The sequence below is a fragment of the Aotus nancymaae genome, unplaced genomic scaffold (assembly GCF_030222135.1).
Source record: "Aotus nancymaae isolate 86718 unplaced genomic scaffold, 86718_ANA_hifiasm-v0.15.2.pri h1tg000089l, whole genome shotgun sequence".
Taxonomy (NCBI): domain Eukaryota; kingdom Metazoa; phylum Chordata; class Mammalia; order Primates; family Aotidae; genus Aotus; species Aotus nancymaae.
In genome coordinates, this window is record NW_026988504.1 from 7,658,042 (window position 1) to 7,779,937 (window position 121,896).

The window sequence follows — 121,896 nt, forward strand, 5'->3', positions numbered from 1 at the left end:
TAACAGTGGGAATAAGCTAGATAAGGAAGGTAGCTTTATTTAAGGATGATTACCAGATCCCTGCCTTGATTTTCACCACAAAAAGTTGGGGTAATTGATAGCTGTTTGTAAAACCCCTTTTCTATCTTTGGATGACAGAGGCTTTGTGCGAGTGTGTGATGTGTCATCAGCTGTTATTCCACCTGGCCTTCTGCAGCCTCCTCTTGAATTGCGGGCTGCTTGGTTAGTTTTCATTGCAATCCTGTCCTTTCTTCTTGTGTCCATAGAAACTACCAGTAATGCAGGGGCTTGTCCTTTCATGGGGCCTCTAAGATTCTCACAGCTTCGCTCTGAACCCAAGAGCTTTTCCCCTTAAACCAAGAAATAGGGCTGGTGTGTCTGTTGGTGATGTCTTCTAACTCAAACTAAAGTGTTTCCCTTTCTTTCTTTCTTTCTTTTTTCTATTTTTGAGAGGGAGTTTCACTCTTGTTGCCCAGGCTGGAGTGGGTGGCGGTGATCACGGCTCACTGCAGCTTCCGCCTCCTGAGTTCTAGCAATTCTCCTGCCTTGGCTTCCCAAGTAGCTGGGATTACAGGCATGCATCACCACGCCCAGCTAATTTTCACCATGTTGGTTAGGCTGGTCTCAAACTCCTGATCCGCCTGCCTTGAACTCCCCAAGTGCTGAGATGACAGGCATGAGCCACCACACCAGCCAAGGGTTTCCTTTCCATTTGAATGCTGTTTACAATGTGTCCCACTAAGAGGGATCTTGCTCAGGATTTGTTTGCAGGGGACCAGAGACCTTGTACTCATACTCTGATAGACTGGCTAGCCAGTCATCCTGAAGAAATAGTTTGTGTCTTCAGCATGAAAAGACATGTACTGAAAACCCAGTTTTGTGTCAAAAAGCATGCATTAAATGTGCTTCATTATTTTAGTGTCTTTTAGAGCTTGTTATTTTTTATTTTTATTTATTTATTTATTTATTTATTTATTTATTTATTTATTTATTTATTTTTTGAGACGGAGTTTTGCTCTTGATACCCAGGCTGCAGTACAATGGCGCGATCTCGGCTCACCGCAACCTCTGCCTCCTGGGTTCAGGCAATTCTCCTGCCTCAGCCTCCTGAGTAGCTGGGATTACAGGCACGCGCCACCATGCCCAGCTAATTTTTTGTATTAGTAGAGACGGGGTTTCACCATGTTGACCAGGATGGTCTCGATCTCTTGACCTCTTGATCCACCCGCCTCGGCCTCCCAAAGTGCTGGGATTACAGGCTTGAGCCACCGTGCCCGGCTATTTTTATTTTTTGAGATGGAGTTTCGCTCTTGTTCCCCAGACTGGAGAGCAGTGGTGCTATCTTGGCTTTCTGCAACCTCCACCTCCCAGATTCAAGCAATTCTCCTGACTCAGCCTCCAGAGTAGCTGGGATTACAGGCGTGTACCATTGCACTGGGCTAATTTTTTGTATTTTTAGTAGAGACGGGGTTTCTCCATGTTGGTCAGGCTGGTCTCAAACTCCCAACCTCAGGTAAACTACCCGCCTCAGCCTCCCAAAGTGCTGGGATTACAGGCATGAGCCACCGAGCCCAGCCGATTATTTTTTATTATTTATTTTATTTTATTTTTGTTGTTGTTGAGACAGAGTCTCGCTCTTGTCACCCAGGCTGGAGTGCAGTGGCGTGATCTCGGCTCACTGCAACCTCCACCTCCCAGATTCAAGCTTCTCCTGCCTCAGTCTCCTGAGTAGCTGGGATTACAGACGCCTGCCACCATGCCTGGCTAATTTTTGTACTTTTAGTAGAGACAGGGTTTCATCATGTTGGCCACACTGGTCTCAAATTCCTGACCTCAGGTAATCCACCCACCTTGGCCACCCTAAGTGCTGGAATTACAGGCATGAACCACTGTGCCTGGCCTTATTTATTTATTTTTTAAAGGTAGTCGAGTGAAGCAGTGGGATTGGAGAAAGAACAAAAAAATCTGTAACTGTTGTGATCAGCTAGCCGTAAACACCACTGCACTCAGACCAGCCAGGAAATTGGTTGACTAAGGAACGTGTGAGAAAGTTTCTAATGTGTTTGATGCAGTTTAATACTTCAGTGTTCTTACAACTACTGAGGCAGAAGGTGTGGGGGTTACAAGCTGTGCCTAGTCAGACAGACCCAAGTTTGAACTCTAGATCTGATACTTTTTTTTTTTTTTTTTTTTTGAGATGGAGTTTCACTCTTGTTACCCAGGCTGGAGTGCAATGGCGCGATCTCGGCTCACCGCAACCTCCGTCTCCTGGGTTCAAGCAATTCTCCTGCCTCAGCCTCCCGAGTAGCTGGGACTACAGGCGTGCGCCACCATGCCCAGCTAATTTTTGTATTTTTAGTAGAGACGGGGTTTCACCATGTTGACCAGGATGGTCTCGATCTCTTGACCTCGTGATCCACCCGTCTCGGCCTCCCAAAGTGCTGGGATCATAGGTGTGAGCCACCGCACCCGGCCTAGATCTGATATTTAACTGACAAAGGGACTTCTTTCTAAGCCTCAGTTTCCTAGTCTGTAGAATTTGAATAATGATGGAACTTTCTCGTTGACTTGTTAAATGAGATCATGAGCAGAAGATGTGAAGTAAGTGGTAAAAAGTAGATGAGGTCGTTGTGATGATTACTTAAACGCAGAGCTGAAAAAGAGAGGGAAATAAACCCCTGAATTGGAAGAGAAGGAGCTAAGTTAAATTTCACACAGCATTTTACAAGCCTTATGTTTAAAATTATTTTGGAAAGCCAGAAACTGTAATCTCATGCCTGTAATCTCAGTACTTTGGGAAGTCAAGGCAGGTGGATCGCTTGAGCTCAGGAGTTTGAGACCGCCCTGGGCAACATGGCGAAATTCTGTCTCTACTAAAAAAACAAAAATTAGCCGGGTGTGGTGGCACACACCTGTAATCCCAGCTACTCGGACTACAAACTGAGGCATAAGAATGACTTGAACCAGGGAGGCGCAGGCTGCAGTGAGCCAAGATCACACCCCTGCACTCCAGGCTGGGCTACAGAGCAAGACTCTGCCTCAAAAAAAAAAAAATAAGTAAATAAATAAATAATAAAATAAAATTTATTTTGGAGGCTGGGTGCAGTGACTCGCACCTATAATCCCAGCACTTTGGGAGGCCAAGGCGAGAGGATTGCTTGAGCCTATGCTTGAGATCACCTCGGGCAATATAGTGAGACCCTGTCTGTACAAAAAATTAAAAAATTAGCGGGCTGTGGTGGTGCATGCCTGTAGTTCCACCAACTCAGAGGCTGAAGTAGGAGGATCACTTGGGCCCAGGACACAGAGACTACAGTGAGCCATAACTTCGCCACTGCACTCCAGCCCAGGCAACAGAGTGAGATCCTATCTCAAATAAATAAAATTTATTGTGGAATAGATAACACATACACATAAAAAATTCAAAAGATGGCCAGTCACGGTGGCTCATGCCTGTAATCCTTGCACTTTGGGAGGCTGAGGCAGGCAGATTACCTGAGGTCAGGAGTTAGAGACCAGCCTGGCCAACATGGTGAAACCCCGTCTCTATAAAAATACAAAAGTTAGCCAGGTGTGGTGGTGCATGCCCGTAATCCCAACTACTGGGGAGGCTGAAGCAGGAGAATCGCTTGAATCTGAGAGGTGGAGGTTGCAGTGAGCTGAGATGGCACCACTGCACTCCAGCCTGGGTGACAGAGCAAGACTACATCTTAAAAAAAAAAATTCAGGCTGGGTGCGGTTGCTCACACCTGTAATCCCAGCACTTTGGGAGGCTGAGGTGGGCGGATCACCTGAGGTCAGGAGTTCGAGACCAGCCTGACCAATATGGTGAAACCCTGTCTTTAAAAAAAAAAAAAAATTCAGAAGACATAAAGAGGTATACAGTGAAAAATATGTCTCTCTCCCACCCTTGTCCCCTACCTCTTGAGTTTCCTCCTCTGAGGCAACTAATATATGAGTATCCTCCCAGAATTTCTCTTTGAGTTAAAAAACTACCTCCCAGGGAAATTCATTTCGAAGAGTACCGCGATGGGAGCATTCTCACAAATATTTTGCTAAGTATTAGGCAGAGCAGTGTGATAATAAAGACAGCTGCCTGTGTGGTCTTGTTGGACCCTGAGTTTCAGGAGTATTTTGACAACATATTTAGTTCTCTGCAGCCTGAGCCAGACTGGATGAAGTCTTTCTAGCTATATTAAGACACATGGGCTCAGAAAAGCAATATGATTCAGATGCAGAATTGACAGCTCCCCAAGCAGAGAGTCCCTCTCCAGGAGCCACCTTGCTTCATCTTTCATGAAGGATGTCCGGGCCGGGCGAGCCAGGCTTGGATATCTGAACTGCGGACTGTGGTCTCATTCTCTGCATTCCCCGTTTGCCGAGCCCACATTGCTGACATTCCCCTAGGGTTTAGATTATTTTCTTCCCTCCTGGACAGACATACTTGGGGTCACATAGCTTTGCCTTCAGCTGCTAGAGGGTCCCAAGGACAGGTTAGAAGAGACAATGATCAGAGGCTTTGTGAAAAGAGCAAGGATTCCTTCCTGCATTCTCCCGCTGGCTGCTGGAGTCCAGCTTCTGTTCTGTAAAATGTACAGATCTTATATTTATCTACGATCGACTTGACCAATTTAAACTTGCTGAAGTCCTAGGCACACCTGTTTATTGGATAAACAGGGCCACTTGTGCCACACTGTTAATAGGGTAACTATATTTATTTCTTTATTTTTTGAGACAGGGTCTCATTTTATTGTCCAGGCTGGAGTCCAGTGACATGATCTTGGCTCACTGAAACCTCTGCCTCCTGGGCTCAAATGATCCTCCAACTTTGGCCTCCCAAGTAGCTAGGACCACAGGCACCACCATGCCTAGCTAATTTTTCTACTTTATGTAGAGACGGAGTTTTGCCATGTTGCCCAGGCTGGCCTCAAACTCCTGGGCTCAAGCAATCCTCCCGCCTCGGCCTCCCAAAGGGCTGGGATTACAGGCATGAGCCACCATGTCTGGCCACTATGTATTATTATAGATTTACAGAGCTTAGATATGATATATTAAATATATTTAGAGAGTTTATTGCCTTGTCTCTGACCTTCTACCAAACAAACAGGTATCTAATCACCTCAACTGAAAGACATTCTGCAACCTCAGTAACACATTCCAGTATTTAATTCTAATGTCAAAAAGGTCCCACTTAGATCTAACCTGAATTTGCTATGCTAGAATTCGTCTGGTTTCCAATAAATAGGGAAAACAACAGTGGTTGTATTTCGTCGCACTTTGTACTTTAAGACATTCACTAAGCCTTTGTCCCCTTAATACTTTTTTATTTATTTATTTATTTATTTATTTATTTATTTATTTATTTTTTGAGACGGAGTTTCACTCTTATTACCCAGGCTGGAGTGCAATGGCGCAATCTCGGCTCACCGCAACCTCCACCTCCTGGGTTCAGGCAATTCTCCTGCCTCAGCCTCCTGAGTAGCTGGGATTACAGGCACGCGCCACCATGCCCAGCTAATTTTTTGTATTTTTAGTAGAGACAGGGTTTCACCATGTTGACCAGGATGGTCTCGATCTCTTGACCTCGTGATCCACCCACCTCGGCCTCCCAAAGTGCTGGGATTACAGGCGTGAGCCACCGCGCCCGGCCTCTGTCCCCTTAATACTAAATGAAAGCCCATTCAAGTTCTTTCATCTTCTATTTGTGTTTAATTTCTTTTTTTTTTTTTTTTTTGAGACAGAGTCTTGCTCTGTCGCCTAGGCTGGAGTGCAGTGGCATGATTTCGGCTCACTGCAACCTCCACCTCCTGGGTTCAAATGATTCTCATGCTTCAGCCTCCCAAGTAGCTGGGATTACAGGCATGTGCCACCACATCTGGCTAATTTTTGTATTTTTAGTAGACATGGGGTTTCGTCATGTTGGCCAGGCTGGTCTCAAACTCCTGGCCTCAAGTTATCCACCCACCTCGGCCTCCCAAAGTGTTGGGATTACAGGCGTGAGCCACGGTGCCTGGCCTCTATTTGTGTTCATTTTCCTTTTTTTTTGCTCTGTCGCCCAGCTGGAGTGCAGTGGCACAATCTTGGCTCACTGCAACCTCTCTGCCCAGTTCAAGCAATTCTCCTGCCTCAGCCTCCTGAGTAGCTGGGACTACAGGTGCGTGCCACCACCCCTGGCTAATTTTTTTTTTTTTTTTTGTATTTAGTAGAGATGGGTTTCACCATGTTGGCCAGGATGGTCTCAATCTCCTGACCTCATGATCCACCCATCTCGGCCTCCCAAAGTGCTGGGATTACAGGCATGAGCCACCGCGCCCAGCCCTATTTGTGTTCAATTTCTAACTCTTCAGTTACCTGGAGGCTGGTGGTTCATAAGCCCCTCCTTTCATGGCTTCCAAACCAGGCTGGAAGCTGGTGAAGAATTTTCTCTGCACGGAATATCAGGAAGGATCCCTCCTGTCTTTCACTCGATTTTCTACTTCCCTTGTATCCTACAGGCATTTGGAGCGGCTTCCCTGATTCATCTTCAGCCTGGGTGTATATAAGCGCAGCTATATAAAGCAAAAGGTTTTCCCCATCTGACACAGCTAAATATCAGAGAGAATGAGTAATGACATCCGTTCTGGTTGCTAGGCAGTTCTGGTATTTATATTGATCTTAGCTCAGGATACTTCAGAGATTCAATTTTCCTAAAGACCAAATGCTCATGTTAATTTGGGAGAAGATGGAGATTTGATTTCTTGAGCAGAGCCAAAGATTCAGGAATGGGTTGATTGTTAGCCCCAGAAAAGCTGCCAGCAGAACTTTGAAGCAAGTTGCTTGATTTCTTTGGAGCTCAGAGCAGAACAGAGGCGGTATTCGTAAACTTCCAGGGGCTTTGTGACTGATTGACGTCTCATAAGACACTCAGCTAGGCTAAAAAAGAGAGGGGATTGGAAAAGCAGAAAGCATTAGAAGTTATTTGCAAGCAATCTTACCCTGTTTGCAAATGAAACAAGCCTCTAGAAAACAGAAAAATGAACATTATCACTTATTTCTTACACACCCTACATTATTATAGAAAAGGACTCTGAGGTTTGTGGACATTACTTGAGAAATGCCAAGTATCCAGCACAGGGCCCTAAAACGTAGTCAGTACTCTGTATGAGTTAGTTCTCCTCCTAATTGTATTGTTTGTAATAGAAGGGTTAAAGATAGGCTTAATGGAGTGTACATTCTACTTGCCAATTAAAACCCTTAGCTATATTGTCATATAAAACACAGCCAGTAAAGAGTGTCTGTTACCACCAAAATGATTGGTTTTCGTTATGCCACGCAATGTCACCTTCTCCTGTGGTCAGACTGCTCAGGGAGGGGGGTTGTTCCTGGTGACAGCCTGGTTCAGGGTGACTGGATATCTTGGGGGTGGGAACTTGGGGTGGGCTTGCATCCTTGCAACCAATCTTGTTCCTCTAGGTTCTAACTGACGATTATCTTAGTGTCATGATCCAGATATATAATAATAATAACAGCAGTAGTAGCTAACTTTTTATTTTTTATTTTATTTTATTTTTATTTTTGAGATGGAGTCTCGCTCTGTCACCCAGGCTGGAGTGCTCACTGCAATCTCTGCCTCCTGGGTTCAAGCTATTCTCCTGCCTCAGCCTCCGGAATAGCTGGGACTACAGGTGCGCAACACCACACCTGATAATTTTTTTTTTGTATTTTTAGTAAAGACGGGATTTCATGATGTTGGCCAGGCTGGTCTCGAACTCCTGACCTCCTGATATGCCCGTCTCGGCCTCCTAAAATGCTGGGATTACAGGTGTGAGCTACTGCGCCTGACTGCTTTTTTTTTTTTTTCAGACTCGGTCTTGCTCTGTCACATAGGCTGGAGTGCAACACTGCAATCTCAGCTTACTGCAACTTCCACTCCCCAGTTCAAGCGATTTTCCTGCCTCAGCCTCCCAAATAGCTGGAATTACAGGCGCCTGCCACCATGCATGGCTGATTTTTGTATTTTTAGTAAAGACGGGGTTTCACCATGTTGACCAGGCTGGTCTCGAACTCCTGACCTCAGGTGATTCACCTGCCTTGGCCTCCCAAAGTGCTGGGATTACAGGCATGAGCCACTGCGCCCAGCTGTAGCTAACATTTAAGAGCTCGCTGAGGGTTAGACTCTGAGCTAAACACACTGTGTGTATTATTTCATTTTGGCTCCTAAGACAAAATGTCCCTACAGCTAAGATCCTAACCAGAGAAGAAGACATCAGATTTTGCCACTGAGCAATCTAAGTCTGAAAACGTTTTAGAAGTGAAAAGAGAATAAATTCCACAACGTTCTACCCTTGAGCCATAAAACCAAAAACAGTCTAGCAGAAATGGAAGATATGTTTCACACAAGAAGGCAGAGAAAATGCAGTTTCGGAGTTTATTAAGTAAATGAGAAAACATTACTTCTTTTCTTTGGTAACCACAAAGAATTGAAACTTGTGGTTAACAGAGATTTAGGGGTTGGCAGGGGAGGGAGAGAGCAGTCTTGTTCGGTCCTGAATTCTGATTTGGTTCCAGGGAAATAGGGTTTCCATTGCATAAGGTGCAATAGGATATTTCCTCCACGCTCCATCAAGCAGCGTTTCCTGGCACTCTTCGTGTGGCGAGTCCCGGCAGCGAGGTCGAATCCATTTTTGGAGCCAAAGGACCGCATTCCTTTAGAGTTAGTTCTATGACCGCCTCTGAGGAAGCGCTTGCCTGTCTCGAGTGACATCTAATGGCAACCAAGGGAGCTGCCTGATTTTCCAGCCTATGTAAGGATCACCCTAGAAATGTTGGACTCCGTGTCACAACAGAAGCCGCTTGATCCTTTCCCTCACTAATTATCCTGCGGTTGATGACGACAGATAGGGCTGACGACCTGAGCGAGTTGAAGTTATTCCACTTGCTAATTAAAACCGTGACGTATGCTTTCATGTAAAATGCGAAACCACGAGGCTGGGCGCGGTAACTCACGCCTGTAATCCCAGCACTTTGGGAAGCCGAGGTGGGCGGATCCCTTGAGCCCAGGAGTTCAAGACCAGCCTGGGCAACATGGCAAAACCCCGTTCTCTAAAGCAATACAAAAGCCGGGCCGTGGTGACTCACGCCTGCAATCCCAGCACTTTAGGAGGCTGAGGCGGGCAGATCATGAGGTCAGGAGTTCGAGACCAGCCTAACCAACATGGTGAAACCTCATCTCTCCTAAAAATACAAAAATTAGCCAGGCTTGGTGGCAGACACCTGTAATCCCAGCTACTCTGGAGGCTGAGGCAGGAGAATCACTTGAATTCAGGAGACAGAGGTTGCAGTGAGCCAAGATTGTGCCATTGCATTCCAGCCTGGGCGACAGAGTGAGACTCCATCTCCAAAAAAACCAAAAAAACAAAAATTAGCTGGGCATGGTAGTGCCCACCTGTGCTGAGGCAGGTAACAGAGGGAGATTCTAGTTCAAAAAGAAGAAGAAGGAGGAGGAGGAGGAGGAGAGAAGAAGAAGAAAAGAAGAAGAAGGAGGAGGAGGAGGAGAGAAGAAGAAGAAGAAGAAGAAGAAGAAAATAAATAATGGTCTTAATCTACAAACTTTTGAGATCATTGGATAACTGGGATATAGGTATGCTCAGGAGAGGACAGCTAAAAAATACAGTCTGGGGAGGAGGCATTGGAGGCAAAAAAAAAAAAAAAATACAGTCTGATAAGGTTTTAATAACTATGAGAATGGTGGATCCAAGTGGAATTGTTAAGATGAAGAAAGGGAAAATTGAGAGGAGAATGTCTAAAAGGTTATAATTAAGAAACATTTTACAACACTTTCAATATGCATGTTTTTTTTTTTTTTTTTTTTTTTTTTTTTTTTTTTTTTTGAGAAATGGCATCTCAAAATGTTATCCAGACTGGTCTCAAATTCCTGGGCTCAAGAGATCCTCCTGCTTTGACCTCCCAAAGTGCGGGGATTACAGCTGTGAGCCACCACACCCAGCCAATATGCATTGTCTTATTTTGTTTCATTTTCGTGTCAACTCTGTTTTGAGATTTCTTCTTCTTGTTATTATTTTGAGATGAAGTCTCACTCTGTTGCCTAGGCTGAAGTACATTGGCGTGATCTCGGCCTACTGCAACCTCCGTCTCCCAGGTTCAACAGTTCTCCTGCTTCAGCCTCCCAAGTAGCTGGGATTACAGGAGCCCACCACCACACGCAGCTATTTTTTTTGTATTTGTAGTAGAGATGGGTTTTCACCATGTTGGCACCATTTGGCCAGGCTGGTGTCGAACTCCTGACCTCAAGTGATCCGTCTGCCTTAGCCTCCCAAAGTGCTGGGATTATAGGCATGAGCCACTGTGCTCAGCCTGTTTTGAGACATATTATTATCACCACTTTTCCAGATGAGGAAATTAAGTCATAAACAAGTGACAAGATATGTCAGATTCCTCAGTCAGCCCTGGAAACCATCTGGCTGGCACTGGAACCATCTCTCCTACATTAAATCCTATTCTTAGTTCACTGTGTCTCTCGGGTCAGTCCTCCAGTGCTCAAGTGTAAACCTGGATGTCGTCCTGCTTCTCACTCTCACTCACCTCTCATTCCAACCCTGCCACCTGTTTTCTCCCCACAGTAGTATCTCAAGTCCACCCATCCCACGGCACCTCTAGTGCCTCCAACGGAGATCAATCTCCAATCCACCTTCTTGGTTCAAGTTCAGTTAGATGGTTAAAACAGGCTTCTAAATTTGTAATTAGGCTGGGCACAATGACTCACACATGTAATCCTAGCACTTTGGGAGGCAGAGGTGGGTGGATCACCTGAGGTCAGGAGTTGGAGACCAGCCTGGCCAACCTGATGAAATTCCATCTCTACTAAAAATACAAAAACTAGTTGGGCGTGATAGCAGGAGCTGCAATCCCAGCTACTCATGAGGCTGAGGCAGGAGAATTACTTCAACCTGGGAGGTGGCGGTTGCAGTGAGCCGAGACGGTGCTATTGCACTCCAGCCTAGGCAACAGAGCAAGACTCGCTCTCAAAAAAAAAAAGGAATTAAATCGTATTTGTTTACTGGCTTGTTGCTTGTTGTTCACCTTTCCTCATATGATTGTAAGCTCTGAGAGGGTGGGAACCCTGTCCTTTTATTTATTTATTTATTAGACAGAGTCTCACTCTGTTGCCCAGCCTGGAGCGCAGTGGTGCAATTTTGGCTCACTGCAGCCTTGACCTCCAGGGCTCAAGTAGTCCTCCTACCTTGGCCTGCTGAGTAGCTACAACTACAGGCACCACCATACTTGTCTAATTTATATATATATATATATTTTGAGACAGAGTCTCACTCTGTCACCAGATTGGAGTGCAGTGGTGCAATCTCACCTCACTGCAACCTCTGCCTCCTAGGTTCAAGCGATTCTCCTGCCTCAGCCTCCTGAGTAGCTGGGACTGCAGGCGCGTACCACCATGCCCAGCTAATTTTTGTATTTTTAGTAGCGACAGGATTTCACCATGCTGGCCAGGATAGTCTCAATCTCTTGATCTTGTGGTCTGCCTGTCTCAGCCTCCCAAAGTGCTGGGATTATAGGCGTCAGCCACCTTGCCCAGCCTAATTTTTGTATTTTTAGTAGAGACGGAGTTTCACCTTGTTGCCCAGGCTGATCTTAAACTCTTGAGCTAAGGGATCCACCTGCCTCAGCTTCCCAAAGTGTTGAGATTACAGGCATGAGTCATTGCACCCTGGCCCAACCCTGTCCTTTTTAATTCATTCATGTATCCCTGGTGCCTGGTGCTGTGCCTGGTTCATAATGCACATTCAGTATGTGTTTGTTGAATCAATGAGTGAAAGAAAATGTACTAATTCAGCAATTCCATAGTCTATTAAAATACTGATGTTAGGAAAAAAAAAGAAAAAAAATACTGATGTTGAGAGTGTGGTAGCCCATGCCTATAATTCCAGCTAGACGGGAAGCTGAGACGGGAGGATTGCAAGACCAGCCTGAGCAACAAAATGAGAACCTGTTTCTACAAATAAAAATAAAATGGGCTGGGCACAATGGCTCATGCCTGTAATCCCAGCACTTGGGAGGCCGAGGAGGCGGATCACCTGAGGTCAGGAGTTCAAAACCAGCCTAGCTAGCATGGTGAAACTCTGTCTCTACTAAAAATATTTTTAAAAATTAGCTGGGCATGGTGGCAGGTGCCTGTAATCCCAGCTACTTGGGAGGCTGAGTCAGGGAATTGTTTGAACCCAGGAGATGGAGGTTGCAGTGAGTTGAGATTGGTCCACTGCACTCCAGCCTGGGTGACAGAGTGAGACTCTGTCTCAAAAAAGAAAGAAATAAAACAAAATAAAATTAATTAGTTGGGTGTGATGGTGCACTCTCATAGTCCTAGCTACTTGGGAAACTAAGGTGAGAGGATCATTTGAGCCCAGGAGTTCGAGGCTTCAGTGAGCTATAATTACACCACTGCACTCCAGCCTGGGCTACAGAGAGAGAGACACTCATTCCAAAAATAAAAAATAAAACACTGATGTTTAGGCTCCAACCCCAGAGATTCTGATTTATCTGAAATGGACCAGATACCAAATATATTTTTTTTAATTTTAATATTGGCTAGGTGTGGTGCCTCACACTTGGAATCCCAGCACTTTGGGAGGCCAAGGCGGGTGGATCACTTGAGCTCAGGAGTTCAAAACCAGCCCAGGCAGCATGGCAAAACCTCATTCCTACAACAAATACAAAATGATTAGCAGGGCATAATGGTGTGAGCCTGTAGTACCAGCTACTTGGGAGGCTAAAGTGGGAGGATCACCTGAGCCCAGGAGTTCAAGGTTGCAGTGAGCCATGATTGCCGCACTGAAGTCCAGCACAAGCAATAGAATGAGGCCCTGTCTCAAAAACAATTGACTAATACTATTTTTTGAGACAGAGTTTCACTCTTATTGCCCAGGCTGGAGTGCAGTGGCGCAATCTTAGCTCACTGCAACCTCCACTTCTCACATTCAAGTGATTCTCCTGCCTCAGTCTCTCGAGTAGCTGGGATTACAAGTGTGTGCCACCATGACCAGCTAATTTTTGTATTTTTAGTAGAGAGTGGATTTTGCTATGTTGGCCAGGCTGGTCTCAAACTCTTGACCTCAAGTGATCTGCCCACCTTGGCCTCCCAAAATGCTGGGCCTCTCTCAGGCTTTCCTCGAGCCCCTCCATCTGACTTTCACCCACCAAGCTAGAGACTGTCCTTGTCAGCATCACCAAGAATCTCTATCTTACCAAATTTAATGGTTCATTCTCAATCCTCATTTTTCCCATCCTCTTTAGTAACATTGGACAGAGTTAACTGCGCCCTCCTTGTGGGAACAATTTCCCCATCTGTAAAATGGGCATAAGTCACACCACCAACCACATACAGTATATTTGTTGTGGGCATTAAGTGAAATAATGTGTATAAAGCCTTTAGACTTTTCCTGGCCCCAAATTGTGCTCAAGACCTGCTAGCTATTCCTAAATATATAGTTTCATCTTCCAAGGAAGAATGGGTTCATGTAATATTTGTTTAATTAAAAGTAAGGGAGAATGGGTTAATATAGTATTTATTTAATTAAAAGGGAAAATAGGTTCATGTAATATTTGTTTAATTAAAAGTCGGCCGGGCACAGTGGCTCACGCCTGTAATCCTAGCACTTTGGGAGGCAGAGGCGAGCAGATTGCCTGAGCTCAGGAGTTTCAGACTAGCCTGGGCAATGTGGTAAAACCCCATCTCTACTAAAAATACAAAAAATTAGCCGGGCATAGTGACGAGTGCCTGTAATCCCAGCTACTTTGGGAGGCTGAGGCACAAGAATCACTTGAACCCGGGAGGCGGAGGTTGCAGTGAGCTGAGATTGTGCCACTGCATCCCAGCCTGGGTGAAAGAGGGAGACTTTCAGGGAGACTTTGTCTCAAAAAAAAAAGTCAATTTGTAAAAAATAAAAAAGCATGGCCGGACATGGCTGGACACGGTGGCTCACGCCTGTAATCCCAGCACTTTGGGAGGCCAAGGCAGGTGGATCATGAGATCAGGAGTTCAAGACCAGCTGGCTAATATGGTGAAACCTCATCTCTACTAAAAATACAAAAATTAACCAACGTGGTGGTGCACACCTGTAGTCCCAGCTACTCAGGAGGCTAAGGCAGAAGAATCGCTTCAACCCAGGAGGCGGAGGCTGCAGTGAGCCAAGATCATGCCACTGCACTCCAGCCTGGGCGACAGATCAAGGCTCCATCTCAATAAATAAATAAATAAATAAATAAGCAAAAGGACATCAGAGGCACCAATGAATTTTTTTTTAAATGTGAGATGTTAAGGAGATGAAAAGGGAGAATCTCATAGGTAGAACATTTTACTATTTTAAAGTAAACAAGTTCTGAGGATCTACTGTACAGCATAGGTGGTGGTGAATGTGTTAATTTGTGATAATCATTACACAAGGTATACATATATCATCAGATCATCATAATGTACACCATGAATATATACAAACTTTGTCAATGAAATCTTTTTATTTTGCATTAGTTTTTAAACTTTGTGTAGAGACGGGATCTTGTTATGTTACCCAGGCTGGAGTGCAGTGGTTGCTCACAGGCATGATCATAGCACATTGCAGCCTTGGAATCCTGGACTCAAGTGATCCTCCCACTTCAACCTCCTGAGTAGCTGGGACTACAGGCATGTGCCACCATGCATGGCTACTGAAATTCTTATTAATTTAATTATTTCTTTATTTTTGAGACAAGGTCTTGATCTGTCACCCAGGCAGTGCCATGATCACAGCTCACTGCAGCCTTAACCTCCCAGGCTCAAGCAATCCTCCCACCTCAGCCTTCTGAGTAGCTGGGACCACAGGTGCACGCCACCATACCCGGCCATTTTTTTTTTTTTTTTTTTTTGAGATGGAGTCTCTTCTGTCACCCAGGCTGGAGTGCAGTGGCATGATCTTGGCTCATTGCAACCTTCATCTCCCAGGTTCAAGCAATCATCCTGCCTCAGCCTCCCGAGTAGCTGGGACTACAGGTGCGTGCCACCATGCCTGGCTAATTTTCCTGTATTTTTAGTAGAGACGGGGTTTCACCATGTTAGCCAGGATGGTCTCAATCTCCTGACCTCGTGATCTGCCCATCCTGGCCTCCCAAAGTTCTGGGATTACAAGCATGAGCCACCGTGCTCGGCAATTTTTTTGATTTTTTTTTTTTTGAGACGGAGTCTTGCTCTGTTGCCCAGGCTGTAGTGCAGTGGCGTGATCTTGGCTCACTGCAACCTCCACCTCCCAGGTTCAAACAATTCTCCTGCCTCAGCCTTCTGAGTAGCTGGGACTACAGGCGCACGCCACCACACCCGGCTAATTTTTTGTATTTTAGTAGAGACAGGCTTTCACTGTGTTGCCCAGGCTGGTCGTGAACTCCTGAGCTCAGGCAATCTGCCCACCTTGGCCTCCCAAACTGTTCAGATTATAGGCATGAGCCACCACTTCTGGCCTGAAATATTTTTAATTTTATAAAAACCAACATTGGAGAAACTTCCTAGTATCAAGTTGCTAATGCTTCTTTCTTGTAGGCGTAAGAACACAGAGGAAATTTCCACCCTTTGGATGCATCACTTGCATTTTAGCTAATGGCCAAAATGGAACTGACTTCATCTCCTTAATGGGCAGAAGGCGTGCTAAGGAAAAAGAGATGTGGAAACTGAAACAGAAGAAAAGGAGAAAGGCAGTCTCCTCTGAATTGACCTTGGCATTGCTACAGGGAGCTGTTAGGACCAGAGTCCATTTCCTTATCTGAACCTTTTTTTTTTTTTTTTTGAGAGAGAGTCTTGCTCTGTTACCCAGGCTGGAATGTAATGGCACGATCTTGGCTCACTGCAACCTCCATTACCTGGGTTCAATTAATTCTTCTGTATCAACCTCCCAAGCATCTGGGACTACAGGCATACGCCACCATGCTTAGCTAGTGTGTGTGTGTGTGTGTGTGTGTGTGTGTGTGTGTGTGTGTGTACGTCTATGTGTCTGTGTGTCTGTGTGTGTGTCTGAGATGGAGTCTTTCTCTGCCATCAGGCTGGAGCGCAGTGACGCGATCTCACTGCAATCTCCACCTCCCGTGTTCAAGCAATTCTCCTGCCTCGGCCTTCTGAGTAGCTAGGATTACAGGTGTGCACCACTACACTCAGCTAATTTTTGTATTTTTCTAGTAGAGACGGGGTTTCACCATGTTGGCCAGGATGGTTTCAATCTCCTGACCTGGTGATCCACCCGCCTCAGCCTCCCAAAGTGCTGGGATTACAGGCATGAGCCACCGCACCTGGATGATTCAGTCACCTATTTAAAGGTCCTATCCTCAAATACAGTCACATTCTTAGGTACTGGGGGTAGGGCTTCAACATATGGATTTGGAGGGAAGGATACAATTCAGGCATAACATCAACATATACAGCTATGAAAAGCGCAAAGATGGAGTGTTACCAGAATACACTGGAGGAACCAGATTATCTGGGAAGGCTTCCTGTAGGAGGTGGCTCCTGAGTTGTGAGGTAAAAGACCCAGATAGAAGCCAGCTAAAGATGGGGAAAGCAAAGAAAGGAGGCATTCGAGCCCAAAGGAGTAGTCTGCACAAGGTAAGAGAGTTATAGAGTTATTCAAGAAACTGTAAATAGTTCAAAAGAGTGGTGACCAAGAATTCAAAAGGAGGTTAGGCTAAGAGTTGAGGCTCTTTATAGAAGATATTTACAACTTTTTTTAATTTTATTTTTATTTATTTTTTTTGAGATGGAGTTTCACTCGTTACCCAGGCTGGAGTGCAATGGCACGATCTCGGCTCACCGCAACCTCCGCCTCCTGGGTTCAAGTAATTCTCCTGCCTCAGCCTCCCGAGTAGCTGGGACTATAGGCATGTGCCACCGTGCCCAGCTAATTTTTGTATTTTTAGTAGAGACGGGGTTTCACCTTGTTGACCAGGATGGTCTCGATCTCTTGACCTTGTGATCCACCCGCCTCGGCCTCCCAAAGTGCTGGGATTACAGGCATGAGCCACCGCACCTGGCCATATTTACAACTTTTTAAAAAAGGAGTTGGAGGCCGGGCACAGTGGCTCATGCCTGTAATCCTAGCACTTTGGGAGGCCGAGGCAGGTGGATTGTCTGAGCTCAGGAGTTTGAGACCAGCCTGGGGAACATGGTCTAAAAATACAAAAAAATTAGCCAGGCATGGTAGCGTGCACCTGTAATTCCAGCTACTTGAGAGGTTGAGACAGGAGAATCACTTGAACCTGGGAGGCAGAGGTTGCAGTGAGCCGAGATCATGCCATTGCACTCCAGCCTGGGCAACAGAGTGAGACTCTGTCTCAAAAAAAAAAGGAGTTGGCCAGGCACGGTGGCTCACGCCTGTAATCGCAACACTTTGGGAGGCCGAGGCAGGTGGATCACCTGAGGTCAGGAGTTCGAGACCAGCCTGACCAACATAGAGAAACCCGGTCTCTACTAAAAATACAAAATTAACCAGGCATGGTGGCACATGCCTGTAGTTCCAGCTACTCGGGAGGCTGAGGTAGGAAAATTCCTTGAACCCAGGAGGTAGAGGTTGCAGTGAGCCAAGATCATACCATTGCACTCTGGCCTGGGCGACAAGAGTGAAACTCTGTCTCAAAATAAAAAAAATTAAAAAATAAAGGAGTTGAGGCTGGAGTTTTCATCAGGGGCCAGCCATGGAGGGACATATGGGACATGCTGAGAATTTTGGAACCCTATCTGTGACCCCCCACCCCCATTCTATTTGTGTTTTAGAAAGCCTACTCTGGTTGCAATGTAGATAATGTCTTGGAGGCTGTCAGGATAATTAGTTAGCAGGTTAGAGCAACCCCCCAGGAAGGGGGTGGTATGGGTCAGGTGAGATCATAGAAATGGGGCCAGGAGGCTGGGCACCATGGCTCCTGTAATCCCAGCGGTTTGGGAGCCTGAGATGTGAAGATTGCTCAAGCTCAGGAATTCAAGACCAGCCTGAGCAATGCGGCGAAACCCCATCTCTACGAAAAATACGAAAATTGCCAGGTGTGGTGGTGCACACCTGTAGTCACAGCTATTCTAGGGGGCTGAGGTGGGAGGATCACCTGAGCCTGGGGAAGGTTGAGGCTGCAGTGAGGCATGATTGTGCCACTGTACTCCTGCCTGGGAAACAGAGTGAGACCGTGAGAAATGAAAGAAGAGAGAGAGAGAAAAGAAAGAAAATAAAAAGGAGGGAAGGAAGGAAGGAGGGAAGGAGAGAAAGAAGAAAGGAAGAAAGGAAAGAAGGAAGGAGGGAGGGAAGGAGGAAGGGAGGGAAGGGAGGAAGGGAGGGAAGGAGGAAGGGAGGGAAGGGAGGAAGGGAGAAAAGGGGGAAGGAGGGAAGGAAGGAAAAGGGAGCCAGAATGTTGAAGAGGGGTCACAGCACTTGGTGCTCCTTGGTAAGCTCAGCATCAGAGGGAACACTGGAAGCCTGAGAGGAGTGAGTACACAGCCTTGGCTCACAAGGAAAATTCTAGATGAGAACTTCCAAGATCAATTGGGCAAGTGAGCACAGAATTTCAAATGCTCAATTTTAGGCTGTTACTGGGTATCTAGTTCTTTTCCACTAAAGAGAAGCTTGGAAATACAGGCTCAGGATGACCCTGAGGTGGTCTTGAGCCGGGTCCTCAAGGAGAGAGGCTCCATGTCAGGCCAGGTTTGTATCCAAGGTTTGGTAAGTTTCAGGGCAATGTCCAGATTTTACCTGCAGGTGGCAGGCCCATAACTAACAGAAAACAAAGCCTGAAGCCCTTTCCAATGACTAAAAATTACTGCAAACCCCCAAGGAGAAAAGAGACTTTTTGGTGATTAATGTATGTATTCTGAAGCTACCGATGTGGCTGGTTTGTAATTAGCAAGTTTTGCTACAGTGACAACAGGTTTTCTTACCAGGATGTGACTTTTACTTTACAACTTGCCTCTTCTTCCTATTTCTTTCCATTATTTAACACTAGCCTGTACATATTCAAAACACTGCTGCCTCTAATGTGTTTTTTTCTCTGTGTGGAATGATCCTGGGTAATGTCGTCTCAAGTTTCTGAGTCTGTGACTGTGAGAAAAAAAATTTTTATCAAAAAGACAATATAACAAATGTTGACTTAAAAAAAAAGTCACCCACGATCCTACAATTTTAACAGAATTATTTTTACTTTTAAATGTTCCCTTCCAAATCTGGTTCCCCTGCATATACTTTTACATACACATACTCAATGTCTGTTTTTATCAATGCTGTATTTTAAAAGGAAATGCATCACTCTTTTTTTTCCGGTTCTCTTAGGCATCTACTCTTTTCTGAGATCTCACCCACTTCCTTAGCTTTAAATATCCCACGGCACAGAAAAGCAGCCACATTTCAGTCTCTGGTCAGCCTCTTTCATTCATTCATCCATCCATCCATTTATTCACTGCATGCACTGTGCTGGGTGTGGGAATAGAAATGTGAAAAGGTGGTCCTGTCTGTTTGGAAGCTTGTAGACCACTGTGGGGGGTGGGGCTCCGGTAGAATGAGCGAATGATTAATGATGCAATAAGATTGAAGGGATGGGCTGGGCGCAGTGGCTCACACCTGTAATACTAGCACTTTGGGAGGCCGAGTCGGATGGATCACAAGGTCAAGAGATCGAGACCATCCTGGCCAACATGGTGAAACCCCACCTCTACTAAAAATACAAAAATTAACTGGGCATGGTGGCACGCACCTGTAGTCCCACCCACTCAGCTACTTGGGAGGCTGAGGCAGGAGAATTGCTTGAACCCAGGAGGTGGAGGTTGCAGTGAGCTGAGATTGTGCCACTGCACTCCAGCTTGGAGACAGAGCGAGACTCTGTCGCATTAAAAATAAATAAATAAAATAAAAAGATTGGAGGTATGGTGGGAATTCTTTTTTTTTTAGGGTCTTGCTCTGTCACCAGGCTGAATGCAGTGACACAATCATGCCTCACTGTAGCCTCAACCTCCTGGGGTCAGGTGATCCTCCTACCTCAGCCGCCTGAGGAGCTCCCAGCTACAGGGGCTCGCCATCCTGCCCAGCTAATTTTTGTATTTTCAGTAGAGATGGGTTTTACCATGTTGCCCAGGTTGGTCTTGAACTCCTGGGCTCAACTGATCCACCCACCTCCACCTCCTAAAGTGAGGTGTGAGCCACCACGCCTGACCTACCATGGAAATTTTGAAGAAGCCCTAAAACTGACGTGGGGACCTAGAGGAAGGGGAGAAGGCCAGCTGAACAGTGGAAATTGCATGTATAAAGATATGGACACTTAAAAGATCATGGCACCTTCCGGAAACCACAAGTGGGTTAGTATCAGTGGAGTGTGTGTTGGCTGGAGACTGAGAAGGTGGGGCTGGCTGGAAGGGCCAGATCTTTAAGGGTCTTGAGACAGCAGATGATAAATGTCTTAGTTCCAATTTTTTTTTTTTTTCTTTTCTATTTTGAGACAGAGTTTCTCTCTTGTTGCCCAGGCAGGATTGCAATGGCGCCATTCCAGCTAACTGCAACCTCCACCTCCTGGGTTCAAATGATTCTCCTGCCTCAGCCTCCCAAGTAGCTGAGATTACAGGCATGGGCCACCACGCCTGGCTAATTTTGTATTTTTAACAGAGACGGGGTTTCACCATGTTGGTCGGGCTGGTCTCCAACTCTTGACCTTAGGTGATCCACCTGTCTTGGCTTCCCAAAGTGCTGGGATTATAGGCATGAGCCACACCACACTTGGCTTCCAATTGGCTTTCTACTCTGCAGCCAGAGGGACAAAATATTTGGAAGATAAAAATTTGATTGTGGCCTGCTGCTGCTTTAGTATTCGCTAGTCCCAAGTTTTTGGCAATAATGAAAAGGTGGGTGCGGTGGCTTATGCCTGTAACCCCAGCACTTTAGGATGCTTAGGTGGGAGGATCAAGAGTTCAAGACCAGCCTGGCAACAAAGTGAGACTCCTCTACAAAAAAATTTAAAAATTAGGCTGGGCGAGGTGGCTCACACCTGTAATCCCAACACTTTCGCAGGGCAAGGGGGGCAGATCACCTGAGGTCAGGAGTTGGAGACCAGCCTGACCAACATGCTGAAACCCTATCTCTACTAAAAATACAAAAATTAGCTGGGCGTGGTGGCAGGTGCCTGTAGTCCCAGCTACTAGGAAGGCTGAGGCAGGAGAATTGCTTCAACCTGGGAGGCAGAGATTGTGGTAAGCTGAGATGGTGCCACTGCACTTTAGCCTGGGTGACGGAGAAAGACTCTATCTAAAAAAAAAAAAAATTAGTCAGGTGTGGTGGCAGCGCATGCCTACGGTCCCAGCTACGTAGCAGGAGGATTGCTTGAGTTCAGGAGGTCAAGGCTGCAGTGAGTTGCGATCACACCACTGTACTTCAGCCTGGGCAACAGAGCACTTTTGAATGAATTGGAAGGATTTATAAGCTGCCTCAGGACTTTTTAATCTCTTGTCTCATCACCCATGTTCATGCAGGCAGGGGCTGTCTGAAAGTTCCCTTAGCTGACTGAGAAACCAAAACCAAAAGAAATGCAACTGTGTACTTGCTTTGGCAGCAGATATAGTAAAATGGGAATGAAACAGAGATTAGCATAACCCCTATGCAAGAAGAAACGCAAATTTGTGAAGGGATCCAAAAAAAAGGCCAGGCACGGTGGTTCACGCCTGTAATTCCAGTCCTTTGGGAGGCTGAGGTGGGTGGATCACCTGAGTTCAGGAGTTTGAGACCAGCCTGACCAACATGGAGAAAACCCATATCCACTAAAAATACAAATTAGCCGGGTGTGGTGGCGAATGCCTGTTATCCCAGCTACTCGGGAGTCTGAGGCAGAAGAATTGCTTGAACCCAGGAGGCAGAGGTTGCAGTGAACCAAGATGGCACCATTGCACTCCAGCTTGGCAACAAGAGCGAAACTCTGTCTCAAAAAAAAAAAAAAAAAGATGCAATTGTCTAAAAACTTTCTCCCTAGGAATCTCATCAAATAACCAGGAAAGATTAACTACCAGAGAAAAGGCTGAGTTGTCACCACATCCAAACAGGCTTTTTGTCTGTTCTCCTGAGGACAGCTTAGATTATCTGGGAGACTTTATCTGCATAGTAAGACAACCTTTATTCACAGTGAAGTTCCGCACCTCACCTTCCTGAAATTTGTCACAATCTCCAGCTCCCAGAGCTCAGACGAACTTCGTCCCAGGTCATTGTCTGGGCTCATTCCTTTTCCCTAAAAGTCATTTACTACCTCTCAATATTGCTGACCTGCCCTCATCTCCCTCTCCTCTATAAAGATGGTGCTCTTTAAGCTTCAGCCACCTGGCTCTTCTCTGAATCTCATATTCTGTATGGTAAATGCGCACACTGCATGTCAATAAATTTGTATGCATTTTCTCCTGTTAATCTACTGCCAGTTTATTTCAGCAGACTCAAACTATCAGAGGGGAAGGGAAAAATTCCCTTCACCTCTACAATCATCTCCTCACCTGCCCTTCTCTGTTCTTTGTACCCGCCCCCTCCAGTCAGCTACGCCTCTTGACTGGCAAATTTCTGTGTTCTCCCGGTTACCCAGGCCCACTCAAAACAAAAAACTGCAACTCTTCCCTCACGTCTTCCTCTCTGCTTAGCAGCCAAGTCCTTCCCTTTCATTTCTATTCTTTTTCTGGCTGCTATTTTAGAACGAAGTGGCATAGTGGGGGAAAAATGTGGATTTTAGAACAAGATAGGCCTTAGTCCAAATCTTAGGTCTACTATATTTTGGTTTCCTTATGTAAATTACTAACCTCTCTAAGGCTTAGTTTCCAAGTCTGTAAAATGGGGATATTATCCACCCTGTGGACGCACTATGACTTAAGTATGCATCAAGTGGTAAATAGAGGGTCCTTTTGTTATTTTTCACTTCACATCAGATATTTCCTGTTCAGAAACCTTCAGAGGTTGCCCATTACTTGACTATGACTCCTAAGCCATGCATTTTGCATTTTGGCCTTCTCTCTCATTACTCTTGCCCCCAATTTCTAGGCTCTGACTAATCAAAAACATTGGCTGATGGCTGAGAGTGGTGGCTCATACCTGTAATCCCAGCACTTTGGAAGGCCGATCACCTGAGGTCAGGAGTGTCAGACCAGCTTGGTCAACATGGCAAAACCTCACCTGTACTAAAAATACAAAAATTAGCGAAGTATGGTGGCAGGCGCCTGTAATCTCAGCTACTTGGGAGGCTGAGGTGGGAGAATCTCTCTTTTTTTTTTTTAGAGACAGGGTCTGGCTACGTTGCCCAGGCTGGAGTGCAGTGGCTATTCACAGGTGCGATCCCACTACTGATCAGTACGGGAGTTTTGACCTGCTACATTTCCAACCTGGGCCGGTTCACCCCTCCTTAGGCAACCTGGTGGTCCCCCACTCCCGGGAGATCACCATATTGATGCCGAACTTAGTGCGGACACCCGATTGGTATAGCGCACTACAGCCTAGAACTCCTGGGCTCAAGCGGGGAAAATCTCTTGAATCCAGCAGTCAGAGGTTGCAGTGAGCCGAGATCATGCCACTGCATCTCCAGCCTGGGCAACAGTGCAAGACTCTGTCCCCCGCCACCACACACACACACACAAAAATGGCAGGTTTTTTTCCCCCTCTTTCTTCCCTGCTATCACTTTGCCATTCAAACCAAGTACTTCTTGATTAGCTCAGCACCAAGCACTGGTTCCCTCCTCAGCCATCCCTATGTGTAGTTCAGTGGCACTTGGGGTCAACTGCTTGTCTTACAGATTAGGAAACTCTAAATTACAAAGCACTGAAAGCGGAGGCTTTATCTGGTCGGTCATTTACCCTGCAAAGCCCCTTGCATACAGGTGATGCTCAATAAATACTTGGTGAAAGAACATTTCATTTTCTGTGTTTCAATGGGCTTGTTTTCTCTATACAATCAGATGCTTGGTTATTCTCATCTCAACGCTATTTTGTTGGCTTCAAGAAGGCACATTAACAATAGGTGTGTTCTGTTCTATCCTTATATTGGAAAGAGCTTTGATAACTGAAAAACAAGAATTATTTCTCCAAGCCTCATCTTCTGCCACTCCCCCATACTCACCGGCCTCATACAGGAATTGAACTACTTAGCACTGCACAGAACACGACTTTCACGCCTCCGTTCCGCTGTACTTAGCCTCTGTACTTACGTGCCATTCCCTTTCCCTGAAATGCCCTTACTCCGGCTTCTCTGCCTGGCAAACTCCTACTCATCCCCCAAGACTCAGCTCAGACATCGCCGCATCACCTCTGTAAAGGCTCTTCTGCAATGGGCAGAGTAGCCATTCCTCTTCCATCTTTTTAGCTTCCTCAGCAAACTCCAAACAATAATAACAGTACTTATGGCATTATTTGTTTATTTCTCTGCTTCCCTAGACCATAAATTCCTTAAGGACCAGGATTTCTGTTCTATACCCAGCACAGTGTTCAGCCTATATTAGGCACATAATTAAATCAATGAGCAAACAAACCCACCAATCATTCAACATTGCAGAGTTTGTACGGACGGGATTCTCAAATATTTCAAGACCTGGTCCTCCGTTTGGAGCGCTTCATGCTGGAAGCTCTCTTCCTCCCCCAGCCCCCATCCATATCCGATTGCCTTGGTTTGGTAGAGGAGAAAACAAAGTGATTAGACGGGGGAAGAATTTATTCCTTCAGGGCTAAGCTGTTATTTACCCGTTCTGGCACCGAGAGGGTTAGGGCGACCCAGGGGCGGAGCCGTGACGAGGCCACCTGCTGCGGGCGGTCTGGCGCATGCGCTCTGGGACCTAGCTAGTCACTACCTGCAGGAGCCCGGCCCAGGAGGAGCGCTTGCGCTTTGGGCGTTTTCCGCCGGGGGAAGTCTCGCGGGGGCGGGGCGGGGCGGGGCCTCGTGGAGAAGTTCTCGCGGGACACCCACGGGGAGCGGAAGCGAGGCGGCTCTGCTGCTTCGGCGACCGGGCGGCGGCGGCGGCTGTGGCTGTGGCTGAGACTGTTTCTGTGTCTGTGGCCGTGACGGCGGCGGGAGCAAGCGCTGCCCTCGCGGAGCAGCCTCGGGGTTGGCGGCCGCTCGCACCGTTGAGAAGGGTCAGGCCGGACGCGGAGCGGACTAGCTGCGCCACGGTGAGTGCGGGCGGCTGCTCTCGGCGCCGCTCCGGTGTCTCTTCCTCTCCGCTCTGAGACGGGAGTGGGCCCTGGGGGAACCGGGACCGGCTCCTGGGTTCGGGTCGGGGCGGCGAGGCTCGGGACGCGGAGCGGAATGCCCGAGGCTCTGGACTCTGCGTTTCCCCTTTTGGGGCGCTTCCTTCCTGGGGAACGTCCTCCTCCGGCTCTCGGCTCTGTCTGTGCAGTGTCCGGGAGCCCGGGGGTAGAGGTCGGGGCTCCCTCGTGAAGTCCCCTGCCTTCGTTGGAAGGGTTTGCACGGAAGGGGCCCGGGAAGCCCGGACGGGCAGAACGCCGACTGAGTCAGTCCGCCCGATCCCGGCGGCGGGGGACTCGGTGTGGGCTGCAGCTGTGGTGATTGATGCGCCTCCGACCTGCACGGCAACCACGTCACCATCTCTTGGCGTCTTTGGGCTTAATTTTGTACGGGAATCCACCGTGGGGTAGAACGTTCGCTTCCGGAGACGGGGGAGATGTCTTTATTCTAACACTTAAAAAAAAAACTATTTGAAAAATTAAGCAGCAGCAGGTTGGACTGCACCGAGGAAAGATCGCGGCGAGAGCGGGCGCTGGTAGTTTTCATTTGCAGCGCGCCCTCTCTGATTGTAAACCACATATGAGTTATGGCTTGTTTGGAAAGTTTTTCAAGGCTGGCTTCAAACGCTATGAAAGTGCAGTTTGCAGGGGACTGAAGTGCATTTGAGGTGTATCTCTTCTTGATGCTGTTGACTTTCAGAAATGTCAGACGCATGAGAGAAATCAGCATTAGTCCCTGGCTTTCTTAATCCCTCTTTCAGTACTTCTCAGTTATTTCCTTATCTCTACTTCTGTCCATTCCACTAGGGACAAGAAATGCTTGTGTAATGCAAGTCATTTGCCCCTTCCTCCCCCCACCCCCCTCTTTTTTTCTAATCTACTTCCCCTTCCTACTTGGTAGTCCCCACTGTGGCGTAGTTTTTCGAGGTTTCTTCCCTTTCGTGCTGTTCGTTTTCTCTCATTTCAAGATTCCGTCCTTTTTCTCGGGAAGAGACCCCCTTTCCTGCTTTGGTTCCTTTACTTTTGCGCTTTCCCCTGCGTTCGCTAGTCAGCCAGAAGGGTTGCTAGAGAGCCATTGGAGGCTGAAGTTCCCCCGCTGAGAAGGGGGTAGGGGGCTCAAAAGATTGAATTCAGCGGGGTGCGGTGGCTCACGCCTGTATTCCCAGCACTTTATCGAGATCCAGACCATCCTGGCCAACATGGTGAAATCCGCCTGTACTAAAAATACAAAAATTACCTGGGTGTGGTGGCGCGCGCCTGTAGTCCCAGCTTCTCTGGAGGCTGAGGCAGAAAAATCGCTTCAACCCGGGAGACGGAGATTGCAGTGAGCTCAGATCGCACCACTGCACTCCAGCCTGGCGACAGAGCGAGACTCCGTCTCAAAAAAAAAAAAAAAAAAAAGTTTGAATTATTCCCTAAGAATTCAGTCCTGCCACTAGGTTACAAGTGTGGTTTGCTTGTTATTTTTGTGTTTTAGTTTTTTTTTTTTTTTTTTTTTTTTTTTTTTTTTTTTTTGACACGGAGTTTCGCTCTTGTTACCCAGGCTGGAGTGCAATGGCGCGATCTCGGCTCACCGCAATCTCCACCTCCTGGGTTCAGGCAGTTCTCCTGCCTCAGCCTCCTGAGTAGCTGGGATTACAGGATTACAGGCACACGCCACCATGCCCAGCTAATTTTTTGTATTAGTAGAGACGGGGTTTCACCATGTTGACCAGGATGGTCTCGATCTCTTGACCTTGTGATCCACCCGCCTCGGCCTCCCAAAGTGCTGGGATTACAGGCTTGAGCCACCACGCCCGGCCGTGTTTTAGTTTTTTAAGATTATGCTTTTGTGCCTGTTTATGCTTTCTTCCAGTATGTCTTTATAATAGTAAGGAATATTGGGTCAGCTCAGGGCTTATGTGACTTTTTGACTTTTAGTGGGGGGTGTTAATGTTAAAAAGTGAAGGTCAACTATAAATCTATATTAGGTTAAAATAGTCTGAAAAATGTAAGACGCTAGAACTGATTTAGACCATCGAATTAGTTGAAGCCTGCGCGTTGTAGTAGTACTAATTTATTCGTTGTTAGGCTTTTAGATAAAAATCAGGGATCTTTTTTCTACATCTATTATAACTGGCCTTTGTTGTTGTTTTTGAAAAGGAAATCTCTATTTGCTCCTTCCCAAGTTCAAAATCTTCCCAATCTCAAGATTTAAAAGAGTTAATTCTCATGATCAGCTATCTCCTAGCAAGCATTTATTTATTTATCTTATTTTATTTGTTTATTTTTTGAGACGAATCTCACTCTGTTGCCCAGGCTGGAGTGAGTGGTGCTGAGGATCTCGTCTCACTGCAGCCTCCTCCACCTCCTAGGTTCAAGCACTCTTCTGCCTCACCTTCCCAAGTAGCTAGGATTACAGGTGCTCACCACCACACCTGGCTAATTTTTGTATTTTTGTGGAGACAGGGTTTCACCATGTTGGCCACGCTGGTCTCGAACTCCTGACCTCAAGTGATCTGCCTGCCTTAGCCTCCCTAAGTATGGGGATTACAGGCATGAGCTACTGTGCCAAGCCTAAACTCAAACATTTAAATATTTGAGGCACTTTGTCAGCAAGTTATTCCGATTTGAGAGGCTTGCTGGGTTTTAAGTACTACCAGTTGCTGGTACTTAGAGATTCTTCTCGGTAATTCCTGTTATGTTGCATATTTTGCTTTGGAGTTCTAATTGTTGCATAGAACAGAAGAGCAAAGGATTTTGGAGAAAGGAAGTAATACAGAATAGAGTCGCCATGCTCTCCTGAGAGAAATTAATACTTGACTGCTTAATTCAGAGGAAGTCTCCACCATTACCAAGTGGCTTTTGAGAGTCTGTATTTTTTTGTGTGTCAAAGTTGCCTTTTTCCCAGTTGTGCCAAGTGAATATGCATTATTTTCATTTCATGCAAGGACATTGTAGTGCATTATCTGGAATGCAAATTTTAAAATCTGGTTAAGGCATCCTTATGGTACAGCAGTGATTTAAAATTTAGTATGCATAAAAATCACTGGGGATCTTTTTAAAATTAGGTTCTGGTAGAACTCCAGGATGTTTCCCATAGTGAATCAGTCTCTGAATGGAGGGATTTTGATACAGATGGTCTAAGGATCAAAACTGTTGTTAACAAATGCAGCCATAAATAATAAGACTGCTGTGTAGCTTTAAATTATTCAACTTAAAATTACATTTTTTGTGTATACACAAAGTCAGTATTTAGAATAGCCTAATGGAATAAGTGACTATAGGCGTGATTCGTTTTTTGAGATGGATTTTCTTGCTCTTGTCGCCCAGGCTGGAGTGCAGTGGTGCAGTCTCGGCTCACTGCAACCGCCTCCTGGGTTCAAGCCATTCTCCTGTCTCAACCTCCTGAGTAACTGGGATTACAGGCACCTGCCACCACGGCTGGCTAATTTTTTGTATTTTTAGTGGAGACGGGGTTTTGCCATGTTGGGCAGGCGGGTCTCAAACTTCTGACCTGAGGTGATCCGCTTGTCTCGGTCTCCCAAAGTGCTGGGATTATAGGCATGAGCCATTGCGCCTCTCCGATTTGTTTTTACCTGTGTAAATTTTTTAGCATTCTTAGTACTGTGACGTGGAGTGGTTTAACTTGAAGTTTATACTTAATAGGGTCATTAATTTGCCTTACCAGAGAATTTTTCTGAGTCTGTAGACTCAGACTAGACTTTAGATTTTTTAACTTGTGAAAGTAACAGCACTCAGTAAAAACTATACTTACACATACAACTGTTTTGTTTTTCACTCTCAGTACAATTATAAATTATAGGAGAGATTTATCACTTTATTATAAAATGGTCTTTGTTTTACAGGATTTTGCTCAACTGTAGGCTAATGTGTTTGGAGCACATTTAAGGTAAGGTAGGGTAGGCTGAGCTATGGTGTTTGGTAGGTTAGGTGAATTAAAATGCATTTTCACTGGGCAAGGTGCCTCAGGCCCGTAATCTCAGCACTTTGGGAGGCTGAGATGAGCGGATCACCTGAGGGCAGAAGTTTGAGATCAGCCTGGCTAACATGGTGAAACCCCGTTTCTATTAAAAACACAAAAAATTAGCTGGGCATGGTGTTGTGTACCTGTAATCCCAGCTACTTGAAGGGCAGCAGTTGCAGTGAGCTGAGATCTTACCATTGCACTCCCGTTTAGGCAACAAGAGCAAAACTTTGTCTTTAAAAAAATGTATTTTTGATTTAACGATATTTTCAACTTATGATGGCTTCATCAAAATACCTGCCTATGCAGATGGAAGCTCCAGATTTACTCTTAGAACATGTAGGCTAGTATTTGAAAAGAGACTGAAAATACTAGTTAAGATCTCTGGCTTATACTAGATTATAATAATAAAATCATCACAGCCCACACTACAGCAGATAATTAGCTCAGTCTTTTGGAGACAGCCAGAGACTTCTACCAAGCAGTTTCTCTTTTAATTCTCAAAATGACTTTATAAGGTAGTTGGTGTTATCATTCCCATTTTCCAGTTGAGGGATACTAGGGATTACAGAATGTAAGTTATTTCTCCTTGTTAGTAAGTGGAAAAGTGACGTTTGAATCCAGGTCTAACTCCAGGAGGACAGTAAACTTCTTGGTTTGTGTTCTGACTACAAAAGTAATACATGTCTGTTGTAAAAATAATGAAAATACAATTGAGGTGTATCATGCAGAAAGTAAAAGTGTTCTGTGATCTCGCTAGCAGAGATAACCATTGTTAGCTTTTTTTTGAACTAGGAAAAAATAATTTTTATTATTTAAAACTTAATTTTTATCGGCTGGGTGCAGCGGCTCACACCTGTAATCCCAGCACTTTGGGAGGCCGAGGCGGGCGGATCACGAGGTCAAGAGATCGAGACCATCCTGGCCAACATGGTGAAACCCCATCTCTACTAAAAATACAAAAAAATTAGCTGGGTGTGGTGGTGCATACCTGTAGTCCCAGCTACTCGGGAGGCTGAGGCAGGAGAATTGCTTGAACCCGGGAGGCGGAGGTTGCAGTGAGCCGAGGTCGCTCCACTGCACTCCAGCCTGGTGACAGAGTGAGACTCTGTCTCAAAAAAAAAAAACAAAAAACTTAATTTATCTTTGTCATGTTTAAAAAAATGGCTAAAGATCTGACTTTCGATGTCCTCTTTTTCTATATCTTTTTATTGCTTCTGCCTCTATTAATTTATGAGCTCTGTTGTTTTTCTTCTACAGAGAGTAACTCCTTGGCATGCACATTTTCTTCTTCATTTTCACCAAATTCTTCAGGGTCCTTTAGTTCATCATTTCCATCTTGCTCATGTGCCTCTTGAGTCTCCAATTCACAGTCTTTGATAAAAGCATCATCTTCCACAGAAGCATCTGCACTCAGCTCATTTGCTGCTTCTTGTTTTTTACCTTTGCTTTTAATTGGTTTCTTGTTAGGAGTGTTAGTTGAAACAGTTAATTCAATGTTATCTGGATCGCCTCCTTCCTCTTCAATAGCCTGCTTGAGTTGGGAGATGAGCACGGTCTTGACTCGGGTGATGTCTGAGTTCCACTGCTTCAGCTCGGACTTCAGATCGATGACCCGCAGATCAGTGATACTTTTTTTTTTTTTTTTTTGAGACGGCATTTTACTCTTGTCCCCCAGGCTGGAGTGCAATGGTGTGATCTCGGCTGACTGCAACCTCCACCTCCCGGGTTCAAGGGATTCTCTTCCCTCAGCCTCCCGAGTAGCTGGGGCTATAGGTGCCCACTACCACGCCCAGCTAATTTTTTGTATTTTTAGTAGAGACAGGGTTTCACCGTGTTAGCTAGGATAGTCTCGATCTCCTGATCTCGCGATACGCCCGCCTCAGCCTCCCAAAGTGCTGGGATTACGGGGTGATCTGTGATCTTTTTACTTTCCTCCTGACCCAAGGCGGCCATCATAGGTAGCGGCAGCCATCTTAGAAGAGCAGCGAGCAGCCGAGGCAGTGAGTGGGCTCAGCTTTTTTTTCCTTGGGATGGAGTTTTGCTCTTGTTGCCCAGGCTGGAGTGCAATGGCGCGATCTCGGCTCGGAGCAACCTCTGCCTTCCGTATTCAAGCGATTTGGGATTACAGGCATGCGCCACTACGCCCGAATAAATTTTTGTATTTTTATTAGAGACGGGTTTCACCGTGTTAGTCAGTATAGTCTCGATCTCCTGACCTTGCTATCCGCCCGCCTGGGCCTCCCCAAGTGCTGAGATTACAGGCGTGAGCCACCGCACCCAGCCAGATCAGTGATCTCTTTACCTTCTACCTGACCCGGGGTGGCCATCACACTGGTAGCGGCGGCTGCCATCAACCGGTAGCGGCGGCCATCTTAGAAGAGCAGCGCGCTGCTGAGGCAGTGAGTAGGCTCAGTTTTATTTTTTGAGATGGTGTTTTACTCTTGTCCCCCAGCCTGGAGTGCAATGGCGCGATCTCGGCTCACCGCAACCTCCGCCTCCCGGGTTCAAGTGATTCTCCTGCCTCAGCCTCCTGAGTAGCTGGAATTACAGGCATGCCCAACCATGCCTGGCTAATTTTTTTGTATTTTTAGCAGAGACGGGGTTTCACCATGTTAACCAGGATAGTCGATCTCCTGACCTCGCGATCCACCCACCTCGGCCTCCCAAAGTGCTGGGATTACAGGCGCGAGCCACCGCGCCCGGCTGGATCGGTGATCATTTTACCTTCCGCTTGACCTGAGGTGGGCATCGCACCGGTAGTGGCAGCCATCTTAGAAGAGCAGCGCACTGCCGAGGGAGTGGGCTCAGCTTTTTCTTTTTTTTTTTTTTTTGAGATGGTGTTTGTTCACTCTTGTTGCCCAGGCTGAAGTGCAATGGCGTGATCTTGGCTCACCGCAACCTTTGCCTCCCGGGTTCAAGCGATTCTCCTGTCTCAGCCTCCCAAGTAGCTGGGATTACAGGCATGCGCCACCACGCCCGGCTAATTTTTTGTATTTTTAGTAGTGACAGGGTTTCACCCTGTTAGGATAATTTCGATTTTCTGACCTCGCGATCCGCCCGCCTTGGACTCCTGGGAATACAGGGGTGAGCCACCGCGCCCAGCCAGATCGGTGATCTTTTTACCTTTCGCCTGACCCAAGGCGGCAGTCACACTGGTAGCAGCTGCCGTTTTAGAAGAGCAGAGCACTGCTGAGGCAGCGGGTGGGCTCAGATTTTTTTTTTTTAAGATGGGGTTTCATCATTTTGGCCAGGCTGGTCTGGAACTCCTGAATTTAAGTGATAACGCCCACCTCGGCCTCCCAAAGTGCTGGGATTATAGGCGTGAACCACCACGCCTGGCTTCACTCCCCCTCCGCCCCGCGCGCACGGAGTTGACTCTTGTTGCCCAGGCTGGAGTGCAGTGGCGTGATCTTGGCTCACCGCAACCACCACCTCCTGGGTTCAAGCGATTGTCCTGCCTCAGCCTCTTAAGTAGCTGAGATTACGTGGCGAATGCCTGTAAAGTAGCCTCTTAAATAGCTGAGATTACAGGCATTCGCCACCACGCCGGATAATTTTGTGTTTTTATTAGAGAGGGGGTTTCTCCACGTTGGTTAGCTTTTTCTCGGACTCCTGACCTCAGGTGATTAACCTGCCTAGGACTCCCAGAGTGTTAGCATTACAGGCATGAGCCACAGCGCCCGGCTGCCTTTTTTTTTTTTTTTTTTTAAGCACATACTGATGTATTATTTTGCCTTAGAGAAATACGATAAACTGTAATTTTTCTGTTAAAAATTTGCGGCCGGGTGCGGTGGCTCCCACCTATAATCCCAGCACTTTGGGAGGCCAAGGCAGGCGGATCACCTGAAGTCAGGAGTTTGAGACCAGCCTGGCCAACATGGTGAAAACCCTTACTCTACTTAAAATACAAAAATTAGCCAGGCTTGGCGGTGGGCACCTGTAATCCCAGCTACTTGGGAGCCTGAAGCAGGAGAATGGCTTGAACCCGGGAGGTGGAAGTTGCAGTGAGCAGAGATCACACCATTGTATTCTAGCCTGGGACAGAGCAAGACTCCATCTCAAAAAAAGAAAACAAAACAAAAATTTAATAACATATCCTGGTATTTATGTAGATACTCCATACACAAGCTCATGGATATTGATCAGGGGTGTGTGTGTATATGTGTATGTTGCACATTGTGTTTTGTCTCATTGTTTCAGTGAGATAAATCTGGGAAGTGAAATTGCTTGGTCAAGAGTATGTATTGGTCGGGCGCGGTGGCTCATGCCTGTAACCCCAGAACTTTGGGAGGCCGAGGTGGGCAGATCATTCGAGGTCAGTAGTTGGAGACCAGACTGGCCACCATGGTGAAACTCCATCTCTGTTTGAAAATACAAACATTAAAAACAACAAAAAATGAAAATATAAAAATTAGCTGGTGATGACACGACTGTAAACCTACTTGGGAGGCTGAGGCAGGAGAATTACTTGAAACCTTCAAGTGATCTTGGCTCACTGCAACCTTCCAGCCTGTCCAACATAGAGAAACCCCGTCTCTACTAAAAACACAAAATTAGCTGGGCATGGTGGTGCATGCCTATTACATAATCCCAGCTACTTGGGAGGTTGAAGCAGGAGAATCACTTGAACCTGAGAGGCAGAGGTTGCAGTGAGCCAAGATCACACCATTGCACTCCAGCCTGGGCAACAAGAGTGAGATTCAGTCTCAAAAAAAAAGAAAAGAAAAAAGAAAAACCAGAGCTTGTTTCAAAACTTTGCCCAAAATTGTAGCTGTAAGTGTGAAGGGCCTGCTTCTAGAGATCATGAAGATTCAACACTAAGTTATACTGGACTGGTATCATGTATTTTCTGTGAATTTTGGGAAGAGGGGAGTTAAATGGAAGAAAGAAAAAAAATCTTACAAATACCTTTAGGATAGTAGTTTTTTGGATACAGTTCATATTGTTTGAAAAAAAGGATTAAAGCTATGCTTAAAATTCACTGCTTGGGATGGGCTGGTAATAGTTTTGAGATTATTCTCCTTAGGCTTCAGTGTTGAGTACACTATACCCAATTTTCTTGGGAAGTGAACAGCAACATTTACTCAGTTAAAATCACTATACATTGTGTCTGCTTTCAGATTTCTTCCTTTTAGTAATAGTGTTGTGTGTGTGTTAGATTTTTTCTTCTGCCTTTACTGAAACACACCCTTTTGAATTCCTTTAGCAAATACCCTCTTTTGTGTGGATAACCTAATAAGCTTTTCCCTTCGAGTTTTCTGTTTTTTTACTCAGCACAGCCATGGAAGCAGGGATTTAATTTTTTGTCAAACTCTGCATCTCACAAAGCAATAGTTACTCGAAACATGAATTTTTAAGAAGGTTATTCTTTTTAAACATTCTCTCAACAGATGAGCTGAGTAGCAGCAGGAAAGGAGGTGTTGAGAACTGTCTTGGTTTTTGTGCTACTGCTGTTAACAATGCAGCTGTCTTAAATCCTGAATGACATAGAAACTTATGGCTGGTCTTACTACATAGCACCTTGATAGTGACAGGGCTTTTGGGTTTCTATCTGATTTCTGTTTTTCAAAAATAAAACTCCTTATTTTTTCATATTATTTCAAATATTCTTTAGCTTCTATCACTAATACATGGTTTCAGCAATAGAGACCAGTTAAATAGGCTGAGGAAAGTATTGATAGCATGTAGCAGAGATTTTGGAGCATTTGTTAAAAGTAAAAATAGGGCTGGGCGGCCGGGCACAGTGGCTCACGCCTGTAATCCCGGCACTTAGGGAGGCCGAGGCAGGCGGATCACAAGGTCAAGACATCGAGACCATCCTGACCAACATGGTGAAACCCTGTCTCTGGGAAAAAAAAAAAACAGGGCTTGGCATGGTGGCTCACTCTGTCACCTGTAATCCCAGCATTTTGGGAGGCTGAGGCAGGAGGATTGCTTGAGGCCAGGAGTTTGAGACCAGCCTGGGTCTTTTACAGATGAGAAAAGCTCCGTTTGCCCAGAATTGTAGCTGTTAGTGTGAGGCACCTGCCTCTAGAGACCATGCAGATTCAACACTAACTACACTGGACTAGTCTAACATTGTGAGACCCTTCTGTACAAAAAATACGAAAAGTAGCCGGGCATAGTGGTTCACAATTGTAGTTCCAGCTACTCGGGAAGCCGAGGCATGAGAATTGCTTGAGCCAAGGAGGTCAACGGTGCAGTAAGCCATGATCATGCCACCGTACTTGTGCCTGGGCAACAGCGCAAGACCCTGTCAAAAAAAAAAAGAGACAGAGAAAAGAAAAAGTAAAAGTAGATACACAGGGAAATAAAAACAGAACACTAAGCAGTTGCTAATGCTGGGGAAAATTGAAGGATTGTACAAAAAAGTATGATTGGGCTGGGCACAGTGGTTCCTGCTTATAATCCCAGCACTTTGGGAGGCCAAGGAGGGCAAATCACTTGAGGCCAGGAGTTCAAGACCACCCTGGCCAACATGGCAAAACCCCATCTCTACTAAAAATATAAAAAGCAGCCAGTCATGTTGGCATGTGCCTGTAGTCCCAGCTACAGGCCAAGGTAGGAGGATCACTTGAACCTGGGAGGTGTAGGTTGCAATAAGCCAAGATCACACCACTGCACTCCAGCCTGGGCAATAGAGAGAGACTCTATCTCAAAAAAGAAAAAGTATGATTCTTGTAGTGCATTCCTTAAATTATCATTGAATAGTATTTTATAATATACCACTGGTTAAACCAGAATATGTGATATTACTGGGATAAGGCAGGGAAAACTGGCTGGTGGAGCACCTACATCTTCACCTTTCAGGCAATAGATAATGGCTGGAATAAACTAAGAAAGCAGTTAAAGCGCAATCTTTAGAAATACTCTATCCATTTTGTACATTGACCACAAAATTAAAAAAAAAAAAAAATGCTCCAAGTAAACACAAAGAGAAAGCAAAAAACAAAATTGAGAGTGATTGCCTATGGGTGTTGGTCGGGAGCATTTTTCATAAGCCTTTTAATACTCTGACTTTCAAAATTATGTACATGGATTAGTTTGATCAAAATAACTACGCAGAGTGTAAGTGAAGGGCATTTAAGGATACTCAAAAGTACTCTCAGATCAATCTCTGTATTTTTTAATATTTGCTGGGACTCTTTCTTTACTTTCCCCTGTTATAGCCAGCGCCACATGGAATATCTTAGGTACGACCTGAAGGAATAAACATTGTTTGGTTTATTAGTTACCTGCAGCAGAATGTTTGGCTTTCAGAATTTGACTGAAGGACTCATTATCAGACGATGTATTTTCTTTTTGATAGTACTTATGTTGGTTTAATCTTAATATTACCCACTGGTTTGTTGCTTGGTCCATTTGCAGCTATGCTTGATTAGTGCCCCAGTTGTTACCTTTAGAACAAGAGAGTAATAATCACTTATGCCCCTCAAATGAGCTGCTAGGTCGTAATTATCTAAGAAAGGTGTCACTATAAATAACCTGTCCCAGTTCTGCTGTTTTCTGCTTTTGTTTAACAAGTATGAAGACAGTGACCGAGCTAACCAGAACAGGGATTTTATTTTTCTTTAGTTATCCAAAGATCTAGGTTGTGTCCTATATTCATGGCTGGAGACGCTTCGCGACACCAGTGATTGTACTACTGCCAGTTCATCATTGCCTGATACAGTCTCTCAGGGTTCTCCCAGAATATTTTACCTGAAAAATGCAATTTGCATCAGTTTTATATACTCTTCTTGCTCTAAGAAGCTGTGCTCAGGGTGACTGTGGGAGAGACTTCTGTTTGACCTTCTTCGGGCACCATCTCCCTGCATTTTCTTTCCCAAAACAAGACACTTGGCAGCTCAGATTCTGAAAAACAGATTCCTTTCAAGTGTAGATTAGGACTTCAGCTCTGCTCCTTAGGCTAGTTAGAAATAATACAGAGCTATTTCTGGAGTGCTGAGCCTTGGTCATTTGTTTCAAGGCCTGGTGGGGACCCCAGAGTCTTGGGGATCTCCAGGGGAAAGAAAGGGAGCCATATGCAAGAGCGTTGTTCCTACCATTTGCACCGGCACACTGCTCGGAGCTGTGGTCTTTCTCTCCTTACCTGAACTTGCCTGTCACAGCGGGGAGGTGCTGGGGGAGAGCTGCTGGTGCTCGTAGCAGTAAATGGATTGAAAAAGCAGTTCCTACGTTTACTTTCTTCTGCTCTCCTGGGAGCAGACCATGGTTTAGTTTCGAGAAGAGTGCAGCAGCTGAGACCAGAGTCTTGCTTTACTTGCTTTTGACTGTGGAGTAGGGGAGCCAGCATTCTCAGAAGACCAGAAACGATGGCAAGGGGAAGGGAGGGAGACAGGCCTGTTTAACTGAGGAGAGACAGGTGCCATTTCCAGGGTGAGGCCTTCCTTTCAGTGGACCGTATTTGGTGCTGGAGAAGAGCCTGTGAAGAGTGAAGGAGGAAAGGCGGAGACTGAACGGGACTCCAGCCGGTTCCTGCACGCAGCGCACCCCCAGCGGGAAGGAAGAGGAAGTGTGTTCAGGAATAGCTCAGGCAGCTGCGCCATTGGCCAGCAGGCCTGTCAGTCGCCTGGGGGCTGAGGCTGAAAAGAGGAAGAAGTGGAGGGGGCTGTTGCCTGGAAGGGAGGGAGGAGGGCTGAGCCAGGCTGAGCCAGGGGGCGTGGGGGCTGGGACCGCAGGCCGATTGGCAGGGCGGGGTTGCCTTCAATCCTGGCCACTTCTCTTAATCGTCCCCCTTCTGCTTCAGGGTGGCATTGTGTGTCCCAGAGTGCCGGAGTGAGTCCCAGAAGAGAGGCAAGGCTAAGCCCAGAGTGCTGGGTTGCTTCAGCAGGGAAGACTCCCTTCCCCCTGTTTCAGGCTGCTGAGCACTGAGCAGCACTCAGAATGGAAGCCATCGCCAAATATGACTTCAAAGCTACTGCAGACGACGAGCTGAGCTTCAAAAGGGGGGACATCCTCAAGGTAAGTGCTGATGCCGAGCACAATGCTGAGATTGCTCTCCTTGTGCTCATCCACCTTCTTTCGCCCTGATTACACACAAAGAAGCTGTGTTTTTCATTGTACACTTTTAACATTTACCATCATATGTGATATGGAGAGCTTGAGATATATGCTGAGTAGGATACTAAATATGACTTAAGTGAGTTGATGTGATGTGTGGTCTTTAACTGCCTTTGTGTGAATACTTCAAGTATTTGTTTGTCTATTGATACTGGTAGTATTTCAAGTAAAGTCAAAGTTTAATGTGATTGTAAAAAGGAAGTATATGAGTAGATTGATCTGCCCTGTTGAGTTTTATCTAAAAATTAGCATTTTTTAAAAAGACCTAGACTTAAAGTATTTATGTAAAAGCATTCAGTTAGTCTTATTTTACATAGCCAAAAGATTTTGCATTCTGGAATATGATTTTGGTAGGTTAGAAATTAATTTTCCCAGTTTAGAGAGATTGTTAGAAGTACATACCAAAACTCATTAAAGAACCTCAGTGTATTTTTATCCTTTGTGAAAAAACAAATGGAGTTCTCAGTAATAAGGTGCAACCTGCTATTGTACAAGTCAGATTTTGACTTTCTTAAGAGAAACTTGAGGAGCAATTACCCCGTATTAAACTTTAATTGCAAGAAAAGAAACCTGCTGACAGTTTAAAAATCAGCTTCTATACAGTGCACAGCTTATTTTGAGCTCCACTATTTATGTGAGGATTCACTCTCCCCCAGCACATGTTAATTATGTTGTTTACCCAATTGACTGGAGCAGTTTGCCCTTTTGGATGTGTAATTTATTTTAACAAGGATGAGTGTTTTTGGAGTATCTTAACTTTAAAAGAGGAAAGGCTGGAGTTTAATGTTTGAGTGTTCCCTGTGTCTTAAGTTTTGACATTTTTCCTTCTGAGCCTTAGACTTATTGTTGGAATTTGCCACTCATTTGTTTACCACTCCTGAATGAAATTCTTAGCATTTTATAAGGGGAAAGAAAGTGGAGATGTAGAAATATGGTTCTTTTAAAAGGACTTGAGGTTTTTTTACTTTTAAGTTATGTGGACCTATTGATAGTCACTATTTTGCCCTCGTTGCCCAAGGTGTCGTAGAGTTCTACTCTGAAGTTAACTGCCCAGTAATTTCTTAACGTTACAAATGTAGGCTGAGTCTCATAGAAGATGATGCTGCAGAGCCCTTTAAAGAGAATAAAACTTTGTGTCCGTGTATTCATTTCAAAGCTGGGTTTGTGACAGCACACTTTTCCCAGGTATTCTCAAAGTCAACACTAAATTGTCAGAAAGCAGATGGAACCAGTGATAGGTTTCTATTTTCTTGGACAGCTAGAAATCAGGGCAAAGTTAACTTAGACTACAAAATTGCTCGGTTTCAGTGGTGTATGGGAGAGGTAATTTGATGTTTCTGTAGGTGATTACTAGTTCCCGCAGATAATCCACTTGTGATGGTAGAAGATGGGCTACTCAAATGCCCACATTTATAGCCTGTACAAAAACCCTTTTGGGCCAGTATTTTGTTTTTTGTTTTTGATACATTCTAGAGCCAGCTTTTTCATAAGTTTACCTTAGAAACTTGAACCTAGAAGGCGGGCAGTTCCTATTTTTCTCAAAATCTGTCCCATTGCACATTAAGCACTGAAGCAACAAATTAAAACTAGGGGCATGCACATGCAGTCTCTAAGAATTTTTAAAGAAGAATTTTCCCTAATTTCTGTCTTTGAAATTTGTCCTAGACCTAGACCATGAACATTTTATAAGTTCTTGTAACTTAAATTAGTAAACTCTGGCACAAGTGTAAACACCTTCTCTCCCATGCTATTATTAGGGAAGAAGATATTGTTTAACATTCCTTCAGAAATTTTTATTATGGAGGAGAAAGTGAATCAAAATACTCACATTTACTTTCAGACTTTCTTTGAGGAGAGAGAAAAATACATATATGTGGTTCTTTTCAATTTGGTAGATAACTGAGATATGAAGTCATAATGCCATTATTGCTTTTGAACTGTGGCCATTAGCTGTTTGTTAGTAATGTTGTGGCTTTACTCCAAAAGAAAAAAAAGAGTGACGATACAGTAGTTGCCCTTTGTCTCATAACTGTGTGAAATGGCTGGGTGAAGAGGAGGGACATGCTTTCTTAAAAGCTGTTAGTTAAAAAAACAGGGTTTTCCTCATTTGATTTTTCAGGGAGTAAACTGACTTCATTTGAATAGCTTTAATTTGTTAAGTTTTGAGGATATTAGTTGTAAGCCAACACAAGTTTTAAAAGTTGCTGGAATAGCATTGACAATTTGATTGAAATAGGCATATATATGTACTCTCTTGATAAAGGAGATGTGCATATGGTTATTTAGTAAGTTTCATTTCAAGTTAATGAAATAGGGGCTTAACCTTCACCTTATGACTATAGTTCAGAAGGATTGCATCTCCTGTTTTGGAGTTTCTGATTAACTTTTAGTTAAAAATGGTGACTCCTCTCCTCCAGCAGACCCCTTCCCTACTTTCTGTATACACATTGACCTGTTACTGTCCTGAGAAAAGAGGAAAAAATAAAGCATTTTACTGGAAGTCTAAAATGGAGTTGAATGCTTCAATATATCTGGCTTTGTTTCTCTCTCATAAAAGCTTGTGTTCTTCTTGGTTGGGGGAGGGAGAGGACACTGGGATGTAAAATAGAAGGACTTGCTCTTCCACTGCAGGTTTCAGGCCTAGTGTGGTTGGAATAAATCAGAATTCCCCCCACCATTGTAGGGCAGGCTTGAAATAGTCCCAGAAGTTCTCCACTGACAAGACCCCTAAATAGTCTACACTAGAGCACATAAAACTGGATGAGCTTACCTAGGAGTTGCAGCTGCCATTTAGGGGCTTATGTATATGTACTTCAAATTGTGCTGCATAGGAATTAAGAGACCATTTTGAGCTCTCAGATCTGTACTCATTCCATTCTAGAGCCAGCTACTTGCTTTCTTCAGCTCTAGTGAAGAGCCAGCCCTGGATCATCTAGGTGTATTCTACTCTCTCTGGCATGAACTACCTTTACCAGTTTCCTTTTTTTTTTTTTTTTTTTTGAGACGGAGTTTCGCTCTTGTTACCCAGGCTGGAGTGCAATGGCACGATCTTGGCTCACCGCAACCTCCGCCTCCTGGGTTCAAGCAATTTTCCTGCCTCAGCCTCCCGAGTAGCTGGGACTACAGGCGTGCGCCACCATGCCCAGCTAATTTTTGTATTTTTTAGTAGAGACGGGGTTTTACCTTGTTGACCAGGATGGTCTCGATCTCTTGACCTCGTGATCCACCCGCCTCGGCCTCCCGAAGTGCTGGGATTATAGGCGTGAGCCACCGCGCCCGGCCCACTTTTTTTTTTTTTTGAGACAGTCTCGCTGCGTTGCCAGGCACCAGGCTGGAGTGCAGTGGCACGATCTCAGCTCACTGCAACCTCCGCCTCCCTGGTTCAAGCAATTCTCCTGCCTCAGCCTCCTGAGTAGCTGGGACTACAGGCATGTGCCACCACGCCCAGCTAATTTTTGTATTTTTAGTAAAGACAGGGTTGCACTATGTTGGCCAGGATGGTCTCGATCTCTTGACCTCATAATCCGCCCGCCTCAGCCTCCCAAAGTGTTGGGATTACAGGCGTGAGCCACCATGCCCAGCCGCCAGTTTCTTAAACTACTTTAAAAACAGGTCTTGAGTTGACATTCAGATCTTCAAAGCATCCTCTGTCTCAGCACTGCCTGGCCTATTTCATTGTCACACTCAAACTGAGCATCTGGTCCTGGGATAAGTTGCTTTGAGAGTTGGGAGAAAAATATAAGATGTACTTTCTCCCTCCAGAAACTCCAAAATCAAGTAAGAGAATTGAGATTAAGGCCGGGCACGGTGGCTCACGTCTGTAATCCCAGCACTTTGGGAGGCCGAGGTGGGCGGATCAGGAGGTCAGAAGATTGAGATCATCCTGGCCAACATGATAAAATCCCATCTCTACTAAAAATACAAAAAAATTAGCTGGGCGTGGTGGTGCACGCCTGTAGTCCCAGCTACTCAGGAGGCTGAGGCAGGAGAGTTGCTTGAACCCAGGGGGCGGAGATTGCAGTGAGCTGAGATGGTGCCACTGTACTACAGCCTGGGTGATAGTGCGAGACTCTGTCTCAAAAAAAAAAAAAAAAGAATTGAGATTAATATGTGAAAGAGGAGTACACAGTGGTATATACAAATTTTTTTAGAACAGGAGAAGATTTTTTTTAATTTCTTAAGTTAGACTTATTATTTTACAGATGAGGTAATGGTGGCCCATAGAGATTAAATATATATCCAAGATCACACAACTATCATTCTTAGTAGTGATTTGTAGTAGTGATTCTTAATAGTTTTTAATGGAATACTAGAGTCGTGTTGCACACTGTAACTGCTAGAGTCATTCAGGAAGGATGAGACTGGCAAGAGCTGACATCACTCAGGGGTGTGCAGAGTTGTGACCTGAACTGAACCTTGTAAGGAGAACAGGACGTGTAGGTTAAGAGAAGGAGGACATTTCAAGGGAGATGGAAGTTGTGCTTGTTGTGTTTGAGATAGGAAGGCTGGAATAAGAATCTAGACTGACATAGTGTAAAATGAGGTAGAGTTGGAGCAAGGTGAGAAAAGCCCAGTAAGAGTTTAATCTGGTCCTTAAGAAGCCTTGGAAGTTTTTTTGTTTTGTTTTGTTTTTTGTTTTTTGAGACGGAGTCTCGCTCTGTCGCCCAGGCTGGAATGCAGTGGTGCGATCTCAGCTCACTGCAACCTCTGCCTCCCAGGTTCAAGCGATTCTTCTGCCTCAGCCTCCAGAGTAGCTGGGATTACAAGCACGTGCCACCACGCCTGGCTAGTTTTTATATTTTTAGTAGAGATGAGGTTTTACCATGTTGGTCAGGCTGGTCTCAAACTCCTGACCTCATGAGCCTTGGAAGGTTTTTAAGTGATGAAGAGTGTTGTGTGTGTGTGTAATGAATTGCAAGGGGCCAAGCCTGGGGTCCCAAGCCTGTATGGTTGCAAGTAATCAGGTTATGTGTCACACTTCTGTACTAGAAATGGAGGGGAGTGGCTTGAAAGATACTGAAAGAAAGAATCATGGGATATCTGCTTGTCAGTAAGTCTCCTAAGAAAAGAATGTCCTTTGATTATAATCCTCAATGGGAGAAGATCAGTGGAGAGCCAGACTCTAGTATGGTTGGTTAGAGTTTTCACAAGTTGTAAGTCCTGAGTTTCAGTGCACAAGTCCCATTTTAGGGGTTCAAATTACCTAACCTAAAAAATAAAAAGCCAGGTAAGCTAGTGCAAGCCTTAAGACCCCACCTGCTCATGAAGCTGAGACAAGAAGATTGCTTGAGCCCCGGAGTTGAAGCCTAACCTGGGCAGCAAAGCAAGACCCTATTTGCAAATTAAAAAAGAAAAAAAAGTAGGAGTGTTTTTCTTTATTTTCCCCCTCACTATTTTAAAGTCCTAGTATCAGTATACTCTGTAGAAGCATTTATTTTTTTCTATCCAAAGTGCTGAGATTACAGGTGTGAGCCATTGCACCCAGCCTTTGCCTTTTGGTAAGAATTCTTAATCGGTCTTGTTGACTAAACCAGAATATTGCATTTACTCCTTAAGAAGGAGGGCAGTTTGTGGCCAGGCGTGGTGGCTTATGCCGGTAATCACAACACCTTGGGAGGCTGAGGCATGTGGCTCATTTGAGGTCAGGAGTTCGAGACCAGCCTAGCCAACATGGTGAAACGCTGTCTCTGCTAAAAATACAAAAAACAGCCAGGATTGGTGGTGCACACCTGTAATCCCAGCTACTCGGGAGGCTGAGGCAGGAGAATTGCTTGAACCCAGGAGGTGGAGGTTGCAGTGAGCTGAGATTGCGCCACTGCATTCCAGCCTGGGCAACAGAGGCAGACTCCCATCTCAAAAAAAAATAAGGAGAAGGGCAGTTTGTTGTTTGAGTTCTTTTAAAGCAAATAATCTGCTTGTTTTTTATTATATTCATTTTGTCAGCTAAATGGACTATTTCCAAATAGGTGCTGAGAATGAACTTTCAGTTCCTATATAAAACTCTTTTTGGGACACTGGCTGAAGATCTCTCTTTCCCCTGTTAGGAGAAAGAAATAAGTAAGGAAATGTAGTATTCCTTCAGGATCTTTGAGGTTTCACCTCTAAACCATATGGTTGAACAGCTACAGCTACTAATTTTTTTTTTTTTTTTTTGAGATGCAGTCTTGCTTTGTCGCCCAGGCTGGAGTGCAATGGCACAATCTCGGCTCACTGCAAACCTCCGCCTCCTGGGTTCAAGTGATTCTCCTGTCTCAGCCTCCCGAGTAACTGGGATTACAGGCACCTGCCACCATGCTTGGCTAATTTTTTGTATTTTTGGTAGAGGTATGTTTCACCATTTTGGCCAGGCTGGTCTTGAACTCCTGACGTCAAGTGATCCATCTGCCTTGGCCTCCCAAAGTGCAGGGATTAGAGGTGTGATCCGCTACTCCTGGCCAAGATTGGCATTCTTAACCCCATTTTATAGGTGCAGAAACGGGCTCAGAGCTTAAGAGACTTGCTCAGGTTCACACATCTAGTGAGTGATAGAGATGGACTTTGATCTTAAATCTTGCTGCGGTGTACCCATCCCAATACATGGTGAAACCCCAGCTCTACTAAATATAAAAAAATTAGCTGGGCATGGTGGCACATGCCTGTAATCTCAGCTACTTGGAAGGCTAAGGCAGGAGAATTGCATGAACTCGGGAGATAGAGATATGCAGTAAGCTGAGATGGCGCCATTGCACTCCAGCCTGGGCAACAAGAGAGAAACAATGTCTTAAAAAACAAAAAACATAAAATTGGCATGCATCTTCCAGTTGATGAAATTGCCATCCTAGCCAAAAAACAAAACCAATTAGTGGGGTTTACAGAAGTAGATTATGGCACCTGTTCAGTGGAGTACTGTGATGGTGTTAATGTTGATCTGTATCAATGCAAAATAATGCCTACACTTGCACAGAGAAATGTTTAAATGGATCCTCTTTTAATAAGTAATAACATAACATATTGAATACTAAGCATGCCCTTGCACTAAGTATTGGACTTCCCTTCTCTTTTTATTTTTATTATTAAAGACGGGGTTTCACCGTGTTGGACAGGCTGGTTTCGAACTCCTGACCTCAAGTAATCCACCTGCCTTGGCCTCCCAAAGTGCTGGGATTATAGGGGTGAGCCACCACGCCCAGCTTCCCTTCTCTTTTAATCTCACACAAGTCCTGTAAAGGCAGATGCTGTTATTCCCATTTTACTGCAAAAGGTCTGAGGCTTAGATTGAGTAATTTGCCCAAATTCACAAGTTAGGAATCAGATCCAATCTGGTTTAGTCCTAATTTTATTTATTTATTTATTTATTTATTCATTCATTCCTGAGACAGAGTTTCACTTTTGTTGCCTAGGCTAGAGTGCAATGGCACGATCTTGGCTAACTGCAACCTCTGCCTCCCGGGTTCAAGTGATTCTCCTGCCTCAGCCTTCTGAGTAGCTGGGTTTACAGGCGTCAGCCGCCATGCCCAGCTAATTTTTGTATTTTTAGTAGAGACAGGGTTTCAACATGTTGGCCAGGCTAGTTTCAAACTCCTTACCTCAGGTGATCCACCCACCTTGGACTCCCAAAGTGCTGGGATTACAGACATGAGCCACCACTTATGGTCTTATTTTCATTTTTGAAACAGGGGCTTGGTTCTGTCACCCAGCCTGGGATGCAGTGGCATGATCTTGATTCATTGCAACCTCCAGCTCCTGGGCTCAAGGAATCCCCCTATCTCAGCCTCTTTAATAGGTGGAACTACAGGTATGCCCTGCCACACCTGCCTAATTTAAGGTTTTTTTTTTTTTTGTTGTTGTTGTTTTTTTAATAGAGCCAGCAGGTCTCACTGTGTTGCCAGGCTGGTCTTGAACTCCTGGGCTCAAGTGATCAGCCTGCCTCCCAAAGTGCTGGGATTATAGATAGACATGAGCTACTGCACTTGGCCCCTGTAAATAAAACCTTTCCATACACAAATGAGATTAAGCTAGAGAGAGGCCATTTAGGTTAAATTGCTGTCTTTTTCCTCTTTATTATATACATAGATCTCTTTCTGAATGGTCTCCCATGAAGTAACTGTTGTCTCTGAGTGACTGGATTTCAGATGATTTTTACTTTTTTTTTTTTTTTGAGGTGGGATCTCGATATGTTGCCCAGGCTGGAGTGCAGTGGCTGTTCTCAGGCACGATCCCACTACTGATCAACATGGGAGTTTTGACCTGCTCTGTTTCCAACCTGGGCCGGTTCACCCCTCCTTAGGCAACCTGGTGGTGCCCTGCTCCCAGGAGGTCACCATATTGATGCCGAATTTAGTGTGGACACCCGATCGGCATAGTGCACTACAGCCCAGAACTCCTGAGCTCAAGCGATCCTCACACCTCAGCCTCCCAAGTAGCTGGGAGTATTGCCTGGCAATTTTTACACTTTTATACTGAATTACTTAATGTATGTGTGAGTTTTATTTTTATTTTATTTTATTTTATTTTATTTTTGAGACGGAGTCTCACTGTGTCGCCCAGGCTGGAGTTCAGTGGCATGATCTCGGGTCACTGCAACCTCTGCCTCCTGTGTTCAAGTGATTCTCCTGCCTTACCCTCCTGAGTGGCTGGGATTACAGGCGTGGGCTAATCACAGGGTAATTACAGGCAACCACGTCCAGCTAATTTTTTTTGTATATTTAGTAGAGACGAGGTTTCACCATGTTGGCCAGGCTGGTCTAGAACTATGGACTTCAGGTGATCCCCCCTACCTCAGCCTCCCAAAGTGCTGGAATTACAGGCATTAGCCACTGCGCTTGGCTATCAGTTTTCTTAAAAAAGTTACATTCAGGTAGTAAGCAGTTAACATTCTGCATCTCAGTTTACCTTGAAGGACATTCTAGGAAGTGAAGTGCTCTGCTAAGGGGTGGTTTTGTTTTCTAAGGGCCGAGGTTTAACCTAATTTTAAATCTTTTAGGCTGAAGTTCACTTTGGCCATGCTCAGTATCATAAAACTTTGAGACATTTGAAAAAGTGACCCAGAATGACTTTTTTGAGGAAAATCTGTCCTTTTGGCAGCTACTCCCTTAATTTCACCTCCTCCTAAATGTGGAATGAGAGACATCTGAAGTGTGATAAAGAATACTGGCTCTAGGCAAGACCTGCCTGCTTGGAATCCCAGCTCTGCCACTGACAGCTCTGGCATTGCGATCTTGGGCCATTTACAGAATGGCTTTGTATTTTGGTTGTGTCATCTGTAAAATGGGAACAACAGTTACCTACCTTCCTAGGGTCATAGTGAAGATTAAAATAGCTAATTTTTTTTTTTTTTTTTTTTGAGACAGAGTCTCGCTCTGTCGCCCAGACTGGAGTGCAGTGGTGCAGTCTTGGCTCACTGCAACCTCCGTCTTGTGGGTTCAAGCCATTTTCCTGCCTCAGCCTCCTGAGTAGCTGGAATTACAGGCACACACCACCACACCTAGCTGATTTTTGTATTTTTAGTAGAGATGGGGTTTCACCATATTGGCCAGCCTGTTCTCATACTCCTGACCTCATGATCCGACTGCCTCGGCCTCCCAAAGTGTTGGGATTACAGGCGTGAGCCACCACGCCTGGCCTATGTTGATGTTTTTAAAGCAGTCACTAACATGAAGTAGACAGTAATTGCTAGCTTTTAGTTTTATTAATGTTATTCAGGTACACAACATTGATAAGAGGTAATTAGTCCAGACCCCCAGTTCAGGAAATACTAAGTCACATGACTCTACTCATAAAACTAGCCAAAAGTTATCTGTTATTACCTCAAACTCAGAACTGTTCAAACCCTGTCCCAGCGCTCAGCCGAAAGCAGCATATTGATGGAGAGTTTTTTCCATTCTTACACATCTGTAACAAAGAGATGGATAACCTATGCCATGTCCTGTAAGTTTCTTTAGTTTACTGAAGCTTTGGGATTATGCAGTTGGCTAACAGTAAGGAATGTAAAAAAAGCCTTGGGGGAAACTCATAGTATCTACTGTAAGGATATTAAGGATGATTTCATTATCTCTAACTGCTCTCGGTGAGAACCCATGGGTAAGCATGCTGTCTAGTCTCAATAGTGAGAATAGGTGTATTTTTTCCCCCAACAACTTCTAAAAATCTTAAGGATGCCATAGATAATGCTTAATATTTCCTTCTTTACTTGGCTAGAAAGCTTAGCCCACTTTGGTCCAGTTTCTAGCAGTAGTTCTTATACTTTCTGTCCTAACATTTTTATCAGAAGAGCTACATATTGGGTATCCATAATCCAAAGATCTGAAATCTGAAACTTTTTTGAGCACCAATGTGGCAATCAAAGGCAATGCAAGAAGCATTTTGGATTTTCAGATTTAGGGATGCTGAACCCATATAAATGCAAGTATTCCAAAATCCAAAAACTGAAATGCTTCTGGTCCCTTATTTCAGATAAGGGATATATTCAACCTATATTAATTATTAGCAGTAAAATATTGAAAATTTTTTTCCTCATTTTAACAGTGGCGTGGCTTTTCTTTCTTTCTCTCTCTCTTTTTCTCTCTTTCTTTCTTTTTTTTGTTACAGAGTTTTGTTCTTGTTGCCCAGGCTGGAGTGCAGTGGCACAGTCTCAGCTCACTGCAACCTCTGCCTCCTGGGTTCAAGTAATTATGCTGTGTCAGTCTTCCTGAGTAGCTGGGATTACATTATGCCTGGCTAATTTTTGTAGTTTTAGTAGAGACAAGAGATGAGGTTTCATCATATTGGACAGGCTGATTTCGAACTCCTGACCTCAGGTAATCTGCCCACCTCAGACTCCGAAGTGCTGGGATTATAGGTGTGAGCCACTGTGCCTGGCTGCCTTTTTTTTTTTAAAAAAAAAAAAAAGACAGAGTCTTACTCTGTCACCCAGGCTGGAGTGCAGTGGCATGATCTTGGCTCACTGCAACCTCTGCCTTCCTGGGTTCAAGAGATTCTTCTGCCTGCCTCAGCCTCCCAAGTAGCTGGGACTACAGACACCCACCATCACGCCTGGCTAATTTTTATATTTTAAGTACAGATGGGGTTTCACCATATTGGCCAGGCTGTTCTCAAACTCCTGACCTTGTGATCCACCCACTTTGATCTCCCAAAATGCTGCTAGAATTACAGCCGTGAGCCACTGTGCCTGACCCAACAGTGGCTTTTATTTAATATATTCTTTAGTTTAACAGTGGACTTTTTATTCCTTTTGTTGTTGTTGTTGTTTATTTATTTATTTTTTTTTTTTGAGACAGAGTCTCCATACATTACCCAGGAATTTTTGCTTTTTTGGGACAGAGTCTCACTCTGACCAGACTGCAATACAGTGGCACGATCTTGGCTCATCACAACCCCTGCCTCCCAGGTTCAAGTGATTCTCTTGGCTCTACCTCCCAAGTAGCTGGGACTCCAGGGATGTACCACCACTCCCAGCCAATTTTTTGTATTTTTAGTAGTGACTGGGTTTCACCATGTTGGCCAGGGTGGTCTCGATCTCTTGACCTCGTGATCCCCCCACCTTGGCCTCCCAAAGTGCTGGGATTACAGGAACTCAGGACTTTTAAAATCTAGGTTTAACAAAATGGCAAAAGCCCTTGGTAACATTTTTCTTCTGAAAAATGCTAAAGTATCAGTTTAGTTATAAAGTGAGAAAAAATGTATTTTGGACCTTGAAACTGTAGGATTCACTGATAACAAGAAAAGAGTATGTGTTTTGGAAAATGATGATTATTTTGTGTCTCATTTTGTGTCATTATTTCATATATCTTTTTTATTTTTATTTTTATTTTTTTTGAGACGGAGTCTCGTACTGTCACCTGGGCTGGGGTGCAAAGGCGTGATCTCGGCTCATTGCAACCTCTGCCTCCCGGGTTCCAGCGATTCTCCTGCCTCAGCCTCTTGAGATAGCTGGGATTACAAGTGCCCGCCACCATGCCCAGCTAATTTTTTGTATTTTTAGTGGGGATAGGTTTCACTATGTTAGCCAGGCTGGTCTCAAACTCCCAAACTCGTGATCCACCTGCCTCAGCCTCCCAAAGTGCTGGGATTACAGGTGTATGCTACCGCACCCAGCATATCTTTATTTTCATAGATAACTATGTATGGCTGAAAAGGAGTGCTGGGGAAAAAGAATATATTTAGATTCTTTTATTAGCAATATTTCCATTTCACGTTAACTTTTAAAATTACCTTAGTATACATTAATAGATAGGAAACTAAAAATTCTGCTTAAGTCTCTCCATTCCAGTATTTTTACTATTTCAGGTCTCTTTTAAGCTTTATCGTTATGTATACGTTTTTATAATCCTCAAATTGCAGGGGATTTAAAATATTTTACCATTTTCCATATTAGTTTATTATTTTCGGTGGTTGTATAACATATCAAGTTAATGTTCTGTAATTGACTTAATTATTTGCCTATTGCTGTATATTTCACTTGTTTCTGTTAATAATTTAGTTAAAAATTTCAAGTGAGTTTTGATACATGTATTGTCCTATTGTGTGAATGGCTCAACAAATGCTTACCTACTTAAGATAACTTTAAATGACAATGGCCCGTCCTAGCCAGAATACATAATGTTAGCACAGCTAAGGTTTGCATCATTCTCTGGTCTCTTTTAACAATAGGACATTATTTGGAAGTTTGACAGTGTTTTATAGGACTGTGTTAACCAGATTTGTGAGATGATTAAACATCTTTATCTCAGCATGTAAGATGCTTGACAGTTTTTCAGAAGCACATTTTGTTTTGTGCTGTTCTTTTAGGTGGTTAATTTGGTTTTTTTATAGCTTTGTCAGGTTAAATTAATAAGTAATTACGATAGTAGAGAAGTCTGGCATATACTTATAATTTAATTTGTCTTGTTTAAACTAAATCAATATCTTCTAGAGGGAGACCATCCATCCTAACTCATGCTTGGAACAAGATGGGAAGACAGACAAACCAGTCTTTGTTTAGTTTATGCTGCAAGTGTTTAGCTTTAAAGCCAGGAGGCTCTGCTGAGAGCTTTTGAGAAAAAATATTGGAACTTAATGAAACATCCTCACATGTACTGAAATATAAAGAAAAAAGAAGAGTGTGATGTTGGGTAACAGTTGATTCTCTAGATGAGGCGATAATAGAGAACTTTAACTTTCTCTAGTGTGCATTTCTGTAATGGAAATTTCTTACTGCAAGCTTATATTAGTTTTGTAATCAGAAAAGGCAGTGAAAAAATCACTACAGTAGTTTTCTAGATGTCAGTTTGCAAGTCAACAAATATTTTAGGGCCTGTTTTGCTTTCTTGTAAGGGAAAAAAAATCACTCTGCACAGCTTCATGGAGCAAACTCCTTTCATATTAAAACTCTTCTTGGCGTAAGCAGTACATCATCTTCCACATTGTACAAGGCTATTACATAGACGTTTTGATAATCTAAGATGATAAACTAAAAACATAACATGTTCAGCTATTTTCTCTATGGATAAACAGATTAGACCTAAAACTGGTCTTGTTATCTAGATTTTTAGTTATATCTCAATTATCTTTTCCCCACATGGGATATGAAAGTAATGTTATATGCTTTCTTGTGTACTTGCTTTTTGACTTAGGTCAGTTTCCACATTGTATTAGAATTACTGAAGCAGACAAATTACAGTTTTCCAGAGGTTCATGTATCTGTTTCTCCTTCCTTGACTGTCCTGCATTTATTATATATCAATTTTTGTAGAATGTTTGCCATTGAAAAAGTATAATTAAAAGACAATGATCTGAAATTAATAATGTGTTTTAGCTATTTGTCATGCATTAAGAAATCAAGTGACCAGGGGAGGTAACCTGTAATTCTGTCACTTTGGGAGGCTAAAGTGGGAGGACCACATGAGCCAAGGAGTTCAAGACTAGTCTGGGCAACATATCAAGACCTTGTCTCTACTAAAGATTTAAAAAAGAATTAGCCCAGTTTGGTGGTGCATGCCTGTAGTCCTAGCTGCTTGGGAGGCTAAGGTGGGAAGGTTGCTTGAGCCCAGGAGGTGGAGGCTACAGTGAGCTGCTTGCCCCGCTGCACTCCAGCCTGTGTGATAGTGTGACCCTGTCTTTTTTTTTTTTTTTAAAGAAATCAAGTGTCTTTTTTTAAAATTCAGTCTCCGTAGAGACTGTCAAAAATTACCAATGCCAACTATCTTTCAAGTCGTCATGGTGGGGTATTGGGACAAGTTTTCAGTTAGCAATAATCACACCTTAGATAAACCTCATGAACTATGATACTGCCACTGCGTAAAGCTGAAATCAAGTGTCTTTTTAATTTAATTCTTTTAAAATTTTTATTAGAATCATTTAATAGAAAAAGTGTAAATGAAGCTAGGTCATATTCCCTCGTGATGCCCAGATGACAATTTTGAAATTAAATAAGCAAATAAATAAATGTCTCACTCATTATTAGAAAAATTATATGCCAAACCTTCTTCCCAAAGAAAATCACTATTCAGGTTTTCTATTACCTTTCAGAAAAAAAATTTAATGCATATAGCCATAGTTACTTCTATTACAGTTCCTGGATACAGTGAAACATAATGCATTCATATTCAAAATTTTATAATGAAAGTAAGCAGGTACTTCATCTTTAGAGAGAAGAATGGGGTTTCTGTTAAAGTGTGCCTCTTTAGAAAATGGCGGTAGCTCAGAGGATTTCTGTGTCAGGCTCTTAGAGAAAATATAGTGATTAAGACTTTTCTCAAAATATTAAAGCTAAGTCAGAACAGATCGTGAATCTGAGATTTGTGTTAATTTTCCAAAACTTTTTGCTAAAGTAGTCTGTCTACATCATATATCCCAGTGAATTTGTAACTAATGGCCTCATTTAATGCTAGAAGTGAGAACTGTTAGACCCTGCAAGCCTTCCCTTAATTAATTAGTTGGTCTCCTTCTGTATTTAGGTTACTGATGGAGAAGAACTAATACTTGAGTTGTTCATAAACTTGGAAAGTCACACTGTATCTGCTTAGAGCCCTGTTATCTGCCTGAACAGTTGTTACCTTTAAAGTTTTTAGTAGTAATTTTCATATTTATCTATGAATTTGTTAGTGTTGTACGTTCATGTGTGAAATTTCTATATGTATTTCCCTCACTTCATTCCTTCCCTGCTAAGATATTAAAGGCCTGGCAAAAAGGACGTGCCTCTCACCTGCATATCCTCAGGTAACCTAATGAAAAATTAATCTTGTATAACTTGCTTTTGGGTTTGTTCTTTGAGACGGAGTCTCACACTGTTGCCCAGGCTGGAATGCAGTGGCGAGAGCTCTGCTCACGGCAACCTCTGCCCTCCAGATTCAGGTGATTCTCCTGCCTCACCCTCCGAAGTAGCAGGGATTACAGGTGCCTGCCACCACACCCAGCTAATTTTTGTATTTTTAGTAAAGACAGGGTTTCACCATGTTGGCCAGGCTGGTCTCGAACTCCTGTCCTCAAGTGACCCACCTGCCTCGGCCTCCCATAGTGTTGGGATTACAGGTGTGAGCCACCACACCTGGCCTTTTTAAAATTTTTTTTTTTTTTTTTTTTTGAGACGGAGTTTCGCTCTTGTTACCCAGGCTGGAGTGCAATGGCGCGATCTCAGCTCACCACAACCTCCACCTCCTGGGTTCAGGCAATTCTCCTGCCTCAGCCTCCTGAGTAGCTGGGATTACAGGCACGCGCCACCGTGCCCAGCTAATTTTTTTGTATTTTTAGTAGAGACGGGGTTTCACCATATTGACCAGGATGGTCTTGATCTCTTGACCTCGTGATCCACCTGCCTCGGCCTCCCAAAGTGCTGGGATTACAGGCATGAACCACTGTACCTGGCCACTTGTTTCTAATAGAAATGGGGTCTCATTTTGTTGCCCCGATTGGAGTACAGCTAACCATAGCTCACTGCAGCCTTGAACTCCTGGGCTCAAGTGATAATCTCACCTCAGTCTCTTGAGTAGCTGGGACTACAGATGCACGCCACCATACCCTATATTATATTTTAAAAAGTAACTTTTAATTTTTTTTGTAGAAAGGGGAGTTTTACTATGTTGCCCAGGCTAGTCTCAAGTGATCCTCCCACCTCAGCCTCCCAAGTAGCTGGGATTATAGATGTGAGTCACTGGGCCCAGCTGTGAAGGGCTTTCTTTATCTTTTTGAGACAGGGTCTAGCTCTGTTACCCAGGCTGGAGTGCAGTGGTACAATTATGGCTCAGTGCAGCCTCAACATTCCAGGTTCAGTTGATCCTCCCACCCTCATCTCCTTATATCAGGAACTAGGTGTCTGCCACCATGCCCAACTATGTGGGTTTTTTTTTTTTTTTTTTTTTTTTTTTGGTAGGGATGGAGTCTCACTATGTTGCCCAGGCTTGTCTCAAATTTCTGGGCTCAAGCAATCCTCCCACCTTTGCCTCCTAGAGTGATGGGATTACAGATTACAGGTGTGATCCACCTAGCCTGGCCTGTGAAAGGTTTTTATGGGAAAGTTTAAAAGAAGGGAGGGGACTCCTCATGCCAGAGTTGTCTTTTTTGCATTGGATGGTATCGTTGGTTACAGATTACTTTTTTAAAAAAATTATTTAAATTCTGACACTATCCACCTGGAGAACAGATTATGTTATATAGGCTACAAATGTCTATGTGCAAGGCAATCAGTAGAAGTTGATGCTTCAGCTAGTCTTTTTTTTTTTTTTTTGAGACGGAGTCTTGCTCTGTTGCCCAGGCTAAAATGCAGCAGTGCAGTCTCAGCTCACTGCAGCCTCCATCTCCTGTGTTCAAAAGATTCTCTTGCCTTAGCCTCCTGAGTAGCTGGGATTACAGATGCATGCCACCAGGCCCAGGTAATTTTTTTTTTTTCTTGAGACGGAGTCTTGCTTTGCCCCCCAGGCTGGAGTGCAGTGGTGCGATCTTGGCTTACTTGGCATGGATCAAACCTCCGCCTCCCGGGTTCAAGCAGTTATCCTGCCTCAGTCTCCCGAGTAGCTGGGACTACATACGGTACACACCATCACGTCTAATTTTTTGTATTTTAGTAGAGATGGGGTTTCACCGTGTTGCCCAGGCTGGTTGCAAACTCCTGAGCTCAGGCAATCTGCTTGCCTCGGCCTCCCAAAGTGCTGAGATTATAGGCGTGAGTCCTTGCACTTGGTTGATTTCTGTTTTCGTTGTGGTTGTAGAACATACTTTGTATGACTTTAATTCTATCAGATTTATTGGGGCTTGTTTTATGGCCTACCATCTGGTTTGTCCTGGAGAATGTTCTCCTCTGTGCTTGAGACAGATTTTTATTCTGCTGTTGTTGGGTAGTGTCTTCTATAGATGTTGTTAGATCTGTTGGTTAATTTTTTTTTTTTTTAAGGTTGTGTTAAAATGGGTTTAATTACCATGAATTTAATCATAATACATAATCAGCAATTATAGGAAAGAATAAGTGAGCTTTTGTGGACTTGTATCCAATTGAGAACATGAAAGATCAGACATAATGATGTGATGTGATGATTGGCACAAGAAGTATAGTGATAGAATTATGTAGGTTAGGCTAACTGGCTCACACCTGCGTTCTCAGCACTTTGGGAGGCTGAGGCAGGAATATTCCTTAAAGCCAGGAGTTTGAGACCAGCTGGGCAGCAAAGTGAGCCTCATCTGTACAAAATGTTTAAATTAGCCAGTTGTGGTGGCACACATCTGCAGCCCCAGCTACTCAGGAGGCTGAGGCAGGATGACTTGAGCTCAGGAGTTTGAGGCTGCAGTGAGCTGTGATCGAACTCAGGATCTCAAATAGTCCTCCCGCCTTGACCTCCGAAAGTGCTGGGATTACAGGCAGGAACCACTGCGGCTGGCCACTTTTTGTTTCTAATAGAAATAGGGTCTCGTTCCATCGCCCTAGGCTGGAGTATAACCTGAGCAACTGAATGAGACCCCCCCCGTATCAAAAAAAAGCAAAAGAAATATAATTATTTAAGTGCATGAATCTGAATACCCTGCAGAGTGTATGCCATATAGAGTTATATGAGAATGTCATGATAGTAGTAGCTTTTCTTTTTTTTTTTTTTTTTGATGTAGTCTCTCTCTATCTCACCTCAGCTGGAGTGCAATGGCGCTATCTTGGCTCACTGCAGCCTCCGCCTCCTGGGTTAAAATGATTCTCCTGCCTCAGTCTCTCGAGTAGCAGGGACTATAGGTGCTGCCACCATACCTGACTAATTTTTGTATTTTTAGTAGAAATGGGATTTCATCATATTGACTAGACTAGTCTTGAACTCCTGACCTTGTGATCCACCTGCCTCAGCCTCCCAAAGTGCTGGGATTACAGGCATGAGCCACTACACCTGGCTTTTTTCTTCTTGAGACAGAGTCTCGCTCTGTCGCCCAGGTTGGGAATGCAGTGGCGTCATCATGACTCACTGCAGCCTCAGTCTCCTGGCTCCAGCGATCTTCCCCCATCAGCCTCTTGAGTAGCTGGGACTACAGGCATGTACCACCACACCCAGCTATTTTTTTTCTTTTGTAGCTATAGGTATTTGCCATGTTACCAGGCTGATCTCAAACTCCTGAGCTCAAATGAGATCCACCCACCTTGGCCTTCCAAAATGCTGGGATTACAGGTGTCAGCTACTGTGTCCAGCCAAATGTAACATTTTGATGAAATTTTTTTTTTTTAAGACATAGTCTTCTCTGTCGCCCAGGTGGAATTCAGTGGCGTGATCCCAGCTCACTGCAACCTCCACCTCCCAGGTTCAAGCGATTCTCCTGCCTCAGCCTCCTGAGTAACTGTAATTACAGGCGTCCACCACTATGCCTGGCTAATTTTTGTATTTTTAGTAGAGATGAGGTTTCACCATGTTGGTCAGGCTGGTCTCAAACTTCTGACCTCAGGTGATGTGCCCACCACGGCCTCCCAAAGTGCTGGAATTACAAGCATGAACCACCACACTCGGCTTTGATGAATTCTTAAGACTGCTTGTCCAGTACCTTGATGAATTATAGCAACAAATTATTGAGTATCTCCTAAGCAAAGGGTACTGTATTTAGTGCTAAGGTTGATACTAAGAGCAGAATTAAAGATGTGAAATTTGGCCGAGCGCAGTGGCTCACCCCTGTAATCCCAGCACTTTGGGAGGCCGAGTCGGGTGGATCACGACGTCAGGAGTTTGAGACCAGCCTGGCCAACATGGTGAGACCCTGTCTCTACTAAAAACACAAAAAAATTAGCCACACGTGCCTGTAGTCCCAGCTACTCAGGAGGCTGAGGCAGAAGAATCACCTGAACCCAGGAGGTGGAGGTTGCAGTGAGCCAAGATCGCACCGTTGCACTCCAGCCTGGGCGACAGAGTGAGACTCTATGTCAAAAAAAAAAAAAGTGAAATTTAATAAATACACTGTTTTAAGAGCTTTGCTAAAGCTGTATATGGAATGTTCTGAATGAAACAGACTTAGTAAGACATGAGTGTTGAAAAGTTTTCTCAGATAATTGAGCAGCACTCAGGACTGCTTTGTCCATGCAGATATGGCTGACTTACTGAGGACTTTGGTTTCTAACATTAGCCAAGCTTACTGTCAACTCTGAAGAGATGTTGGACTTGTCCTGGAACACTTAAACTTGGAAGTTAAATTGCCTTTCAATGTGTTTGGCAGAGTGATAAAAGTAGATGTGAGCCATATTGATAACGGCATGGCATGTGCAAGAGCTTCAGAATATGTATGACACTCATTTTACATTCTGTAAAAGTCTGTAGATAAGCACCTCCAGACTTCATGCCTCCAGCAAACTCTTGCTTAAGGAAATACTCTGTGGAAGTAGACTGACTGACCTTCTGTCAGTCTGTCTGTCTGTCTGTCTCTTTGTCCCCCAGGCTAGAGTGCAGTGGCATAATCTTGGTTCACTGTAATCTCTGCCTCCTGGGTTCAAGCGATTATCCTGCCTCAGCCTCCCGAGAGTAGCTGGGATTACAGGTGCCCACCACCATGCCTGGCTAATTTTTGTTATTTTAGTAGAGACAGGGATTTGGTTGTACCATATTAGCCAGGCTGGTCTCATAAACTCCTGACCTCAAGTGATCTGCCCACCTCGGCCTCCCAAAGTGCTGGGACTACAGGCATGAGTTACTGTGCCTAGCCAAATATCTGTTCTTTTAGCTTTTGATAGTTCCTATGTAGTGACAAATTATTTTCTAAAAGCTTGTAAATTGATGTTTCTGTGGAAGGTTTATTTCTCATGAAATGCATATTAATAGTGTTTTAAGGTTAGACCACAAAGTATTTGTCTTCCATGTGCCTGATAGTTACATAGTACTCTAAGCTGCACTGTTGAGTACTGTAGCCCCTAGCTTAGATGGCTGTTTACATTTATATTAGGTTAAAAATTCATCAGTTTAGCCATATTTCAAATTCTTAGTGGCTGTGAGTGGCTAGTGGCTCTACTGTATTGGATAGTGCAGATACAGGACATATGCAGAAAGTGTCATTGGACAGCCCGGCTGTAGAACATCACCAGGGTTTCTGGACTGTTTTCATGCTTGAAGTATTTGTGTTCCACTTTGAAATGTTAGGAATCATGTCTTCCCTTCTCATTATAAACTCTTGGTGATTGTTGTCATTGGAGGTGAGGCCCTTGGGCAAAATTGGGTTGGGATGGGAAAGTAAAGTGCTGCTATGGACTAGAAGTAGAATTGGGGTGAGGTGTTCCCTTTCTCATGAGCGCCTTCCCTGTCTGCACTGTTCCCTTTCCTTGTGAACACTTGTTTCTCAAACCCCTTCTTCACCTTTTCCACCTCCAGCCTGTGCAGAGGCATATAGATACTGGAAACCTGTTGCAGCTAGTTCTGCATCTTCACTCATGGAAATAAAAGAGTTCTTCTCATAGGCTCACTGCTCCGGGGTGTCCTGTAAGTCTAGTGCTTTCTCTTCTAATTTGGGTGCCTTGTGTCATTGGATGTGTAATGTGGTCTTGAGCTAAATGTGCAGACAGCAGCATCTGAGACACATCCAGAGAGCAGAGGCAGCATTTCTTTGAATTCAGCAAAACCATAATTATTGTGTTTTCTTTTCAGAACTCTGTTTTATGCAAATAATCTTCGGCGAAGTCTTACTCTTATTGTAGATAGTCATTTTAGTTCTTTGTGTTAACTTTGACCAGAATTTTGTATAATTTGCTATTCTCATCCAGAAAACTCTACAGTGTTTTATTGGTCAACATTTTTTGCTAGTAATGTCAGAAATAATTGGTTGGGTGATCTTAGTTTCTATATTTAAACAAAATTTTGTCAATTTTCAGTTAGTTGCTTGTTTTCCCTAACCTCTGGGCTATCTCATATTTCTGGTCTTCAGTCATGTTGTTCCTTTTTGTCTGGTGTAACCTTTAGCAATTACGTGCCTTGGCCACCTCTCATTGCTTTAGAACAGACCTAGTCTCCGGCAGGTTTTCTAGGTGTTCTTCTCTTCCCTCAGGTTCCCCTCTGCTGCCCCTGAGCACCATTGTGTACCTCTGGCCACAGTGTGTTTTTGTTTCTCCAGTGTGCAGTAGGTTCCTATATCAGCATCTTGCACAGTGCCTAGCAACATAGTAGTTTAATGTGTTGGAGGCAGGAAGGGAGGAAATTCACACCATGTTCATCCTACTCAGTGTGAACTAAGTCGATAGTTGATATTCTCTTTGTGTCACTCAGTGTTGTCCTGCCAGAGTTCACCTTTAGTTTCTTATGTTGCCTCAGGTCTTTTGCCTTTATTTAGGTGACAGACCAGAAATAGGAACTCTTGAATTTTCTGTGTAGTTTTTTATTTCTTTATTTTTCTTGCCAGCACCTTGGTTAGGTTTCTTAATGTATTTTTTTTTTTTTGAGTTTTTGTAAAGTATAATTAGACTTTACTGTGTTTATAATCTAACTAATATTTAATCAGTGTTAATTTAAATTTTTATTTATTTATTTTTGTAGTGATGAGGTCTCGCCATGTTGCCCAGACTGGTCTCGGACTCCTGGACTCAAGCGAGATTCTGCCACCTTGGCCTCCCAAAGTACTGGGATTACAGGCATGAGCCACCATATTTGGTTTCACTTTTATTTCTTTTTCTTTTTTTTTTTTTGAGACGGAGTTTCGCTCTTGTTACCCAGGCTGGAGTGCAATGGCGCGATCTCGGCTCACCGCAACCTCCGCCTTCTGGGTTCAGGCAATTCTCCTGCCTCAGCCTCCTGAGTAGCTGGGATTACAGGCACACGCCACCATGCCCAGCTAATTTTTTTGTATTTTTAGTAGAGACGGGGTTTCACCATGTTGACCAGGATGGTCTCGATCTCTTGACCTCGTGATCCACCCGCCTCGGCCTCCCAAAGTGCTGGGATTACAGGCGTGAGCCACCGCGCCCGGCCCACTTTTATTTCTTAAAGTCACTACCCAATAAACATTCCAAGTTTCCACCAGTTTTTGTTTTTGGATATTCGTTTCTTTCAACAGCATGGCAGCATTATATTTCAGTAGATTGTCGAAGCATGAGTGAGAAAGATCAACTATGAAAGGAGGTGGTGAACACACTGGCTTTCCCACCTGAATTTGTTCTTTATTCTTTAGGTGTATAAAAAACAAGAATCGCTGGGTGTGGTGGCTCACGCTTGTAATCGCAGCACTATGGGAGGCCAAGGTGGGCGAATCACGAGGTCAGGAGCTCAAGACCAGCCTGACCAACGTGGTGAAACCCTGTCTCTACTAAAAATTCAAAATTCAGCTGGGCATGGTGGCGGCCACCTATAATCCCAGCTACTTGGGAAGCTGAGGCAGGAGAATCACTTGAACCCAGGAGGCAGAGGTTACAGTGAGCCAAGATCACACCATTGCACTCCAACCTGATCAACGAAGTGAGACTCTGTCTCAAAAAAAAAAAAAAAAAAAAAAAAAATGAATCAAACTCACGGGGAGAGTTTGAAGGAAGTGTGATGATTTGTTCTAATTGACATCATTTGCACAACCCATAACCCTAGAGAAAGTACCAAAGAACAGCTTTGCAGAGGACCAAAGTCCTCCAGGGAAGACGAGTCCTTTCGTATCAGATGACTCTCTTGAGTTTACTTTGCTGCTAAAAAAGTGAGGTGGATTGAAGGGAAGGTTTTCGTTTTTCCAAGCTTTGCCAGAGCGCTTGGCTTAACAAACAGCTGTTTGAAGTCTTAATTCTGTCTCTGTATTTCCAGGGATGCATTCTGACCTCTTATTAGCAACACAGCTAGGGCTGGCTGGCATGCTTTGTGGTGCCAAACATAGCTATAGCCAGCCTGGAAGGTGTCCAAACTGAACAAGATATTGAAGTCAGAAGGAACAAGTGGTACAAATTCTCTCTTAGAGTTTGGAAAGTCTTCATATTGAAATTCATGCAGACAGATTTGACACACTTCTGAAAATTTTTTCATCAACTGACATTTCAGTTCTTCCAGGCCTTGAATAGTGGGTTTCAGTCAACAAGGCACCAATATCTCTTTTTAAATTTGCCCATAGTAGCCAGCTCTTGGGGTATATGAATACTGATGGCAAACTTGGAGCTTGAACGTTGCATCAGTGACCTCTGTTAATATGCTAACCATATGATATTCACAAAATAATGAATTTGCATTTCTCATGGGACCTGGCTTTAGCCATTGCCTCAAGTCTGAGCATCACTTTTAAGCATTCATTCATTGAGTATCCCTGTCTCTTCATTAGTACTATGATGGTCCATGTTTGAGTAAGTAATGCCATCTTTCAAGCAAAGGAGAATATATGCTTTGAGTTGTTTTTCTAGTAGTGGTAGGTACATTTGCATCAAAGTCAGTAAGTTCTTAAATACCATCAGCCAGAGTCAAAAACAGTTTTTATTTTGTTTTGTTTTGTTTTTTTTGAGACAGTCTTTGTTGCCCAGGCTAGAGTGTAGTGGCACGATCTCGACTCACTGCAGCGTCTGCTTCCCGGGTTCAAGTGTTTCTCCTCCTGCCTTAGCCTCCCCAGTAGCTGTGGGCTTCAAACATGCACCACTATGCCCGGCTAATTTTTTTATTTTTATTTTTTGGTGGAGATGGGGTTTTACCATGTTACCCAGGCTGGTCTTGAACTCCTGGCCTCAAGTGATCAGCCCACCTCAGCCTCCCAAAGTGCTGGGATTTCAGGCGTGAGCCACTTCACCCAGCCCAGAAACAGTTTTTGACCAGTGCACCTCATACCCATCTATCTTAAGTCCTTTTCTCAGTCTCACATTCTGACTTAACAGATGAGCTCAGAGCAGCAAAGGAATAAATCTTATAAATTTTATATTTTTCTTATATTTTGCCTTCTTAAATGTTCATATCTTTGGTGCATGGACTGTGGTGTAAAGAAACCTTCAGTTTTGCTGGAACATTGTGCAGCTACTCCTGTTCCAGCCTAAAATCATTTAAATACGTTACTTTTGATATATCCCATTGTGAATTCCTAGGTTAGGAATATCTAGTGGTAAGTTGGTGTAAAATGAGGACAATCATTAATTAATAAATTTCTAAGATGTTCTAAAATACAAGGCTGTATTTTAGAAAGATGACTTTGAGCAGTATGGATTAAATTAGGGGAGAAGCCAGATACAGAGGACCCAGACTGGAGCCAAATTATCTGAGTTCAAACTTTGGCTGTGCCATTTGCCATGATCATGTTGGGCAAGTTTTTTCTTAAAAACTTCTTTGTGTCAAAATTTCCTCATTGAAAAAATGGGGATAATAATGGTCCTTGCCTCATTAGATGTTGTGAGGATTATACTAACTGAAATATGGAAGCACTTAAAACAGCAAGTATACAAGAAGTCATAGTATGTTAGTGGAAATGGAAAAGAGTCGTATTATCTGGGTGCAATGGCCCATACCTATAATCCCAGCACTTTGGGAGACCGAGGCTGGCGAATCATTTGAGCCAAATTCAAGACCAGCCTGGGCAACATTGTGAGACCCTGTTTCTAAAAAATAAAAATAAAAAAATGAGCTGGGCATAGTGGCATGTGCCTATAGTCCCACAGTCCTCCTGTACTCAGGAGTCTGCGGTGGGAGGATTTGGGAGGATCACTTGAGCCCAGGCGGTTGCGACTGCAGTGGGCTATGATCTCACCACTGCACTCCAGCCTGAGTGACAGAGCGAGACCCTATCCTTAAAAAAAATATTAAAAAAGCTGAGCACAGTGTCTCATATCTTTAATCCTAGCACTTTGGGAGGCCAAGGTGAGCAGATCACTTTAGGTCAGGGGTTTGAGACCAGCCTGACCAACATGGCAAAACTCCATCTCTACAAGAAATAGCCAGGCGTGGTGGTGGATGCCTGTAATCTCAGCTGCTCCGGAGGCTGAGGCACGAGAATCGCTTGAACCCGTGAGGCTGAGGCAGGAGAATCGCTTGAACTTGGGAGGTGGGGGTTGCAGTGAGCTGACATGACCCCACTGCACGCCAGCCTGGGTTACAGAGCGAGACTCCATCTCAAAAAAACAAAAGAACAAAACAAAAAAATCTAGGAGGTGTTTCAAGAGAAGAAATAACAGGATTTAATGTTAGATGTGACACTCTGTTTAGCCAGAGGATTCCAGGGCTTTGAGGCCAAGGCAATACTGATGCCATTAACAGAAATGAGTAAGTTACAAATTATCTAATTGGGGAAAGTAAGAGGCTGAATGCTAAAACCACAGGAAAAAGTTTGACTAAAAATACTGTGGATAGTTTAGAATCTTTGCCCACTACTATATCAAGTAAACAATAAAGCGCTGAACTCATTTCTTTCAAGGTAACTTCTTTATGCATATTCCTCAGCAAGAAGCAGCCTTACCACTGAGAAACATGAGTCACTTCTGAGACTTTATTGCTCTAGGCAGTTCCTACTCATGATCTCCCTTAAAAAGAGGGTAATGGCCCAGCTTAGTGGCTCATGTCTGTGATCTCACCACTTTGGGAGGCTGAGATGGGAGGATCACTTGAGCCCAGGAATTCAAAACCAGTGTGAACAACACAGCAAAACTCTGTCTCTACAAAAAGTTTTTTTTAAAAATTAGCTGGGTGTGTTGGTGCACACCTCTAGTCCCAACTACTCCAAAGACTGAGGTGGGAGGATCCCTTGGGCCCGAGAGGTCAAGGCTGCAGTGAGCTATAATCAAGCTAGGGCACTATAGCCTGGGTGACGGTAAGACCCTGTCATGGAGAGGGAAAAAAAGAGCAGTGGGTCTGATTATGACCTTTGTGACAAACACTAGATCCCATTACCATAGACTTTCTAAATTGGTTACAAGTAAACCTTAATTTTATTTGTGCCTCATAAGAATACTGTGGCCCTATAAATGATAGATTTAAGTGAGAATTTTCACATCTAAATTGTAAGACCCTCATGGACTGAAGCCTTGCATATGTTTTTTTTTTCTTCTTTTTTGAGTTTTTATTAGTGTATATCACAAGAAATTTTACCTGGAAATTTTAAGTTTATTGGTATCTTGTTATTATTGATTTAAGAAGTATTTTTTTTTTCATTGGCTTATTTCAGGGAAAAAATATTTGTTGAATTACTTTCTGGTTTTTTCAGACAGGGTCTCACTGATACCCAGGCTGAAGTGCAGTGATGCGATCTTGGCTTACTATAGCCTCTGTCTCTTGGGCTCAGAGATCATCCTCCCACCTCAGTCTCTTGAGTAGCTGGGATGACAGGTATGCGCTAATTTTTGTTTTTGTTTTGTTTTGTTTTTGTTTTCTTATTTTTTAAGATGGGGTTTCACCATGTTGGTCAGGCTGATCTTGAACTCCCAACCTCAGGTGATCTGCCCGCCTTGGCCTCCAAAGTGCTTGGATTACAGGCGTGAGCCACTGCGCCCAGCCTGTTTTTTTTTAAATAGAGATGGGATTTTTGCCATGTAGCCCAGGCTGGTTTTGAACTCCTGGGCTCAAGTGATCCATCCACCTGAGCCTCACAAAGTGCTGGGATTGCAGGTGTGAGCCACTGCACGTGGCCTTTTTTTTTTTTTGTATTTTTGGAAGCCGATCTCAAACTCCTGGGGTTCAAGCGATCGCCTGTGCTGACCTCCCAAAGTGCTGGGATTACAGATGTGAGCCACCTTGCCTGTCCTGGGCATTTTAAAATTAGGGATCATACTGTATATAACTTGCCTTTTTGAAAAATAAACATTTTCCCGTTGTGCTAAGCAATGGTTATTTGCAGGTAACAGAATGTGCTACTCCTACTGGCCTACATAGTCAAGTTATGTGTGTATTGGCTCACATAATCAAAAAGTTGAAAGGTAGTATAGAGATCAGATAAGATTTGATCAGGGCTCAAGCTTACCATCACCATGATTTTTTTCAAGTTCTGCCTTGAAGTAGCATTTGTAATGGCTGCAGGGTATTTCATTATATGAATGCACTGTAATTTATTTAACTTCTCTACTGCACATTTTAGGATGTTTTCTTTCCACCTCCCACTAATAAAATAATGCTTAGGTAAACGTCCTTGTTATATTTACATGTGTTTTAAAGGAAGAATGAGACTTGGTGTGTGATTAGGTATAACTGTGAGACAGGAAAGAGGAGAAATAGTGTGAAAAATGATATTTGTACTGATAGAAATGGGCAGTTTCAATAGAAGGGAGACATGGGTAGCTGATTGGTTGGGTTGGGCATGCTGAGTGCGAAATCCATTCCTCTAGCCATTCTGTTCGTCTTTTTGGTGCTCCTGAGCAACCCCTGGGCACCCACTGGTTATTAATTGTTTCTCATTACTTCTGTTTTATCTTTTATTGTAAGATAATAATTTTTTCCCCTTTCACTCATCATTTTCTTTCTGTTCCCCATAGTTTCATTGTACTTATTTTTTCTTCGTTGTACTTTAATTTGAACTTTTTCGCTTTGATACAGATTGTACCAAATGTTCCTTTTCAAGTTAAACCAAGCAGTCCATTACTACTACAGTTGTATAGGGTGGACCTTTTAAGTCATCTTCTTACTGGAATAACCTGTCTGCTCTGTGCCTCTCGAGTCTTCTGTGTTTCACTTCTATTAAAAATGCAAAATTGATTTTTTCTGAGTAAGAGAATAGCTTACTTTTCTTTTTTTTATTTTATTTTATTTTTTAAAGACGGGGTTTCACCATGTTCGTCAGGTTGGTCTTGAACTCCCGACCTCAGGTGATCCGCCCACCTTGGCCTCCAAAGTGCTTGGATTACAGGCGTGAGCCACTGCGCCCGGCGAGAATAGCCTACTTTTCTATACCATTATTTATAGCAAAATAGAATTGATTAAAGTAGGATTTAGAATTTCTTGGATATAAGGTTGTTCTGTCCAGGAAGATTTAAATGGTTCTAATTTAGAGGTTTCGGGGGTTTTGTTTTTTGTTTTGTTTTGAAAAAGTTAATCATAGGAGATCTAGCATAAGATGAGCCATTTGTTTCTGCCCCCGATGGACTTTTCTTACTGTCAACATAAGCATCTGGGTGGGAAGCAGATGGAGCTGCAGTGGGGTTGCTGTCGGACACCTGCCAGCTTGCGGAGCTCACATATTCTCATTATAGCAATCATTTGATACTGGAAGTGCCAGAGAATGTCCTAAAAATAAAGATGGGGCCAGTACAAGATTCATTTGATTTTACTCTTCATGGCCTGCCATGAGAAGTTTGGGTTTTAGGCTCAAAACTACCAAATAAAAACAATTTTGATGTTTTCTGACTGCTCTGCCTTCTGAAAAATGAGAGACTTTTTTCCCTTTGAGGATTGACCTAAGTAAATAAGTAGTTAGTAGATTTTTTTCCTAAGTGGACTTCAGAAGACTGCCTTTTTCTGCTTGGCTGTATTTTTATGTTTGGATGAGTGGAAAGGTTCGATTGGTAGTAGATACTTGTCTTTGAAGCAGTTTAGAGTAATTCTGTTATTCTGAGTTCATTGTCCATAACAGTCTTAAATCTGAAGTAACTTCATCCCCTACAGCTGCAGAAAATAGACAACTCTAATAGAAAGCTATTAGACAACTGATTATAGATAGGAAATACTGGTCAGAAATAGTATGGACAGTGATCTTTGGGGTTCCATTAAAGATGGTATAAAACAACACAGGGAGGGAAATTTACATCGTGGTTACAAACATGGACTCTGGAATTGGTCAGACCTGGGTTCCAATCCTACCTCTTCCATTTGTAAGCTCTGTCTCCTTGGGCAAGGTATCTGTTCTTTCTGGGTGGACCTTATATTCTTCATCTGTAAAATGGTATAATACCTATACACCTTACAGAGTTGTGAGGATGAAATGGCCTAATTTGTCATGAATTCTGGTACATAATAAATCTTAATAAATGTAAGCTGCTGTTTATTAAAAGAGAGACTAACTCATTCCTCATACATGTTGAATGTGTCTGTATAGGTATGTAATAAAACCACAGCCGCTACTGTGAAGGACATGAGCTGGCAATTTCAGCCCTGGGACTGGTGATTTAAGCCCAGTTGGTTCGAGTTCACTAGTAGAGGCAATGTACAAGGCAACTTGGTGGCTGTGGGTGCTATTAATTGGGCAAGGTAATATGGGAGATAGAATATTTTTTGGAATATACTGAGTTCCATTTGGCTATGGTTAAGTTGGTGGTTCTTGTGAGACAGGGAAAGAGATGTATTGGGCTGTTGAATATGTTGGTTTGGGCTACAGAGAGTTGGGCATATCCAAGTAGAATATAGGCAGTAATGAAGTTTGTGCAGAGGTGGGCTCTTTTCTAAAGTGAAACTGTAGAGTTAGAACAATATCAAAAAGCAAACCTTGAGGAATGGCAAACTTTTCAAGAGGAGCCACACTGTGGAAGCAGTCTTACTGCCTCTGAAGCCAAGAGGTCATTGTCAAACTTGACCAGGCATATCTTACTTTTTGATGCACACACATTAGCTGCATCTTTGTGCTCTTTAGCTCATTTGCTCTTAAGCTCAGTAAAAATTGAGAGTTGTGATTTAGTAAGCGTGAGACTTAGTAAAGCATTTTGCAAATAGGGTATAACATTCCTTGCATTTGTTGTACTCTTGGGTTCCTGAAATAATAGTCAGATAATATGTCTATCACTGTCCTCTCTACAATCCGCATAGCTTTCCAAAATGGAAAAGATACTCCATGGAGAAAGTTTAGAAGCAGAAAATGAAATTAGAACGAGTACAAGTCGAAGTGGTCTGTCCTCTGTAACTGCTTTTAGAGGTGACCTGGCAGTTCCTTATTTATGGGTGGGTATGGGGCATACATTGACCAAAGAAGATAATTTAGGTGAGATGCTGCCGTGTCTTTGAGAAGGGGATTCTTGGCTTTTAAAGTTAGAAACCAGGAGATCAATGGGATGGAAAGTAGCCTTCCCTTTTCCCCAAATTAAACAGATACACATACTTTGTGATAGGAATAGATTATGAAATATGGCGTCCAGAACAAACTGTCTGCTGGGTTTTTAAAAGCGTTTTATACTTTCTGCTGGGCACCTAGAGTGCTTATTCTCACTTCTGTCTCCTTTTATTACCTGCCTCAAACAGTTGTAATTTTTTTCCTTTCCATTCCCTAGACTTACCCCTCTTCCTTCCTCCACCCCCAAAATGGGAAAGTCTTTATCATTTAACTGTAGTACTTTATTTGGCTGTCAGTATTTGTCATATTAGTAATTGGATGAGCTTGGCTGGAGGTGGGGGGCCGTTCTGCCCTTTTTAAGATTGGCCCACACACCATTGTACTTAGGTACCCACACAGGAGCAGAGCAAGCTGGCTAGATTTTGAACACAAAAGCATGATATGGTGGGTGGCAGCATGTATAGTTTTAGAATTTTTAAGGTAAGACAAAGCCCATGTACCTAATGAGGCCAGTGGAATAAGCTTTACAACCGACAGAACTTTTGTTTCTGTTTTTCTTAACACCCAGCAATTAAAAATACTAAGAACAGGGATAAAGTGAAAATTAAGTTCTTGTATCTATTGCTTATTGGCAAAACCAACACATCAAAAAATATCTATTGGCTCTCAAATTGTTAATGGTTTCTGACTTGTGTGTTCTGAGTGATTTGGTGGAGTGAATGAGCTAGATCTTGATTTTTTCCCACAAAGGATTGAAATTTGGTTCTTGGAGGGTAAAGAAACAAAACCCAACTCTTTATGCATAAAGCACAGATATACAGTATAGTACATAAATATATATGTATTTCATCTGTGGTATCCAAATTTCATGAGAAGTGGTAATTAAGGAAAAAATGTCTACAAAGGCATGAGGCGGGTGATGACGAATAGTAAAAAGACCAAGACATTTAGGGCTCTCTCCTTTGAGGAACTGTAGGACCTAAGTGTCTGTGTTGTGGAGAGGCTAGTGCCCCTTCTTTATTTTTCTCATCTCTAAAACCGGCCTGAGGGTGATGAATGGTGTTACTATCTGAAGTGCTTCAGGAATGCCAGCAGGTACTTTTAGGATTGTTATGGTACAGTATATGTGGTTCTGACAGTTACCAGGAATATAAGCAATGCTTCATTTTATATACTTCCCTTATGTTGGAGAGCCTACTATTGCATTAAACATGAGGGAGAAATTCTGAAAAAATACCAAGGGTAAGAAGTAATGAATATTGTTTTAATTTAATTTTTTTTTTTTTTAAATAGAGACAGTGTCTCACTACGTTGGCCCGGCTGGTCTCGAACTCCTGGCCTCAAGCGATCCTCCCATCTCTCATTTTAATATAGTTGCTCAGTTAGTAATAGATATGTAATGAGCATAATATATTTTGCTCATGAAATCGTAATGTTTTCAGAGATACTAAAACTTAGTAAATTGGCAAGATTTTTCCCCCTAGTTTGGTGGGGAGTTTATTGGCCTGCATGTGTCAACCCCTCCCCCCCCCATAATTTTTAAGGATGACTCCTTAAACTCTGTGTGTGAGTATTTCCTTAATACCTCTGTTCAAGATGTTTGGTATTCTGCAAGTAGATAACTCGGTACCTTTGTAATATGATAAGCCTAGATATATGAGGGAAGTAGTGTTTCCTGATAAATTAAGCAGTTAGTTGTTAAGGAGATGATAGGACTTATGATGACATTTTTAAGGTCAAGTGTTAGGACCTGTTTTTTTGAGGATTTCCCTATCCTTCCCACAGCATAGGAGACCATCTTGACCTATTTTTCTGTCCTTAGACTGCCTGAAGGAAATTCGTGTGTTTGTATCTTTGCCACTTTGTAGTTTACTGGTCCCTTGTCCTCATTTAAGACAGGTTAGCAAAATGTTTTTGAGAATGACACATCTGAATTTGAATTGAATTGAATTGCAGTTTTGCTTTTTATTAGTTGTGTTTGTGGTTAAAATACCTGACCTCTTTGAGCCCTGGTTTGTTCATCTGTAAAATAAAAATACTGCCTCTGGGAAGGGTTGTCTTTAATACACACAGAAAGGATGTGTGATAAGTACACAATATATTATACCTTTTAAAAGTTTGACTTTAGGTTGAGCATGGTGGCTGATGCCTGAAATCCCAGCACATTGAGAGGCTAAGGTGGGAGGATCACTTGAGGCCAGGAGTTTGAGACCAGTCTGGTCAATAGAGCGAGACCCCCATCTCTACAAAAAAAATTAAAATTAAGGCCGGGCGCGGTGGCTCACGCCTGTAATCCCAGCGCTTTGGGAGGCCGAGGCGGGTGGATCACGAGGTCAAGAGATCGACACCATCCTGGTCAACATAGTGAAACCCCGTTTCTACTAATACAAAAAATTAACTGGGCATGGTGGTGCGTGCCTGTAATCCCAGCTACTCAGGAGGCTGAGGCAGGAGAATTGCCTGAACCCAGGAGGCGGAGGTTGCGGTGAGCCGAGATAGCGCCATTGCACTCCAGCCTGGGTAATGAGCGAAACTCCGTCTCAAATAAAAAAAAAAAAAAATTAAAATTAGCTGGGCATGGCAGCATACGCCTGTAGTCCTAACTGCTCCAGAAGCTGAAGTAGGAGTTGAAGGTTGCAATGAGCTGTGTTCATGCCACTGCACTCCAGCCTGCGTGAAAGAGCAAGACCCTGTCTCAGAAAAACTTGGAAAAAGTTTAAAGTAAAAAAGAACATAGCATTATAGGACTCTTATTTTACATGGAATTTACCTGAGGCCCAGAGAAGTCAAGTGGCAGAGAGCAAGGTTAGCAGGAGCAGCTGGGCCCATGCCACAAGGTCCCTGTGTCTTTTTTGCCCCACAGACCTTGCTTTTGTATTATTTAGGTCACTCCTTACTATACAGACACACATGGTAATGGTAGTGTTTTGCCTGCTGAGTTTGACCTCAGTTGAATCAGTACAGGATTACATTTCTGTGAGTTCTTTAGTTCTGTGGAAGCCTTCTAAAATCAGATAATTACCTTGCCTGCATTTGCGACTTCAGTTACTAGGCTTTATGATAGGAATATGGATTGAAAAATCTTCTAAAATCCCATCTGGTCCTTTGATTTTTATGTGTGAAGGGCTTAAAATTACCAGGAATTGTTCCAGACACATAGAAAACTAGTCCCTGTTGTCCAGAATTATCTTTCTAAGATAGTAATGGGGGGTACTAAACTTGCAATCTGTTAAAAACATATTTTTGAGATTTCAGTTATTGAAGCGTTTGCTTATTGTGAATAAGAAGAAAACTAAGCATAAAAAATCTTTATAATCACATTTCCACATTTACATTTGGGAGGTAATTTATCTTTTCTTCTTAATTTTAATGTTTAAGCATATTAGAGATGAGATCTTACTATGTTGCCCAGGCTGGTCTCTAACCCTTGACCTCAAGCAGTCCTCCCACCTCAGCCTCCCAAATCTCCGGGATTACAGGCATGAGCCACCATGCCCAGTCTGTCTCTCTCTTTTTTTTAAAGACAGAAAGAACTAGAATACTTTTGTAGAATACCATTTTTTCCAACATTTATCTTTCCAAGACAAGTCAAACACTTATTGAATGCCCTTGAGTATATGCCAAGATTAATAGATGAGGCCACTACTCATACGTAGTTCAATTTAGTAGAGAAAAGAGTATATACAAGGCTCAGTGGAGGAAAGAAAGTGATCCTTAAATTAGGTCTTGAGTTTGCTATTTTAGGCAGAGAGAACAACATACACAAGTGTGAAAATCATAAAACATTCTGGCAGTTGGGAAACTGCAGGTAGCTTTTGTGTTGTTGAATCTTGGAGTTCAAGGCAGGTGATGACAGAGACGGGCAGGTGAAGACTGGGGAGTTAGGCAAGGGCTGGGCAATAGAAAGCTTTGTGTTCAGTGCTGTACTGCTCACACCAATCTGAAATTCCTTTTTTTTTTTTTTTTTTAAATCTTTTTTTAGACAGGGCCTCACTCTGTCACTCAGACTAGAGTGCAGTAGCACGATCATAGCTCACTGAAACCTCGAACTCCTGGACTCAAGTGATCCTCCTGCTTCAGCCTCCCAAGTAGCTGGGATTATAGGCATGTGCCACCATGCCTGGCTAATTTTTGTACTTTTTGTAAAGATGGGTCTCACTTTTGTTGCCAGGCTGGTGGTCTTGAGCCCTTGGCTTCAAGCAGTCCACCTGCCTTGGCCTTCCAGTGTGCTAGATTACATGTATGAGCCGTCAGCTGTTTGAAGACAATTTAATCAAAGTGGTATTGTCTGTTTTTTTTTCTTTTTTGAGATGGAGTTTCACTCTGTCGTCCAGACTGAAGTGCAGTGGCACAATTTCAACTCACTGCAACCTCTACCTCCCAGGTTTAAGCGATTCTCCTGCCTCAGCCTCCCAAGTAGCTGGGTTTACAGGCATGTGCCACCACACCCAGCTAATTTTTGCATTTTTTAAAAATAGAGGCAGAATTTCACTATGTTGTTCAGGCTAGTCTCTTTTTTTTTTTAAAAGACGGGGTTTCACCATGTTGGTCAGGCTGGTCTTGAACTCCCAACCTCAGGTGATCCACCCGCCTTGGCCTCCAAAGTGCTTGGATTATAGGCGTGAGCCACCACGCCCGGCTAGGCTAGTCTCGAACTCCTGACTTCAGATGATCCTCCCACCTCAGCCTCCGGGATTATAGGTGTGAGCCACCACCCCGGCCTATTAATCTTAATGACAATTCTGTCAGTGTTAACATGTTTCTCCCTTTTAGGATAATGCCCTGAATGTAGAGAACTAAACACTCAAAAGTAATGGGGAATGAGCATGCCACCGATAAACAATGGAAAGAGGCTAGAATGCAACTTCAATTGGATTTAAAACAAACAAAAAACACATTCCACTCATAGTGTAGGAGATATTTAGTAACATGAATTGGATTGTTAAAACTCTAGTCAAAATGTTAAATATTCGAATTTTTTTCTAACAATTTACGTAAAATGCAACTTGGAATCAATTTTAACAGGACTTGTGGCCACATTTTTGGTTTAAATATTTATTTACTTAGCTATTTTCTTCTTCTATACTTGTATGGGCAGTGAACCTAATAATTAAAGGATAAAAAAAAAATAAATTCCAGAGAGCTCACCTTTGACAAACATAGCAAACCAACACCATCACTTAGATTAAATCAATAGTCATTTCAGGCTAGACGTGCTGGCTCATGCATGTCGTCTGCAACCTCCACCTCCCAGGTTCCAACGAGTCTCTTGCCTCAGCCTCCTGAGTAGCTGGAACTACAGGCATGCACCACCACACCCGGCTAATTTTTGTGTTTTTAGTAGACACAGCGTTTCACCGTATTGGCCAGGCTGGTCTCAGACTCCTGACCTCAGGTGATTTACCTGCCCTGGCTTCTCAAAGTGCTAGGATTACAGGCATAAGCCACGGCACCCAGCCTGCCTCATTTTAAACATGAACAGACCATCAGGGAGCACCAGATATTTGAGGAATGGAATATTTGGGCCATTGAAGGATTTTAAGCCAAATGATGTGACAGTCCAACTTTAAAAAAATACAACTTGATTGATTGATTGAGATGGAGTTTCGCTCTTGTTGCCCAAGCTGGAGTGCAATGGCGCAATCTCGGTTTACTGCAACTTCCACCCCCTGGGTTCAAGCAATTCTCCTGCCTCAGCCTCCCGAGTAGCTGGGATTACAGGAGCTTGCCCACCACACCCAGCTAATTTTTTGTATTTTTAGTAGAGATGGGGTTTCATCATGTTGGCCAGGCTGGTCTCGAACTCCTGACCTCAGGTGATCGCCCGCCTTGGCCTCCCAAAGTGCTGGGATTACAGATGTGAGCCACTGCACCTGGCCAACAACTTAATTTGTTTCAGAACAATTTTAGAGTGATAGAGAAGTTATACCAAGAGTCCTCATATGCTCCACATTCACTTTCCCCTATTACTAACATTATGGCATATTTATTAGAATTAATGAACCAGTATTGATACGTTAGTATTAACTAAAGTTCATACTTTATTCAGTATTTCCTTAGTTTTTCCCAGTGTCCTTTTCTATTCTAGGGTCCCATCCAGGATACCACATTATACCTAGTTACATGTCCTTCTAGACTTCTCTTGGCTGTGACATTTCTGGCTTACTGCATCAGTGTAGAGTGACAAAATAAAAATTAAAAAAAAAACAAAAAACATTTCTGGCTGCATTTTAATGATGCTAATTCTGGTTGCAGGATTCAGAAGATTCTGATGGTAGCAAAGTGAAAGCAATGAGATGGTTAGGAAGCCCCTACATTAATCCAAGGAAGAGATAATGATAGGTTGGATCAGACTGATAGTGGTAAAAGTGACAAGTGTTCCATTTGGGGATGTTATAAAAGCCATGAGCCTGGATGGGAAAATTAAAAGGAATGAGTATAGATGGAGAAGAAAAGAGTTCCGAGGATGGAGCCCTTGGGGCACTTTACCGTTTAAAAGTTAATGAGATAAGAAACTAGCAAAGGAGACCCAACAAGAAGTGGCCAGTTAGGTAGGAAGAAAACCTGGGAAATGATGTGTCTTGGAAGCCAAGAAAGTGTTTCAAGGTGGAGGAAATAATCACTTCTGTTTTGCCCTGTTTATAGGCCAAGCCAGATGAGGGCAGTGAATTGATCTCTGGATTTCGCAGCAGGAGCTGATTGGTGGCCTTGAGTAGTTTCAGTAGAGTAGTAGGAGCCAAATCATGCTTGGACCTGGTTCAGAGAGGAGGGTATGCACAGGGAAAGCCATATGAGGAAACTTGCTGTGGTGATAGATATGTTCTGTATCTCAAAGGTAGTGGAAATGCAGATTATACCCGCAAACTAATATTTATGAATGAATGAATGATAGGGTCTTGCCCTGTCACCTAGGCTGGAATACAGTTATGCGATCATTGCTCACTGCAGGCTTAACCTCCTGATCTCAAGCGATCCTCCTCACTCAGCCTCCCAGATCCCAAGGTGGGACTGTAATGTTGGGGTTCAGGGGCTTAGGGAGCCCTCAGCTTCCCTGAGAGGATGTTTCTTTAGGTTCTTGGTCTGTCACTCCCCAAGAATGGGAGAGGAGACCACAGCGCTGTGCTCAGTAAATTCCAGACTCAGAAGTGTTTGTAGAAAGTGATTTATTTAGATAAAGAGAAAAAGGAGAAGAAGAGAGAAAACTTCCATGAAGAGCATGTGGAAGCAGGACCCCAGAGAGGAAATCCAGGAGGGGAAAGAGAGCTCCCACTGCGTGGGAGGGGATTCCAGAGAGCTGGAAATCCTGTGTGGGTGAAGGAGCAGGGAATTTATCCTGGGAGAAATTTCCACCTCCCCAAGTTCCTCTGGCCAATGAAAGGAGTTCTTTAGAACTTCGCTGGAGTGATTGACCTTTTGATATTTCCTGCACCCTCGAAAATTAAAACAGAGACTGTTAAATCTCCTGATGGAGAGAGATGGGAGGGGGACATGGTGCTGGGAAGTTCTTACCTTTAAAACTACGCCCCCTTGTGGACCCGGAAAGAGAACACATTCCCTCAGGACCACAGGCACGCACCACCACACCTAATTTTTAATTTTTTTGTAGAGAACAAGGTTTCACCATGTTGCCTAGACTGGTCTTGAGTTCCTGGGCTCTAGCGAACCTCCTACCTCGGCTTCCCAAAGTGTTGGAATCACGGGCATAAACCACTGTACCCAGCGCAAATATTTAACTCTAAGTAGTAATATATATACTGAAGCATTTAGGGGAAAATGTACTCATATCTGTAACTTTGAAATGCATTAAAAATTAAGATAGATTGGGCTGGGTGCGGTGGCTCACGCCTGTAATCCTAGCATTTTGGGAGGCCGAGGCGGGTGGATTGCTGAGCTCAGGAGTTCAAGACCAGCCTGGGCAACACAGTGAAACCCTGTCCCTACTAAAATACAAAAAAAAAAAAAAAAAATTAGCTGGGTGTGACAGCATGCACCTGTAGTCCCAGCTACTCAGGAAGCTGAGGCAGCAGAATTGGTTGAACCCAGGAGGTGGAGGTTGCAGTGAGCTGAGAGTACATCACCGTACTCCATACTCCAGACTGGGCAACAGAGTAAGGCTCCATCTCTTTAAAAAAAAAGGCCGAGTGCAGTGGCTCACGCCAGTAATCCTAACACTTTGGGAGGCCCAGGCAGGTGGATGACGAGGTCAGGAGTTCAAGTCCAGCCTGGCCAACATGGTGAAACCCCATCTCTACTAAAAATAGAAAAATTAGCTGAGTGTGGTGGCAGGCGCCTGTAATCCCAGCTACTCAGAAGACTGAAGCAGGAGAATCGCTTGAACCTAGGAGGATCAGAGATTGCACCATTGCACTCCACCCTGGGCAACAAGAGGGAAACTTCATCTCCCCTGCCCCACCCCCCCAAAAAAAAAAAGACTGCAAATAAATTTGGCTTGCACAACTCTGAATGCCAGAAAACAATGTCTCTTCCAAGTTCTGAGGAAAAATGCTGTTTAGCCTAGGATTCTGTTGAAATCTATACCCAGCTGAACTAGCCTTCAAGTATAAACATAGAATCAAGACATTTCCAGACATGCAAGAACTCAAAACATTTACCCTTCAAGCACCCTTTGTTTTTTTGAGACAGAGTCTTGTTCTGTCTCCCAGACTGGAGTGCAGTGGTACGATCTCAGTTCACTGCAACCTCCGCCTTCCAGGTTCAAGCAATTCTTCTGCCTCGGCCTCCTGAGTAGCTGGGATTACAGGTGCATGCTACCACACTCGGCTACTTTTTCTATTTTTAGTAGAGATGGGGTTTCACTATGTTGGCCAGGCTGGTCTCAAACTCCTGACGTCAGATGATCCGCCCGCCTCAACCCCCGCCAAAGGGTTTGGATTACAGGCGCAGGCCACTGCACCCAGCCTTTTGTTTGTTTGTTTGTTTTTGAGACAGAATCTCGCTTTGTCTCCCAGGCTGGAGTGCAGTGGCGTGATCACAGCTCACTGTGACCTCTGCCTCCCGGGTTCAAGCAGTTCTCCTGTCTCAGCATCCCAAGTAGGTGATATTACAGGCGCATGCTACCACACCCAGCTAATTTTTTGTGTTTTTTATAGAGACGGGGTTTCGCCAGTTGGTCAGGCTGGTCTCGAACTCCTGACCTCAGGTGGTCCACCTGCCTCAGGTTCCCAAAGTGCTGGGATTACAGGCTTGAGCCACCGCACCTGGCTTAAGCACCCTTTCTTGGAAAAGTTCTTAATGATGCCCTAGTATAAAAACTATGAATGAAAAAGACATGAAATCTAGGAATCAGTACACCCAATTGAGGGGAGAGTATTAGAGGGTTCTATTGAAGAGGGAAATCTGAGGGAAAAGACTATTCTAGACATTTTTATACCATCCTTGAAAAGTTGTAATAACTTAGGAATGTAATGAAGCCAGAAAATGTGGGGTTTTTTTTGAGACGGAGTCTTGCTCTTTGTCCAGGCAGGAGTGCAATGGCACAATCTTGAGTGACTGCAACCTCTGCCTCCTGGGTCCAAGCAATTCTCCTGCCTCAGCCTCCCAAATAGCTGGGATTACAGGCATGCGCCACCACACTCAGCTAATTTTTTGTATTTTTAGTAGGGTTTCGCCATATTGGCCAGGCTGGTCTTGAAGTGATCCACTTGCCTCAGCTTCCCAAAGTGCTGGGATTACACACGTGAGCCAGCATACCCGGGCAGAATTTTTTTGTTTGTTTGTTTGTTTGTTTGTTTGTTTTTTTGAGACAAAGTTTCACTCTTGTTGCCCAGGCTGGAGTGCAATGGTGCAATCTCGGCTCACCGCAACGTCCGCCTCCTAGATTCAAGCGATTCTTTTGCCTCAGCCCCCTGAGTAGCTGGGATTGCAGGTATATGCCACCATGACGGGCTAATTTTTTGTGTTATTAGCAGAGACAGGGTTTTTTCCATGTTGGTTAGGCTGGTCTCTAACTTCCAGCCTCAGGTGATCTGCCCACCTCAGCCTCCCAAAGTGCTGGGATTACAGGTGTAAGCCACTGCGCCCGGCCCAGAAAACATTTTTTTAAGGCTGTAGAAACTCGAGGAAATACAGAAGGCCATCCAGTAAAGGAAGTACAGTTGACCATTGAGCAACAGACGCTTGAGCTGCGTGGTTCCACTTATACACGGATTGTTTTTTTCAATCTACCTGTGGGTCAAAAAGATAGTATTCACAGGATGCACAGCCCAGTTACCCAGAGAGACAACTGCACAACTTCAGTATGCACAGATTTGGGTATATGCAGGGGTCCTGGAACCAGTCCCCCATGAATACCAAGGTACAACTGTGTCTTTTTAAAAATAAACAAGTTAACTTTTTCTCCCAGAGAACAGTCTTGTGAGCTTTGATGATGGAAATTCAACTAGAGAAAACTGGAAATTTTGGATCTAGTCAGTTCAGAGTTGATAGCCTTAATCTTTGTAGATTTATTTTACATAGACATTAATGACATTAAAACACTTTTACTGCATAGAGGGGATCATAAAGGCTGAATGATGCCAGGCTGTAGCTGCAAACAATAGGGGTATCTTAGTTGTCACGTAATATGTCTGAGCGCTTTTCTCCTTTGGGAAACTACTTGTTATCGTGAGCAGGAGAGTGAACCGTTTGTGCCTGGTCACCCCTCCGTTTCCCGGGAGCATGGATGTTCTGTTAGTACTGGCGGCTGACCCAGAATCATGGGATGGTAACGCCTGTTTCTCCGTTAAGTGCAACATGAAAGCAGGAAGTTGTTCTTGTAACGTGGAGTTGCGGGTCTGATAAGCCCATTGGCGTTAATACAGCCTATCATTTAGCCCTCTTAGTCCCTCTCTTCTCTGCAGGTTGTGACAGTTGTGTGAGATGAAAGTGCTGATTTTTCACATTGAGCAGCGTGTAGGTGCTTAGGGAGAGAAAACTAGAGGCCGAGCAAGGCGATGGTGCCTGCCAAGAGCAGGGGCTGTGCTGCGGCTGCCCTGCCCCCTAGCCCTCACAGCCAACCTGAACCTGCTTCTTGTGAGCTGTTCGGCTGCCTGAAGGAGTCCACCAGGACCTGGGTAATTAATAACTAGAGAGGCCTCCAGTCCAGCAGCAAAAGGAGGTAGTTAATTTAGCCTGCTGTTAACAACACTTATATTTGTCTCCGATTCCATTAGAGATGCTTAGGAAAGGGTTGTTATACCCTGAACTCTGATGTCCATTTTCTTAATGAAAGGGTGTATACTTGGGGTCTTGTAAGCCCCCTAATGTCACTCTTTGAAGTGAAGTAACTACATGATAAGTGAATAAAATATGTCAGAGTGTACTAGTTAGAATTTTCAAAAGATTGAAAAGATTTTCTCTATATTTATTTGAATTGGTAATTGGTTATAAGCAGTTGTGTGTTGCTGTTTTTAATTATACAACAATTAAGATATAACCTATATTCTCAAAAAATGGGATCATTCCTTCTAGGTAAGGGATTATTCCTTTTATATATTTTCTTTCTCTTTTTGTTTATGGTGGAGAATAATTAAACTTCCTGGTTTTTTTTTTTTTTTGAGTCAGGTCTTGCTCTGTCACCCAGATTGGGGTGCAGTGGCATGATCATAACTCACTGTAGCCTCAGCCTTCCAGGCTCAACTGATCCTCCCATCGCAGCCTCAGAGTAGCTGGGACTATAACCACATGCCACCACACCCAGCTAGTTTTTTTAAAAAAATTGTAGAGATAGGTCTTGGCTACATCCCCCAGACTGGTCTTGATCTCCTGGGCTCAAGTAATTCTTCCGCCTCAGTCTCTCAAAGTGCTGAGATTACAGGTGTGAGCCACCAGCACTTGGCCATCTTCCTCTAATTTTTAATTTTGTCACCTTGAGAAGCCTGTGATACGACATGGAATTTGGTGTCTCATCCTATATGGTACTGTGCACCCTGCTCCTACAGAAGTACAGAGGGAATCTTTTGGGAGGGAGGGATAAACTTAGATTCTTAAAGTAATGCATGTGGTGGCCAGGCGTGGCGACTCACATCTGTAACCCTAGCACTTTGGGAGGCCGAGGTGGGCAGATCACCTGTGGTCAGGAGTTCAAGACCAGCCTGGCACAAATGGTGAAACCCCCATCTCTACTTAAATACAAAAATTAGCCAGTCATGATGGCAGGTGCCTGTAATCCCAGCTACTTGGGTGGCTGAGACAGGAGAATCACTTGAATCCGGGAAACGGTGGTTGTAGTCAGCTGAGATCTTGCCACTGCACTCCAGCCTGGACGACTGAGCGAGACTCTGTCTCCAAAAATAGTGATAATAATAATGCATGTGGGTTTTTCAGTGTTCATTTTTATTCTCCTGAAAACAGAAGCCCCCTACCCTAATCTAAATTCCTGTCTGCTCCCTCCTGGCTCTCTGCGCTAACCCCTTTTCCACCTGATCTTCCTGCTGCTCATCTTTGTCCCCTCAGAGCTGTGTGCCACACACAAGCCAGAACCATCATCCTAATGAGCAAATTCCTCAAGTCCTTATTCTGCCCTGTACAGTCCACCTCGGTGTTCTGTCTCTCTGGTCTCCCCTAGACTATGCCACATCCCTTCTTGCCTGAGAACTTTTACACCTGCCCCTCCCTCTGCCCGGAATGTTTCCTACTCTCATATGTGTCCTCCATGCCCACCCTCAAGCCTCACTAAATCCTACTTACACTCAGGGTTTCCATTTAAATATTACCACCCAGGTGAACTTTTCTTGACTCCCATCTGTGCATGTAATTAGATGAGGTCTCCCTAAGATGTACTCTCTCATACAGAGCACTCTGGACTCACAGAATTTATACCTGAAGTTGTAATGAACTTGCTTCCCCTACTGTCAGCTCTTTGAAAGTAAGGCTCATTTTTAAAATTGTATCCCCAGGACCTAGCATAGTTCCTAACTCAAAGTAGGCACTCACTCATACTTGTTTACTCCGTCTTTTTTTTTTTTTTTCTCAGAGATGAGATCTTACTATATTGCCTGGGCCAAAGTGCAGTGGCTGTTCGCAGGTGCAATCGTAGCGCACTATAGCCTCAAACTGTTGGGCTCAAGGGATCCTCCTGCATAGCTGGGACTGCAGGTACATGCCACGGTGCCCGGCTGTTCTCTTAGTCTTGACTATGGTTTTTTGTTTTTTTTTTTTTTTTTGATTGTTTTATTAGGATAGAGTCCTAAGAATGGCATTACTGGGTAATAGTTATGAACATTAGATCTTTAATGCATACAGTTGAATTGCTTTTCATAAAACCATATACCTTTTTATATTCCCACCAATACTGTCTCTCACTGAGTATTAACTTATTTTCATCTTTACTAATATGATCATCCAACGCGGGGCAGGGGGTGGCTCAAATGTCTGAGTCATGGAAACAGAAGGCTAGACCAAGCCCCTTGATCTAGTTATTCCAGGCAAGCCTACATGACATTGTGTCCTTCAAGGCTCCTGGGCTCTCAGGTTTTTCAGCCTTAGCAGGCTGAAGACAACAGGGAAGACAGCTTGTCTTATCTGTTAGGCAGTAGTTTTCCACACTGGAGTAACATGGCCAGCAAGGTACCTGTAAGAGAGGACTCTGCTTGATTGAGCCACATCCAGCTGTCCAAATGTATGTAATTACCATTTATCATTTAAACATATGACAGCTCCATCAAAAGAGGGCAATGTGTAGTCTGGCAGAGGATAGAATGGAATTAAACAAGAATGGCTTCTTTTATTTAAAATCAATGAAAATACAAGAGGGAAGATTACTTTGCTTACCATACCCTCTCACCTGCTGTAAGTTGTTCTACCTTTAGGTCCTTGCCCTATTCCTAGACTATTTGAGGTTGTCCTTTTTTCTAGAATCTCCATATATGAGTTGAATTTTTCACATCAGCCATGCAGCTAATTTAGAAACATGTTGCTGGGTTGGGTGCAGTGGCTCATGCCTGAAATCCCAGCATTTTGGGAGGCTGAGGTGGGCGGATTGCTTGAACTCAGGACTTCAAAACCAACCTGGACAACATGGCAAAACCCCATCTCTACAAAAAATACAAAAATTAGCCAGGCATGGCAGCGTGCACCTGTAGTCCCAGCTACTCAGGAGGCTGAGGTGGGAGGATCACTTGAGCCTGGGAGGTAGAGGCTGCAGTGAGCAGAGATCGTGCCACTGCACTGTCCAGCCTGGGTGACAGTGAGATCCTGTCTCAAAACTGAAAAGTAAATAGAAACATGTTGCTGTGAATTCTGTATCCAACTCACAATCAGCAATTTCCCTTATCTCACTTTTTAACTTATTTCCTCTTGATTTACATACATAGTTCCCTTAGCTCATAAACATTTCTGAGAGCAGGGACCGTGCCTTTTATTCTTACTCCCTTTTCAGCTTCCTAACACAATGCTTTCAGTGTAGTAGACACTTGAACATTAAAGTGCAATTCAAAGGGGACAGCTACTGCAAATCATTGTAACAGTCTAGTCATAATGATTTACAAACCTGAGATTATCTAATTGTAATGATTTAAAAACCTGAGATTACAGATCTTTTTAATAGTAAAGAGTAGGTCTGGGTGTGGTGGCTCATGCCTCTAATTCCAGCACTTTGGGAGGCTGAGATGGAAGGATACCTTGACACCGGGAGTTCCAGACCATCCTGGGCAACATGGTGAGACCCCGCCTTCACAAAAAATTTAAAAATAAGCCAGCCATGGTGGCTTGCACCTGTAGTCCCAGCTACCTGTGGGAAAATTCCTGAGTTGGAAGGATCACTTGAGCCTGGGAAGTCGAGGCTGCAGTGGGCTTTGATTATACCACTGCACTGCAACCTGGGCCACAGAATGAGACCCTGTCTCAAATTTTGAAAAAGTAGTTAACAGAACAATTGTTTGGCTCTTTTATAATTTTATCCTCCCAACTAGTTGGTAGAATTTACATACTTTCTGGCCCATAGCAAATGTCACTTTATATAATGGAACATCTCCTTAATGCATTCCAAAGGATATATACAGTTGATTTTAGGCAAATTTCAGTCTGGGTCCTAGTAGAGAACACATGACATACTTAAATTGGCTAATGAGGGGATTTTAACAATGAGACTATTTGCAAGATGTTGACCGTGACGAGGGACCTCCACAGACAGTGACTCCCCCCCAACTCAACCCACCTGGGCTGAGTCTGACTTGTGCCCCAGCCCACCTGTGTTAACTAGCTTGTACCTACGTTCGGCAGTTCCCAAGCCCCTGTCCCGCGTCCAAGAAGAATGAGGTTACACCAACAATTTGAAGGGTAAAGTGGGTGGAGAAGAATTTTACTGAGGGTGAACAGCTCTCAGAAGGGGAGGAGGTGGTGGTTCTCCACCCCTGCAGTCTGGTGGTTTCTCTCCCAGTGTGGCTGGGTCAGGGCTTTTGTGAGCATGCAAAGAAGGGCTAAAGCAAAGGCACCACTCAAAGGTGAGCATGGCAATGTAGAAATCAATTAGGAAAGGGTAGGTATATGTAAACTAGGTGAAGAGTTGGAATCAATTAGAGCAAAGTGTACCAAATGGGAAGACGGGTTCTCAGTGACCCATGGATTTGACTTGTGGTGTGGGTTTCAGGCTTTAAATTGTCTTTGGCTTAGAGATGGCGTTTCCCTGGGCACCCGCCCCTGTGAGGCATTTGTCTCCTGACGCTATCAGTGTGGGCGAAGTTTCTCTAGAAACCACAGGGGATGGTGCAGTGTCCACAGCTGGTAACCAGGTTACCACCATGAGGCCTAAGATGGGGAGAAGGAAGTGGGAGGAGTTGCCAAAACCTGGAGGAGGAAAGGACTCACTTTCAAGTGAGGGTCCAAGACTGTCCACAAACACTCCTAGGGTGGGAGCTGGGAGAATGAATGCCCTGACCTGAGCCTCCCTTCCTCTGATCTTTCTGCAGGCCTCCCCATTGATTAACGGCCTTGGGAGCCAGAGAGTGAGGGAGCTTGTTGATATGGTCCTTACAGATCCAAAAACAGCAGTCCGGGCCTGGTGGCTCATGCCTATAATCGCAGCACTTTGGGAAGTCGAGGTGGGTGAGTCACTTGAGGTCAGGAGTTTGAGACCAGCCTGGCCAACATGGTGAAACCCCGGCTCTACTAAAAAATGCAAAAATTACCCAAGTGTGGTGGCAAGCGCCTATAATCCCAGCTACTTGGGATGCTGAGATGGGAGAATCGCTTGAACCTGGGAGGCGGAAGTTACAGTGGGGCGAGATTGCATCACTATACTCCAGCCTGGGCGACAGAGTATGACTCTGTCTCAAAAAAAAAAAAAAAAAAGCAAGATGTCAGCAGGATATGGAGAGACAGGTAGAGGAAAGCAGCACAAGATTGATGCCTATCTATTTTTTTTGGAGACGGAGTCTCACTCTGTTGCCCAGGCTAAAATGCAGTGACACAATTTTGGCTCACTGCAACCCCCGCTTCCCACGTTCAAGGAATTCTCCTGCCTCCTGAGTAGCTGGGACCACAGGCGCATTCCACCACGCCTGGATAATTTTTTGTATTTTTAGTAGAAACAGGGTTTCACCATGTTGGCCAGGCTGGTCTCGAACTCCTGACCGCAAGTGTTCTGCCCACCTTGGCCTCCCACAGTGCTGGGATTATAGGCATCAGCCACCTCACCCCAACAATATGGCAGTTTTTCTAAAGCACTTTTCAGAAAAAAAAATAAGTGGTGAAGAGGAAGGCCACTGAGCAGCATCTCATCACCAAGTCCTTTTGATTCTACCTCCAGAAGTACCTCGACTCTCTCCTCTCTCCTACACTGCCCCACCCACCTGCACCTCCTTGCAGTTCCTCTCACAGACAGCCAGAGAAGCATTTGTAAAATGGAAACCTGAATGTCACTCTCAGTGACTTCTGATGATTGTAACATCTAAGTTTGAGCTTCTTAATTTGCATACTGTGGTCTTCTGCCAGACTACCCACTGGAGAGCCTTTGATCTCCCTTCAAATGTCACTGGCTTGGGGAGGCTTTCTCTGACAGCCCCCACCTCCAAACTAGTTTAGATCCCTCTGTTTTCTGCTCCCTGACCCTGTCCACTAGCTCAAATCCACATTTGCAGTTTGTATTGTGATTACACGTGGAACTCTCTGCATTCGATTACATGTGGAACTGTCTGCATTCGTCTCTACTCTGGAGATGGGGGTGGGGACTCGCCACTCTACTCCAGTTCCTCTTCCTCTGTCATGTGATTATAGCAGACTTGTCCTGATTTGGAACTAGCTTTTTGAGTTGAAAATTAACAGCATTCTGGTGGAAGGACCCAGCTTTGAGTTTTTCAGTCCTGTATCTTTATGCACATGTTGGGAATAGCTCTGTGACCAATATTGCTTTTTCTTCTTTCAGCAACATCCTCTGAGGTGGCTCTTGGGTCATAGAACGACTGTAAATTGATCAGTCTTTTCATTCACCTCTTGAATTGCAAAGTCTTACGTGGAATTAAATAAACTCTGTTGTCATTAATTTTCAGGGTGGAGGTTTGAACTCCTGTTTTCTGCCTTATGCTGAGGCAGAAAGCGAGTAGACCTTAGAGGCTGGAACTGATGCACAGGAGCCGGTTTGCCTGTTGGCATCAGAAAACATGAGTAACGGCTGCTCCTCCAGGCCGGGTGGGGGGAGCTTTGTGTTGTGTTTTATTTTTTGAAGAGAGGAGTGTAGGATTTCATGTAAGATTAAAAGTCTCCTTTTGTTAGTGAAAGGATGAAAAGGACAGTTGTTAAATATGTGTCAGTAAAGTAAAGAATTAGCTACAGTTGAGGCTGGGCTTGGTGGCGCAACACCTGTAATCCTAGCACTTTGGGAGACCAAGGCAGGCAGATCACTTGAGCTCAGGAGTTCAAGACCAGCCTGGCCAACATGGTGAAACCCTGTCTGTACTGCAAATACAGAAATTAGCCAGCTTGGTGGCAGGTACCTGTAATCCCAACTACTCAGGAGGCTGAGGCAAGAGAATCGCTTAAACCTGGGAGGTAGAGGTTGCAGTGAGCTGAGATTGCGCTATTACACTCCAGCCTGAGCAACAAAAGCAAGACTCTGTCTCAAAAGAGGCCAGGCATGGTGGCTCATGCTGGTAATCCTAGCACTTTGGGAGGCCAAGGCCAGTGGATCACCTGAGGTCAGTAGTTTGAGACCAGCCTGGCCAATATGGCAAAACGCTGTCTCTGCTAAAAATACAAAAATTAGCCGAGTATGGTGGTGCACGTCTATAGTCCCAGCTACTTGAGAGGCTGAGGCAGGAGAATTGCTTGAACCTGGGAGGTGGAGGTTGCAGTGAGCAGACGTTGCGCCACTGCACTCCAGCCTGTGCAACAGGAGCAAGACTCCATCTCAAAAAAAAAAAAAAGGAATTAGCTGCAGTTGAGATTACTTGGGTTATTTCCAGTTGGAAATAACCAATAACTTCCAGCTGGAAGTTCTGATACCATTAATAAAGATTGTACTTTTTCTTTTTTTTCTTTTTGAGATGGAGTTTAGCTCTTGTTGTCCAGGCTGGAGTGCAGCGGCGCCTTCTCGGCTCACTGCATCCTCTACCTCCCGGGTTCAAGCAATTCTCCTGCCTCAGACTCCCAAGTAGCTGGGACTACAGGTGTGCACCACCACACTCAGCTAATTTTTTTGTATTTTTTGTAGAGACAGGGTTTCACCATGTTGACCAGGCTGGTCTCGATCTCTTGATCCATGATCCACCCGCCTCGGCCTCCCAAAGTGCTGGGATTATGGGTGTGAGCCACTGTGCCCTGGCAAGATTTTACTTTTAAGCTAAAAGAAGCTTGATCAGTCTTTTAGTTAATAGCAGCCAAATCTGGCCAGGAGAACAATCTGTCCCTCTATTTGCAAGTTGCGGAGTCTGCCATGTTCCTTCCACTCACGATCCACACAGACCAAGCAGAGCTAAGATGCAGACAGGGAATATAACCAAGTTCACACTTCATCTAGGACATTTTCCTGATATCTGCTAAGCTAGAGTTAAGTCATCGTCTTTGGTGTTTGGAAGTCAGATATTTTTTGTTGAATTGATGCCTATCGTAGTACCCATAACTCCCCACTCCTGACATCCATCATGCTGTGATGCGCCTGGCAGCTTTCTAGTCCCTAAGCTCTTTGGGAGGGGTGTCTATTTTACCCTCAGTTCACCTAGCTTAGGGCTTGGTATTTTTCTAGTACAGGTCATCATATGATTGTTGAATTTTTCAAGTATACAGACTTTTCTAGAAACTTCTTGATCTCTCTGTGTCTGTGTCGATCTCTTTCTGCCCCCTGCCGCCTTCTTCTCTCTTCTCCCTACTTCTGCAGTTGAAATTCTGACATTCCAAGAGCATTTCAGCTCTGCCAAATAGGACTTCAACATGTCACAAAACGCAAGACAGTTATTTTGAATGGAAACTTTTTGTACCCCTTCGGTAGAAGTTTATTTTGAGGTATTGTCTATGCATTTAGGTTTCACGGTCTCCAGATTTATCTGGGTGGAGTAATATCACATATGTGTGAACTACCTTCCTGTTTTGTTAAAAATATGAGCAATTTTTCTTGATGATAAGAGGTCACAACTAAAGAGGTTGATGAGCATATGCTATTAATTTTTTGAGTACTAAAATACCTCTCAGAGAAAGAAATATCCTTTAATTTGGTTAGTCATCTTAATTGTTCATCCTAACATGTATGAACATAAGAACGAAATTTTTTTATTTTATTTATTTTTTTTGAGATGGAGTTTCGCTCCTTACCCAGGCTGGAGTGCAATGGCGCGATCTCGGCTCACCACAACCTCCGCCTCCTGGGTTCAGGCAATTCTCCTGCCTCAGCCTCCTGAGTAGCTGGGATTACAGGCACGCGCCACCGTGCCCGGCTAATTTTTTGTATTTTTAGTAGAGACGGGGTTTCACCATGTTGACCAGGATGGTCTCGATCTCTTGACCTCGTGATCCACCCGCCTCGGCCTCCCAAAGTGCTGGGATTACAGGTGTGAACCACCGCGCCCGGCAAGAAATTTTTTTAATGGTCTCTTAATGTGATCATTTTTCTCCCTCCATCAACCTAGTTGCTGGTCAGTGGGTGAATCAAAAAGTTCAAGGTCTTCCAGATGTGTTTCATAAAAATTTTGCTGGAAGAGTTGTAGCTATTAAAATTACCACCCTGCAGAAGTCTGTCACAAGTCAGACAGGCAGACCGAATCAGAATTAGACATCACATTGCCAGGTAGCGCCCCATCCTGAGAGGGATTAGTAGGACATGTATAGAAACAGAATTACACCTCTTCTCTCCCTAGTCCAGCCCCCTGTTGTACTGAAAGTTCCCTTCTCCACCCACCCACCCCCACTCCTTCCCAAGCTTATACTTCTTTTTTTTTTAGACAAGGTCTCTCTCTGTCACCCAGGCTGGAGTGCAGTGGTGCAATTGCAGCTCACTGCAAGCCTCGACCTGCCAGGTTCAAGCAATCCTCCCACCTCAGCCTCCTGAGTAGTTGGGACTACAGGTGTACACCACCATGCCAGGCTAATTGTTTAATGTTTTGTAGAGACAGGGTCTCCCTGTACCCCCAGGCTGGTCTCAAATTCCTAGGCTCAAGGCATACTCCCACCTTAGCCTCCCAGAGTGCTGAAATTACAGGTTTGAGCCATTGTACCCAGCCTACATCTTTTTATCTTACACAGAGAGGTAGGTGGCCTTGTGGAAAGGCACTCCACATATCCTTTAGGCAGGGTGCTTATGTTACAGGAAGACTGTCTAGTTCTGTTACCTCCTTGACTTTGCCTCTCCTTGCTTGGGTCAACAAACTCATGATAGTCTTTCTAGGATCTATTTAAGAGGTCTTGTATATCACCAAGAATGTATATATTGGCTGGGTGCGGTGGCTCACGCCTGTATTCCCAGCACTTTGAGAGGTTGAGTAAGGAGTTTCACTTGAGCCTTGAATTAGTGAACAGACTGGACAACATATCAAAACCCCTATCTCAATTTTTTATTTAAAAAAAAGAGAGAGAATGTATAAAGTGTTCTAGACCCAGATTGCTCTAGGGCACTGAATGCATTACTTAGAACACAAGCCCCCACATGTAAGTCAGTTCGCCAACACATGCTAGATTCCATACTAAGAGCTGTGAGCAATACAAGTGAGAACTGGGTGTGGAGCCAGCTTCAGTGCTTGCGGGTTAGTTTGAGAGGGGGCCAAGTCATAGCAGCACATGGTACAGAGTAGTGATAGACGAGATATCATAAGGGATTATATTATTGACAGTAATCCTCCATTAAATACTGTAAGATTGAAGCAGAGGGAAAGGTGACCAGAGTGGTTATAAGCTCTGAACTGAATCTTGAAAGGTCTCAGTAGACGAGGGAAAGCACAGTCAAGTGGTGGGGAGGAGAACAGTGTGTTTAGAGGTCAATGACTTGACCAGCTGACTGCACTGCAGGGTTCATTTGGAGAAACAGTGGGTGATCAGGGCAGATAGTCAGTGATGGCCAATTTATGAAAACTGGAATGCCAGACTGTATTTGCACTTACAGAAGGATACTTAAGGCTTTTTAACAGAAAAAATGGTGGTGACTAACTTTGGGGCCCTTAAGCCATGTTGCCTGGACATTTGGTTGGCCCCCATCTGCTGACTCACCAATGTTCCCCTTTCACACTGATCCTCACTTCGAGCAGCTACTTTTCAGAAAGGTGGCAGTTGGAAAGAAAGCAGTATTCCTGGGACACTACTCCTTCCTTCACAGGCAGAGGGAAGTATAAAGTAATGAATGATTTTTACCATGGAAAATTGGAGTTTGGGGACTCTGTCCTCCTCCTCCTTGTCTTCTCTCCTTCTCTCTTTTTTCTTCCTTTCCTTTAAAAATATTTAAAAGATGCTAAGTCAAAACCTCTCACCATTCCATCACTAGGGGTCAGGAGGTAGACTTGACTAACAAATACGCTTTATTTTTTCTTTTTTGGGTTGTTTTGTTTTTTGAGACAGAGTCTCACTCTGTCTCCCAGGCTGGAGTGTAGTGGCACTATCTTGTCTCACTACAACTTCCACCTCCTGAGTTGCAGCGGTTCTCCTGCCTCAGCCTCCCGAGTAGTTGGGATTACCGGCACAGGCCACCACACCCAGCTAGTTTTTGTATTTTTAGTAGACATGGGGTTTCACCATGTTGGCCAGGTGATCTGCCTGCCTCAGCCTCCCAAGGGGTTAGGATTATAGGTGTGAGCCACTGTGCCCAGCCACAAATACCCTTTGGATTCCTAGAGTTTGGTAAATAAACTCCTTTCTTAAAAGAAAATGACATGAGAAATTAAGGATTTAGGACCCCTGGTGCCCCCAAAGAAATGAGGCTTCTGGGCTGGGTGCTGTGGCTCACACCTGTAATCCCAGCACTTTCGGAGGCCAAGGCGGGTGGACCACCTGAGGTCAGGAGTTCGAGGCCAGCCTGACCAACGTAGAGAAACCTCATCTCTACTAAAAATACAAAATTGGGCGGCACATGCCTGTAATTCCAGCTACTCAAGAGACTGAGGCAGGAGAATCACTTAAACCCAGGAGGCGGAGGTTGCAGTGAACTGAGATCACGCCATTGCACTCTAGCCTGGGCAATAAGAACGAAACTGTCTTAAAAAGGGGGAAGAAAAGAGGCTTCTGGAAATGTTCATTTCAGATAACTTAAAGTAGCATTTCATGGCACAGATACGCTTTTGCTGAAAAGGGTGATGACATGAGGCAAAATACCCTCTTGATTTGACTCCATTACATAAACACTTTTTAAAATAAATAGGTTTTTAGGCTGGGTGCAGTGTCTCATGCCTGTAATACGAACACTTTGGAAGGCCGAGGTGGGAGGATCACTTGAGCCCAGGAGTTTGAGACCAGCCTGAACAACATGGCAAAACCCCATCTCTACTAAAAATACAAAAGTTAGCCAGGCATGGTGGTGCACGTCTGTAATCCCAGCTACTTGGGAGGCTGAAGCATGAGAGTTGCTTGAACTGGGGAGGAGTAGGTTGAAGTGAGCTGAGATCCCGCCACTGCACTCCAACCTGGGTAACAGAGCCAGGCTCTGTCTCAAAAAAATTAATTAATTAATTATGTTTAATTATTTAATAAAACAGCATTGTTTAAACACAATTTTATAAATCTACCAAAATTAGGAGGTTTGGTTTTTTTGTTTTGTTTTGTTTTGTTTTTTAAGATGGAGTTTCTCTCTTTTTGCCCAGGCTGGAGTGCAATGGTGCCATCTCAGCTCACTGCATCTCCTGGGTTCAAGCGATTCTCCTGCCTCAGCCTCTCAAGTAGCTGGGATTACAGGCACGTGCCACCAAGCCCAACTAATTTCTTATATTTTTAGTAGAGACAGGGCTTCACCGTGTGGGCCAGGCTGGTCTCAAACTCCTGACCTCAGGTGATCCACCTGCCTCGGCCTCCCAAAGTGCTGGGATTATAGGCATGAGCCAACACATCCAGCCAGGAGAAGTTTTTTGGTTCTGTTTTGTTTTTTGTTTTGTTTTGTTTTTTGAGATGGAGTCTCGCTCTGTAGCCCAGGCTGGACTGCAGTGGCACGATCTCGGCTCACTGCAACCTCCGCCTCCTGGGTCCCTGTTCAAGCAATTCTCCTACCTCAGCTTCCCAAGTAGCTGGGATTACTGGCACAAGCCACCATGCCCAGCTGATTTTTGTGTTTTTTAATAGAGACAGGTGTTTTACCATGTTGGCCAGTCTGGTCTTGAACTTCTGACCTCATGATCTACCCGCCTCAGCCTCCTGAAGTGCTGGGATTACAGGTGTGAGCCAGTGCACCCAGATGCAAGGAGAGTTTTAAAACTAAATAAATGCATTTCATTTCTTCTCAACTTTCTGGTTGTTAAAAGCCAAGTATATATCACCTGGCTTGGTTGGCGAAGATGCTTTTCAGATTTTTATTGAGCTGTGGCCTTGCTGTAGTTGCAGTCATTCCAGATGGAGACTGGTCTGCTCAGCAAATGTAAGAACTTGCCTCTTTGTGTTCTTGGGTGAGTAATTCAAGGTTTTTGTGAGACCAGGAACCTTAATTATTGAACTACTTTTGCTGGTTATCTCATCACTAAAGTTCTTAATAGTTTAAATACACTGTGGGTGTTTTTTATGGTTTGGCCCATAGTATAGCAGGCAACATTGCCAAGATGTTTTTCATGTTGCATAAAACTGTAACAGATGGAGGTGGTGATTGTAAAGCACTTATTTAAAGTGTTAGTAATGAATCACTATAGCTTGAAACTGAGTCAGTTATCCATGCTAAGGGAAGTTGAAGAGCATTCTAATAGTTTCTAATAAAATACGTAATAGATACCTGAAGAGAACTGACTTTGAGTGGCTCTCCCAATACTGTTACCCTAGCTAGGGCCCTTAGAATTTGTTCTTGGCCGGGCGCGGTGGCTCAAGCCTGTAATCCCAGCACTTTGGGAGGCCGAGGCGAGTGGATCACGAGGTCAAGAGATCGAGACCATCCTGGTCAACATGGTGAAACCCCGTCTCTACTAAAAATGCAAAAAATTAGCTGGGCATAGTGGCGCGTGCCTGTAATCCCAGCTACTCAGGAGGCTGAGGCAGGAGAATTGCCTGAACCCGGGAGGCGGAGGTTGCGGTGAGCCGAGATCACGCCATTGCACTCCAGCCTGGGTAACAAGAGCGAAACTCCGTCTCAAAAAAAAAAAAAAAAGTTTGTTCTTAGGGGTTAAAGTCTTTTAAAAGCACACGTGCATGTGTGTTTTCTCTTCTAGGAACTTGAAATTATGTAGTAGGTGTCACTAGAATTCTTGAAATTTGTCTTGAAGTCATGGCAGTATTTCAGTGTTGCTCCTTTTGGATTGAGTGATTGATACTCAGGAGTTAGACTAGTTTTACCTGGGTTCTTTGAAGAACTGGGGAAGCTTCACTGGCTTATGTTGAATTTCTGCACTGCAGGGACCAGCTATAACGTGTTTTTGGTTTTTTACGTGTTAAGAGCTTTAAAATGTAATTCTTCCTATCATTCATGCACAAATGCTCTCACACAAATTGCTTCACAGATTGATAAAACTTTGAATAATTTTTCCCTGAAGAAATCTTGAACTTTCTGCAAGCTGTTGGAATTGGAGCGCATGATGAAAGGCTTGATGGAACCATAACTGTACAGCATATTTCTTTTTTAAAAAGTTATGATTTCTATTTTTTATTCATTCACAGATGACTGAATATGTTCAGGCCAGAAAATATCCCCTTATTTCAAAATGCAGCAATCTATAAACAAAATACTTCCCATTTTGCTAAATGACACCTTTTTCTATAATTCGTATAGAAAATTAAGGGCAAGGGCCAGGTGTGGTGGCTCGTGCCTGTTATCCCAGCACTTTGGGAGGCCTAGGGAGGTGGATCATCTGAGGTCAGGAGTTTGAGACCAGCCTGGCCAACATGGCAAAACCTCATCTCTACTAAAAATACAAAAAAATTAACTGTGCCCTATGACAGCCATATGTAATCCCAGCTACTCGGGAGGCTGAGGCAGGAGAATCGATTGAACCTGGGAGGTGGGGGTTGCAGTAAGCCGACGTCGTGCCACTGTACCCCAGCCTGGGTAACAAGAGCAAAACTCGTCTCAAAAAAAAAGAAAAATTTATATATCATTATAGTTCAGTGAATTTTCACAAACAGAACACACCCAGGTCAGGAAATGTAAGATAAACAGTTCTCCGGAGTTCCTTCATGGCCCCTTCCATTGACGTACATATATATATTTTTTGAAATGAATATAAACTCCCAAGATTTTATTGTCTTCATAATGAAACAAAAGATGACACATAGAACTGGATCACTTGGCCCTTTGTCTTCTCATCTCCTCCCAGTTCAGAATGCTTGCATCTTTTAGTAGCCAGCATTCTCTTAGATCTGCAGTTGGGCTCAGTGCACTCAAGCTTTAGCACAATCTTCTTTGTAGTTTTAGCCTTTTTCCAGAAAATCGGCTTAACCTGCCCACCATAGCCACTCTGCTTCCTGTCATAACACCACTTTCCCTGGGCATACAGAGAATCCTTGCCCTTCTTGTACGGTGTCACTTTGCGGGGTTGGTGCTTGCCACACTTCTTTCAGAAAGTCTGGCGCGTTTTAGGAACGTTGATCATGTTTGCATGAGTGCTATCGTCACAAAAAGGGCTTGTAAATTTTTAATTCCTCTGTATAAAGCTCACTTCATTCCTCATCTCTTAAATTTCTTCCTGATTTGGGCTCTTAACATTATTTTCATTCTCTTTGCAAAGAAAACGAAAAGAACTCGCTGCACTGAAACTTGTCTCTTCCTTTCATAATCTCATCTCTTGATCAATCTGCTTCCGTTAAACCAAAGTGTCTTGTGTGGCTACAAAGTCATAACTCGAGGGAATATGGGGGTTGGAATAGAAAATGCAGCTGTGGGGTAGTAGCTAGAAACGTTCCTTGGAGATTTCAAAGCTGAAGGAACTTTGGTTGTGAGCTCACCTTTGGGTTTGTGCAGAGGAGTGAATAAGCAAGTGAGGACACAGTGATGGGAGCAGCTTGCTTGTGCTGAGAACTCTGACCAGACCTTTAACAATTATTTGTGGGCTGGGTGCGGTAGCTCACACCTGTAATCCCAGCACTTTGGGAGGCCAAGGCGGGCAGATCACCTGAGGTCGGGAGTTCAAGACCAGCTTGACCAACATGGAGAAACCCTGTATCACTAAAAGTACAAAAATTAAACAGGTGTGGTGGCTGGCGCCTGTAATCCCAGCTATTCAGGAGGCTAAGGCGGGAGAATCACTTGAACTCAGGAGGCAGAGGTTGCAGTGAGCCTAGATCATGCCATTGCACTCCAGCCTGGGCAACAAGAGCAAAACTACGTCTCAAAAAAAAAAAAAAAAAAAACAGAAGAAAGAAATTAGCCTAGCATGGTCGTTAATGTAGCTTGGCTAGTTGTTGATTATCTGTCATTCTTATCTACCCTTTCTTTTTTTTTTTTCTTCCATTTTCAGGATGAATATCTACCCTTTCTGTTGCATCTCACTTTGAATGGCAGTACACAGACAATACTCACTTTAGAGCAATCCAGCTTCTAATTGGCTATGAGTACAGCATTGTTCAGCATCTTGAATTAATCATTTTGTAAAGAATTTTACCAGTTTCCTTTGAGAACTTTGTTACGTAGTATAGATTACCACCGCACTAGCCAACATTTTCCTGTGCCCACCATTTTGGGTTTGTGTTCACATTTCTGTTTTATCTTTTACCAACTTTCTGCCTTCTGCCCTTTGCATTTTGTGGTAAGTCTAGAATTCATAGGGAGACTTTCACAGCGTACCTGATTCTGTTCTGCTGTGTATACACTAGTTCACCCTTACCTGCGGCCAATTGCAGTCTGACATATAATATATTTTGGCCAAGTGCAGTGGCTCACACCTGTAATCTCAACACTTAGGTAAGCTGAGGCAGGAGGATACTTGACCCGAGGAGTTCAAGACCAGCCTGGGCCACATGGCAAATGCCTGTAGTCTCAGGTACTCAGGAGGCTGAGATGGAAGGATCACGAGCCCAGGAAGTCGAGATGCCATGAACCATGATGGCACCACTGTACTCCAGCCTGGGCAGCAGAGCAGGACCCTTTCTCAAGAAAAAAGATATTTTGAGAGAGAGAGAGATCACATTCACATAACTTTTTATTACAGTATATTGTTACAACTTTTATTTGACGCTTTTTGAATATAGAGACAGGGTCTCACTATGTTGCCCAGACTGGTCTTAAACTCTTGAGCTAAAGTAATCCTCCCACCTTAGCCTCCCAAACTGCCAGGATTGCAGGTTTGAGCCACCACAGATGCTCTGTTACGAGTTTTCTATTTTATCATTAATCTCTTACTGTACCTAATTTATAAATTAAACTTATAGGTAGGGCTGGCATGGTGGCTCACACCTCTAATCCCAGCACTTTGGGAGGCTGAAGCAGGAGAATCCCTTGAGTTTAGGAGTTCAGGACTAGCCTGGGCAAAATAAATAAATAAAAATCTAAAAAGTAATAATAAACTTATAGGTATGTGTATAGTGTAGGAAAAAGCACAGCCTATCTAGAGTCTTGTAGTGTCCATAGTTTCAGGCACCCACTGGAGGTCTTGAAATTTATCCATCATGATAAGGAGGACTGCTGTATTCCCCTACACCTTACAGTGTCATGGCCTGGCCTGGCCTGGCCGTGTAATTCAAGAGGCAGCATTGGAGAGAACGGTCATTGGGAATATGAAAGTCTGGGTATGATGTTAGCTCTGTGGAGTCACTACCTAGTAACCTGGGGCAGCCATTGGTCTATTTTTACATCTGTAGAATGCAGTGGTTCAGTTATAGGATTTCCAAGGCTTCTGCCTGAATTCTGCTGGTTGAGATGCTTCCAGCACTATCTAACTTTTCTTTTCTTTTTTCTTTTTCTTTTCTTGTTTTTTGAGATGGAGTTTTGCTTTTGTTGCCCAAGCTGGAGTGCAATGCGTGATCTCAGCCCACTGCAGTCTCCACCTCCCAGGTTCAAGTGATTCTCCTGCCTCAGCCTCCCAAGTAGCTGGGATTGCAGGCACACACCACCACACCCACCCAATTTTTTGTATTTTTAGTAGAAACAGGGTTTCACTGTGTTAGCCAGGCTGGTCTCGAACTCCTGACCTCAGATGATCCACCTGCCTCAGCCTTCCAAATTTGGGTTATTGAACTGAGTAGGATTTGCCATGCTTTTTCTTGAAAATAGTTTTTTCATCCAAGGGCATATGGTTGTCCTCACAAGCAGCAGTGTTCTGGAGCTGTTTGGTGGTGGGTGACCCATACTCGCGATAATCTAGAGAAGCTATGAGGGGATCCCAGGACTCTATCACTGTAGATTCTGGAGGTTGGTTGGACGATCTCTAGAAAAGTCTAATAAAAGATTCTGTTGCTGCTCAGTTCTACTATGACACGTCTCTCTCCCAGAGAGCAGACTTAGTCTTTGTCAGGTTCCCTTATTCTCCTGTTTGTTTGCCATTTTTCCAGAACCTCCTCTGCAGGTTTCTTAGAAAAACAAAACAAAAAACTTGGCCGGGCACAGTGGCTCATGGCTGTAATCCCAGCACTTTGAGAGGCCAAGATGGGCAGATAACCTGAGGCCAGGAGTTCGAGACCAGCCTGGCCAACATGGTGAAACTCTGTCTCTACTAAAAATACAAAAATTAGCTAGGTGACGTGGCATGCATTCTCCGCCTTGTGGTTTCAAGCGATTCTCCTACCTCAGCCTCCCAAGTAGCTGTAATCCCAGTTACTTTTCTTTTCTTTTTTTTTTTGAGCTGTAATCCCAGCTACTCAGGAGGCTGAGATAGGAGAATCGCTTGAACCCATGAGGCAGAGGTTGCAGTGAGCCGAGATCATGCCACTGCACTCCAACCTGGGCAACAGAGCAAGAGTCTGTCTCAAAAAACAACAACAACAAAAATTAGTATTTGCCATTCTTATTTCTCCTTCCTTACTGAGGATTTCATTTTAGGTGTTTGGGAGCCTGATTTTTCATTTTCAGAGAATTTTTTTTTTTTTAATTTTAACAGAGTTTAACGTAATGCCAGTTGTTTGAAGTTACAAGAAGTCATATCCATATAACTGATAATACTTCAAATGAAGCCTTTCACAAACAAACCTAAAAGACAGAATAATTGTCTTGTAGCTACCTTTTTAAAGGGAAAAGCAGCTAGGCGTGGTGGCTCACGCCTGTAATCCAGCACTTTGGGAGGCTGAGGTGGGCTGATTACCTGAGGTCAGAAGTTTAAGAACAGGCTGACCAACATGGAGAAACCCCCATCTCTACTAAAAATACAAAATTAGCCAGGCATGGTGGCGGCATGCCTGTAATCCCAGCTGTTCGGGAGGCTGAGGCAGGATTCGCTTGAACCTGGGGGGCAGAGGTTTCAGTGAGCTGAGATCACGCCATTGTACTCCAGCCTGGGCTACAAGAGTGAAACTCTGTCTCAAAAATAAATAAAAATAAATAAAAGGGAAAAGGAAATGATTGGGTTTTTTCCTTATTTCTTTTCAGGTTTTGAATGAAGAATGTGATCAGAACTGGTACAAGGCAGAGCTTAATGGAAAAGACGGCTTCATTCCCAAGAACTACATAGAAATGAAACCACATCCGTAAGTTGAGCTCCATTAGTCTTGCAAGGGTTGGACCCACCTGCTTGTTTCAAACACTCTTTAAAATTGAGATCACTGGGATGGATGTAGTACCTTTTATTCACGTTTCTAGGGAATAACAAAGGATATTGATTGTGTATGTTAATAGTATATAATAATAATATATAATAGTCAATAATAATATATGTTTTAGATTGGTAATGACTGTCAGTGATCTTCAAAACTAAAACAGTAGTTTTGCAGGTCCATAATTCTTTTTCTGTTAATATGTCTCAGGGCCAGATGTGTTGCTTTTTTTTTTAGTTTTAGAAAAGGTACTTACATGATTTTGTGTTTATTACGTGCTGTTCCTATGGGACGGTATCTTCATATCTTTGTATCCTAGAGCACAGTGCTTGGCATCTACTAGTTCTCAATAAATGTTTATCCCTCCATCTTAGTGTTCCTACTTAGAAGAGAACAAAGTATGCTCTCCTCCTGGCTGCTGAGAGCAGCAAATATTTTTAAATTTTTTTCAGAAGCTACCCCTGCTGTGATTTATACTGATCAAGACATAGTGGGACCCTGGGAGCCCCTGCAGACCACTGTCCTCCCACCCTCTCACCCCTCATTCACAGGCCCTGCTTCTAGCGCAGAAGCAGTTGTTGGCTTGCCTTGCCAGTATGTCAGGGGAGCTGAGGCTTTCCACACTCAGACTAGAGTGCCATTGGACATTGTCTGCTTGCTTTTACACCAGCTGGTAGTGGAGACTTTCAGGTGGCTGGTTGCATCTTGAGTGGGAGGGACCCATTGGATCACAGCACATCCTTCCCAGGTCCCATATAAGCCACATAATTTGTGCACTTCTGTTCCCTTCAGTCATCCTCAAAATAAACTGTAGATCAAGGATTGGCTAAACTTTTTCTGTAAAGAGCCAGATAGCAAGTAATTTCGGCTTTGTGGGCTGCATACAGTCCTGTCAAATATTCCTTGTAAAAATTTTCTTTTAACAACTGATTAAAAATTATAAAAAACAGTCTTAGGTTGTGGACCATGTAGAAACAGATTTAGGCCAAAGGCCATCATTCGCTGACTCCTTCATTAGATCCAAACACAACATGGACTTCAGTTCCCTTTTACTTTCATATTTTCAGATTGAAAGGGAATTCAGCAGAACATCATACTATACTTCTTAGATGAAATGCCTGTGGCTCTGTATTCTTATTTTTCTTGAGAGTGTTTCCTATAAGACGGGCATTTAAATCTGACTGTTGAGGAAAGATAGGAAAGGCCACCACCATCCATGGAAAGTTGTAGTTACTGCCAGACTGACTGGGACAGTCGCTACCTTGCCTTGACCTTTTGCCCCCACTGTGAAGAACTTTAGAAGAAGAATTGATTGAGAAGCACCCAGCACAGGCTCAGCTGTATTGTTATTTGCAGACTCTGGCCAAAGGGTGAGCAGTGCTCAGCCACTCTGAGCTCTGAAAAGGAAAGTAACAACTTAAAACCCCTTATTTATTCAGGTCTACCATATTGCTAACAAAGACCATGCTTGTGCCTATGTGGGGTATGGCCTTGCAGACGTAGTTCCATTGTATAGGGCTGCTCTTTGGCTGGATGTTCATAGGTATAGGGTCAGGGTCAGTACCAGGCCTTCTCTTCCCCATCCTACCACCTCCTGGGGTTTTCTTTGGGGGGTAGGGGCGGCAGGGAAAAGGAAAGTCTAAAATGGAGCACCATCTCAGCTAAAGCAGCATTTGAGTTAACAAATTAGACACAGACTACAGAATGATTGTTGGCATTAGTGCCGTAGCATCAGTTGTACATGCTTGAGGAGTGGATCCAAATATGTGCTTTTCATATTAAATGTGTATGGATGGGAGCCTATGAGATGTAGTAAAGAATTATACTGGAAAATTAGCCTTTTCCCCCCAACCCCTTAGCTTTCTCCCTTGCTATTTCTGTTGTATAAGCCCATCTTTCTTCTTTTTTTTTTTTTGAGATGGAGTCTTGCTCTGTTGCCCAGGCTAGAGTGCAGTGGTGCGATCTCTGCTCACTGCAACCTCTGCCTCCTGGGTTCAAGTGATTCTTCTGCCTTGGCCTCCTGAGCAGCTGGGAATACAGGCGCACAGCATCACTCCTGGCTGATTTTTGTATTTGTAGTAGAGACGAGATGTCACCATGTTGGCCAGGCTGGTCTTCAACTCCTGGCCTCAAGTGATTCACCCACCTTGGCTTCCTGCAGGTATGAGCCACTGCGCCTGGCCAAAGCCCATCTTTTTAAAGACTTTTAAAACATTTGCCCGTCTGAGATTGCAGCAAGCCAAGATCACACCACTGCACTCCAGCCTAGTCAACAAAGCAAGACTCTCTCAAAAAAATAAAAAATAAAACATTCATCCATAAGCATGTAGTCACACGTACATATCATTTAAAGAAGTTAGTCAAATTTATAAGTGATATAAATGCTATAGAAATGTTTACGTGTTATAATAGTGATAGCTATTCACGGGATCTTGCCCTGTCATCCAGGTTGGGCTCAAGTTATCCTCCCACCTCAGTGTCCTAAGTTGCTGGGTTTATAGCTGTGCACCACCATGCCTGGCTAATTTTTTATTTTTTGTAGAGGCAGGGTCTCAGCCTGGGTTGCCCAGACTGGTCTTGATCTACTGGGCTTAAGCAGTCCTCCCACCTTGGCTTCCCAAAGTGCTGGAGTTACAGGTGTGAGCCACCCCACCTGGTCCCAGACTTTTTATTTTTTGATCTGGGTGCTTATAACAGGGATGTCTTTATTTTTTTAAAATTCCAATTAGAATACTTTTTTAATATGATTTATACTACAATTTATTTTTTTAATTGAAAATAAAATTGCATTAATTTTAAGCTGGGGGCAAGAAAACACAGTAGTCATATCTATGTATTTGTGTATCAGACAGAAAGGTCTGGAAACCTACGTGTTAGAACCGCCAACAGGTGCTGCCTCTGGGGAGTTTAAGAGAAGGGTCCTGCTTTTTATGTTTGCTTCACGTACATCTAGGCTATTTCAATTTATGTTCATTATTTTATACCTAAAAGAGGGAAAAAACCTGCCTAGTAGCAAGATCTTGGGGGTCTAGGAGGAAAGCGAGTGTGGCTGATGAAGAAGCTTCACCCTCACCCCGCAGTGTGGGGAGTGCAAGCCGAGGCCATCTGTGGCTTTTCACTGCTGTTCCCAGTCAGATGCATGCTGCATACACTTACATTAGAAACTCAAGGCCCCCAATATGAGAAAAGGTTTAAATTGTCTCAAAACTGTTAACCGTCCTTTTATGTTTGTTTATTTAGAGATGGAGTTTCGCTCTTGTTGCCCAGGCTAGAGTGTAATGGTACGATCTGGGCTCACTGCAACCTCTGCCTCCCAGGTTCAAGTGATTCTCCTGCCTCAGTCTCCCGAGGAGCTGGGATTACAGGTGCCCGCCACCATGCCCGGCTAATTTTTGTATTTTTGGTAGCAATGAGGTTTCACTGTGTTGGCCAGGCTGGTCTCAAACTCCTGACCTCAAGTGATTCTCCCCGCCTCGGCCTCCCAAAGTGCTGGGATTACAGGCGTGAGCCACCACGCCCGGCCTGTCCTTTTATATTTAGAGAGAATTCTGTTCTAGTGATATGTGATACCTCTTGTGTGGCCTGATTTCTGGCACTGCAGGCCCTAGCCTTGAGTGATTTGTAGAAGCAGGAGGATCTATAGTCCCCGCTCCTCAGCAGCCTGGCAGTAGAGTATGCAAAATGAGAAAGCCTCCAGTAGGTAGACGCTGGACTGTTCAGAGTTACTAAGGGCAGCTTCTCAGAATGTCCTCCCTACAGTTCACATCTTTCTGTTTGAATTTGAGTATAGTATAGTATATTATTTTAGGGACATCTTGAATATGGTTGCTTATAAATAAGATACGCAAGTTAGATTTACAACTTTAATGGACTATTTGGTCCATTAAAGGACTTTTTATGTTATAATTACCATATTAAATGAATGCCAGTTTTCATGTAAATAGGTCTTTATTAGCTATAAATAACTTTTGCTTTTAAAAATGATAATTAAAGATGATTTTGAGAAGAGAACATGGTTTTTACAGTTTCTCCTTCCTAATTAGTTATAGTTTTCATTTGAAGTAGCCAGGCAGCTTGACTCCAAGCTCTTGTAGAAGTGTTCCTCTCCTCTTCCTCTTGATAAGCAACAGCCAGTTGCTTCACAGGTTTTCATGAATTTAGCCACTTTTTCTTCTGGCCAAGGTGAATCAGCAATTGGGAGCAGAAGAGTCTGTAACTTACTTCAAAAATCTGAATTTTGCAGCTAGCTGCTGCACCTATGGTAAATTACAATATTTCTGGTGGCTTCTGAAAGCTGAACTCTGAGCAGTGACCACAGAGGCAGGCCTTGAGAGAAATGCTGACCTTAGTTACTGGTGGAGGCCACTCTCAGACAGTCTGAACCTTTTTGCCTTTGGGCTATTAGCAGAAGTAACCCTGCCTCCAGATCCTGGGCCTTCCAGGTTTCCTCCCCACTTTCCCTTACTCCCACTGTGGTAAAGCTGCGACCTTATCACATGGCTGCAGGAAGGGGCCAGTCTCTCCTTGGCAGTTCATCTTATACACCAAACCCAAAGGCCTGGGCTTTTCCCCGGGTGCCTTTCTGATGAGTCAGTAGGAAGTCCAGTGGGCTTTGGCCTGTGAGGTCTGTTTGCAAATGGCTTCCTCTATAGAAAGAGTGACCCACAGTTAGTGCCTTGGTGAGTTGCTTTCTGGGAAATGGAGTAGGGTAAAGACATTTGAAGGTCCATCTCTGAGGGACCTGACCAAATTTTGATATTGGGCACTGTGAGGCTGGAGGATGAGGAGGGAGGCCCCTTCCTCTGGCAAGGAGTGTTGTGTTACTCACATTTCGAATGCTGGATTTCCCGTTTCTTTGTGGGGAAGCAGATGTTGACCAGCTTGCCTTCCTTCCTTAGGTGGTTTTTTGGCAAAATCCCCAGAGCCAAGGCAGAAGAAATGCTTAGCAAACAGCGGCACGATGGGGCCTTTCTTATCCGAGAGAGTGAGAGTGCTCCTGGGGACTTCTCCCTGTCTGTCAAGTAAGTATTTCCTGCTGTAGTTGCCTGGAATCCTGTCTCTGACTGATGCAAATTGTGAAGCCTTTGGACAGGTGGCTGGCTACACACAAAATGGTGGAGGCTTAGCCTAAACAGTACCTTCATTTCACATTAAAATCCTCATTTCTGGCTCCTCTCAAAATTAGTTCTAGCAGCGCTGGATGTATATTCCCCTGTGGACACAGCCTTCAGGAGGTGAGCAGCAGCTCCCTGCAGCCAGCCCAAGCCTGCCAGTTTTCCCTAGTGCGCAGCACTCCTGAGCTGCTGCCCTCCAAGGGATTCCCGCAGCTCTTTCTAATGGGATAGCGGAGCGCCTGTTGGCTGCCTTGGCTTGCCTTGCTCAGGTCCACTAGCTTCAATCCACCAGCTCCATCCTAGGCCCTCACGGTCACTTACGAAGGCTGCCACAGGGGATTTGGGGCTTGGGTTTCCCCTTTGGAAAGTTCAGATGGGTAAGAAGAAGGAGTTCTGCCACCTTGGAACAATTTTGGAGAATAGAAATTAGCACCTGAAGGAAACAGTTCACACCTCACTGTGAAGTAAGAATTTGGAATTAATTTGTTATTTCCATATGTTTTTTACTTTTAGTTGTTGTTTTCTTTTTTTTTTTTGAGACGGAGTCTCGCTCTGTCGTCAGGCTGGAGTACAGTGGCACAATCTCAGCTCACTGCAACCTCCACCTCCCGGGTTCAAGCTATTCTCCTGCCTCAGCCTCCTGTGTAGCTGGGATTACAGACGCCCACCACCATGCCTGGCTAATTCTGTATTTTTAGTAGAGACCATGTTGGTCAGGCTGGTATCAAACTCCTGACCTCATTATTTGCCCACTTCGGCTTTCCAAAGTGCTGGGATTACAGGTGCCCGGGTGTGTTCTTTTTCTAAAGGAAGGCATGAGAGATTCCATATGATATTAGTAATACCTTGTAAATATATTTAAGTGGAGTTAGTCTTTATTCCCAACATATGAAAAAGCCAAAATTGATATACTTAAAGGGGTCTGATGAAGAGCATCTTGGGGTGGGTTTATGTAACTGAGACCGTATAAGATGACTGGAACAAACAGTAAATCCCTGGGTGGCGGCCAGAACCAGGAGGCAGCCACATGCTCGACTGGAGGCTGTTTGCTCAGCAGAAGCTCCCAAGCTTCCATTTTCTCAAGTAGAATCTTACTCTTTTTTTTTTTTATTTTAATATATAGAGAGATGGGGTCTCACCATGTTGGTCAGGCTGGTCTCGAACTTCTGACCTCAGGTGATCTACCCATCTCGGCCTCCCAAAATGCTAGGATTCCAGGCATGAGCCACCACGCCCGGCCTTCTCAAGTAGAGTCTTTTAAGGATTTAGTGTATTTATTGTTTTAGAAACAAAGCAGGTGTCATGACTGTCTTCAACAACACACACACCTTTGTAAAAGAGGTTCAAGCATCAGCAGTCTTCAGATGTTTCTTAGTTTTAGGATGTTTTGAGCCTGTGATTTGAAAAACTGTAGTTAACATACTGCTCATTATTGGGGCCCTGGGCTCTTTTAGAAACCATCTGCATTGCATGAGCGGAAGTGGGCCTCTGTGGGGCCAGCAGTACCATGTAAATATACCCTTGCTAATGAAGCTTTCTCACCTTCCACATTTTGTCTTGCATGAAAAAGCAGTCTTTTTTTTGCGGGGCATCTTGTACTCAGTGGTTTCCTTGAAGCTCAGTGCTGCCACCTGCCGGATTGATTTTCTGAAGCCTTTGGTTTCTGTCAGCTCTAAGATTGAAATTAAGGAGGGACTCATTCATTCATTGAACAAGCACTCCGAGAGTACCTTTTTAGTGCCGGGCAAGGTGAACAGGATAGGCAGAAGTGCCCTCGCTGGGCTGGTGTTTTAGCCAAATATCCTATGACAGACCCTGTTAGCCACTGCCAGCCAGTCACGCTCTTGCCAGTTTTGCCAGCCAGTATAAAAGGGTGAAATCTGGTGATGGAAACGCTTTTGGGTCTCGAAGCGTGGGCCTCTTTTATTGTCCCAGTATGTCCTTTTGCTCAGAGACCTTTTCCCCATGAGTGGAGCTAAAATTCCTGAACAGGAAACATGACTTTGAAGTATTCCCAGTTACGAGAGAATTGTTGAAAGTATTTCCAGCCTTCCTCACCTTCTTCCAGCCTTGCTTTTCTAGTCTTTGAATATCACATGTAAGATTTTAATTAATTTTTGATTCAAAGGAAGTTAAGTCACACTCCTTTGTCTTAAGTAGGGACATGGTTTAATGTGGTAGGGTTCAGGGCGCATGGACTAACCCCACAGACATCTTCAGAATTAGAGTGACTGATGGCCTGTGCCTGTCTGGTGAGGGTTTTTCATGTTGTCCAGGTGCCCATCGGTCATAGGAGGTGTCTGTCCCAGGGACACGCAGTGATTTGTTGTCTGCCATCCCTGATTGCCAAGACATCTCCTATGTGGGCAGATAGCCCTCGATTTGCCAGGATAGAGCCCTCACTGTGTGCTCTCTGTTCCTCCCAGGTTTGGAAATGATGTGCAGCACTTCAAGGTGCTCCGAGACGGAGCTGGCAAGTATTTCCTCTGGGTGGTGAAGTTCAATTCTTTGAATGAGCTGGTGGATTATCACAGATCTACATCTGTCTCCAGAAACCAGCAGATATTCCTGCGGGACATAGAACAGGTGCCACAGGTAAGCCTCATCAGGGTGAGATGGGTATCATTTTTAGCAATTAAGAATAGCTCCTCAGGCCAGGTGCGGTGGCTCATGCCTGTAATCCCAGCACTTTGGGAGGCCGAGGTAGGCGGATCACGAGGTCAGGAGATCAAGACCATCCTGGTCAACATGGTGAAACCCCATCTCTACTAAAATACAAAAAATTAGCCAGGCATGTTGGCACGTGCCTGTAGTCCCAGCTACTCAGGAAGCTGAGGCAGGGGAATCACTTAAACCTGGGAGGTGGAGGTTGCAGTGAGCCGAGATTACGCCACTGCACTCCAGCCTAGCAACAGAGCAAGACGCCATCTCAAAAAAAAACAACAAAAGAAAAAATAGCTCCTCAGTGTATATTCCTGTAGGAAAGGGTAGGCACTCCTCAACACGCAGGCACCCTTCAAGGATTGCCGCTGGGGCTGTGCTCATTACTGAAAATGTTACCCTCCATTCACACTTAAGATTTATTTATTCTGGCCTTGCTTAATAGCTCACGCCTGTAATCCCAGCACTTTGGGAGGCCAAGGCAGGCGAATCACTTGAGATCAGGAGTTTGAGACCAGCCTGGCCAACATGGTGAAACCCCGTCTCTACTAAGAATACAAAAATTGGCTGGGTTTGGTGGCTCACACCTGTAGTCTCAGCACTTTGGGAGGCCGAGGCAGACGGATCACCTGAAGTCAGGAGTGCGAGACCAGCCTAGCTAACATGGTAAAAACCCACCTCTACTAAAAATACAAAGAAATTAGCCAGGCGTGGTGGCACGCCCCTGTAATCCCAGTTACTTGGGAGGCTGAGGCAGGAGAATCACTTGAACCTGGGAAGCTGAGGTTTAGTGAGCCTAGATCGCACCACTGTACTCCAGCCTGAGCGACAGAGTGAGACTCTGTCTCAAAAAAAAAAAAAAAAAAAAAAAAAAGGCCGAGCACGGTGGCTCACGCCTGTAATCCCAGCACTTTGGGAGGCCAAGGCAGGCGAATCACTTGAGATCAGGAGTTTGAGACCATCCTGGTCAACATGGTGAAACCCCGTCTCTACTAAAAATACAAAAAAATTAGCTGGGTAAGGTGGTGCATGCCTGTAATCCCAGCTACTCAGGAGGCTGAGGCAGGAGAATTGCCTGAACCCAGAAGGCAGAGGTTACGGTGAGCTGAGATCGCGCCATTGCACTCCAGCCTGGGTAACAAGAGCGAAACTCTGTCTCAAAAAAAAAAAAAAAAAAAAAATTGTTGTTTTACATACAAGGTTTTTGCTTTTCCAAAGGCAGTGTGTGGCCAGCTTGCCAGTCTCTAGGGAGATGGTCTTTAACACGCCTTCCCAAAGATCCTATCCCTGGAAGCAATTATGAGGAAAACTATGCTTGTGAGGGAGTGGGACCGGCACCCGTCCCTACCCCTAGTGCCCTGGTCATATGGGTGGTTAGAGCCCCTTACGTTATTCGAGCTCCAGAACATTAGACTCTGTAACACCTTAAGGGTGTCTTAGAAGGGATTTCCAAATCCTGGGCCCGCGAGCTAAACACAGACTGCTGCTTTTGAAGAACTTTCCCCTCCACTCACTGCCTGCCCTCTGCTTAATAAGTCGGCACAGTTGGCCACTGTCTTCCAGGAGACATACTCCAGTATTTTTTTAGCATTGGGGAAAGATTACACTAAACCCACTGAGCTTGTAAACTTAGAATAGGTAAGAATAAACGGGTTGGGAGATGGGAGGTGATATTAGGAAACGTGGAGATTTGGCATGCATTCGTTCCCCCTGGAGCCCATCTGGCCTCGGAGGTGCCGGCCACAGACCGGGAATCCAATGTGGGTTTTCCCTGCTTCTGTTTTGCAGCAGCCGACATACGTCCAGGCCCTCTTTGACTTTGATCCCCAGGAGGACGGAGAGCTGGGCTTCCGCCGGGGAGATTTTATCCACGTCATGGATAACTCAGACCCCAACTGGTGGAAAGGAGCGTGCCACGGCCAGACCGGCATGTTTCCCCGCAACTACGTCACCCCTGTGAACCGGAACGTCTAAGAGTCAAGAAGTGATTATTTAAAGAAAGTGAAAAATGTAAAACACATACAAAAGAATTAAACCCACAAGCTGCCTCTCACAGCAGCCTGTGAGGGAGTGCAGAACACCTGGCCGGGGCACCCTGTGACCCTCTCACTTTGGTTGGAACTTTAGGGGTGGGAGGGGGTGTTGGATATAAAAATGCCAAAACTTACCTATAAATTAAGAAGAGTTTTTATTACAAATTTTCACTGCTGCTCCTCTTTCCCCTCCTTTGTCCTTTTTTTCATCCTTTTTTCTCTTCTGTCCATCAGTGCATGACGTTTAAGGCCACGTATAGTCCTAGCTGACGCCAATAATAAAAGACAAGAAACCAAGTGGGCTGGTATTCTCTCTATGCAAAATGTCTGTTTTAGTTGGAATGACTGAAAGAAGAACAGCTGTTTCCGTGTTCTTCGTATATACACACACAAAGGAGCGGGCAGGCGGCTGGATGCCTTTGCTGTTTAGCTTCCTCGAGAGAAGGGAGCTCATAGGAATCTGCCTCCAGCCCAGACCCCCAGTGTGTTTTGCCCAAGTTGGAAGTAGAGTGGAGTAGAAGGAAAGCATGTAGCTGCCTTCGTGGCTTCCCAAGAAAGCCCACCTGGACCAGGCGTGGTGGCTCACACCTGTAATCCCAGCACTTTGGGAGGCCGAGGTGGGCAGATCACGAGGTCAGGAGTTCGAGACCAACCTGGCCAACATGGCAAAACCCTGTCTACTAAAAATACAAAAATTAGCTGGGTGTGGTGGCGTGTGCCTGTAGTCCCAGCTACTTGGGAGCCTGAGGCAGGAGAATCACTTGAACCTGAGAGGTGGAGGTTGAAGTGAGCCAAGACCACACCATTGTACTCCAGTCTGGGTGACAGAGCGAGACTGTCTCAAAAAAAAAAAAAAAAAAAAGCCCACCTTTCCTCTTTGCCCTTCTAATGGTATTATTGAGCATGTTGTTTTTTCATAGTGCCTTTTTTCCTTATTTCAAGGGTTGCTTCTGAATGGTGTTTTTTTTTTTTTAATTTGTTTTGTTTTAAAATAAGTTAAAGACAGTCCAGAGCTTTTCAGCCAATTTGTCTCCTACTCTGTGTAAATATTTTTCCCTCGGGGCAGGGGAACCAGGGTAGAGCACAGGAGACAAGCAGAAGTGGAAGGTGAGGCATTCTACTGCTTGTACTAAGCCAGGAGGCTTTAAACTCCAGCTTCAAGGTTTGTGAGCCCTTTGTGGGTTCAGGGAGCTGCTTGCCCAAGGCGCACTGTGCAGGGCTTCTGGGGCAAGAGGGAAGGTAACCGCCCAGCCCTCCGTATCCCACTGGATCTGGCTTACAGAGAGTCGGAAGCCTGTCCTCACCATCTTGGGGGGTTGTGGCCCCCACCCCATCCCTACATGCGCCCTGGAACCAGCAAGTCTCAGACAAGGAGAGAGGAGGAGAAAGTCAAGGGAACAGTCACCAGCTGTAGCAGGTTTCACCCTATTCCTATGCTGGGATAAACAATGAGTATTCACTTTTCACTTGTCTTGCTCTTGAGATTGGGTTATGGCTTTTCATCTTGTGTCCCCCGACGTGTCCAGGTGAGCATGAGGGCAGCCGGTGCCTCCCTTCCCAGGGGCCTGTGTTGACCGCTGCTCCCCACCCCTACAGATGAAAGGTCAGGAAGCAGGGAGAATTGGGGAAGGCAGGATTGGAAAGGGGAAGACCAAGACCGCCGCAGAGCTCTCTGTCCTCTCCACTTCTGCTCCCCTGTAGTGATGTGCCTGTAATCTTTTTCTCCATCCAAACCCCTTCCCACAACAAAAGCAGGACTGCCTCCCTCTCTCCCGGGAGTTAGTGACAGCCTTGGGCCTTTGGGTCCCAAAGCAGCCGATGGGAGTCTCCCTCCGACTCTGGATATGGACAGGGACTAGCCTGGATAGCTTGCTGTGCCATGGGGCGGCAGCCCTTCTGGGCAGAACCTGTCCCCGCCTCCCCTCACTCCCTCTCATTCTGCTTCTCCTCTCCTCCTGATGATAAAAGGAATCTGGCATTCTACACCTGGACCATTTGATTGTTTTATTTTGGAATTGGTGTATATCATGAAGCCTTGCTGAACTAAGTTTTGTGTGTATATATTTAAAAAAAATCAGTGTTTAAATAAAAAGACCTATGTACTTAATCCTTTAACTCTGCGGATAGCATTTGGTAGGTAGTGATTAACTGTGAATAATAAACATACAATGAATTCTTCACTTGGAATCTTTTTTTCCCCTTGCCTGCCTTAAAAATTTTAAAACCGCATCAGGGAGTCAGGAATCTTGGGTCCTTATTTCAGAGTCACCCAGCTTACACCCCCCTAGGGGAGCATATGGAGCTCCCAGGCCCTCCTGGGAGCGATGCCCACAGTTGACTGTCAGGAACTCCTAGGGAACCTGTTAACAGTACAGAATTGCAAACCCCGCCTCACACCCTCAGACACTGCGTTTGAAGACACGTCTGCTGTTTCTGATGTAGAGAAACCACTGACCATGCTTTGGGAACTCTGGTCTAGACCAAGGGCTTTGGGAGGATAAAGAGCTTGGCTTTGGTTCTCCGGTTCTGTGTTAAAGAAGAAGGACGTATCTGTGAAGAAACGGTTTTAATATGCTAAGTAATTAAAACGTATTGTTTGCTCAGTAGGCTGCTTTTAGAGTGAGACTAGGCATGTTTACACACACATTGGCTACAGAGGCAAAGAAGACTGAACAAAAAAGAAATGAGGGCCAACGGTGCTAGCTCATGCCTGTCATCCCAGTGCTTAGTGAGACTCCCCACCTCTACGAAAGGTAAATTAGGCTGGGCGTGGTGGCTCACGCTTGTAATCCAAGCACTTTGGAGGCCAAGGCGGGTGGATCACCTGAGGTCAGGAGTTCAAGACCAGCCTGACCATGGTGAAACCCCGTCTTAGAAAAAAATATATATGTATACGAAAGGTAAATTAGCCAGATGCAGTGGTGCATGCTTGCAGTCACAATTACTTGGGAGGCTGAGGTGGATCACTTGAGCCCAGGAGGTCAAGGCTGTGGTGAGCAGTGGTTGCATTCCAGCCTGGGTGACAGAGTGAGGCGTTTCAAAAAGTAATAAAAGGCCAGGCTCAGTGGCTTATGCCTGTAATCCCAACACTTTGAGAAGCTAAGGCAGGTGGATTGCTTGAGCTCAAGAATGCCAGACCAGCCTGGGTGACATGCTGAAACCCCATCTCTACCAAAAATTAGCCAAGTGTGGTGAGGCACACCTGTGGTCCCAGCCACTCAGGAGACTGGTGGGAGGATAGCTTGAGCCTGAGAGGTGGAGGTTGCAGTGAACTCAGATTCATGCCACTGCACTCCAGCCTGAGAGAGTGAGACCTGTCTCAAAAAAATGATAGCCAAGAAATCTCAACTTGTATTCTTCTTGGTGTAGCCACACTGAGCAGGAGAGGCTTGTGGGGTTTTTGTTTTGTGACAGAGTCTCGATCTGCCACCCAGACTGGAGTGCTGTGGTGCAATCATAGCTCACTGCAGACTCAGTCTCCTGGGCTCAAGTGATCACCTCAGCCTCCCAAGTAGCTGGGACTACAGGCATATACTACTGCACCTGGCTAATTTCATTTTTTGTGCTGTGGGGTTTATGTTGCCCAGGCTGGTCTCAGACTCCTGGGCTCAAGAGATCCTGCCACCTTGGCCTCTCAAAGTGCTGGGATTCCAGGCGTGAGCTGTGCCTGGCCTAGGGCATTTTCGACTCTCCCCAGCAGCAGCCTTGTCTGAGAAGGAGCTTGACCCAGCAAGGGTCAAGGCTGCTAGTCCTGTGGTCCACTTGGGCTGGCCTCCTTGAAGCTGAGCAGAGGTTTACAAAACGGTGCTATTTAATTGAAAAGGCAGGCATGGTGACTCATTTGAGGCTTTTGGCTCAATTTGTCCCCTCCACCACATTTGAATAATTGTTTCAGAATTAATGGGAAAACCACTGCTTTGTGTGATCAGCAGTTAGGTCACACATTTCCTTTGTTTTTTTGAGATGGATTTTCACTCTTGTTGCCCAGGCTGGAGTACAATGGCGCGATATTGGCTCACCGCAACCTCCACCTCCTGGGTTCAAGTGATTCTCCTCCCTCGGCATACCGAGTAGCTGGGATTACAGGCATGTGCCACCACGCCTGCCTAATTTTTTGTATTTTTAGTAGAGATGGGGCTTCTGCATGTTGGTCAGGCTGGTCTCCAGCTCCTGACCTCAGGTGACCCGCCCGCCACAGCCTCCTAAAGTGCTGGGATTACAAGTGTGAGCCACCGCTCCTGTCTGGTCACAGATTTCTAAATGATTGTATCTCCCTCCTCAGGGATCCGTGATTCCTGGGAAGGCATCTGGGCGAGGCGCCTTGGGAAACCTCCCAGCATCTTCCAGGAGCCCTCTGGCCAGTGTGCAGCCGGGAGTTGCTCAGTGTGTCGGGAAATGCTGGAGGTGGGCGGATGGCCTCACTCTTTAGGGCACCTGACACACTTCCCTCCGCTCAGTGACCTGGGAGCCTGTGACAGGCTTATCTTCAGACTGTCACTGAGTGTGAAGGAGATGGTGAGCCACAGCGCAGGGCTGTTTAGGTGGTTTCTGAGCCAAGGGCCATGGCGCAGCCTGCCTGCCTTCCCTGGGCATTAGTTCTGCTTGACTGCTCACGGAGTGGGTGACCTTCAGCCCAAAATGCTCGCTTTATGGAAGTTCCTGGATAACTGGAAAAAGATGAAAGTGGACCTGTTTTATGCATCTTGGAAATACTTTTTTATTTTTTGAGATGGAGTCTCCCTCTGTCCCCCAGGCTGCAGTGCAGTGGCATGATCTCGGCTCACTGCAACCTCCGTCTCCCAGGTTCAAGTGATTCTCCTGCCTCAGCCTCTTGAGTAATTGGGATTATATACGCCCGCCACCATGCCCAGCTAATTTTTCTATTTTTGGTAGAGACAGGGCTTCACCATGTTGATCAGGCTGGTCTCGAACTGCTGACCTAAGGTGATCCACCCACCTCGGCCTCCCAAAGTGCTGGGAATATGGGTGTGAGCCACTGTGCCTGGCCCCATTTTGGAAATACTTTAACTCAAGTTATGTGTATGTGTAATACAAATTCCCCAGACCAGAGCCCCATTTTACACTCATGAATAAGGAGAAAGATGCGCATGGCCTAAGGGGTTCATTGGGAGCTTCTGAAGCTTAGTCCCAGTCTGGTGGGGTCCCGGCTCATCCCTGTAGTCAGCTGTGCCAAGGCAGATGAGTCACGTACTCACCCCCAGGAAGGCTGGCATCATCTTGAATGATGGCTGTCCTTGAGGTACGAAACTTGGCCGGGCACGGTGGCTCACACCAGTAATCCCAGCACCTTGGGAGGCTGCGGCTGGTCTTGACCTCCTTACCTGAGGTCAGGAGGTCAAGACCAGCCTGGCCAACATGGAGAAACCCTGTCTCTACTAAAAATACAAAAATTAGCCGGGTTTAGTGGCACATGCCTGTAATCCCAGCTACTTGGGAGGCTGAGGCAGAAGAATTGCTTGAACCCAGGAGACAGAGGTTGCAGTGAGCAGCAACTGTGCCATTGCACTCCAGCCTGGACGACAGAGTGAGACTTCATCTCAAAAAAATAGTGAAGTAAGAGTACAATTCTGTGTGCCAACAGCACTGATAGATGGCTACTACGCGATAGTGATACTGACTAAGCCACTGACTGCTCAGTGCATTCCAAACACTACTTTTAAAACTAACACTTAAAAGCCATACTATACTCCATCCAAAAAAGAACCTACTGAGATGTATTTCAGGTCTTGACTCTGGCCCACCCTTGAGCAACACTGGTCTTAGATCTCCAAGGACATTGGAGTTTTTTTAACATTCCTGGATTCGGTTGAGAAAGCACAGCGATTGCAGCCTTTCTCTGAGTGAATCGCGTGTCCGCAGTGTTAGCCTCCAAAATAGCAGCTGCCGGGTCCTGCGTGCTCACTTCGTGCCGGCCAAAAGATGCTTTTCTTTTTTTGAGACAGAGTCTCACACTGTCACCCAGGCTGTAGTGCAGTGACACGATCTCGGCTCACTGCAATCTCCGCCTCCTGGGTTCAAGCAATTCTCCTGCCTCAGCCTCCCAAGTAGCTGGGACTACAGGCGTGCGCCACCACACCCAGCTAATTTTTTTTGTATTTTTAGTAGAGACCGGGTTTCACCATGTTGGCCAGGATGGTCTCAATCTCCTGAACTCGTGATCTGCCTGCCTCGGCCTCCCAAAGTGCTGGATTTACAGGTATGAGCCACTACACCCAGCCCCGAAAGAGACTTTTTTTTTTTTTTTTTTTAGACAGGGTTTCACCATGTTGGTCAGGCTGGTCTTGAACTCCCGACCTCAGGTGATCCGCCCGCCTTGGCCTCCAAAGTGCTTGGATTACAGGCATGAACCACCACGCCCGGCCTGAAAGAGACTTTCAAAGAGGAAATGCAGACAGCACAACCTCAAAGGGAGTCTTGGAGGCAGATGGGACTTGCCCTAGGGATTGGATGAAATGAGTTTGGACAGTTACTAACAGGACAGTAGACACCCAGGCCAGGTGGTCTAGTGGAAGTGTGGCGGTGGGAGCAAGCACCTGCCTGGAGATGCCTCAAAGGAGCCTGAGTGGCCTCCTGCAGCGAGGGAGGAAGAGCCCAGGTGGGTTTGTGGAGCCTCGAATGTGGACTGAGCAATGCCCACTCTGCCTGTTGACACAGGAAGCTTCTGTAGCTCCTTTTTTGTTTTTATTTTTGAGACAGGAAAAAAAAGAATGTCACCAAGGCTGGAGTGCAGTGGCATGATCTCTGCTCACTGCAACCTCTGCCTCTTGGGTTCAAGCAATTCTCTTGCCTCAGCCTCCCCAATAGCTGGGATTATAGGTATGTGACACCACGCCCAGCTAATTTTTGTATTTTTAGTAGAGATGGGGTTTTGCCATGTTGACCAGGCTGGTGATCCACCCGCTTCAGCCTCCCAAAGTGCTGGGATTACAGGCGTGAGCCACCGCGCCCGGCTGCTTCTGTAGCTCTTGGAGATGAGTGTTATGATGAAAGATGAGTTTTAGGGACACCTGACTTGCGGTGGTGGGAGGCCAGAGTCCAGATAGCCTGGAAGAGGCTAGGGTCATGGTAGTTAAGTGAAGTCAGGCTCTGCGGCACAGCCCGCTCAGTGACCTCGCCTGGCTCTCTCCCGAGTTGTCTGGACCATGTGCCCAGCCTCCTTGCAGTTCCAAGCAGCCATGTGCTCCAGTCCTGGCTGGTGTGTGGTGTGCTTGGGGCCACGTGGCCTCCCCACTTTGTTGCTTCTCTTGTCTGTGGCTGGATGCAGGAGAGCTGGCAGAGGACCCAGAGCACCTGTGAGACTTGACGTGACAGGAAAGGAATAGGTCTGGGCCTGGCGCAGTGGCTCATGCCTGTAATCCCAGCACTTTGGGAGGCTGGGGCAGGAGGATCACTGGAGCCTAGGAGACTGAGAACAGCCTGGCAATATAGTGAGACCCTGTCTCTACAAAAAATTAGATAGGCACAGTGGTGCGCATCTGTAGTCCCAGCTACTCAGGAGGCTGAGGCAGGAGGATTGCTTGAGTCTGGCAGGTCAAGGCTACAGTGAGTCGTGATTGCACCACTGCACTCCAGCCTGGGCAGCAGAGAGAGACCGAGACCTCGTCTCAAAAAAACAGAACAAAAATCAGTTATGTTGCACCACTGACGAGGAGGAGGAGGGTTGCTTGTTACAGAAGCCACGCTCCCTATCCAGGGACCACACTGGGGGTAGGAGCTGGGGAGAAACTTGAGAGGCCCAGTGAAAAATAGGAGGTTTTGGAAGAGGAAGTAGAATTGCTTGTCATCTAAAATAGAAGGAAGCAGTGATAGCCAAACCAAAGCTCTCACAAACCCAGCACCGCACCACCTCCTCACAGACTTGGCTGGCTCTTTGGCACGAACCCCACTCGCCAGACCTAGCTGCATAGGACAAGCCAATATCGCCCATTTCTCTCTGAATGTCTTTTTTTCGTGGGGGGGACAGAGTCTTGCTTTGTCACCCAGGCTGGAGTCCAGTGGCACGATCTCGGCTCACTGCAACCTCTGCCTCCTGGGTTCAAGTGATTCTCCTGTCTCAGTTTCTAAATAGCTGGGATTACAGGTGCCCGCCACCATGCCCAGCTAATTTTGTATTTTTAATCGAGATGGGGTTTCATCATGTTGGCCAGGCTGGTCTTGAACTCCTGACCTCATGATCCGCCCACCTCAGCCTCCCAAAATGCTGGGATTACAGGCATGAGCCATCGCACCCGGCCTTATTCTGGACATTTCACTTCAAAGGAATCCCAATATGTGGCTTATGGATCTGGCTTCTTTTATTTAGTATAACATCTTCAAGGCTCATTCATCCACATGGCAGCGTGGATTAGTCAGTACTTTACTCCTTTTTTTTTTTTTGAGATGGAGTCTCACTCTGTCGCCCAGGCTGGAGAGCAATGGCATCATCTTGGCTTACTGCAACCTCCGGGTTTGAGCAATTCTTCTGCCTCAGCCTCCCGAGTACCTGAGATTATAGGCACACACCACCACGCCCAGCTAATTTTTGTATTTTTAGTAGAGACAGAGTTTTACCATGTTAGCTAGGCTGGTCTTGAACTCCTGACCTCAGGTGATCCACCTGCCTCGGCCTCCCAAAGTGCTGAGATTACAGGCGTGAGCCACCGCACTTGGCCAGCACTCCTTCTTATGTGGGAATAGTATGCTAATATTCCATTGCCCTGATATACCACATTTTGTTAATCCATTCATCAGCTAACAGGTGTTGGGGATGTTTCTGTTTGGCTGTTGTGAATAATGCGGCTATGAACATTGTCGTACAAGGTTTTATGGGGTCATATCCTGAATGGGTTTTAAGCAGAGGAGCAGACACAATTGTGCTGGGCTATAAGAAACTGCTGCTGTAGGCCAGGCACGGTGGCTCATGCCTGTAATCCCAGCACTTCGGGAGGCTGAGGTGGGTGGGTCACCTGAGGTCGGGAGTTCGAGACCAGCCTGATCAATATGGTGAAACTCCATCTCTACTAAAAATTTAAAAAATTCACCAGGCATGGTGGTGGGTGCCTGTAATCCGAGCTACTCGGGAGGCTGAGACAAGAGAATTGCTTGAACCTGGGAGGCAGAGGTTGCAGTGAGCGGACATCATGCCACTGCACTCCAGCCTGGCGACAGAGTGAAACTCCATTTCAAAAAAAAAAAGAAAGAAACTACTGCTGTCCAGGAGGCAAAGAAGCTAGTGGCTTGAGCCATATTTAGGAGGAGCTGGGAAGACTGGGGGTGGAGAGAAAGGCGGGTCCATATGGCTGCTGGGCAGTTGGGGGGATCTGTGGCTATTTGTTGAGATGGGGAACTCTGGGGGAAGAGAGGTAGAGTGGCGTGAGGTGGGGAGAAAGGCTAGAGGGTTGGATTTGAGGTGCCTGAGGACAAACATCTGGAAAGCAGTAGGGTGTGTTCACCTGGAGCTCAGGAGACAGATGTGACAGGGGATCCCGGTTCAGGGGTTGTCCCCATGGAGGTGGCTTTGAAGCCATGGCCATGGGTGAGGGCTCACATACACCAGTCCCCATAAGGAAGCACAGCCCCAGAGGGCCAGGCGAGGGGAAGGCAGGAAGCACAGAGGAGAGAGGCTGGAAGGGCAGGAGGTGAGCCCAGAGCCCACAGCACCAGGGACGCACAGGGCTCCAGGGACATGGCCGGCCGTGGGGAAACGCTCCCTGGTATCTTCCTGGTCCCGGCCCCTCATCCCCCTTCCCCCATTGCCATAAAAACCTCCTCTTGCGTCTCCACCCTGCCTCGTTCCCCAGCCTGTCCAAAGAGGGCGATGTCCAGGCCCTGCCCCTCAGGAGCGCTGTGATGTAGGAGAAAGGACATGGATTGCAGGCCCGAGGCCAGGGCCTTTATTCCTGACCGAGTGACCAGCGCCCCCTTTTTTCGTTCTTTTTTTTTTTGAAACAGAGCAAGACTGTCACCCAAGCCAGAGTGCAGTGGTGCAATCCAGGCTCACTGCAACCTCCGCCTCCCGGGTTCAAGCGATTCTCCCACTTCAGCCTCCCGAGTTAGGATTACAGGCGCGTGCCACCACTCCTGGCTGCTTGTTTGTTTGTTTGTTTGTTTGTTTGTTTGTTTGTTTGTCCCGCCCCTTGTTTGTATTTTTAATAGATACAGGGTTTCATGTTGCCCACGATGGTCCTGAACTCTTGGCCTCAAGGGATCCACCTCCCTCAGCCTCCCAAAGTGCTGGGATTACAGGTATGAGCCACGGCACCAGGCCATGACCAGGGCCCTTAACCTCTCACCCACTTCCTTCATCTATTTAAAAATCAAACCAACAAAAATGTCACTAGGTTGCTCTGGGGAGCCAGCATGATTATATACACAGGCGTCGTGACAGGCGCTGATTACAATCTTGGCATTCAAGATCTAGTACAGTCTGCGCCTGGTCCGATTCTCCAAGCCTTTGGCCAACCAAGTCCCTTCTGAGTCCTTGCTTTCGGTCAGCATCCACCTTTCTCCCAGATCGCAGGCAAAGGTCTCTCCTGTCACCACTGTCCCAGCCAGTGTCCTCTCCTCTCTAACTAACCTTCAGCCCCTTCTCAGTGCTCATCTGCTTACCACAGCCTGTCATGAGAACTGGCTCTACAGACCCCATATGTCCTGAGAACCCCTTCCTGACCAGCTCCCAGGGGGCTCTTGTTCCCCTGCAGTCTCGCATTCCCAACTGCCTGTCCCCTTCCTCCATCGTCCTATGGGCAGAGTGGCTCAATTCTATAATCCCAGCACTTTGGGAGGCCTAGGTGGGTGGATCGCTTGAGTCCAGGAGTTCAAGACCAACCTGGCCAACGTAGCAAGACTCTGTTTCTCAATAGATATATATAGATATACACACATACATGTGCACGCGCACGCGCGCACACACACACACATATATGTATATATATATTAAAATTTTAAAAATAAAAAACATTTTGGCTGGGAAGTGTGGCTCATGCCTATAATCCCAGCACTTTTGGAGGCCGAGGTGGGCAGATTATGAGATCAGGAGTTCTAGATCAGCCTGGCCAACATGGTGAAACCCCATGTCTACTAAAAATACAAAAATTAGCCAGGCATGGTGGTGGGCACCTGTTAGCTACTCAGGAGGCTGAGGCAGGAGAATTGCTTGAACCCTGGAGGCAGAGGTTGCAGTGAGCGGAGATCATGCCACTGCACTGCAGCCTGGGTGACAGAGTGAGACTCTGTCTCAAAAAAAAAAAAAGTTAAAATTTTAAAAAAAGACATTTTTGCCAGGCCCATTGGCTCTCGCCTGTAATCCCAGCACTTTGGGAAGCAGAAGTGGGTGGATCACAAGGTCAGGAGTTCGAGACTGGCCTGGTCAATGTGGTGATCAATGGTCAATGTGAAATCCCGACTTTACTAAAAATACAAAAAAAAAAAAAAATTAGCTGGGTGTGGTGTGACGGGTGCCTGTAGTCCCAGCTATTCAGGAGGTTGAGGCAGTAGAATCACTTGAACCAGGAAGGCAAAGGTTGCAGTGAGCCAAGATCATGCCATTGCATTCCAGCCAGGGCGACAGAATGAGACTCTGTGTCGAAAAAAAAAAAGACATTTTATGTGTCTCTTGTCTGTCTGCAAGCAGGACATTCCTTACCCTGTCCTGTGTCCTCCCACCTCCTGCCTTCCCCAAGCCAATGGCCCTGCCTCAATGACTACATTGCTGGTGGCACTGACCATCTACAGCCAGGAACAGCAGAGTTGTGCTGGGTCTCCCAGCCTCCAGGTGGCCTTGGAAAGGTTGCCTCCTGTGCGTTTAGAATAACTGGGTCAGTGACCTTTAACAAATTACCTGTTTTTTTCTGAGTGAGAGTCTCTGTCACACAGGCTAGAGTGCAGTGGCACAATCTTGGCTAACTGTAACCTCTGTCTCATGAGTTCAATTTTCCTGCCTCAGCCTCCCAAGCAGCTGGTACTACAGGCTCGTGCCACCACATCCAGCTAATTTTTTGCAATTTTAGTAGAGACGGGGTTTCTCCATGTTGGTCAGGCTGGTCTCGAACTCCTGATCTCCAGTGATCTGCCCACCTTAGTCTCCCATAGTGTTGGGATTACAGGTATGAGCCAGCACCCCGGCCACCTTTTTCTTTTCTTTTCTTTATTTTATTTTATTTTTTTTGAGATAGGGTCTCACTCTGTTGCCCAGGCTGGAGAGCAGTGGTACAATCATAACTCACTGCAGCCTCCACCTTCCAGGCTCAAGTAATCCTCCCACTTCAGCCTCCCTGTACCTGGGACTACAGGCGTGTGCCATCCACCCAACTAATTTTTTTAAAATTTTTTTTGTAGCGACAGGGGTCTCACTATGTTGCCCAGGCTGGTCTCAAACTCCCAGGCTCAAGCTCTCTTCCCCCATTAACCTCCCAAAGTGCAGGGATTACAGGTAGGAGCCACCATGCCTGGCCAAATTATCTTTTTAACCTCAGGTCAAGAATTTAGGTTGGACTGTTTCTTTCCTCCCTCCTTCCCTCCTCTCTTCCTCCTTTCCTTCCCCTCTCCTCCCCTCTCTCCTCCTTCCCCCTTCAGTAAAAAAAAAAATTTTTAATAAATTAATTAATTTAAAAAATAAAAAGATTAAAGAAAAAAAAGAATTTAGGTTGAGGCCGGGTGTGGTGGCTCACACCTATAATCCTGGCACTTTGGGAGGCTGAGATGGGCAGGTCACTTGAGGTCAGGAGTTTAAGACCAGCCTGGCCAATGTGGTGAAACTCCATCTCTACTAAAAACACAAAAATTGGCCGGGCACGGTGGCTCACGCCTATTATCTCAGCACTTTGGGAGGCCAAGGTGGGCGGATCACTTGAAGTCAGGAGTTCAAGACCAGCCTGGCCAAAATGGTGAAACCCTGTCTCTACTAAAAATACAAAAATTAGGCAGGCATGGTGACAGGCGCCTGTAATCCCAGCTACTCGGGAGGCTGAGACAGAAGAGTTGCTTGAACCTGGGAAGTGGAGGTTGCAGTGAGCCAAGATTGTACCACTGCACTCCAGCCTGGGTGACAGAGCGAGACTCCAGGTCCAAAAAAGAAAAACCACAAAAATTAGCCAGGCGTGCTGGTACGAGCTGTAATCCCAGCTATCTCGGGAGGCTGAGGCAGGAGAATCACTTGAACCCAGAAGGCGGGAGTTACAGTGAGCTAAGTTGTGCCACTCCAGCCTGGGTGACAAAGCAAGATTCCATCTCAAAAAAAAAAAAAAAAAAAAAAAATTTAGGTTGATAAAAGAAACTGAGCATGAGTGAGAAGATTACACAGGATACGGTGTATTAAGTAACTAGCACAATGTGGGCTAATCTGT

The 121,896-nt window shown here is 44.8% G+C and overlaps 1 protein-coding gene, 1 non-coding gene and 2 pseudogenes across 2 annotated transcripts; 2 read left to right on the forward strand and 2 right to left on the reverse strand.

Annotated features, from left to right (window-relative positions):
• Positions 1-21,576: 21,576 nt before the first annotated feature.
• Positions 21,577-21,675, forward strand: LOC135271783 (U6 spliceosomal RNA; annotated as a pseudogene).
• A 3,289-nt stretch (positions 21,676-24,964) lies between these two features.
• Positions 24,965-110,733, forward strand: GRB2 (growth factor receptor bound protein 2). The gene is made up of 6 exons (XM_012453724.2): positions 24,965-25,157; positions 37,952-38,166; positions 98,582-98,679; positions 103,644-103,766; positions 106,286-106,454; positions 108,309-110,733. Exons 2-6 carry the CDS (start codon positions 38,089-38,091, stop codon positions 108,492-108,494), a joined length of 654 nt encoding a protein of 217 aa, XP_012309147.1. The 5' UTR covers positions 24,965-25,157; positions 37,952-38,088; the 3' UTR covers positions 108,495-110,733.
• On the reverse strand, positions 52,386-52,526 carry LOC135271760 (U4 spliceosomal RNA). Its single transcript, XR_010339890.1, has one exon. It is a non-coding gene; the product is annotated as a U4 spliceosomal RNA (small nuclear RNA).
• On the reverse strand, positions 94,314-94,658 carry LOC135271648 (large ribosomal subunit protein eL42-like; annotated as a pseudogene).
• Positions 110,734-121,896: the final 11,163 nt, after the last annotated feature.

Bases quoted from the DNA above. Each gene is read 5' to 3' on its own strand.
- GRB2 (XM_012453724.2), top strand. From the start codon at position 38,089: ATGGAAGCCATCGCCAAATATGACTTCAAAGCTACTGCAGACGACGAG. The intron at 98,680-103,643 runs GTAAGTTGAGCT...TTCCTTCCTTAG, and splicing joins ATAGAAATGAAACCACATCC to GTGGTTTTTTGGCAAAATCC. The intron at 106,455-108,308 runs GTAAGCCTCATC...TCTGTTTTGCAG, and splicing joins ACATAGAACAGGTGCCACAG to CAGCCGACATACGTCCAGGC.